This window comes from Coregonus clupeaformis, unplaced genomic scaffold (genome assembly GCF_020615455.1).
Source record: "Coregonus clupeaformis isolate EN_2021a unplaced genomic scaffold, ASM2061545v1 scaf0978, whole genome shotgun sequence".
Taxonomy (NCBI): domain Eukaryota; kingdom Metazoa; phylum Chordata; class Actinopteri; order Salmoniformes; family Salmonidae; genus Coregonus; species Coregonus clupeaformis.
Window position 1 is genome coordinate 75,001 of NW_025534432.1, and position 127,112 is coordinate 202,112.

General features: G+C 43.9%; 2 protein-coding genes across 3 annotated transcripts; one reads left to right on the forward strand and one right to left on the reverse strand.

Moving 5' to 3' along the window:
* The first annotated feature begins 32,249 nt into the window (after positions 1-32,249).
* LOC121573623 (protein NLRC3-like) lies at positions 32,250-93,996 on the forward strand. 2 transcript variants are annotated; one of them, XM_045217247.1, is made up of 18 exons: positions 32,250-32,338; positions 32,592-32,758; positions 32,878-34,669; positions 34,753-34,926; positions 36,964-37,137; positions 37,399-37,572; positions 38,212-38,258; positions 38,396-38,948; positions 40,388-40,449; positions 41,055-41,092; positions 41,570-41,634; positions 41,767-41,981; positions 42,170-42,429; positions 42,578-42,703; positions 42,873-43,005; positions 43,091-43,120; positions 45,282-45,564; positions 46,921-47,010. In XM_045217247.1, exons 1-18 carry the CDS (start codon positions 32,268-32,270, stop codon positions 46,925-46,927), a joined length of 4,371 nt encoding a protein of 1,456 aa, XP_045073182.1. In that variant the 5' UTR covers positions 32,250-32,267; the 3' UTR covers positions 46,928-47,010. The 2 variants fall into 2 exon arrangements, with proteins under 2 accessions (XP_045073182.1, XP_045073181.1); XM_045217246.1 differs by lacking the exons at positions 45,282-45,564; positions 46,921-47,010 and adding an exon at positions 93,401-93,996.
* Positions 93,997-103,839: 9,843 nt separating this feature from the next.
* On the reverse strand, positions 103,840-109,607 carry LOC121579348 (thioredoxin). The gene is made up of 5 exons (XM_041893870.2): positions 109,420-109,607; positions 106,023-106,127; positions 105,313-105,372; positions 104,326-104,391; positions 103,840-103,988 (listed from the first exon to the last, which is right to left on the reverse strand). The coding sequence occupies exons 1-5, from the start codon at positions 109,441-109,443 to the stop codon at positions 103,926-103,928; spliced, it is 318 nt and encodes a 105-aa protein (XP_041749804.1). The 5' UTR covers positions 109,444-109,607; the 3' UTR covers positions 103,840-103,925.
* Between the last annotated feature and the right edge of the window lie 17,505 nt (positions 109,608-127,112).

Sequence of the window (127,112 nt, forward strand, 5' to 3'; positions counted from 1 at the left end):
TCCCGCTAACTTTAGACCATGCGTATGCACAGTTTCTAGCGGTTGAAGTATTGCGTTGCAGGAAGGCAAGTAGGTTAGTATTTTGTGTAAATGTGGGATATGATGGACATGTTTATTCATAACAATAAAAAGGTTAATAACAAGATGCAATCATTTGCCGTTAGTGAAAATCAATTCATCTTTACATTCTAAAATAATTAGAAATAGGCATACATTTCCTGTTATTGCAGAATAAAGCCTATACTCGCCAAATATCCTATAGGCCTATAACAAGTTAGGATTGGCTGCCATTCGTCCCATCTCTCATTTAATAGGACCCATTTCACAGTAGTCAATAGATCAGCTACAGTATTTCCAGCAGCCTATTTTGCTCTATGCGATCCGATCCGAAGCGCAGTTTAACGTTAGAACAGACGATTCACCTTTTCCATTGACGTTTGTAGGCGACGTCTGAATGATGTAATGTGACATTTCTTGCGTAGACAATATTTCAATTATAAACATAATACATTATCATAATCATTGCATAATAAATTCCTCACCTTTTCTGGCCATGATGAGTTCATATTCCTGATGTAGCCATACAACAAATTACCATGCGCATTTCTCATTTAATTGGGCCTATCAGAGAGGCTATTATTTAAAGTGTTTGCTCTATGCAGATGACAGGGTGCGCGGCGCGGTTTATAACATACAGCAGAATGTAACAGGTGAACAGACAGCTGATCTTTTGTATTGAAGTGTGTAGGCTACCAATAAACTGTAGTTTATTTTTATTTTTTCGAGTAGACAATGTTTCAGAATTTGTGGGCAGTGAACATTATTGCATTCAAACGATCTGTTTACAGGTCCACAACAATTTGCAGTTGTTTTTGTCTTTCAGAAACGGTCAGATAAACCTACAGCAAATGTCACTGTAAAATAAAACATTCTGCCAACACCTCCAAAGACATTTGAAGTTCGCCATGGATATGTTCTTTAGATATACTGTCTGGGCCTAATTCCAATCCTTCCCAACTATACAGCAAATAAGGGCGTTATTGTCACCATAAAAGATGAATGATGGCGCATTTCAGGTGGAGATATAATGCTGGTTTATGCAGGCACCGTTTTACAACAGGTCTGATTTATAACTGGAAACATGAATGCGCCAAGTTTATACATATCAATATTTTTGTTCTCCCGAGTGGCTCAGTGGTCTAAGGCATCGCAGTGCTAGCTGTGCCACTAGAGATCCTTGTTCGAATCCAGGTTCTGTCGTAGCCGGCCGCGACCGGGAGACCCATGGGGCGGCGCACAATTGGCCCAGGGTAGGGGAGGGAATGGCCGGCAGGGATGTAGCTCAGTTGGTAGAGCATGGCGTTTGAAACACCAGGGTTGTGGGTTCGATTCACACGGGGGGCCAGTATGAAAAATAATGTATGCACTCACTAACTGTAAGTCGCTCTGGATAAGAGCGTCTGCTAAATGACTAAAATGTACATGCACATTTATAAATATTGTGTAGAATCTATCTTAAAATACAACTTATAAACGCAATTTTGTTGGAATGCATAGAAAAAGTGTGATTTATCTATGACGCAAACGTATGAGGTGGTATTAGGCTAAGCAATATGAATCAACACCAATGTACAGTAAAATTATCATACTTGAAAGTTGAAATCAGTATTGTATTAACTTTACATTTCTGTAGATGTCTTACCCCTAAACCATTTCCTTATACATGGACTTCCTGTGTTGGGACATTTACAACACCTCACCTTAACAGACTGACTACACTACATTTACAACACCTCACCTTAACAGACTGACTACACTACATTTACAACACCTCACCTTAACAGACTGACTACACTACATTTACAACACCTCACCTTAACAGACTGACTACACTACATTTACAACACCTCGCCTTAACAGACTGACTACACTACATTTACAACACCTCACCTTAACAGACTGACTACACTACATTTACAACACCTCACCTTAACAGAGGTGACTACACTACATTTACAACACCTCACCTTAACAGACTGACTACACTACATTTACAACACCTCGCCTTAACAGACTGACTACACTACATTTACAACACCTCACCTTAACAGACTGACTACACTACATTTACAACACCTCACCTTAACAGAGGTGACTACACTACATTTACAACACCTCACCTTAACAGACTGACTACACTACATTTACAACACCTCACCTTAACAGAGGTGACTACACTACATTTACAACACCTCACCTTAACAGACTGACTACACTACATTTACAACACCTCACCTTAACAGACTGACTACACTACATTTACAACACCTCACCTTAACAGACTGACTACACTACATTTACAACACCTCACCTTAACACACTGACTACACTACATTTACAACGCCTCACCTTAACAGACTGACTACACTACATTTACAACACCTCACCTTAACAGACTGACTACACTACATTTACAACACCTCACCTTAACAGACTGACTACACTACATTTACAACACCTCACCTTAACAGAGGTGACTACACTACATTTACAACACCTCACCTTAACAGACTGACTACACTACATTTACAACACCACACCTTAACAGACTAACTACACTACATTTACAACACCTCACCTTAACAGAGGTGACTACACTACATTTCCAACACCACACCTTGACAGACTGACTACACTACATTTACAACACCTCACCTTAACAGAGGTGACTACACTACATTTACAACACCTCACCTTAACAGACTGACTACACTACATTTACAACACCTCACCTTAAGAGACTGACTACACTACATGTACAACACCTCACCTTAACAGAGGTGACTACACTACATTTACAACACCTCACCTTAACAGAGGTGACTACACTACATTTACAACACCTCACCTTAACAGACTGACTACACTACATTTACAACACATCACCTTAACAGACTGACTACACTACATTTACAACACCTCACCTTAACAGACTGACTACACTACATTTACAACACCTCACCTTAACAGAGGTGACGTCACTACATTTACAACACCTCACCTTAACAGACTGACTACACTACATTTACAACACCTCACCTTAACAGACTGACTACACTACATTTACAACACCTCACCTTAACAGAGGTGACGTCACTACATTTACAACACCTCACCTTAACAGACTGACTACACTACATTTACAACACCTCACCTTAACAGACTGACTACACTACATTTACAACACCTCACCTTAACAGACTGACTACACTACATTTACAACACCTCACCTTAACAGAGGTGACGTCACTACATTTACAACACCTCACCTTAACAGACTGACTACACTACATTTACAACACCTCACCTTAACAGACTGACTACACTACATTTACAACACCTCACCTTAACAGAGGTGACGTCACTACATTTACAACACCTCACCTTAACAGACTGACTACACTACATTTACAACACCTCACCTTAACAGACTGACTACACTACATTTACAACACCTCACCTTAACAGAGGTGACGTCACTACATTTACAACACCTCACCTTAACAGACTGACTACACTACATTTACAACACCTCACCTTAACAGACTGACTACACTACATTTACAACACCTCACCTTAACAGAGGTGACTACACTACATTTCCAACACCACACCTTGACAGACTGACTACACTACATTTACAACACCTCACCTTAACAGACTGACTACACTACATTTACAACACCTCACCTCACCTTAACAGACTGACTACACTACATTTACAACACATCACCTTAACAGACTGACTACACTACATTTACAACACCTCACCTTAACAGACTGACTACACTACATTTACAACACCTCACCTTAACACACTGACTACACTACATTTACAACGCCTCACCTTAACAGACTGACTACACTACATTTACAACACCTCACCTTAACAGACTGACTACACTACATTTACAACACCTCACCATAACAGACTGACTACACTACATTTACAACACCTCACCTTAACAGAGGTGACTACACTACATTTACAACACCTCACCTTAACAGACTGACTACACTACATTTACAACACCACACCTTAACAGACTAACTACACTACATTTACAACACCTCACCTTAACAGAGGTGACTACACTACATTTCCAACACCACACCTTGACAGACTGACTACACTACATTTACAACACCTCACCTTAACAGACTGACTACACTACATTTACAACACCTCACCTTAACACACTGACTACACTACATTTACAACGCCTCACCTTAACAGACTGACTACACTACATTTACAACACCTCACCTTAACAGACTGACTACACTACATTTACAACACCTCACCTTAACAGACTGACTACACTACATTTACAACACCTCACCTTAACAGAGGTGACTACACTACATTTACAACACCTCACCTTAACAGACTGACTACACTACATTTACAACACCACACCTTAACAGACTAACTACACTACATTTACAACACCTCACCTTAACAGAGGTGACTACACTACATTTCCAACACCACACCTTGACAGACTGACTACACTACATTTACAACACCTCACCTTAACAGAGGTGACTACACTACATTTACAACACCTCACCTTAACAGACTGACTACACTACATTTACAACACCTCACCTTAAGAGACTGACTACACTACATGTACAACACCTCACCTTAACAGAGGTGACTACACTACATTTACAACACCTCACCTTAACAGAGGTGACTACACTACATTTACAACACCTCACCTTAACAGACTGACTACACTACATTTACAACACATCACCTTAACAGACTGACTACACTACATTTACAACACCTCACCTTAACAGACTGACTACACTACATTTACAACACCTCACCTTAACAGAGGTGACGTCACTACATTTACAACACCTCACCTTAACAGACTGACTACACTACATTTACAACACCTCACCTTAACAGACTGACTACACTACATTTACAACACCTCACCTTAACAGAGGTGACGTCACTACATTTACAACACCTCACCTTAACAGACTGACTACACTACATTTACAACACCTCACCTTAACAGACTGACTACACTACATTTACAACACCTCACCTTAACAGACTGACTACACTACATTTACAACACCTCACCTTAACAGAGGTGACGTCACTACATTTACAACACCTCACCTTAACAGACTGACTACACTACATTTACAACACCTCACCTTAACAGACTGACTACACTACATTTACAACACCTCACCTTAACAGAGGTGACGTCACTACATTTACAACACCTCACCTTAACAGACTGACTACACTACATTTACAACACCTCACCTTAACAGACTGACTACACTACATTTACAACACCTCACCTTAACAGAGGTGACGTCACTACATTTACAACACCTCACCTTAACAGACTGACTACACTACATTTACAACACCTCACCTTAACAGACTGACTACACTACATTTACAACACCTCACCTTAACAGAGGTGACTACACTACATTTCCAACACCACACCTTGACAGACTGACTACACTACATTTACAACACCTCACCTTAACAGACTGACTACACTACATTTACAACACCTCACCTCACCTTAACAGACTGACTACACTACATTTACAACACATCACCTTAACAGACTGACTACACTACATTTACAACACCTCACCTTAACAGACTGACTACACTACATTTACAACACCTCACCTTAACACACTGACTACACTACATTTACAACGCCTCACCTTAACAGACTGACTACACTACATTTACAACACCTCACCTTAACAGACTGACTACACTACATTTACAACACCTCACCATAACAGACTGACTACACTACATTTACAACACCTCACCTTAACAGAGGTGACTACACTACATTTACAACACCTCACCTTAACAGACTGACTACACTACATTTACAACACCACACCTTAACAGACTAACTACACTACATTTACAACACCTCACCTTAACAGAGGTGACTACACTACATTTCCAACACCACACCTTGACAGACTGACTACACTACATTTACAACACCTCACCTTAACAGAGGTGACTACACTACATTTACAACACCTCACCTTAACAGACTGACTACACTACATTTACAACACCTCACCTTAAGAGACTGACTACACTACATGTACAACACCTCACCTTAACAGAGGTGACTACACTACATTTACAACACCTCACCTTAACAGAGGTGACTACACTACATTTACAACACCTCACCTTAACAGACTGACTACACTACATTTACAACACCTCACCTTAACAGACTGACTACACTACATTTACAACGCCTCACCTTAACAGACTGACTACACTACATTTACAGCACCTCACCTTAACAGACTGACTACACTACATTTACAACACCTCACCTTAACAGACTGACTACACTACATTTACAACACCTCACCTTTACAGAGGTGATGTCACTACATTTACAACACCTCACCTTAACAGAGGTGACTACACTACATTTACAACACCTCCCCTTAACAGACTGACTACACTACATTTACAACACCTCACCTTAACAGAGGTGACTACACTACATTTACAACACCTCACCTTAACAGAGGTGACTACACTACATGTACGACACCTCACCTTAACAGACTGACTACACTACATTTACAACACCTCATCTTAACAGAGGTGACTACACTACATTTACAACACCTCACCTTAACAGACTGACTACACTACATTTACAACACCTCACCTTAACAGACTGACTACACTACATTTACAACACCTCACCTTAACAGACTGACTACACTACATTTACAACACCTCACCTTAACAGACTGACTACACTACATTTACAACACCTCACCTTAACAGACTGACTACACTACATTTACAACACCTCACCTTAACAGAGGTGACTACAGCAAGTTGATGATGACTTTCGACTTCAGTGCATTCAAATCAACTGGGAACTCTCCGACTTTCGACTTCAGTGCGTTCAAAACAACTGGGAACTCTCCGACTTTCTACTTCAGTGTGGTCAAAACAACTGGGAACTCTCCGACTTTCTACTTCAGTGCGGTCAAAACAACTTGGAACTCTCCGACTTTCGACTTCAGTGCGTTCAAATCAACTGGGAACTCTCCGACTTTCGACTTCTGTGTGGTCAAAACAACTGGGAACTCTCCGACTTTCTACTTCAGTGTGGTCAAAACAACTTGGAACTCTCCGACTTTCGACTTCAGTGTGGTCAAAACAACTTGGAACTCGGGAAAAAAAAAACGTTCAATGCCCGTTGCTGCACGTCACTTTTACTTGGCCGAATTGACGAGACAGACTTTTTTTTTCATAGAAACTAGTTTACCTGATACACGTCTTTCTCCAGTAATTGAAAGAGCGCAAAGATAATAATCACGATCATGTGCATTCAATCGCCCATACCCTACCTCATAGCCCTGTAGCCTATAATATTGATTCATATTGACTAGGCTAATCAATATTTTTACATTTACATTTTAGTCATTTAGCAGACGTTCTTATCCAGAGCGACTTACAGTTAGTGAGTGCATACATTTTTCATACTGGCTTTTCGTGGGAATCGAACCCACAACCCTGGCGTTGCAAGCGCCATGCTCTACCAACTGAGCTACAGAATCAGCGACAATGTAAGTAAGCCTAAAATGATCGATGTTGAAATCAGTATTTTAATAACTTACGAATTCTGCGGATGTCTTACCCCCTAAATCACCTCTCTCTGCGATGGCCTAACTTTTACAAAACACTTTTCTACATCAAATTGTAAAAGAACACTACAAACCTCAGAAGCATTTTTCTTCGACCGATAGTGTCCATTTCTTTCTCTATTTCCTAATAAATGTACTTCCTATTTAAACACAGTGGGCGGGTTCACCACGTATGCTCTTGTGGCTGAATGGAAGCAAGTCCCCACAGCATTATTCCAACATCTAGTGGAAAGCTTTCCCAGAAGAGTGGAGGCTGTTATAGCAGCAAAGGGGGGAACAACTCCATATTAATGCCCATGATTTTGGAATGAGATGTTGGACGAGCAGTAGTGTATGGTCATGTAGTGTATCTCACTCCACACTGTTTGGCAAACATAGCTTTTCGCATGTCCTCTGCATGTGGTCCATTCCTGCCTGTGAAAGAGTGTGACGCTCTTTTGGTAGGGAGTGTCCATGGCCTTCTCAGTTCTCTCTTCCTTGGGAAAAACGTACTTCCTTACTTGTTGTCTTGGGCTTTGTTTGTGTGTCTTTCCCCTGGCGGCATTCATTATGTCTTCCTTCCCACAACTTGAAAGGGAGACTTCTACTCTCCCAACTGAGTTTATTTTTTTTTCAAAACTTTCTCAACCTAATGCCGCGTTGAAAACAACTGGGAACTCTCCAACTTTCGACTTCAGTGCGGTCAAAACAACTGGGAACTCTCCGACTTTCGACTTCAGTGCGGTCAAAACAACTGGGAACTCTCCGACTTTCGACTTCAGTGCGGTCAAAACAACTGGGAACTCTCCGACTTTCGACTTCAGTGCGTTCAAAACAACTGGGAACTCTCCGACTTTCGACTTCAGTGCGGTCAAAACAACTGGGAACTCTCCGACTTTCGACTTCAGTGCGGTCAAAACAACTGGGAACTCTCCGACTTTCGACTTCAGTGCGGTCAAAACAACTGGGAACTCTCCGACTTTTGACTTCAGTGCGGTCAAAACAACTGGGAACTCTCCGACTTTCGACTTCAGTGCGGTCAAAACTACTGGGAACTCTCCGACTTTTGACTTCAGTGCGGTCAAAACAAATGGGAACTCTCCGACTTTCGACTTCAGTGCGGTCAAAACAACTGGGAACTCTCCGACTTTTGACTTCAGTGCGGTCAAAACAACTGGGAACTCCCCGACTTTCGACTTCAGTGCTGTCAAAACAACTGGGAACTCTCCGACTTTTGACTTCAGTGCGGTCAAAACAAATGGGAACTCTCCGACTTTCGACTTCAGTGCGATCAAAACAATTGGGAACTCTCAGACTTTCGACTTCAGTGTGGTCAAAACAACAACTTGGAACTCAGGAAGAAAAAAAAAACTTTTCAATGCCCGTTGCTGCACGCCACTTTCACTTGGCCTAATTGACTAGATGGACTTTTTTTTCAAAGAAACTAGTTTACCTGATACACCGCTTTCTCCAGTAATTGAAAGAGCGCAAAGATAATAATCATGTGCAGTCAATCGCCCATACCCTACAATATAACATTGATTCATATTGACTAGGCTAATCAATATTTTCACATTTACATTTTAGCAGACGCGACTTACAGTTAATGAGTGCATACATTTTTCATACTGGCTTTTCGTGGGAATCGAACCCACAACCCTGGCGTTGCAAGCGCCATGCTCTACCAACTGAGCTACAGAATCAGCGACAATGTAAGTAAGCCTAAAATGATCGATGTTGAAATCAGTATTTTAATAACTTACCAATTCTGCGGATGTCTTACCCCCTAAATCACCTCTCTCTGCGATGGCCTAACTTTTACAAAACACTTTTCTAGATCAAATTGTAAAAGAACGCTACAAACCTCAGAAGCATTTTTCTTCGACCGATAGTGTCCATTTCTTTCTCTATTTCCTTATAAATGTACTTCCTATTTAAACACAGTGGGCGGGTTCACCACGTATAGGTTTATAGTATATATTTATGTAATGTAAAGTCTTCATACACTTAATGCAAGTATTCAGCCCTTATCTAGTAAAAGTGGATTTTTATTTCAGGATTTGATTTAGTGATGTTTTGCAGGTGTTACCAAGAGAGGGCCCTGTGACAACACCCAGGTTTGGCAGAAGGACGCTAGACGGTCATATCTGTGTGGTAACATGATAGGATGGGTAACCAATGATATACAATGATTCTGAAAACCCCCCAAAAATATTTATTATAATGTATAGCATATGAATTTAAAAATGGACTATTTATAATGTGAAGTTACATTGAATTAATCACACTTATCAAAGACACATTCACACACAGAGATCGACCGAAACACATTCACAGAAACACACACACACATAAATACATTCCATTCCTTTTAATTTCATTTATTGAAAATGTAATTGACAGTGATGCTGCACATCAATCAACATTTCTGTGAATGTGCCAGATTTAGCCAGCTAGCTAGTTTCCAACTGTAGTCCCTGGGCAGGTAGATGAACATTTTAATAAATACTAAATACATGTTTTTGCCCTAGCACCAACACATCTGATTCTACTAATCAAAGGCTTGATGATAATTAGTTCATTAGTTGAATCAAGTGTGTTACTTCTAGGGCAAAAACAACTAATGTGATCCTTAGGGATCCCAGAGGAGAGGTTGGAATACACTGACCAAGAGTAATGTGATCCTTAGGGATCCCAGAGGAGAGGTTGGAATACACTGACCTAGAGTAATGGGATCCTTAGGGATCCCAGAGGAGAGGTTGGAATACACTGACCTAGAGTAATGTGATCCTTAGGGATCCCAGAGGAGAGGTTGGAATACACTGACCTAGAGTAATGGGATCCTTAGGGATCCCAGAGGAGAGGTTGGAATACACTGACCTAGAGTAATGTGATCCTTAGGGATCCCAGGGGAGAGGTTGGAATACACTGACCTAGAATAATGTGATCCTTAGGGATCCCAGAGGAGAGGTTGGAATACACTGACCTTGAGTAATGTGATCCTTAGGGATCCCAGAGGAGAGGTTGGAATACACTGACCTAGAATAATGGGATACAAATTAACTCAGTATTTATTCATTATCTCACCAATTCTCTCTCTCACACACACACACACACACACACACACACACACACACACACACACACACTAAAGCATATACGCAAACACAGACACACACAGAGAGATTAAAACACTACAGGATAATAAACACTATATTTCACTTTTCCTAAAAATATCATTAAGGTCTATATTTTCATAGTGACTTTGAACATGGTTGGAGACACTTCCATTTTAATTCCAGCCCAGTCAGAAAGGAAACCAAATTCCAAATCCAAATTGTCTTCATTGAAAAGCATTGAGGAGAATTGGAATTAGAATGTCAGTCTACTTCCTGAATTGACTGGAACTTTAAATGAAATTGACCCCAACCCTGACTATGTATTGGTTTACCAACATTTCTCTATATATTTTTCAATAATGAATTCTCACACCCAGGGGCCATTTAAATCAAATCAAATGTTATTGGTCACATACACATATTTAGCAGATGTTATTGTGGGTGTAGTGAAATGCCTGTGTTCCTAGCTCCAACAGTGCAGTAGTATCTAACAATACACAACAATACACACGAATCTAAAAGTAGAAGAACGGAATTAAGAAATATATAAATATTTGAAGACAGACAGACAGACAGACAGACACACAGACACACACTCACCTTCCCGCTTACTTTAGACCATGCGTATTCACAGTTTCTAGTGGTTGAAGTATTGCATTGCAGGAAGGCAAGTAGATTAGTATTTAGTGTAAATGTGGGATATGATGGACACGCTTATTCATAACAATAAAAAGGTTAATAACAAGATGCAATCATTTGCCGTTAGTGAAAATCAATTCATCTTTACATTCTAAAATAATTAGAAATAGGCATACATTTCCTGTTATTGCAGAATAAAGACTATACTCGCGAAATAGCCTATAGGCCTACAACAAGTTCGGATTGGCTACCATTCGTCCCATCTCTAATTTAATAGGACCCACTTCACAGTAGTAAATAGATCAGCTACAGTATTTCCAGCAGCCTATTTTGCTCTATGCGATCCGATCCGAAGCGCAGTTTAACGTTAGAACAGACGATTCACCTTTTCCATTGACGTTTGTAGGCGACCTCTGAATGATGTAATGTGACATTTCTTGCGTAGACAATATTTCATTTATAAACATAATACATTATCATAATCATTGCATAATAAATTCCTCACCTTTTCTGGCCATGATGAGTTCATATTCCCGATGTAGCCATACAACAAATTACCATGCGCATTTCTCATTTAATTGGGCCTATTAGAGAGGCTATTATTTAAAGTGTTTGCTCTATGCAGATGACAGGGTGCGCGGCGCGGTTTATAACATACAGCAGAATGGAACAGGTGAACAGACAGATGATCTTTTGTATTGAAGTGTGTAGGCTACCAATAAACTCTAGTTTATTTTTATTTTTTCGAGTAAACAATGTTTCAGAATTTGTGGGCAGTGAAGCATATTTAGTTTCGGGAAAAAGTGAATGCAAAACATTACTTCATTCAAACGATCTGTTTACAGGTCCACAACTATTTGCAAGTGTTTTTGTCTTTCAGAAACGGTCAGATAGACCGACAGCAAATGTCACTGTAAAATAAAACATTCTGCCAACACCTCCAAAGACATTTGAAGTTCGCCATGGATATTTCCTTTAGATATACTGTCTGGGCCTAATTCCAACCTAATTTACATTTACATTTTGTTTTACAGACGCTTTCAGGGCTTAAACTTCCCAATTATACAGCAAATAAGGTCGTTATTGTCACCATGAAGGGTGAATGATGGGCGTATTTCACGTGGAGTTATAACGCTCATTGTTACTCATCAAACCACAACTGAGTGAGACAAATAAAACCTTTTGGTTGTATTCAATATCTGACACTAGCAGTAGGCAATACTCACCAATACGCCATCCATCCTCAACAGCTCCCCCTGTAGGCGGATCGGCAACATTGCTGTTCTGGAGAATGAACAAGTCGTGCTTTCCACCTGGCCACCACATTCAGTAGCGTGTTTTGCACATAACATCACCTATCACCTGCTCATTAAGAGTAGAAGCCTTCTCTGTTCACATAGCCTAGTTGAACTCGTTTTGGGATGGTGCTTTTATGGCGATGTGGGGGCCGTCTATTTCTCCGTTCGTATTTGGGAACCCATTGATGGCATAGAAACTCATCTTAACCTGTTGCGCGATGGTGGGAATTGTATGTTACAGTACGTTTTGCTGATGATTGCATCCAAAACATTGGCTCATCGAGGGATGTGAGATGCCGCTGGCCGATCGGAAAGCTTCGGCTGAAAAGTGCCCTGTTGCCAAAAACCTGAGGATGGATAACACTTTGACGCGCACCCGAATGGCATGGGTTTGCCTTTCTAAAGTAGGTCTTAAATCCTCTCAAAGATCCTATAAGATTGGTTTTGGGAAACGATATCTGATGAGCCAATCTGTACTTTCTGCTAAAAAGTCCCACCTGTCTCTAAAAACGTGCTCTCTGTGAAATGCAGCGGTGCCAGATCTTCCAACAGAGCAAGATCAGCCATCTCTCATTGGATTTCCATTATCTCAGTCTTTTATAGGATTTACACAATAGTTTCACTTTCACACGTACCTCTAATTTAACAAATGACTGTACTTTATATGGATTTTTATCGTTACAAATGCACTGATGTGGTCAAATTATTTATAGCCTGTCAAGACATGTTGCATGAATTCACAATGTCAATATAATTACATAAAATAATGTCATTATTACTCTCACAATTTCACACATTTTCAACATACAGTATATTTTGGGGCGGCAGGTAGCCTGGCGGGTAGGAGCGTTGGGCCAGTAACCGAAAGGTTGCTGGATCGAATCCCCAACCTGACAAGGTAAAAATCTGTCGTTCTGCCCCTGAACAGTTAACCCACTGTTCCCCGGGCGCCGATGACGTGGATGTCGATTAAGGCAGACCCAGCACCTCTCTGATTCAGAGGGGTTAAATACGGAAGACACGTTTCATTTGAATTCATTCATTCAGATGTACAACCTACTATGTATCTCCCTTTCCCCATTCTACGCTTGACAAGCAGTTCCCTTATTCCACCACTTGGCACTGATCGTGGTCATGGGGCTGAACAATCTTACAGTTTTTTTCAATTGTTTAAGCACAATTTTGAAAACAGGGCCCGGTTTGTCAAAACACTAGACACAATTAGCATTAGCAACCCTACACCAAAGTAGCACAACACTTCAGATCATTTGCAAAACACTTTTTTCAAAACTATACACGACTTCATAAAAACAATATTTTTTGTTACCATACGAAACACACACATTTCATATGACTTCAATCTTTTTGAACCAGTTACACACTGCTGTTGCTAACCTAAAACACTTTTAGCAAGTCTAATTCTCAGTAATTAGAGTACCGTAAATGAAGTACACAGAGAAAGTGCAACTATACAAACACTACACAAGACCAATGCTGCAGACTGAGGAAAAATATCATTTATTTCTCTCCATATACCCAAATCAGTCAACATGTCAACATGGAGAATCACAACAAAACATGTCCCAGTTTTCATGCTACTACAGCAGTGTGCATAACACTGTTAGCTCAGCAAACAACAGACAAACGTAAAACACTGTATCCAGTACAGGTTACAATTACAGTAAATAACAACAAACATATATATATATATATATACACTTCTGTGTCTGATGTATACAAGTGTGTTTAGTGTTTTGCAAATCACTGTGTGTAATGTTTTGCAAATAGTGTGAAGCTGACAATGTGCTTACTTACAGTTGTGCAAATCTAGCCTTGTGTTTTGCTCCTTGAGTGTAAGGTTTTGCTAATTGTGGGAAAAGTTTAATTTTAGTGTGTAAGCAATCATAAAAAACTGTAAACGAGAGATGGGACGAATGGTAACCTGGACGGTCTATATGCTACCTCGTGAGTATGAAACCATCACAGAAAAGGTGAGGAATTTATTATGCAATGATCATGGAAACTAAATAAATAATAGCCTAGGAAATAGATGGCTATTTCTAATTATTTTAAAACGCAAAGATAAACGAAATACATTTTCTCTCTTCTTACTATCGGCAAATGATTGCATCTTGTTATTAACCTTTTTATTGTTATGAATAAACGTGTCCATCATATCCCACATTTACACTAAATACTAATCTACTTGCCTTCTTGCAATGCAATACTTCAACCACTAGAAACTGTGAATACGCATGGTCAAAAGTTAACGGGAAGGTGAGTGTGTCTGTGTGTGTGTCTGTCTGTCTGTCTGTCTGTCTGTGTGTCTTCACATATTTCTATATTTCTTAATTCCATTCTTCTACTTTTAGATGTGTGTGTGTTGTTGTGTATTGTTAGATACTACTGCACTGTTGGAGCTAGGAACACAAGCATTTCACTACACCCACAATAACATCTGCTAAATATGTTTATGCAACCAATACAATTTAATTTGATTTAAATGGCCCCTGGGTGTGAGAATTCATTATTGAAAAATATATAGAGAAATGTTGGTAAACCAATACATAGTCAGGGTTGGGGTCGATTTCATTTAAGTTCCAGTCAATTCAGGAAGTAGACTGACATTCTAAATCCAATTCTCCTCAATGCTTTTCAATTAAGACAATTTGGATTTGGAATTTGGTTTCCTTTCTGACTGGACTGGAATTCAAAATGGAAGTGACTCCAACCATGTACAAAGTCACTATGAAAATATAGACCTTAATGATATTTTTAGTAAAAGGTAAATATAGTGTTTATTATCCTGTAGTGTGTTAATCTCTCTGTGTGTGTCTGTGTTTGGGTATATGCTTTAGTGTGTGTGTGTGTGTGTGTGTGTGTGTGTGTGTGTGTGTGTGTGTGAGAGAGAGAATTGGTGAGAGAATTAATAAATAATGAGTTAATTTGTATCACATTATTCTAGGTCAGTGTATTCCAACCTCTCCCCTGGGATCCCTAAGGATTACATTACTCTAGGTCAGTGTATTCCAACCTCTCCTCTGGGATCCCTAAGGATCACATTACTCTAGGTCAGTGTATTCCAACCTCTCCTCTGGGATCCCTAAGGATCACATTATTCTAGGTCAGTGTATTCCAACCTCTCCTCTGGGATCCCTAAGGATCACATTAGTTGATTTTGCCCTAGAAGTAACACACTTGATTCAACTAATGAACTAATTATCATCAAGCCTTTGATTAGTAGAATCAGATGTGTTAGTGCTAGGGCAAAAATATGTATTTAGTATTTATTAAAATGTTTATCTACCTGCCCAGGGACTACAGTTGAAAACTAGCTAGCTGGCTAAATCTGGCACATTCACAGAAATGTTGATTGATATGTAGTATCACTGTCAATTACATTTTCAATAAATGAAATTAAAAGGAATGGAATGCATTTATGTGTGTGTGTTTCTGTGAATGTGTTTCGGTCGATCTCTGTGTGTGTGAATGTGTCTTTGATAAGAGTGATTAATTCAATGTAACTTCATATTATAAATAGTCCATTTTTAAATTCATATGCTATACATTACACAAAATAATTTTGGAGGGTTTGCAGAATCATTGTATATCATTGGTTACCCATCCTATCATGTTACCACACAGATATGACCGTCTAGCGTCCTTCTGCCAAACCTGGGTGTTGTCACAGGGCCCTCTCTTGGTAACACCTGCAAAACATCACTAAATCAAATCCTGAAATAAAAATCCACTTTCACTAGATAAAATATGAATTTATGGGCTGAATATTTGCATTAAGTTTATGAAGACTTTACATTACATAAATATATACTATAAACCTATACGTGGTGAACCCGCCCACTGTGTTGAAATAGGAAGTACATTTATAAGGAAATAGAGAAAGAAATAGAGAAAAAAAAGAGAGAGGTGATTTAGGGGGTAAGACATCCGCAGAATTGGTAAGTTATTAAAATACTGATTTCAACATCGATCATTTTAGGCTTACTTACATTGTCGCTGATTCTGTAGCTCAGTTGGTAGAGCATGGCGCTTGCAACGCCAGGGTTGTGGGTTCGATTCCCACGAAAAGCCAGTATGAAAAATGTATGCACTCACTAACTGTAAGTCGCGTCTGCTAAATGACTAAAATGTAAATGTAAAAATATTGATTCGCCTAGTCAATATGAATCAATGTTATATTATAGGCTACAGGGCTATGAGGTAGGGTATGGGCGATTGACTGCACATGATCGTGATTATTATCTTTGCGCTCTTTCAATTACTGGAGAAATCGGTGTATCAGGTAAACTAGTTTCTTTGAAAAAAAAGTCCATCTAGTCAATTAGGCCAAGTGAAAGTGACGTGCAGCAACGGGCATTGAAACGTTTTTTTTTCTTCCTGAGTTCCAAGTTGTTGTTTTGATGGCACTGAAGTCGAAAGTCGGAGAGTTCCCAGTTGTTTTGAACGCACTGAAGTCGAAAGTCGGAGAGTTCCCAGTTGTTTTCAACGCGGCATTAGGTTGAGAAAGATTTTTTTTTTTTTTTACTCAGTTGGGAGAGTACAAGTATCCCTTTCAAGTTGTGGGCAGGAAGACATAATGAATGCCGCCAGGGGAAAGACACACAAACAAAGCCCAAGACAATAAGTAAGGAAGTACGTTTTTCCCAAGGAAGAGAAAAGCTGAGAAGGCCATGGACACTCCCTACCAAAAGAGCGTCACACTCTTTCACAGGCAGGAATGGACCGAATGCAGAGGACATGAGAAAAGCTATGTTTGCCAAACAGTGTGGAGTGAGATACACTACATGACCATCCGCCCACTGTGTTTAAATAGGAAGTACATTTATAAGGAAATAGAGAAAGAAATGGACACTATTGGTTGAAGAAAAATGTTTCTGAGGTTTGTACCGTTCTTTTACAATTTGATGTAGAAAAGTGTTTTGTAAAAGTTAGGCCATCGCAGAGAGAGGTGATTTAGGGGGTAAGACATCCGCAGAATTGGTAAGTTATTAAAATACTGATTTCAACATCGATCATTTTAGGCTTACTTACATTGTCGCTGATTCTGTAGCTCAGTTGGTAGAGCATGGCGCTTGCAACGCCAGGGTTGTGGGTTCGATTCCCACGAAAAGCCAGTATGAAAAATTTATGCACTCACTAACTGTAAGTCGCTCTGGATAAGAGTGTCTGCTAAATGACTAAAATGTAAATGTAAAAATATTGATTAGCCTAGTCAATATGAATCAATATTATAGGCTACAGGGCTATGAGGTAGGGTATGGGCGATTGACTGCACATGATCGTGATTATTATCTTTGCGCTCTTTCAATTACTGGAGAAAGCGGTGTATCAGGTAAACTAGTTTCTTTGAAAAAAAAGTCCATCTAGTCAATTAGGCCAAGTGAAAGTGACGTGCAGCAACGGGCATTGAAACGTTTTTTTTTCTTCCTGAGTTCCAAGTTGTTGTTTTGATGGAACTGAAGTCGAAAGTCGGAGAGTTCCCAGTTGTTTTGACTGCACTGATGTCGAAAGTCGGGGAGTTCCCAGTTGTTTTGACCACACTGAAGTCGAAAGTCGGAGAGTTCCCAGTTGTTTTGACCGCACTGAAGTCGAAAGTCGGAGAGTTCCCAGTTGTTTTGACCACACTGAAGTCGAAAGTCGGAGAGTTTCCAGTTGTTTTGACCGCACTGAAGTCGAAAGTCGGAGAGTTCCCAGTTGTTTTGAACGCGGCATTAGGTTGAGAAAGATTTGGAAAAATACAAAAAACTCAGTTGGGAGAGTAGAAGTCTCCCTTTCAAGTTGTGGGCAGGAAGACATAATGAATGGCGCCAGGGGAAAGACACACAAACAAAGCCCAAGACAATAAGTAAGGAAGTACGTTTTTCCCAAGGAAGAGAAAAGCTGAGAAGGCCATGGACACTCCCTACCAAAAGAGCGTCACATTCTTTCACAGGCAGGAATGGACCGCATGCAGAGGACATGCGAAAAGCTATGTTTGCCAAACAGTGTGGAGTGAGATACACTACATGACCATACACTACTGCTCGTCCAACATCTCATTCCAAAATCATGGGCATTAATATGGAGTTGTTCCCCCCTTTGCTGCTATAACAGCCTCCACTCTTCTGGGAAAGCTTTCCACTAGATGTTGGAATAATGCTGTGGGGACTTACTTCCATTCAGCCACAAGAGCATTAGTGAGGTCGGGCACTGATGTTGGGCGATTAGGCCTGGCTCGCAGTCGGCATTCCAATTCATCCCAAAGGTGTTCGATGTGTTTAAGGGCTCTGTGCAGACAAGTCAAGTTCTTCCACACAGATGACAACAAACCATTTCTGTATCGACCTCTCTTTGTGCACGGGGGCATTGTCATGCTGAAACAGGAAAGGGCCTTCCCCAATCTGTCGCCACAAATTTGGAAGCACAGAATCGTCTAGAATGTCATTGTATGCCGTAGCGTTAAGATTTCCCTTCACTGGAACTAAGGGACTTCGACCGAACCATGAAAAACAGCCCCAGACCATTATTCCTCCTCCACCAAACTTTACAGTTGGCACTATGCATTGGGGCAGGTAGCTTTCTCCTGGCATCCGCCAAACCCAAATTCTTCCGTCGGACTGCCAGATGGTGAAGCGTGATTCAACACTCCAGAGAACGCGTTTCCAATGCTCCAGAGTCCAATGGCGGCGAGCTTTACAGCACTCCATTAGAATGAGCCCTTCCTCCTATAGCTCCTCCCACCAGCCTCCTCTGCCGCAGACTACTGAAATAGGAAGTACATTTATAAGGAAGTATGGTTGAAGAAAAATGTTTTGAGGTTTGTAACATTCATTTACAATTTAATGTAAAAAAGTGTTTTTGAGAAGTTAGACTTATAGAGAGTTGATTTAGGGGGTAAAGCATCCGCAGAATTGTAAAGTTATACAATACTGATATCAACTTTCAAGAATAATCATTTTAGGTATATGTTGATTAATATATTGGTTAGCCTAATCAATATGATGTGATAGACTAGTAGGGTATTATTGTTATAAGCGATTGACAGCACATTATCATGATTACGCATGATCCCCAAGACGGTCAAAACTTTAATTTCTTTAACTTCCTGAAGGAAGACGTGCATCGGATTTCTTTGTAAAGTTGTCGCTAAAGAAACTAGTCCGTCTGGTCAAGTAAAAGTCACGTGCAACTATGGGCATAAAAACTAAACGATACGGGTTACTAAACCATACGGGTTACTAAACCATACGGGTTACTAAACCATACGGATTGGGAGCTACCTACATTTGTTCAATAGAAGCTGTCGTTCAGTCGTTCCAAAACCTTTTCTGTTGCGAAATGTTTTGGTAAGGTTTGGGAAGCTGTGCACTAATGAGTACAACTAGGCTCAATCAAATGTAGTTGCCAGACAAACCAATTTTTTTCCATCTTTGGACATTTTCCTGCATAACAAAGCAATGCGTGTCACCTTGTAGGCTACTACTAAACCAGAACAAGAAACAGTGGTGTGTATTCTGGATTCTCTTAAAGGGTTAGGAAGAAATACCTGTCAGCTATTTTAACTGTCTGCAATGTCTACTTGGTAAATGTTTTATAATGTCTACTACCGTCTTTCAATGTCAACTATAAAGTCGATGTCTGTAATGTCTTTTAGTTGTGTTTGGACCCCAGGAGTTATGGAGTCAGTTAATGGGGATCCAACCAGGTAGACTAGCTGTTGTTATGGAGTCAGCTAATGGGGATCCAACCAGGTAGACTAGCTGTTGTTATGTAGTCAGCTAATGGGGATCCAACCAGGTAGACTAGCTGTTGTTATGGAGTCAGCTAATGGGGATCCAACCAGGTAGACTAGCTGTTGTTATGGAGTCAGTTAATGGGGATCCAACCAGGTAGACTAGCTGTTGTTATGGAGTCAGCTAATGGGGATCCAACCAGGGAAACTAGCTGTTGTTATGGACTCAGCTAATGGGGATCCAACCAGGTAGACTAGCTGTTGTTATGGAGTCAGTTAATGGGGATCCAACCAGGTAGACTAGCTGTTGTTATGGAGTCAGCTAATGGGGATCCAACCAGGTAGACTAGCTGTTGTTATGGAGTCAGCTAATGGGGATCCAACCAGGTAGACTAGCTGTTGTTATGGAGTCAGGGGATCCAACCAGGTAGACTAGCTGTTGTTATGGAGTCAGCTAATGGGGATCCAACCAGGTAGACTAGCTGTTGTTATGGAGTCAGTTAATGGGGATCCAACCAGGTAGACTAGCTGTTGTTATGGAGTCAGCTAATGGAGATCCAACCAGGGAGACTAGCTGTTGTTATGGAGTCAGCTAATGGGGATCCAACCAGGTAGACTAGCTGTTGTTATGGAGTCAGCTAATGGGGATCCAACCAGGTAGACTAGCTGTTGTTATGGAGTCAGCTAATGGGGATCCAACCAGGTAGACTAGCTGTTGTTATGGAGTCAGGGGATCCAACCAGGTAGACTAGCTGTTGTTATGGAGTCAGCTAATGGGGATCCAACCAGGTAGACTAGCTGTTGTTATGGAGTCAGCTAATGGGGATCCAGCCAGGTAGACTAGCTGTTGTTATGGAGTCAGCTAATGGGGATCCCACCAGGTAGACTAGCTGTTGTTATGGAGTCAGCTAATGGGGATCCAACCAGGTAGACTAGCTGTTGTTATGGAGTCAGCTAATGGGGATCCAACCAGGTAGACTAGCTGTAGTTATGGAGTCAGCTAATGGGGATCCAACCAGGTAGACTAGCTGTTGTTATGGAGTCAGCTAATGGGGATCCTACCAGGTAGACTAGCTGTTGTTATGGAGTCAGCTAATGGGGATCCAACCAGGTAGACTAGCTGTTGTTATGGAGTCAGCTAATGGGGATCCAACCAGGTAGACTAGCTGTTGTTATGGAGTCAGCTAATGGGGATCCAACCAGGTAGACTAGCTGTTGTTATGGAGTCAGCTAATGGGGATCCAACCAGGTAGACTAGCTGTTGTTATGGAGTCAGCTAATGGGGATCCAACCAGATAGACTAGCTGTTGTTATGGAGTCAGTTAATGGGGATCCAACCAGGTAGACTAGCTGTTGTTATGGAGTCAGCTAATGGGGATCCAACCAGGTAGACTAGCTGTTGTTATGGAGTCAGCTAATGGGGATCCAACCAGGTAGACTAGCTGTTGTTATGGAGTCAGCTAATGGGGATCCAACCAGGTAGACTAGCTGTTGTTATGGATTCAGTTAATGGGGATCCAACCAGGTAGACTAGCTGTTGTTATGGAGTCAGCTAATGGAGATCCAACCAGGGAGACTACCTGATGTTATGGAGTCAGCTAATGGGGATCCAACCAGGTAGACTAGGTGTTGTTATGGAGTCAGCTAATGGGGATCCAACCAGGTAGACTAGCTGTTGTTATGGAGTCAGCTAATGGGGATCCAACCAGGTAGACTAGCTGTTGTTATGGAGTCAGCTAATGGGGATCCTACCAGGTAGACTAGCTGTTGTTATGGAGTCAGCTAATGGGGATCCAACCAGGTAGACTAGCTGTTGTTATGGAGTCAGCTAATGGGGATCCAACCAGGTAGACTAGCTGTTGTTATGGAGTCAGCTAATGGGGATCCAACCAGGTAGACTAGCTGTTGTTATAGAGTCAGCTATTGGGGATCCTTTTAAAATCAAATAACAGATTGGGCTGTCTTTAATTGTTTGTGACTATGGACAGTAAAATAAAAAAAGTATCTTGTCACGTTGGCTAAGTAAAAGTGACATGCAACAAAAGGAAAATGAACTACCAGTAGTTTAAATGTAGGGCTAAATAAAATGTATTTAGTTTAGATTGAGAGCAGCTTTCTGGTTACAAGATCGGAAAGGCAGTAGTTTAAATGTATGGCTAAATAAAATGTATTTAGTTTAGGTTGAGAGCAGCTTTCTGGTTCCACAGATCGGAAAGTCTGTGGTCCGTTTGGCTCACTTCAGGTGCACATGATTTAACGTGAGCCAATGGGTTCAATGATTGTCAGTGTAACCGGTGCTAAACGGCTAGCTAGTTAGCGGTGCGCGCTAGTAGCGTTTTCAATCGGTAACGTCACTCGCTCTGAGACCTTGAAGTAGTTGTTTCCCTTTGCTCTGCAAGGGCCCCGGCTTTTGTGGAGCGATGGGTAAAGATGCTTCGAGGGTGACTGTTGTCATTGTGTGCAGAGGGTCCCTGGTTCGAGCCCAGGTAGAGGCTCGGAGAGGGACGGAAGCAGAACTTTTACATCAGCACACACCATTTGTCTTGATGAAAACCCCGTCAGCCAGTGTACAGGTTGAGATAATCTGACCGCACCTCAAGTAAACTCAAGCAGTGGGTGTCTGCCTTTTCAGTAAACGGACCGAAACGGAGAGGGACCTACCTGAATTTGTCTAATAGAAACTCTAGTTTTTGTTGCAAAATGTTTTGCCACGGTTTTCTACAGTGTGCACTAGTGAAAACGACCCAGCTCAGCCACAATCAAACGTACTTGCCTTACGCCTCATGTCCACCAGATGGATCAAACTCTTTGCATTCTGTAACGCTACGTTGGGGATGCCCCACTAGGCTGTGGTGCGTTCTGTAACGCTACGTTGGGGATGCCCCACTAGGCTGTGGTGCGTTCTGTAACGCTACGTTGGGGATGCCCCACTAGGCTGTGGTGCGTTCTGTAACGCTACGTTGGGGATGCCCCACTAGGCTGTGGTCCGTTCTGTAACGCCACGTTGGGGATGCCCCACTAGGCTGTGGTGCGTTCTGTAACGCTACGTTGGGGATGCCCCACTAGGCTGTGGTGCGTTCTGTAACGCTACGTTGGGGATGCCCCACTAGGCTGTGGTGCGTTCTGTAACGCTACGTTGGGGATGCCCCACTAGGCTGTGGTGCGTTCTGTAACGCTACGTTGGGGATGCCCCACTAGGCTGTGGTGCGTTCTGTAACGCTACGTTGGGGATGCCCCACTAGGCTGTGGTGCGTTCTGTAACGCTACGTTGGGGATGCCCCACTAGGCTGTGGTGCGTTCTGTAACGCTACGTTGGGGATGCCCCACTAGGCTGTAGTGCGTTCTGTAACGCTACGTTGGGGATGCCCCACTAGGCTGTGGTGCGTTCTGTAACGCTACGTTGGGGATGCCCCACTAGGCTGTGGTGCGTTCTGTAACGCTACGTTGGGGATGCCCCACTAGGCTGTGGTGCGTTCTGTAACGCTACGTTGGGGATGCCCCACTAGGCTTTGGTGCGTTCTGTAACGCTACGTTGGGGATGCCCCACTAGGCTGTGGTGCGTTCTGTAACGCCACGTTGGGTGGTACAAACGGAAGTACACACACAGACTCCAACTAGCTTTTAGCTTTTAGCGAGTTTAAAAGCGAAGCACACGTGCGTCATGTATGGAAAATGCTGACATCCGGCAAAACAAAACCTCATATGCATCTGGTGGACATCTGACATCATGCTGTGTTCATAACCAAGTGGGAAGGTGTCAGGAGAATTTTGTTATCTTTATGGTTGAAATCAAACACTTCTTAAATCTTTGAATAATTCCCAGAGGTGTAAATCTCTAGTTTAAATAAATTAAACAAAGACCCCTTATTGCAATGGTCAGTAGGTGTATTCATTGAGAGCACTCTGAAAATCACACAATGCACAACGTCTTTTATACCTCTACTACGCCCCTAAGTGGGCCAATGAGAAAGCTCCTAGCCCATATTTTGGCAACTGTCACATTTCTCTGTAAGCTCTGCACAGCAACCTAGTCGTTTCTTCCTGTACTGGTTTCCGAAGGCAAAAATACTCTGTTGCTGGGCAGATATGCATCGTATACAGGTGGGGACATGCTTCTCAGTGTCTAGTTTCACATCCTGTTTCCTGTTATCGGTTTCACAGTTGCTTTCCGCTTGCATAGATCTAAAGATAAGCCAAAGCCCTTGTTTTTCTTCTAACTAAACACATTATTAGATCAGTCTTATTATTCAGTGGAGTGTAATAATTAGTCATTACCTAATTCTTCTATCAGAAGGTAGTTATTATCAGTTGTGCTTGTAAACAAATTATAGTGTTCAAAAACCATATGAATATATTGCTTTTTATAAAATAGTGTTGTTGTTACCATCAAAGGTTGGAATAATACAAGATTTGAGGAACAGAATCCAGGCAGTTATTATTCCAGTCACACATAAAACGCATCAAAGCTCCTATGCAAAGCCTTCACTCTGTCACTCAGAAACGTATTCCAGTGTCTGCCTGCCAGCTGAAAATCTGGAATGGGTACAATGGATGGAATGGAGTACAATGGATGGAATGGAGTACAATGGATGGAATGGTATCAAACAGATGAAAACCATGATGCCATTCCATTCACTCCATTCCAGACATTATTATCAGCCGTCCTCCCCTCAGCATTTTGTTCCCCAGTGTCGTATTCCAGTGTCTGCCTGCCAGCTGAAAGTCTTTGCCAGTGTGCATAGTCTACTGTAGCGTGATTCAGAAATTAGGGAGAGAGAATTCATTACGCGAAAACGGATTCCCTTTTTCAATGCTAGTTAAGGATACTGTGGTTATTGTTGGTGAACACATAATTCAGGAGAGGGAGTACAAACCATCGACGCTAGACAGAGAGGAATTTGCTTAATGCAAAAAGGCAGTTTATTAAAACAGAGAGATCTTGTCCTGCTCAAGCTACATGCATGGACCCAATCAATTGCCTCTTATGGAGACAGTTGAGAAGGATGATTAAACAGAGTTTACAGCATTACTTTATACAATGTAACATAAAGGAAGGGGTCCTTCTTCTAGTCCCTGATTGGTTCCCGAGGCGTAGGAGGCGGGTCTGCTCTGTCCAGAGTAGAAGCCCCATTGGTGCACGGCAGAGTCCTCTGCCCCTGGCACCCGACCAGTAGAAGGGGGGTTTGAGAATGAGTGTGCGTCCACAGTGAGACGTCTGTGTGTGTCAAATAACTCGTGAGGCATCTCTATTGATTTATGGCCGGAGGTGGGGGTGTTGTCCTATTATAGCATTCCTAGGCCATCTGTTGAGAAGATAAGGTGTTCTCCTGCCCTTTGTTCTCTGACCTTTTGCTCTCTGACCTGGCACAGCATTTATTGAAAACAGGCTCCAAATGGGTCTTACAGAACATTTTAGTCAGACCAATCTATAACAAATTATATTTACTACGACATTATTAAGTTTCACATTAGATTTATTAACTATAAAAAGGTAAGACATTTTATTTTATTTTATTCTGGTGTCGCTCTGCACACACAAGCTTGCTAACTAACTAGCTAGCTAGCTAGCGCTGGTCGAACATTAGGTAAGCCAACTCTCTGATGTTCAAAGACATTAAAAGTTCCTTTACAGAAGCCGGTCCACCGTATAAATAATTAATAGAGAGATTTCAGAGGTTTAAAAAAGGAACAGAAATGAACAATATAAACCGTTATTTTTTTTTGGTTTGAACCGGTTCAGAACTTAATTTAGCTGGTCTGAAGAGTGAACAAAAAAAATAACGGTTCTGGTTGTTAGCGTAGAATCCCGTATTATCGTCATATTCAACAGCGTTTAAGAAATATATTACCTTCAACAGTGTTATCTTGTGATCAAGCCTTCAATGTTTTGTGATTATTGGTGTCGTAAAAATGTTAGCTAACGGTTTAGCAATTAGCAAGTTTGACATTTCATTTGAAATATTACTGTTATCTGCTTTTGATAAGCGGTTTAGAAAAAAAATACGTCCCGTATTATCTGTATACGGCCCCCAGTTATTGGGCACCTTACTATTTTGTTCAATTACAAGATATATCCGTTTAATTTTGTTGAAAAAAGAGACACCAACCACGTACCCGAAGTGTTTACTAGATAGTTGGCTAGTCTTCCGGTAAAAAATAATGATTTGCCTGTCAACTTTTCATTGCGTAGCCCGGTGCGCCCACTTGTGGACTCTTAAAAAATGGTTATTCACCAACATATCCAGTGTTGTAACCAAATGAAATATGAGTATTAATAATTTACATCAAATACACTTTAATTTCAGTTATGTGCATTAACATAAAACAATGAAAACACTGTTGGAGTTTGTGTTGCAGAGGTGCACTTGGAAAGTAAAGGAAGAAATACACAAGATGGGTTCAATAAATATATATATTATATTTTAGACATTTATTTTTTTGAACAAATAAATAATTTCATATGAACACAAACAAAACAAACAATTAAATCTCGACCTCCATCCCTATATTGTCACAAAAATCACAATAAAAATCCAGCTCCACCGCTACCTCTTGATCCCACTGCGCACACCTGCAAAAGTCACAGCACACCCATGGCACCTCGGATCTACACTCCTGAGAGGAGCTTGCAGGCAGATCACGCTCCCCGCAGCAAGCACAGCAGGTGGTGTCTTCTTTTATAAAAAATAAAATAATAATACAAATTGATTAATATGGTTTTGCAAAATGTAGAAGTTCTTCAACAACAATAGTAATTGATACAACTGAGAGAGCGAGAAAAACAGATTATGAAGTACCTGAGAGTGGTGCCATGGGTAGTGTGACAGATGTGACCGGGGTAGCTTTTCTCTAACTGTTCTGTGCTGCAGTTTGAGAAAAAGTAGTGTTAGACAGAGCATGTTGCATGAAAACCCTTTTCAACTTTTTTACATCAATACCTCTGGAGGAAGCTGCAGAGGTTTTGGAGGGGGCGGAGATGACTAGAGGGCTGGTGCTATGTACTGTAGAATATATATATATATATATATATATATATTTTACATTGCTGTTTTATAAAACAGATAACAAACAGTCATGTTTTCGTAATTTAACATGTGTTTACCTGTGGAGGTGGTGGTATTCAAATTGCAGGGGGCAGGGACACCAGACGAGGCTGCTATGGTGGTGTGACCAGGGGAGACGGAGGAGGCAGTTGGTCCAGAGGAGGCCGTGTTGGTGGTGACAGACATGGGGGGTGGTGTGCATTGGGGTGGTGGTGGACAAAACCGCCGACGATGGCTTGGAGGAGCTGGTGTTTGTAACGGTGGGGTTGAGGGGCCGACGATGGTGTGGCCGGGAGAGTAGGCACGTGGCCTTCTTCTGCAGCTGGGGACTCCGGCGGCTCCTACAGGTGTTGCACACTGGGAGGCACTGGCAGTGGTGATGCAGCTGTCAGGAGTGGTTCCAGCAGGGGGTCCAGCAGAGGCGATGGTCCCATCCATGGCAGCCCTCTCCTGTGCCCTCTGTGTTCTGAGGGCTGCCCGACGCTCTTTCTCCTCTGCCCCGGCCCTCTCCTTCTCACCCCTCTCCTGCCACTGGCGCGTGTATTCCTCCCCGGTGAGGCATGTGGCGACCACAGGGAGTCTTCTGTATCGGTCCAGCCGATACTTCAGGACAGTAAGGATGTGCCCCAGGTCCTTCGCTATCAGCCCCCCCCTCTATTAGGGGGTGCTCTTCTAGAGCTAAGGATAAGACTGGAGCAGGGTCTGGGACTGGGGCAGGGGCTGAGGGTCCTCCTGTGGTCGCTGGGGAGGAGGTGCTGATGGATGGCACAGTGCTGCTGGTTCCAGTAGAGGCGGTGTTGGGACCCGGTAGGTTCCGAGACGGCATTAAACGGGACCCTTCAATGGCTGAAGGGTCAAAAGGGAAGAGGCCACACTTCTTAAACCCTTCCACCACATAGCGCATGTCCTTGCATCGCTGGTACGGGTAGCGGAATACTCTGGCAAATTCTGATTTGTTTACCATGTAGGAGTGGTCAAAATGGCTAAGGTATCAAGCTTGGGGGGGGCCTCCCAGTGTGTAGTGGCCACCGGGGAAACACTTGGGGTAGATGATAAACGGGGGGATGTCCTCCCCAGTTGCGTTGAAGCAGGCCAGCACTGTGATGTGCTCCTTGGTCCCCGGAGCCTGCTGGTACACGTGTTTTGCGCCCGGGGAGCCAGCACTTTTGTGCCTGCTTGGGTCGCTACGAAACCCAGACTCATCGCAGTTATAGATTTGTCTGGGTTTCTCCCTCAACCCACTCTCCTCCAAGTGCTTCTCATAAGAAGTGAAGAAGGTGTCCATCGTCGGACGTGTGGCACACTCAGCTCTCCCCCTGTCCAGGGTGTCCGGCCTCCTCATGTTTAGGTTCTTGTGCCTCCTCCTGAACATTTCCCACCACCGCTTCCCCAGTGGTGGGATTGTTTCCCCTGGGTGCCGAAACCTACAATAGAATAGAATACATATAAGTGTCCATCCAGGATGAAAATGTTTGTTTTGGCATCACCATACACATCCACATTTACATCACACACATTGAGAACAGTCAGTCCACCAATCTACATACATAGAACACCAAATACCTGCGTATTTTGTCGGCGTATTTCATCAGCCTCTGTCTGGTGAAGGGGAACCCATGGCTGGCGCAGTAGATACAGTACTGCACCAGAGACTTTTCATCCTCTGGTGCAAGCAATGTGGGTGGTCCACTGCGACAACCATGGGTCACCCGGCCGCTCAGCCTGTCCGCCAGGGTCTGCCGAGGTACACCATGCACCTTGGTAGATAAGAAAAGAAAACTGTTACTAGCAGATAAAATTCACATACACATGGTAATCTCCTAAAAACAAAAGATGCCTAACCTTGGCAGCCTGGCGGATAGCCATCCCTGCCCCACAGTCCTCCATGGCATGGAACATGTCCACCTCACTCCACTGCTTCCTCTTGACTTTCTCCATGCTGCAGTGGTAAATACATGTAGCTAAATAACTTGGCATACTATACACATTTTAGAAAGATAACTCAATCTGAATATGTATAAACATTTACATTTCAAAGCTAAGGCATTGAAAGGTGATGAAAAGTTTTCACAATAACTGAAAGTGTACCCACGTTTTTTGTTTGATGTTATTTGTAATGAAAATTAGTGTCCCAATTAGTGTAATATTGATGCATACATTGTACCATTTAACTAAATACTGCCTCTATGTAGCTGTTGTAAGATGAAATATAGCCAACAGTGATAGGTGTCGAAAAGTTCATGGTTCAAAGTTCCAAATACATTTTTACAGATTGTGCAAAACGCCTCCGTCAGAGGACTCCAATTTTGATACGGTAAAGCTTGACAACATGCAGCTGTTTTCGTGATATGTATTATCTATATGGTAAAGCTTGACAACATGCAGCTGTTTTCGTGATATGTATTATCTATATGGTAAAGCTTGACAACATGCAGCTGTTTTCGTGATATGTATTATCTATATGGTAAAGCTTGACAACATGCAGCTGTTTTCGTGATATGTATTATCTATATGGTAAAGCTTGACAACATGCAGCTGTTTTCGTGATATGTATTATCTATATGGTAAAGCTTGACAACATGCAGCTGTTTTCGTGATATGTATTATCTATATGGTAAAGCTTGACAACATGCAGCTGTTTTCGTGATATGTATTATCTATATGGTAAAGCTTGACAACATGCAGCTGTTTCCGTGATATGTATTATCTATATGGTAAAGCTTGACAACATGCAGCTGTTTTCGTGATATGTATTATCTATATGGTAAAGCTTGACAACATGCAGCTGTTTTCGTGATATGTATTATCTATATGGTAAAGCTTGACAACATGCAGCTGTTTTCGTGATATGTATTATCTATATGGTAAAGCTTGACAACATGCAGCTGTTTTCGTGATATGTATTATCTATATGGTAAAGCTTGACAACATGCAGCTGTTTTCGTGATATGTATTATCTATATGGTAAAGCTTGACAACATGCAGCTGTTTTCGTGATATGTATTATCTATATGGTAAAGCTTGACAACATGCAGCTGTTTTCGTGATATGTATTATCTATATGGTAAAGCTTGACAACATGCAGCTGTTTTCGTGATATGTATTATCTATACGGTAAAGCTTGACAACATGCAGCTGTTTTCGTGATATGTATTATCTATACGGTAAAGCTTGACAACATGCAGCTGTTTTCGTGATATGTATTATCTATATGGTAAAGCTTGACAACATGCAGCTGTTTTCGTGATATGTATTATCTAACACTTACAATTTCTTTCCTTTTTGCTTACTTAGCAGTTCTATCAACATTTAGCAACTAAGATAGCAACATTAGAAAATCCGTTAGCTATATTTCAGAGGTAAAAAGTTGGATATTAAATTAGGTGTGGTCTGTCGCGCAGTCGAATTTTACAATATGCAGCGTGTTCCACAAAATGTGTACATATAACTTTTTTGAAAACTCTCAAAACCTAACTTAACTTACATAAATTGCACTGAAAATCGGTGGTCAGCTAGATAAAAGGGTGTCGTTAGTCACAAAACTTACCGTTATTTTTCAGTCCATTTAAATGTTGAGCTCGAGGTGATTCAGTCCTCCAACCGCTAGAGAGTGTCCGAGCATAGGGGGTGTCTGATGTTTGGGGAAAATTAGCTATATTTAACTGACGTGCTGTTATCGAGGTCATTTCATTTAGCAGGTGACGTTGTTGTGTGAACTCTGTAAAAGTCTTGTCATTATTAATGCTACTTCAACAATGTTCAGAAATATTGACTGTTCTGTTATTTCTTATTGTAGCTGAGTGAGCTGTGACTTACATCTAAAATGAGTCTCTCTGGGGAGAGAGAGGAGGGGACCACTGCCTCTAAAATGAGTCTCTCTGGGGAGAGAGAGGAGGGGACCACTGCCTCTAAAATGAGTCTCTCTGGGGAGAGAGAGGAGGGGACCACTGACTCTAAAATGAGTCTCTCTGGGGGAGAGAGAGGAGGGGACCACTGCCTCTAAAATGAGTCTCTCTGGGGAGAGAGAGGAGGGGACCACTGCCTCTAAAATGAGTCTCTCTGGGGAGAGAGAGGAGGGGACCACTGCCTCTAAAATGAGTCTCTCTGGGGAGAGAGAGGAGGGGACCACTGACTCTAAAATGAGTCTCTCTGGGGAGAGAGAGGAGGGGACCACTGCCTCTAAAATGAGTCTCTCTGGGGAGAGAGAGGAGGGGACCACTGCCTCTAAAATGAGTCTCTCTGGGGGAGAGAGAGGAGGGGACCACTGCCTCTAAAATGAGTCTCTCTGGGGAGAGAGAGGAGGGGACCACTGCCTCTAAAATGAGTCTCTCTGGGGGAGAGAGAGGAGGGGACCACTGCCTCTAAAATGAGTCTCTCTGGGGAGAGAGAGGAGGGGACCACTGACTCTAAAATGAGTCTCTCTGGGGAGAGAGAGGAGGGGACCACTGACTCTAAAATGAGTCTCTCTGGGGAGAGAGAGGAGGGGACCACTGCCTCTAAAATGAGTCTCTCTGGGGAGAGAGAGGAGGGGACCACTGCCTCTAAAATGAGTCTCTCTGGGGAGAGAGAGGAGGGGACCACTGCATCTAAAATGAGTCTCTCTGGGGAGAGAGAGGAGGGGACCACTGACTCTAAAATGAGTCTCTCTGGGGAGAGAGAGGAGGGGACCACTGCCTCTAAAATGAGTCTCTCTGGGGAGAGAGAGGAGGGGACCACTGCCTCTAAAATGACTCAAGACACCAGTTCTAAGAGGTAAGAGATTACATGTAAAATATACAGTTCTCTTAAAGATATAAAACTAAAGGGAAAAGTTTTCCCAAATTACATCAAATGTAGTTCTACATCATTAATTTAAAAGTCCCCAAACCGATTTACCAATTGCAGACTGTAGCTTTGTAAAGAAACATCAGGACTTCTATGAGTTCAGCTATACAGTTGTTGAAATGATGTAGATGAGGTACTGATGATATATTGATGAGGTGATCTGCCTCCCTGTTTTGTTCAGTGTCCAGAAGCCCAGAGCAGAGTCACCTGCCCCCAGCCTGCTATCAATGAAGAGTGATCAGCCACCTGCTTTCAGCCAGGAACCATTACCAGATGACAATAAGGAAGTGGAGAGTTTGGACAGTGAGGATGCATTAAAGATCACACACAACCTTCTGGACAGAAGAAGTAAGACTGTGTTTCAAACAATATTACAAAGAATGGTACAAAGGCCCCTCTAAAACACACACACACACGCACATACACACATGAACTTATGAGTCTCAACTCTCATTGTTTTCCTACAGGTCAAACTCTTCTGACAGTCCAACAAGACATTAAGGCTAAACTGAAACACAAGTATCAACACATATCTGAAGGAATTGGAAACCAAAGTCTGTTAAAGGACGTCTACACAGAGCTCTACATCACAGAGGGTGGAAGTGGAGGGGTCAATAATGAACATGAGGTGAGACAGATAGAGATGGCATCCAAGAAACAAACCACACAAGAGACACCAATCAAATGCAACGACATCTTCAAGCCTTTACCTGGACAAGACAAACCTATCAGAACTGTGCTGACAAAAGGAATCGCTGGCATTGGAAAAACAGTCTCTGTGCAGAAGGTCATCCTTGACTGGGCAGAGGGAAAAGCAAATCAGGACGTTCATTTCATGTTTCCTCTTCCTTTCCGTGATCTGAACCTGAAAAAGGACCAATACAGTCTGATGCAACTTCTTTCCCACTACTTCTCAGAGCTGAAAGAGATTGACAGCATTGAAGATGGTGAAACCAAAACTGTTTTCATTTTTGATGGTCTGGATGAGTGTCGACTTCCTCTAGACTTCAAAAACAATGAGAGGTGCTGTGATGTCACGAAGCCAACCTCAGTGGACGTGCTGCTGACAAACCTCATCAAGGGGAATCTGCTTCCCTCTGCTCTCCTCTGGATAACCTCACGGCCTGCAGCAGCCAATCAGATCCCACCTGAGTGTGTTGACCAGGTGACAGAGGTACGAGGGTTCAATGATCCACAGAAGGAGGAGTACTTCAGGAAGAAAATCACAGATCAGAATCTGGCCAATGAAATCATCAAACACATGAAGACATCAAGGAGCCTCCACATCATGTGCCACATGCCAGTCTTCTGTTGGATATCAGCCACTGTCCTTGAGATGATGCTGAAAGAGGCAGAGAAGGATGAAGTCCCCAAAACTCTGACCCAGATGTTCACACACTTCACGCTCATCCAAATCATTGTGAAGAACAAGAAGTATCACAAAGCCACAGAGACAAACCCAAAGGAACTGTCTCAGTCAGACAAAGAGATGATCCTGAAACTGGCAAAGCTGGCTTTCCAACAGCTGCAGAAGGGCAACCTGATCTTCTATGAGGAGGACCTGAGAGAGTGTGGCCTTGATGTCACAGAGGCATCAGAGTACTCAGCATTGTGTACAGAGATCTTTAAAGAAGAATCTGGGCTGAACCAAGACAAGGTCTACAGCTTTGTGCATCTGAGCATTCAGGAGTTTCTAGCAGCAGTGCATGCTTTAGAATCATGTCTGGACAAGAAGGAAAATGTTTTTTCCACCACTAGTGAGGATGAAGAGGAGGAGTCAATCCAGTTGTCTGACTTACACAGGAGAGCAGTGGACCAGGCCTTGAAGAGTGAGAATGGACACCTGGACCTGTTCCTCCGCTTCCTTCTGGGTCTCTCACTGGAGTCCAATCAGAATCTGTTACGAGGCCTTCTGACACAGACAGGAAGTACAACACAGAGCAATGAGGAAACAGTCGAGAGAACAGTCAGGTACCTTTTAGACAAGATCAAAAGGGAATCCTCACCAGAAAGGATCATCAACTTGTTCCACTGTCTGAATGAACTTGGTGCCAACTCTCTAGTTGAAGACATGCAAACCTCCCTGCGATCAGGAACTCTTTCAGAAACAAGACTAAAACCTGACCAATGTTCAGCCCTGGCCTACCTGTTACTGATGTCAGAGGAGGTGCTGGAGGAGTTTGACCTGAAGACATACACCACATCAAGGATAGGTTATCAGAGGTTAATGCCGGTAGTGAAAACCTGCAAGAGAGCACTGTAAGTTCTGTTATTGAGTTGATGTATACAGTATCATTATTCTGAAGGATTTGTATATCTAACAGATGATCTCCTCTCTCCAGACTGGATCGCTGTGACCTCACATATAAATCCTGTGAGACTCTGGCTTCAGCTCTGCAGACACCAAACTCCCCCCTGAGAGAACTGGACCTCAGCTACAATGACCTGGGAGACAGAGGAGTGGAGCTGCTCTGTGTTGGACTAACCAGTCCACTCTGCAACATACAGACACTAGTGTGAGTTAACTATCTTCAGTATCCACTGTGAGTGTTTATATATTCTGTATGTACTGTATACTGAACAAAAATATAAATGCAACATGCAACCATTTCAAAGGTTTTACTGAGTTACAGTTCATATGAGGAAATCAGTCAATTGAAATAAATTCATTAGGCCCTAATCTATGGATTTCACATAAATGGGAATACAGATATGCATCTGTTGGTCACAGATACCTTTAAAAATATAAGTATGGGTGTGTATCAGAAAACCAGTCCATATCTGGTGTGACCACCATTTGCCTCATGCAGCGCGACAAATCTCCTTCACATAGAGTTGATCAGGCTGTTGATTGTGGCCTGTGGAATGTTGTCCCACTCCTCTTCAATGGCTGTGCGACGTTGCTGGAAACTGCCGGGAACTGGAAGACGCTGTCGTACACGTCGATCCAGAGCATCCCAAACATGCATGTCTGGTGAGTATGCAGTCCATGGAAGAACTGGGACATTTTCAGCTTCCAGGAATTGTATACAGATCCTTGTGACATGGGGCCGTGCATTATCATGCTGAAACATGAGGTGATGGCGGCGGATGAATGGCACGACAATGGGCCTCAGGATCTCATCACGGTATCTCTGTGCATTCAAATTGCCATTGATAAAATGTGATTGTGTTCATTGTCCGTAGCTTATGCCTGCCCATACCATAACCCCACCGCCACCATGGGGCACTCTGTTCACAACGTTGACATCAGCAAACCGCTCGCCCACACAATGCCATCACGACGCCATACACGCTTTCTGCCATCTTCCCGGTACAGTTGAAACCGGGATTCATCCGTGAAGAGCACACTTCTCCAGTGTGCCAGTGGCCATCGAAGGTGAGCATTTGCCCACAGAAGTCGGTTACGACGCCGAACTGCAGTCAGGTCAAGACCCTGGTGAGGATGACGAGCACGAAGATGAGCTTCCCTGAGATGGTTTCTGACAGTTTGTGCAGAAAGTATTCGGTTGTGAAAACCCACAGTTAAATCAGCTGTCCTGGTGGCTTGTCTCAGACCATCCTGCAGGTGAAGAAGCTGGATGTGGAGGTCCTGGGCTGGCGTGGTTACATGTGGTCTGCGGTTGCGAGGCCGGTTGGATGTACTGCCAAATTCTCTAAAACGATGTTAGAGGCGGTTTATGGTAGAGAAATTAACATTCAATTATCTGCCAACAGCTCTGGTGGACATTCCTGCAGTCATCATGCCAATTGCACGCTCCCTCAAAACTTGACACATCTGTGGCATTGTGTTGTGTGACAAAACTGCACATTTTAGAGTGGCCTTTTATTGTCCCCAGCACAAGGTGCACCTGTGTAATGATCATGCTGTTTAATCAGCTTCTTGATATGCCACACCTGTCAGGTGAATGGATTATCTTAACAAAGGAGAAATGCTCACTAACAGGGATCTAAACAAATGTATGCACAAAATTTGAGAGCAATAAGCTTTTGTGCGTATGGAACATATCTGGGATCTTTTATTTCAGCTCATGAAACGTGGAACCAACACTTTACATGTTGGGTTTATATTTCTGTTCAGTATAGTTAGTATGTGTATGTTTTTAACATTATTTTAACATTTTTGGGAAATATCCAGAAACATACATAACATATATAAAACTAAGGTAAATATCTTGAGTGAGTTAGTATGTTTTTAACATTGGTTAATCATGTGTCCTTCTGTTATTGTCTTAATGCATCTCATTATTCTTAAAGCTTTGCATATTTAACAGTGTATCACTATATCTCCTCTCTCCAGACTGTCTGGCTGTAAACTCAGATATGAATCCTGTGAGACTCTGGCTTCAGCTCTGCAGACACCAAACTCCCCCCTGAGAGAACTGGACCTCCGCTACAATGACCTGGGAGACAGAGGAGTGGAGCTGCTCTGTGTTGGACTAACCAGTCCACTCTGCAACATACAGACACTAGTGTGAGTTAACTTTCTACAGTATGAGTTATTATGTGGACGTTTTAAACATTTGTTAATCATGTGCTCTTCTGTCCTCTAGTCTACGTCAGTGTGGTCTGACAGAGGGTTGCTGTTCAGATCTGGCCTCAGTCCTGAGTTCACCCAACTCACAACTGAAACAACTGGAGCTGAGAGACAATGACCTGCAGGACTCAGGAGTTACACTGCTGTCTGCTGGACTGGAGGATCCAGACTGTAAACTACACACACTGGGGTATGTACAGCTGTTTCAGTCAGGTCGGTACTGAGCTGAGTTACACTGCCCTCTGCTGGACTGGAGGATCCAGACTGTAAACTACACACACTGGGGTATGTACAGCTGTTTCAGTCAGGTCGGTACTGAGCTTAGTGAAACAAATACTCTGAACATCTGATGTTTCATCACAATGTTTGTGTCATGGGCAAATATATGGGTGTCCTACAAGATGATTGACACCAGTCCACCAACCTAGACAGCTGTTGTGTCTCTCTGTAGGCTGTCTGGCTGTCTGGTCACAGAGGAGGGCTGTGCTGCTCTGTCTTCAGCTCTGAGGTCAAACCCCTCCCACCTGAAAGAGCTGGACCTGAGCTACAATCACCCAGGAGACTCTGCAGGGGGACTGCTTTCAGCTGCTCTGGTGGATCCCACAGATAAACTGATGAAGCTGAAGTAAGTCAGAATAGATGTCCTAATAGTGTGAGCAGTGGTTGTGTCCTATGAAGTGTAGTAGGTTCAGTAACATGAGGACATGATGGTAGAATACAGGGGACGTTTACCCAGCAGGCTTAGCACTCCAACACAGCATACATCATCACCACATGAATATTCTTATTCTGCATCTCTGATATCCTGTTGGAATTGTACTCTGTTCTGTATGCAGTAGGTAGGATAGAATACCTGTATTTCTCTAGTAATGAATTGTACTCTGTTCTGTATGCAGTATGTAGGATAGAATACCTGTATGTCTCTAGTAATGAATTGTACTCTGTTCTGTATGCAGTAGGTAGGATAGAATACCTGTATTTCTCTAGTAATGAATTGTACTCTGTTCTGTATGCAGTATGTAGGATAGAATACCTGTATGTCTCTAGTAATGAATTGTACTCTGTTCTGTATGCAGTAGGTAGGGTAGAATACCTGTATGTCTCTAGTAATGAATTGTACTCTGTTCTGTATGCAGTAGGTAGGGTAGAATACCTGTATGTCTCTAGTAATGAACTTGGATAGTGCACCAGAACACAACAATATGGTTTAAATGTTGACTGCTTTATTAGGTCTTTGTCAGTCAATAACCTGTTTCTCCTACAGTGTGGATCATGGTGGAGAGTTCAGGGTGAAACCAGGGCTGAGGAAATGTAAGTCTCTTCAATCCTAATTAACTGCATATTCAGAACTACAGTAACATAGTAACTAATCAATACTTGTTCTGTACCTACAAAAACTACATTTTATATGAAGATGTGGTTTGATTAAACTATCCTTTTGTCTACAGATGCCTGTCATATCACCCTGGACCCAAATACAGCAAACCCAGAGCTGATACTGTCTGAGGGGAACAGGAAGGTGACACAGGTGGAGGAGAAGCAGCATTATGAAGACCATCCAGACAGATTTGACCGTCATCCCCAAGTTCTCTGCAGAGAAGGCTTATCTGGATCTCGTTATTACTGGGAGGTGGAGAAGGATGGTGGCGGGGCTGGCATTGGTGTGGTGTACAAAGGAATGAAGAGGAAGGGAGTGATGGTGGAGGACAGTTGGATTGGAAACAACAGGAAGTCCTGGTGTTTATTCTGCTCTGACAGTGGATATTACTTTTACCATCCTGGAGTCACCAGATCCACCCCTGGTCCTGTTTCTAACAGAGTTGGAGTGTATCTGGACTGGCCAGCTGGTACTTTGTCCTTCTATAGTGTGTCCTCCTCTGGTACACTGACACACCTTTACACAGAACACACCACATTCACTGAACCCCTCTATCCTGGGTTTTTGGTTTATTCCTCCTCCTCAGTGACCCTGTGTCAGATAGATGACCAACACATTCAAAGGTGAGTCATAGCAATGTTTCATCATGTGTTTTCCTCTGGAATCATTCCTACAATTAGATTCGTATTGGTGTGTTTTAATGTGTTCTGTTGGACCTACAGACAGTTAGATTAGTAGTAGTGGTGTGTTTTAATGTGTTCTGTTGGACCTACAGACAGTTAGATTAGTAGTAGTGGTGTGTTTTAATGTGTTCTGTTGGACCTACAGACAGTTAGATTAGTAGTGGTGGTGTGTTTTAATGTGTTCTGTTGGACCTACAGACAGTTAGATTAGTAGTAGTGGTGTGTTTTAATGTGTTCTGTTGGACCTACAGACAGTTAGATTAGTAGTAGTGGTGTGTTTTAATGTGTTCTGTTGGACCTACAGACAGTTAGATTAGTAGTGGTGGTGTGTTTTAATGTGTTCTGTTGGACCTACAGACAGTTAGATTAGTAGTAGTGGTGTGTTTTAATGTGTTCTGTTGGACCTACAGACAGTTAGATTAGTAGTAGTGGTGTGTTTTAATGTGTTCTGTTGGACCTACAGACAGTTAGATTAGTAGTAGTGGTGTGTTTTAATGTGTTCTGTTGGACCTACAGACAGTTAGATTAGTAGTGGTGGTGTGTTTTAATGTGTTCTGTTGGACCTACAGACAGTTAGATTAGTAGTAGTGGTGTGTTTTAATGTGTTCTGTTGGACCTACAGACAGTTAGATTAGTAGTAGTGGTGTGTTTTAATGTGTTCTGTTGGACCTACAGACAGTTAGATTAGTAGTGGTGGTGTGTTTTAATGTGTTCTGTTGGACCTACAGACAGTTCGATTAGTAGTAGTGGTGTGTTTTAATGTGTTCTGTTGGACCTACAGACAGTTAGATTAGTAGTAGTGGTGTGTTTTAATGTGTTCTGTTGGACCTACAGACAGTTAGATTAGTAGTGGTGGTGTGTTTTAATGTGTTCTGTTGGACCTACAGACAGTTCGATTAGTAGTAGTGGTGTGTTTTAATGTGTTCTGTTGGACCTACAGACAGTTCGATTAGTAGTAGTGGTGTGTTTTTAATGTGTTCTGTTGGACCTACAGACAGTTAGATTAGTAGTAGTGGTGTGTTTTTAATGTGTTCTGTTGGATGTACAGATGTTTCCTCTCCTATGTCTCACTGTAGTGTCAGTTTCACTCTAACCACAAGAGGGCATCAGAACCTGTTAAAATGATACCTGGTGACTTCACGTCTCTAGGGGCTTTCATCAAGATAAGCAATGTCACCTGTAATGTCACCATCAGTATTGACTTCATGGAAGTTGACATAGTGTTATGTCACATTTGGCAATGCACCCTACATAGGGAGCTGTTCTGTCACCCTTTATACACCCTTTGTATTGCTTATGAAGACTGTATGTATGCTATATAAAGCCTTTATAAGTTGTATTTAGTTTAATCACAGTCTATCCATCTGATTTCCCAACAGCAGAGACCATGGTGGAGAGTGTTGTATCAAGCCTGGACCTGAGAACACCAGAGACCAGATATGTGAGTGTTAACTGATAATTGTTTTAAAATCAAAATACGATTAAAGCGTTCTTGAGTCCCAGGCAAGGAACACAATCATGATATATTTGGTCAAAACAAACTTAAAGGTAGAGTCAGCAATATGATGTAGATGCACAAAGTAAACAGCATAGTGGGTAAACTTCTACAACAACTAAGGGCGTTGGAGCGCGATGCTAAACTTCTCTGTTTTGGTCCCGTGGCTACCACACTGTAAGAGTGAAGAGAACCCGTGCACATGGGCAGATACTGTGTGAGAGAGAAGTCAGGCATCTTGCTCATCACAATATCTGCGTTGCTGCTCGTACAACATCATTTAGCTGACTCTACCTTTAAGCTCTCATCCTGGGATCTACCAGAAATCAGGCCCCCAACATCTACAAAACATGGACCAGAACCATGTTGTTTCCTGCTTCCACAAACATTCATTAATATAACACTAATGTCAGATTATGGTATGATAATGAGTGTACATTCTGAGACTGTTGCTCACTTACATTCATTTTTATTACAAGTCTGTTTAATATTTATTAATTCATTATTACATGAGATTGTCCGTTTTAAATAACAACTACTTTTGACTTCAGGGATTCCTCAGAGCTGTAAGACTTGTGAACATGTTGAGGTAAGTCATAATGTCAATTCTCACTTTTACATACCTTCAGGAGTCAGGCACAGTCTGAAAGCCAGGTGTGTACTGACCAACCATTCATACTGGGATACAGACAGTCCTGTGTTCTGCTTTAGTAATATAAACACAGTCTGAAAGCCAGGTGTGTACTGACCAACCATTCATACTGGGATATAGACAGTCCTGTGTTCTGCTTGTAGGAATGCAGGATTTTAACTTCTGTCATATTTTGTCATTAGACAGTTTAATTGGATCAATCGCCAGCATTCCATGTAACATTGAATAAATACATTAGATTAGTTACTTTGGTTAATGGGCCAGTTTCCCGGACACAGATTAAGCCTAGTCCTGGACCTTAAAGAACTTTCTATTGAAACTTCCATTGATCATGCTTAAAGTCCAGCACTAGACTCAATCTGTGTCCAGGAAACTGGCCCCATATGTATAACTGACATGCTTGTCCTTGTTCAGGACTCCACACACTGGCTTCCGATTGAACCCTTGACTTCCACTGTCCAGGGAGTGACAATGTTCAGGTAAAATAACTACTTTTAACATTTCATTCCACTTGCTAGTGTATTTCCCCATTACCTTTGGGAATAGGCTTCTAATCCAACCTCTCCATTTGACGATTGACCCTCTCTACCATATCTTGTTGTTGCCCTCAGGCACAGGACACCCAAAGGGCGTTATGAGTGCACAGTGTCTGGGCTCCGCTGGGTGTGTGACAGAGATGTCATTCTGAAGTATCACTTCAGGAACTGGGATCCCTACAGTCAACTTCTGAAAGACATGCAGTACGGACAAGGTGGTCCATTGCTGGACATCACTATGGAGTTAGGTGAACTGGAGGAAGTTCATCTGCCACACTTTGTCTGTTTAGGTAAAACCATATAGACATAGTATTCAGAAAGACATTTCCATGTAACTGAGTTTCACTTCCTGAATGAATGAATGAATATTCTGGGAGTTTGAGTTTACTGTGATCTGGTACCGCATATTCTTTGTGTTTTAGTTGTTTGAATAATACAATATTTGTCTTTCTGTCTCCTTTTTTATTGTGTTGTTCAGGGACCAACCCTTCCCTGAGGAATGAGATGAAGATTTTTCATGTAGAGGAACATGGAGTGTCTTTTGAGGAAGTGCATGAGGTCACCAGATTCCATGCTAAGATTCTCCATCCCAAGTTCTCAGTTATCTCTGTTATACTGAGCTATATCTTTACGCGGAACATAGATGTCCACTGTGAGCTGATGCTCTATCTGACAGTGAAAAATCAAACACTAATTCCACGCCTATACCTGTTCCCCAGTAACCCCAGCCAAATACAGGTGAGGTACCATTCTTTTAGAGGTGACCTTAACTAAGCAGTGGTACGGTTTATGTTGACACTCATAACATGAAGTTAATAGTTTTCTGAATAATGTTTGAATAAGACTATACATTGACTGGCTGTGTATTTCATGCCTCGTTTCGCAGGCTGTGGAACAACAGGAAAAGTCTCAAGGGTCTTCAAGGGTTCTCATCACAAGACCAGAGCAGGCCTTCAAACTGAATAGTTTCTTCAGACTGAACATTCCCTGTTCTACCTACATCAATCCACAGGTACAGTTTTAGTAGACTAAGAACATGAATCTGACATTTAAATCACATTTCTATGCATTGCTCTCTCTTGCTCGCTCGATGGCTCTCAATTCAAATGGCTTTATTGGCATGGGAAACATATGTTTACATTGCAAGCAATCTCTCTCTCGCTCTCTCCATCTCTCTCCAGAAGATTCATCTCATACATAGAGACTCCACACCAAGCTTTTTCAAGGCGGTTTTGAAAATGACAGGGGTTGACATTGAGATGGAGTTATTCGGTGATGATGAGAGGATTGCATGGAAAGAAGTGGTATCACAAAGTAGGAGCATATGTCAATCATAACTTTGTACTTTTGTAACAGATGCTATTTAGAGTGATATAACCTAATTTGGTTTATCTTTCAGATGAATACATCACTGCCACCCATTCAACAAGTAAGTAAACATGAGTTACAGTGCATTCAGAAAGTATTCAGACCCCTTGAATTGTTCCACATTTTGTTACGTTACAGCCTTATTATAAAATTGATAAAATCGTTTTTTCCCCCTCATCAATCTACACAAAATACCCCATAATGACAAAGCAAAAACAGGTTTTTAGACATTGTTGCAAATGTATATATATATAAAAAAAAACTGAAATATCACATTTACATAAGTATTCAGACCCTTTACTCAGTACTTTGTTGAAGCACCTTTGGCAGCGATTACAGCATCAATTCTTCTTGGGCATGATGCTACAAGCTTGGCACACCTGTATTTGGGGAGTTTCTCCCATTATTCTCTGCAGATCCTCTCAAGCTCTGTCAGGTTGGATGGGGAGCGTCGCTGCACAGCTATTTTCAGGTCTCTCCAGAGATGTTCGATCAGGTTCAAGTCCGGGCTCTGGCTGGGCCACTCAAGGAAATTCAGAGACTTGTCCCGAAGCCACTCCTGCGTTGTCTTGGCTGTGTGCTTAGGGTCGTTGTCCTGTTGGAAGGTGAACCTTCGCCCCAGTCTGAGGTCCTGAGCGCTCTGGAGCAGGATTTCATTAAGGATCTCTCTGTACTTTGCTCCATTCATCTTTCCCTCGATCCTGACTAGTCTCCCAGTCACTGCCGCTGAAAAACATCCCCACAGCATGATGCTGCCACCACCATGCTTCACCGTAGGGATGGTGCCAGGGTTCTTCCAGATGTGACGCTTGGCATTCAGGCCAAAGAGTTCAATCTTGGTTTCATCAGACCAGAGAATCTTGTTTCTCATGGTCTGAGAGTCTTTTGGTGCCTTTTGGCAAATTCAAAGCGGGCTGTCATGTGCCTTTTACTAAGGAGTGGCTTCCGTCTGGCCACTCTACCATAAAGGCCTGATTGGTGGAGTGCTGCAGAGATGGTTGTCCTTCTGGAAGGTTCTCCCATCTCCACAGAGGAACTCTGGAGCTCTTTCAGAGTGACCATCAGGTTCTTGGTCACCTCCCTGACCAAGTTTGGCCGGGCGACCAGCTCTAGGAAGAGTTTCGGTGGTTCTAAACTTCTTCCATTTAAGAATGATAGAGGCCACTGTGTTCTTGGATACCTTCAATGCTGCAGAACTGTTTCGGTACCCTTCCCCAGATCTGGGCCTCGACACAATCCTGTCTCGGAGCTCTACGGACAATTCTTTCGACCTCATGGCTTGGTTTTTGCTCTGACATGCACTGTCAACTGTGGGACGTTATATAGACAGGTGTGTTCCTTCCCAAACATGTCCAATCAATTATATGTACCACAGGTGGACTCCAATCAAGTTGTTCAAACATCTCAAGGATGATCAATGGAAACAGGATGCACCTGAGCTCAATTTCAAGTCTCATAGCAAAGGGTCTGAATACTTATTTCGATAAGGTATTTCTGTTTTGGAATATTTTTTTATTCTGTATATTTGTATTCTTCTGTTCACTCTGTCATTTAAGTCATTATTGTGGAGTCACTACAATGTTGTTGATCCATCCTCAGTTTTCTCCCGTCACAGACATTGAACTCTGTAGCTGTTTTAAAATCACCAATGGCCTCATGGTGACATCACTAAGCAGTTTCCTTCCTGCCCTGCAGCTCAGTTCAGAAGGACGACTGCATCTTTGATGTGTCTGGGTGGTTTAATACATCACCCACAGGATAATTATTAACTTGACCATGCTTAAAGAGATATTCAATGTCTGATGTGTTATTGTTACCCATCTACCAATCACTGCCCTTCTTTATGAGGCTTTCAAAAAAGATCCCTGGTCTTTGTATATAGTTGAATCTGTGCTTGAAATGCGATACTTGACTGAGGGACCTTACAGATGTTGAATGTATGGGGGACATGTCCACTTTGACATTAGAGTATTCTGAGTAGATTGTTGATAAAACATTAATAATATATTTTCAATGACTTCTCAATAAACCTAACAGGAAAAATTATTATTTCAATTTTCTATTTTAAATTGACTGACTTTAATTGGAATTGACCACAACCCTGGAGTCAGCTCTATACAATAAATGACTATCAGAGGAATGATAACTGGAGAGACTGGAAGATGTAGAAACAGCTGCTGTTAACCCTAAAGCCATATTAATTTAATTGACCCCCCCTTCAGCATTAACAGTCCCTGACATTCCTGCTGAGGAGTTCCTGAAGAAACACTGGGCTAAACTAATTCAGCGAACCAAAAACTCAATGCCAATAGCAGATGATCTGTGGTCAAAGAACATGATTGGTGAAGAAGAGCACTCCAGAATAACGGCTGAAACAACTGAACAGGACCGAATGAGAAAACTACTGAAAGCAGTCATCCCCAAAGGACCAGAAGTGACGGGAGCTTGTCTCAAAGCTCTCGTTGAACATGAAAACCATCTTGTTAAGGACTTGAGTGAATCTAGGTAAGATAGTTTTCATTGCTCCCTCCCTTGAATATGTGTAATGATTTAAATATAGGTCAAATAAAAACACAGCAAACCAGATCAAAGAGGAACTGTTTTTCCAGAATGGAAGCATGTTTTAGTGTTTCTGTCTGTAATAAATGACTGTTATCTTATTGTAGTTACATCATAGGACCATCATCACATCATTATCTCAGGTGGAACTCCTCCTTCTCCTCCATACTTTCTGATCTCTCTCTTCCCTTCTCCTCCATACTTTCTGATCTCTCTCTTCCCTTCTCCTCCATACTTTCTGATCTCTCTCCCCTTCTCCTCCATACTTTCTGATCTCTCTCTTCCCTTCTCCTCCATACTTTCTGATCTCTCTCTTCCCTTCTCCTCCATACTTTCTGATCTCTCTCTTCCCTTCTCCTCCATACTTTCTGATCTCTCTCTTCCCTTCTCCTCCATACTTTCTGATCTCTCTCTTCCCTTCTCCTCCATACTTTCTGATCTCTCTCTTCCCTTCTCCTCCATACTTTCTGGTCTCTCTCTCCCCTTCTCCTCCATACTTTCTGATCTCTCTCTTCCCTTCTCCTCCATACTTTCTGATCTCTCTCTTCCCTTCTCCTCCATACTTTCTGATCTCTCTCTTCCCTTCTCCTCCATACTTTCTGATCTCTCTCTTCCCTTCTCCTCCATACTTTCTGATCTTTCTCTTCCCTTCTCCTCCGTACTTTCTGATCTCTCTCTTCCCTTCTCCTCCGTACTTTCTGATCTCTCTCTTCCCTTCTCCTCCATACTTTCTGATCTCTCTCTTCCCTTCTCCTCCATACTTTCTGATCTCTCTTCCCTTCTCCTCCATACTTTCTGATCTCTCTTCCCTTCTCCTCCATACTTTCTGATCTCTCTCTTCCCTTCTCCTCCATACTTTCTGATCTCTCTCTTCCCTTCTCCTCCATACTTTCTGATCTCTCTCTTCCCTTCTCCTCCGTACTTTCTGATCTCTCTTCTTCCCTTCTCCTCCATACTTTCTGATCTCTCTCTTCCCTTCTCCTCCATACTTTCTGATCTCTCTCTTCCCTTCTCCTCCGTACTTTCTGATCTCTCTTCTTCCCTTCTCCTCCATACTTTCTGATCTCTCTCTTCCCTTCTCCTCCGTACTTTCTGATCTCTCTTCTTCCCTTCTCCTCCATACTTTCTGATCTCTCTCTTCCCTTCTCCTCCATACTTTCTGATCTCTCTCTCCCCTTCTCCTCCATACTTTCTGATCTCTCTCTTCCCTTCTCCTCCATACTTTCTGATCTCTCTCTTCCCTTCTCCTCCATCCTCTTTCTGATCTCTCTCTTCCCTTCTCCTCCATCCTCTTTCTTGTAGAAGCTAATCTGATGATGCTGAGGCCTGTCTCCTAGTCTGTGGACTAAGACACTTCTTCACCTAATCTGAAGACGCTGAGGCCTGTCACCTAGTCTGTGGACTAAGACACTTCTTCACCTAATCTGAAGACGCTGAGGCCTGTCTCCTAGTCTGTGGACTAAGACACTTCTTCACCTAATCTGAAGACGCTGAGGCCTGTCTCCTAGTCTGTGGACTAAGACACTTCTTCACCTAGGAATGTATTTTGTGTGTGTGTATCTTTGTATATACTGTGTGTGAGTTGGTCTCTGATTACTGTGATTAGTTCAATGTAACGTCATATACTATACATTATAATCAGTCTGTTTTGGGTTTGCAGAATCATTGTATATCATTGGTTTTCCATCCTATCATGTTACCACACAGATGTGACTGTCTAACTCAGCGGTTCCCAAACTTTCCCATTCTGGAGACCATCAAATCACCGTCCAAAGCTCTTGAGGACCACCATTCACGGAGTCGCTGTTTTTTTTTCACATCAAATATATTGCCGGTCAAATTCTATCAATAGATGAGAATGTAACAAAGCCTGTAAAGGTCTATTATTATTATTATAAACTAGTTGCATTGTGAAAAGGAATGTAAAATTGCTTATAATACCATTAATACTCCCAACTGTTATTATTTTTGAATAATAAAATACTACAATCTAAAAGTATTTGAGGACCACCTGCACCACCCCCCAAGGACCACAGGTTGGGAACCACTGGTCTGGAGTCCTTCTGCCAAACCTGGTTGTTGTGTCACACTGCCCCCTCCTGGTAGCACTGCAAAACATCACCTTTTAAAATTAAATAATGTAATTTCAGTTTTACTAGATAGAATCTTAACTTATAGGCTGAATACTTGTATTAAGTGTATATAGACTTTACATGAACCTATGGGTGTTGAATCCGCCCACTGTGTTGAAACAGGAAGTCCATTTATAATGAAGTAGAGGAACGGGTCTACCTCTTATTGTAGAGGTAGACCTCTCACCTCTTATTGTATATATAGCCTCCCTACTGTCACTTTATTCTATTGTATATATAGCCTCCCTACTGTCACTTTATTTTTACTTCTGCTCTTTTTTTCTCAACACTTTTTTGTTGTTGTTTTATTCTTACTTTTTTGTTTAAAATAAATGCACTGTTGGTTAAGGGCTGTAAGTAAGCATTTCACTGTAATGTCTGCACCTGTTGTATTCGGCGCATGTGACCAATAAAATTTGATTTGATTTGATTTGATGATAGTGATTTTTTTAATACTGAAATTAGGAAATGTTAGCAGACTTAGAATTTTGTTTAACAATATGAAAAAAGCAATAAAGTCCATCGCCTTTATAGCACAAATAATATTATAGCATCGACATTTGTTAACAGCATTAAAAGTAATGATTACTAGATAGTTGTGAGATTTATCAATATAAATGTTAGCTTGAGAGTGTTCAGCCCCATGACCACGATCAGTGCCAAGTGGTGGAATAAGGGAACTGCTTGTCAAGCGTAGAACGGGGAAAATATACTGTATGTTGAAAATGTGTGAAATTGTGAGAGTAATAATGACATTATTTTATTTATTTAATTATATTGACATTGTGAATTCATGCAACGGGCTTGACAGGCTAAATATAATTTGACCACATCGGTGCATTTGTAACGATAATAATCCATATAAAGTACAGTCATTTGTTAAATTAGAGGTACGTGTGAAAGTGAAACTATTGTGTAAATCCTATAAAAGACTGAGATAATGGAAATCCAATGAGAGATGGCTGATCTGCTCTGTTGGAAGATCTGGCAAAGCAGCATTTCACAGAGAGCACGTTTTTAGAGACAGGTGGGACTTTTTAGCAGAAAGTACAGATTGGCTCATCAGATATCGTTTCCCAAAACCAATCTTATAGGATCTTTGAGAGGATTTAAGACCTACTTTAGAAAGGCAAACCCATGCCATTCGGGTGCACGTCAAAGTGTTATCCATCCTCGGGTTTTTGGCAACGGACACTTTTCAGCCGGAGCTTGCCGATCGGCCAGCGGCGGCATCTCACATCCCTTGAAGAGCCAATGTTTTGGATGCAATCATCAGCAAAACGTACTGTAACATACAATTCCCACCATCGCGCAACAGGTTAAGAGGGGTTTCTTTGCCATCAATGGGTTCCCAAATACGAACGGAGAAATAGACGGCCCCCACATCGCCATAAAAGCACCATCCCAAAACGAGTTCAACTAGGCTATGTGAACAGAGAAGGCTTCTACTCTTAATGAGCAGGTGATAGGTGATGTTATGTGCAAAACACGCTACTGAATTTAGTGCTCAGGTGGAAAGCACGACTTGTTCATTCTGCAGAACAGCAATGTTGCCGATCCGCCTACAGGGGGAGCTGTTGAGGATGGATGGCGTATTGGTGAGTATTGCCTACTGCTAGTGTCAGATATTGAATACAACCAAAAGGTTTTATTTGTCTCACTCAGTTGTGGTTTGATGAGTAACAATGAGCGTTATAACTCCACGTGAAATACGCCCATCATTCACCCTTTATGGTGACAATAACGCCCTTATTTGCTGTATACTTTGGAAGGATTGGAATTAGGCCCAGACAGTATACAGTGGGGAAAAAAAGTATTTAGTCAGCCACCAATTGTGCAGGTTCTCCCACTTAAAAAGATGAGAGAGGCCTGTAATTTTCATCATAGGTACACGTCAAGTATGACAGACAAATTGAGATTTTTTTTCTCCAGAAAATCACATTATAGGATTTTTAATGAATTTATTTGCAAACTATGGTGGAAAATAAGTATTTGGTCACCTACAAACAAGCAAGATTTCTGGCTCTCACAGACCTGTAGCTTCTTCTTTAAGAGGCTCCTCTGTCCTCCACTCATTACCTGTATTAATGACACCTGTTTGAACTTGTTATCAGTATAAAAGACACCTGTCCACAACCTCAAACAGTCACACTCCAAACTCCACTATGGCCAAGACCAAAGAGCTGTCAAAGGACACCAGAAACAAAATTGTAGACCTGCACCAGGCTGGGAAGACTGAATCTGCAATAGGTAAGCAGCTTGGTTTGAAGAAATCAACTGTGGGAGCAATTATTAGGAAATGGAAGACATACAAGACCACTGATAATCTCCCTCGATCTGGGTCTCCACGCAAGATCTCACCCCGTGGGGTCAAATGATCACAAGAACGGTGAGCAAAAATCCCAGAACCACACGGGGGGACCTAGTGAATGACCTGCAGAGAGCTGGGACCAAAGTAACAAAGTCTACCATCAGTAACACACTACGCCGCCAGGGACGCTGCCAGACGTGTCCCCCTGCTTAAGCCTGTACATGTCCAGGCCCGTCTGAAGTTTGCTAGAGTGCATTTGGATGATCCAGAAGAGGATTGGGAGAATGTCATATGGTCAGATGAAACCAAAATAGAACTTTTTGTTAAAAACTCAACTCGTCGTGTTTGGAGGACAAAGAATGCTGAGTTGCATCCAAAGAACACCATACCTACTGTGAAGCATGGGGGTGGAAACATCATGCTTTGGGGCTGTTTTTCTGCAAAGGGACCAGGACGACTTGTAACGATCCCGGCAGTCTGAGTCGGGTCCTGTCTGGTGACTAGTGTTTTGTTCGTAAGCTCCAGTTTCCCGAGGGTTCGGGAACGCTCCGGGGAGCGCTCTTGATTTCCGCACCTGCATCCCATCAGCAATCTGCACACCTGGTCCTGATCATCACCCTTCTTAGGCTCTGGCCTAACATCCAGTTCCTGCCGGATCGTTAGCCATGAACAGTATGTTTGTCAGCGTATCAGCCTTTGAGTTCTAGCGTTAGTTTTGTTGTTTTGCACCTTGTTGATTTGCTGTGTACTCACCTCCGTTTTGTTCTGTCTGCAGTCTCTCACCCGGAACCTTCACCCAACCTCTGCCTGATGGTCGGCGGCTGCCGAGCCATTTCTGGACCTACCACTGCACCCTCAACAACCCATCCACGCCACCCGCTCTGTTCCCTGGATTATTCAGCCTCACTCGGGAGTCAATTAAATAAACACTCACCTTTGTCTCAAAGTACCTTGTCCTGGTCTGCTTCTGGGTTCTGGCTTAGTAAACTGTGACAGAACGATCCGGCCAGTAATGAACCCAGCGGACCTGGACTCTGTTCGCCATGCCATTACCCAGCAGGAGAAGATGTTGGGCCATCATAGCACGGTACTACAGGAGATCGCGTTGTCAGTTCGGAACCTTTCTGCCGGTCTGACGGAGGTTCAGAACCAACGCAAGTGCCCGGTGGAGGATCCACTACCGGTTTCACCCATCTCGCCTGCCGCTTCTGAAGTTGTGTCCCTCCGTGAGCCCAAGGTTCCGACGCCGGATAAATATGAGGGGGAGCTGGGAAGATGCCGTTCCTTCCTTATGCAGTGTGGATTAGTGTTCGATCTACAGCCCTACTCTTATGCCACAGACAAGGCTAGGATAGCCTTTGTGATTGAGTTGCTGCGTGGTCGGCGCTGGAGTGGGCTTCAGCCGTTTGGGAACGACAGGATCCCTGCATGGCTTCATACCAGGGGTTCACGGCCGAGATGAGGAAGCTCTTCGACCATTCCGTCCGAGGGAGGGACGCAGCTAGGCGCCTGTTTTCTCTTCACCAAGGAACTCGCAGCGTGGCCGACTTCGTGATCGAGTTCAAGACGTTGGCTGTGGAGAGTGGGTGGAACGAGGAGTCTCTGCAAGCGGCCTTTTACCAGGGTCTGTCGGAGCAGCTCAAGGATGAGTTGATCTCCTATCCGGAGCCTAGTGACCTGGACAGCTTGGTAGCCTTGTCTATTCGGGTGGATAATCGAGTCCGAGAGCGAAGGAGGGAGAAGCAATGGGGTCCGTCCAATCGATCAGCTTCTCAGTTCCCAGTCGGGTCGGGTGGTGGACCAGAACACGTCGATCATTCTCCACCACAAAGGATTAGTGGAGAGGACCTCTCTCCCGATTCTGAACCCATGCAAGTGGGGCGGCACGGGTTAACCAAGGAGGAGCGTCAACATAGACGTAAGACCAACTGCTGCCTCTACTGTGGTCGCTCGGGACATTACATCTCCACTTGTTCCCGGCGGTCGTCAAACTGCCCGGCTCGCTAAAGTTGGGAGGACTTTTAGCGAGCCAGTTTCAACCTCTCAGTACCTCTGTCAGACCCCGTTTCCCGGCTACCCTTGTGAACAGGAATCAAAGCTTAGCGATTAACGCTTTTATCGATTCAGGTGCCGATGGAAGCTTTCTTGATGCCGAGTTGGTGGAACAGCTGGGGCTTTCCAAGGAGCAATTGCCGGAAGCCATTGAAGCGACCACTCTGAACGGCAGTAGTCTGGCACGTATCACGATGAGGACTGAACCGGTTAAGATGCGGTTGTCGGGGAATCATTCTGAGATGATTTCATTCTTCATTCTGCCGTCTTCCCATGTTCCTCTGGTCCTTGGATACCCCTGGCTGAAGGAACACAATCCCACGTTCGATTGGGTGACGGGCAAGGTAACGAGTTGGAGCCTTGATTGTCATGCTAACTGTCTCAAGACTGCCTGCCCCCATTCGGTTCCCAGTCAGGTGATTGAGGCTAAACCCCCAGATTTGTCCCTGGTTCCCGAGACATATCACGATTTGGGGGAAGTTTTCAGTAAGCAGAAGGCTCTGTCACTCCCTCCCCACCGACCATATGATTGTGCCATCAACCTGTTCCCGGGAGCTGTCTACCCCAAGGGAAGGTTATACAGTATCTCCCGACCTGAACGTGAGGCGTTGGAGACCTACATCAAGGAGTCCCTAGCGGCTGGTCTCGTTCGTCCTCGTCATCACCCCTGGGGGGCAGGATTCTTCTTTGTGGGTAAGAAGGATGGCTCTCTTCGACCGTGTATTGATTATCGGGGGTTGAATGCCATCACGGTCAAGAACAAGTATCCCCTGCCCTTGATGAGTTCTGCCTTCGACTCCTTACAGGGTGCTACGGTATTCACCAAGCTAGACCTACGCAATGCGTATCACATGGTCCGGATCAGAGAGGGGGACGAGTGGTTGACGGGTTTCAATACACCGATGGGTCACTCGAGTATCAGGTGATGCCGTTTGGACTGACCAATGCCCCAGCGGTATTCCAGAGTATGGTGAACGACGTCCTGAGAGATATGATCGGTCTCTTTGTGTTTGTTTACCTGGATGACATTCTGATCTTCTCGAAGGAACCTTCCGACCACGTCCAGCATGTCCGGCAGGTTCTGCAGCGATTGTTGGAGAATCGCCTGTTCGTGAAGGCCGAGAAGTGCGAGTTTCACGCCCACACGACATCCTTTCTCGGGTACATCATCTCCAGGGGAGAGATTAGGATGGACCAGGAGAAGGTTAGAGCGGTTCTGGAATGGGCCCAGCCCGGTACGAGATTGCAGCTCCAGAGATTTTTTGGGGTTTGCGAATTTCTACCGCAGATTCATCCGGGATTACAGCCGTGTGGCCGCTCCGTTAACTGCCTTGACTTCCAGTATCAGGACCTTCAAGTGGAATCCGGAGGCGGATCGAGCGTTTCTGGATTTGAAGAGGCGATTCACCAACGCACCGATTCTCTCTCAACCGGACACGGCCCGTCAGTTCGTCGTTGAAGTGGACGCGTCTGATGTGGGAGTTGGCGCCATCCTGTCGCAGCGATGCTCCACGGACAGTAAACTCCATCCCTGCGCCTACTACTCTCGTCGCCTTTCGCCTGCGGAGAGGAATTACGATGTGGGTAACCGGGAGCTTTCGCGGTGAAACTTGCCTTGGAGGAGTGGCGCCACTGGTTGGAGGGGGCGGAGCAACCGTTTATTGTCTGGACGGACCACAAGAATCTTGCTTACGTGCAATCGGCTAAACGTCTCAACTCCCGTCAGGCCAGGTGGGCGTTGTTTTTCGGACGATTCAAGTTTTCCCCTGACGTTCCGACCTGGATCTAAGAACGGCAAGGCGGACGCCTTGTCCCGGATGTTCTCCAAGACGGAGGAGAGTGGGTCCAAGACCGAGACAATTCTCCCCCGGAACTGCGTCGTGGGAGCAGTTATGTGGAAGATTGAGGAGGAGGTGCTGGCGGCCCTTCGGACTCAGCCCGGTCCCGGTAACGGTCCACCCGGTCGGTTGTTTGTGCCTGAGTCGGTTCGTCCTGCGGTCCTCAAATGGTCCCACGCCAGCAAGATGGCTTGTCACCCTGGCGTGGCTCGGACAATGGCGTTTTCTTCGCAGACGTTTTTGGTGGCCTGCCATGGCCGAGGATACTCGGGGTTTTGTGGCTGCCTGTCCAGTGTGTGCGCAGAATAAGAGTACCAATCGGCCCAGCTCTGGACTACTTCACCCCCTTCCTATTCCCCGGCGTCCATGGTCGCATCTGGCCCTGGACTTCGTCACTGGGTTGCCCGCTTCTGAGGGGAACACGGTCGTTCTGACTATCGTGGACAGATTCAGCAAGTTCGCCCACTTTGTGCCAATTGCCAAGCTTCCCTCTGCCTCGGAGACGTCCGAGATCCTGGTTAGGGAGGTTTTCAGGGTCCACGGTTTGCCCAGTGATATCGTTTCCGACCGTGGCCCTCAGTTTACCTCTGCTGTCTGGAAGTCCTTCTGTTTGGCCATTGGAGCTACAGTCAGTCTCACATCTGGTTTTCACCCCCAATCCAATGGTCAGGCGGAGAGAGCCAACCAGAAGATGGAATCCACGCTACGCTGTCTGGTCTCTTCCAACCCCACCTCCTGGGTCTCTCAGTTGCCTTGGGTTGAGTATGCCCACAATACTCTCCCTACATCTGCCACTGGGATGTCTCCCTTCCAGTGCCTGTATGGCTACCAACCTCCCCTGTTCCCTTCTCAGGAGAAGGAGCTCTCAGTGCCTTCTGTTCAGGCCCATATTCGTCGTTGCCACCGGACCTGGCATCGGGCCAGAAAGGCACTCCTTAGAGTTTCGGACCGGTATCAGCTCCAGGCGAATCGTCGCCGGATCCCCGCTCCCACCTATACCATCGGAGATAGGGTTTGGTTGGCCACACGGGATCTTCCGTTACGGACTGAGTCTAGGAAGTTGTTACCGAAGTTCATTGGTCCGTTTGTGGTGGAGAAGGTGATCAATCCAGTGGCAGTTCGACTCAAACTACCGAGGACGCTCAGAGTCCATCCCACCTTTCATGTCTCCTGCCTCAAGCCTGTCTTCCTCAGTCCTCTGTTGCCTCCTCCGCCTCCTCCTCCTCCTCCTCGGATGATCGGAGGTGGTCCTGCCTACACGGTGCGTCGCATCATGGATTCCAGACGGCGGGGCCGGGGTTTCCAGTATCTCGTGGACTGGGAGGGGTATGGTCCTGAAGAGAGGAGTTGGATTCCGCGGCGACAGGTCCTAGATGCTGACCTCATCAGTGACTTCTACCGCCTCCATCCTGGCGCTCCGGGAGTCCGCCCGGTGGCGTTCGTCGGAGGGGGGGTACTGTAACGATCCCGGCAGTCTGAGTCGGGTCCTGTCTGGTGACTAGTGTTTTGTTCAGTAGCTCCAGTTTCCCGAGGGTTCGGGAACGCTCCGGGGAGCGCTCTTGATTTCCGCACCTGCATCCCATCAGCAATCTGCACACCTGGTCCTGATCATCACCCTTCTTAGGCTCTGGCCTAACATCCAGTTCCTGCCGGATGCGTTAGCCATGAACAGTATGTTTGTCAGCGTATCAGCCTTTGAGTTCTAGCGTTAGTTTTGTTGTTTTGCACCTTGTTGATTTGCTGTGTACTCACCTCCGTTTTGTTCTGTCTGCAGTCTCTCACCCGGAACCTTCACCCAACCTCTGCCTGATGGTCGGCGGCTGCCGAGCCATTTCTGGACCTACCACTGCACCCTCAACAACCCATCCACGCCACCCGCTCTGTTCCCTGGATTATTCAGCCTCACTCGGGAGTCAATTAAATAAACACTCACCTTTGTCTCAAAGTACCTTGTCCTGGTCTGCTTCTGGGTTCTGGCTTAGTAAACTGTGACACGACTGATCCGTGTAAAGGAAAGAATGAATGGGGCCATGTATCGTGAGATTTTGAGTGAAAACCTCCTTCCATCAGCAAGGGCATTGAAGATGAAACGTGGCTGGGTCTTTCAGCATGACAATGATCCCAAACACACCACCCGGGCAACGAAGGAGTGGCTTCGTAAGAAGCATTTTAAGGTCCTGGAGTGGCCTAGCCAGTCTCCAGATCTCAACCCCATAGAAAATCTTTGGAGGGAGTTGAAAGTCCATGTTGCCCAGCGACAGCCCCAAAACATCACTGCTCTAGAGGAGATCTGCATGGAGGAATGGGCCAAAATACCAGCAACAGTGTGTGAAAACCTTGTGAAGACTTACAGAAAACATTTGACCTGTATCATTGCCAACAAAGGGTATATAACAAAGTATTGAGAAACTTTTGTTATTGACCAAATACTTATTTTCCACCATAATTTGCAAATAAATTCATTAAAAATCCTACAATGTGATTTTCTGGAGAAAATTTTTTCTCATTTTGTCTGTCATAGTTGACGTGTACCTATGATGAAAATTAAAGGCCTCTCTCATCTTTTTAAGTGGGAGAACTTGCACAATTGGTGGCTGACTAAATACTTTTTTTCCCCACTGTATCTAAAGGAAATATCCATGGCGAACTTCAAATGTCTTTGGAGGTGTTGGCAGAATGTTTTATTTTACAGTGACATTTGCTGTCGGTCTATCTGACCGTTTCTGAAAAACAAAAACACTTGCAAATAGTTGTGGACCTGTAAACAGATCGTTTGAATGCAGTAATGTTTTGCATTCACTTTTTCCCGAAACTAAATATGCTTCACTAACCACAAATTCGGAAACATTGTCTACTCGAAAAAATAAAAATAAACTAGAGTTTATTGGTAGCCTACACACTTCAATCCAAAAGATCATCTGTCTGTTCACCTGTTCCATTCTGCTGTATGTTATAAACCGCGCCGCGCACCCTGTCATCTGCATAGAGCAAACACTTTAAATAATAGCCTCTCTGATAGGCCCAATTAAATGAGAAATGCGCATGGTAATTTGTTGTATGGCTACATCGGGAATATGAACTCATCATGGCCAGAAAAGGTGAGGAATTTATTATGCAATGATTATGATAATGTGTTATGTTTGTAAATGAAATATTGTCTACGCAAGAAATGTCACATTACATCATTCAGACGTCGCCTACAAACGTCAATGGAAAAGGTGAATCGTCTGTTCTAACGTTAAACTGCGCTTCGGATCGGATCGCATAGAGCAAAATAGGCTGCTGGAAATACTGTAGCTGATCTATTTACTACTGTGAAGTGGGTCCTATTAAATGAGAGATGGGACGAATGGTAGCCAATCCGAACTTGTTGTTGGCCTATAGGATATTTCGCGAGTATAGGCTTTATTCTGCAATAACAGGCAATGTATGCCTATTTCTAATTATTTTAGAATGTAAAGATAAATGGATTTTCACTAGCAGCAAATGATTGCATCTTGTTATTATATTTAGCTAGGCCTACCGGTTATTTTGTTCTGAATAAGAGTCTCGTCATATATTCCCCATCTGCACAAAGCTACTAGGCTACTTTTGCCTTCTTAATATGCAAGACTTCAACCACTAGAAACTGTGCGCACGCATGGTCTAAAGTTTGCAGCAAATTCTCAGGTCAAGTTCAGTTTTTATAAATGACAACATTTGCGTGAAAAGTGGCACATGCATGTTTTGTGGCATATTTTGTGTGTAGGCAACGTTTATAAATGAGACCCCTGGTATTTTGCATAGAGCAAAATACTTGAAATAGCTGATCTATTTACTGCTGTGAAATGGGTCCAATTAAACGAGAGATGGTTGGAACAGTAACCTTGTTGTAGGTCTATATGCTACCACGTGAGTATGAAACCATCACAGAAAAGGTGAGGAATTTATTATGCAATGAGCATGGAAACGAAATAAATAATAGCCTAGGAAATAGATGTCTATTTGTAATTATCTAACGGCAAATGATTGCATCTTGTTATCAACCTTTTTATTGTTATGAATAAGCTTGTCCATCATATTCTCCATTTACACAAAATACTAATCGACTTGCCTGTGTGTGATGATTTTGCGGATACACGCTGTGTTGGTATTTACATACGTGTGTGTTTTGGACGTGTGTTTGCCAGACCTTACCGAAATAGTATTTGTTTTCTTTCTGGACGCCAGCAGGTATTGATTGATTGATTGATTGATTGACTGACTGACTGACTGACTGACTGACTGACTGACTGCCTGCCTGCCTGCCACAGTGTTCGTTGTCTCTTACACCACAATCTTCCTGTCTACCTGTCCAGACTTATCTGACCCAGACTACAACCACCATCCATGGACACACCTACACCTCTCTGGAAATCTCCAGTAACAACTGAATTGAATCATATTGAATGGATTGGAATTGAATTGATTGGACTCTGTTGAATTGAATTGAATGGATTGGATTCAGTTTAATTGAATTGGATTGAACTGAATGAAATAAAGAAATTAGTCATGTAATTCACTAAATGAAGTCATGTGTATTCACTATAATGACTTAATGTTCCAGGGAAGTGAAGGGAGCTCACCACTGCTGAACTGGGTGACTTTAAGAGACATGCCACCTGCCACTCAACATGCCACCTGCCATGTTCATCAACCCCAAGACAGGTTGGTTGACATCTTAACCCAGTCTCTGCAGTGCAACTGACAAGTGCTGTGGCTCAAAACTGACACAGATTGGTTCTGCCTCAAAATGGCCCCTGTGTGTGAGAATTCATCATTGAAAAATATATTGAGAAAGGTTGGTAAACCAATACATAGTCAGGGTTGGGGTCAATTCCATTAAAATGTCAGTCAATTCAGGAAGCAGACTGAAATTCTAATTCCAATTCTCCTTCAATGCTTTTCAATTAAGACAATTTGGCATTGGAATTTGGTTAACTTTCTGAATTAACTGGAATTCAAATGAAATTGACTCAAACCATGTACATACAGTGAGGGAAAAAAGTATTTGATCCCCTGCTGATTTTGTACGTTTGCCCACTGACAAAGACATGATCAGTCTATAATTTTAATGGTAGGTTTATTTGAACAGTGAGAGACAGAATAACAAAACAAAAATCCAGAAAAACGCATGTCAAAAATGTTATTAATTGATTTGCATTTTAATGAGGGAAATAAGTATTTGACCCCTCTGCAAAACATGACTTAGTACTTGGTGGCAAAACCCTTGTTGGCAATCACAGAGGTCAGACGTTTCTTGTAGTTGGCCACCAGGTTTGCACACATCTCAGGAGGGATTTTGTTCCAATCCTCTTTGCAGATCTTCTCCAAGTCATTAAGGTTTTGAGGCTGACGTTTGGCAACTCGAACCTTCAGCTCCCTCCACAGATTTTCTATGGGATTAAGATCTGGAGACTGGCTAGGCCACTCCAGGGCCTTAATGTGCTTCTTCTTGAGCCACTCCTTTGTTGCCTTGGCCGTGTGTTTTGGGTCATTGTCATGCTGGAATACCCATCCACGACCCATTTTCAATGCCCTGGCTGAGGGAAGGAGGTTCTCACCCAAGATTTGACGGTACATGGCCCCGTCCATTGTCCCTTTGATGCGGTGAAGTTGTCCTGTCACCTTAGCAGAAAAACACCCCCAAAGCATAATGTTTCCACTCTCATAAGTTTCTGGCCATGTTATAACAGACTGTCTCATTGAGAAGGCGGATCACCTGCGTTTTACACAGGCAGCCCAATTCTGATATGTTTCCTGTTAATTGGCAAAATAAGCTGATCTGATTGGTCAAAAGCCAATGAGTGAAAGAAAAGAACCCAGAATTGGTCAGCCTGTGTAAACACAGCCATAGGGACCTGTAAAGTCCACACTGAAGTTGTACAACTGATGTAGGACTACAACGTGTCAGTTAGTTCATTAACAAATAATGACTTCATTTGAATGACGTTATTCTGGCTCAGCCTTTTTCAATGCTCTCCTCCAGGGCCCCCAGGAGGTGCTTGTTTTAGTTTTTGGTCCTAGAACTAACACCTTAGATTCAACTAATTAACTTCATCATCAAGCCTTTGATTGTTTTTGTATCGGGTGTGTTAGTGCTAGGGCAATTTTATTTTTTTATCTACCTGCCCAGGGACTACAGTTGAAAACTAGCTAGCTGGCTAAATCTGACACCTTTACTGAAATGTTGATTGATGTGCAGTATCCCTGTCAAATACATTTCATAGATTAAATTAAAAGGAATGGAATGTATCTATGTGTCTGTCTATCTGTGTATGTGAATTTGTAAAACATGAGGGGGGAAAAAAGTGACCCTCCCCTATACCCCAAATTACCCTCACTCCTAGGACAGACCACAGCCTTTAGATATGGAGTTTTAGAAACTGTTCGTTGTTTTGTAACCATCACATGGCAAAGTAGCCAGAAGGTTGTGGATTCGCAGACCACCACGGACAATGGTAGGGGTGAAGAAAAGATAGCTTTTATAAAAAGGCATTTCATGCAATTCTTTGTCATTTTACATGACTGGAGACAAGCAGAAATCTATTTTAATACCACAACAGAGCATGACAACGAATGAGCGCACGCTGCAGCACCGGAGACGTTTTGATTTCTATACAGGCTGTTCACCGGAGACGTTTTGATTTCTATACAGGCTGTTCACCGGAGACGTTTTGATTTCTATTCAGGCTGTTCACCGGAGACGTTTTGATTTCTATACAGGCTGTTCACCGGAGACGTTTTGATTTCTATACAGGCTGTTCACCGGAGACGTTTTGATTCAACAGGCTGTTCACCGTGTTTCATACAGGCTGTTCACCGAGACGTTTTGATTTCTATACAGGCTGTTCACCTGAGACGTTTTGATTTCTATACAGGCTGTTCACCGGAGACGTTTTGATTTCTATTCAGGCTGTTGTTAAGAAAGAGGATAGTCTAAGTTTTGGAACAGTGCTAAAGTTGTATTTCAACTGTAAAAAAATAAGTACAACAGAACCAGTTACAACTGAACTATTTGATCATCAATGAATTTGCAAAATAAAATAATGTTGTTTAACACAGCAGCCGCGTATCATGAGGTTGGCCTTTATGCACTTGGAACTTTATTTCATTTGGGAAACTATCATTTTCTGATTTATTCCATGATATTGTTGTTACGAAATAGATTTGTGTTGACTGTGATTAGCGCATGGGAACATTAAGCATCTGCTAAATTACCAAATTAGGCTAAACTAAGCTATAACCTAGCTAACCACATGATTCTCAAACCAAACACTGGCCAAACTCATGTTTCTAAAAGTGAATTCACCAAAGGCTGTGTAGAATGACTGTATAGCCTAATAAGGCATTTTTAAGTGATATTTGTTTGATTTAATTTTATATAGCACAAATGCTAACTGTATAGGCATGATGTTGAAGTGTTGTTGTTGAAATGCTGAGCGCTCCTGCTTTAAGTGATATTTGTTTGATTTAATTTTATATAGCCTAAATGCTAAATGTATAGGCATGATGTTGAAGTGTTGTTGAAAATGCTGAGCGCTCCTGCTTTAAGTGATATTTGTTTGATTTAATTTTATATAGCATAAATGCTAACTGTATAGGCATGATGTTAAAGTGTTGTTGTTGAAATGCGCTCCTGCTTTAAGTGATATTTGTTTGATTTAATTTTATATAGCATAAATGCTAACTGTATAGGCATGATGTTCAAGTGTTGTTGTTGAAATGCGCTCCTGCTTTAAGTGATATTTGTTTGATTTAATTTTATATAGCATAAATGCTAACTGTATAGGCATGATGTTCAAGTGTTGTTGTTGAAATGCGCTCCTGCTTTAAGTGATATTTGTTTGATTTAATTTTATATAGCATAAATGCTAACTGTATAGGCATGATGTTGAAGTGTTGTTGTTGAAATGCGCTCCTGCTTTAAGTGATATTTGTTTGATTTAATTTTATATAGCATAAATGCTAACTGTATAGGCATGATGTTGAAGTGTTGTTGTTGAAATGCGCTCCTGCTTTAAGTGATATTTGTTTGATTTAATTTTATATAGCATAAATGCTAACTGTATAGGCATGATGTTGAAGTGTTGTTGTTGAAATGCGCTCCTGCCAGCCTGTAGCGTGTCACAAATGCTTCACCATTTATTTCTGAAATGATAATAATAATATAGACTAAATCATTGATTTTCGTTCCTTCTTAGGCTACCTGGCTTTGCTCCTGACTGATTTACAGTTAGTATGTTGTTTAGTAGCCAGTTGAAAGTCAATTTGATAGTGACAGAATCAGACATTATTTCCCAAGCAAAGTCAATGTTTTTGTCTCCTCGGCTATAGAAAGTTGTAGCACAGCCTCTGAATGTCATAGAGACAAACCAATGATATTCTATATGCAACACAAATCCCTCGTTGTTAGTGGCCTAAAGCGACATTAAAATGAAGGTTGTTTAAGTGAATGAAGCCTTCTTGAATTAGCCTACTTTCAGCACCCATGCACTGTCCATCTCCGCGGCTGCCGCTTCATGGGTAAGTTATGGAAATTTCTGGTTTATGGTTTATTTCTTTATTTACCTGAATTTAATCAGGGGAGCCCAACTGAAACCAGTGTCTCATTTGTAATGGTGTCTTGAGGACAAAAATTCCATCAACACAACAACAAAAGACAAAGAGAAACTACCAGACAGCTATAAATACATGACATCAGGTGATTACACACTTCAGTGGGACTCATTTAACAACAGAGTTTTAAACTGCCCTATCAGCACCTGGGAATCCAGATGGATTCGAATCATCGAATTGGTGATTCGTTTTGTGTTCCATAACTGTGGTGCGTTAAAACTAAAAGGCAGATTTACCAAAAAATGTGTAGAGACAAGCGGGACCCCAAGAGTTAACCAACCTTGCGAACGGGTTTGGTATCTCATGTTGTTATATTTCAACAGGGAAGTGAGGTATGTTGGAAGCTTGTGGACAAGAGCTCTGTAAACAAGAAGGGAGTAATGAAGTGATCTATGGGATTTTAGTGAGGACCAGCCAACCTTTTGATACAGGATGCAGCGATGTGTATTAAAACTATCACCTGTGATAAAGTGAAAGGCGCTATGGTAGACGGCATCCAAATGTTTAAGAGTAGTGGCTGCTGCATTCTGGTAAATGGAGTCACCGCGGTCAAGAACTGGAAGGAAAGTTGACAGCACAACTGCTTCCTGCTGTTAATAAAAAAGAAGCCCACTTTAAAATCTTAGCTTTTTAACTAGCTCATCAGTATGTTTTTTTAAACGTTAGATCTTTATCAACCCAAATGCCCAGATATTTATAAGCGGGAACGCGCTCCATAACAGAGCCACCCAATGAGTGAATATGTAGCCCATCGGAGACAGTTTATTCAGTGAATAAGAGAACAACATATTTAGTTTTATCCGCAATAAGTACGAGTTTTAAATCAACAAGGGCTTCCTGTAATGTAACTAAATCAGATTGCAGCTCTAACATAGCTTGGTCAACAGTCGGCGCATAACCGTATAGTCTGCATATAGAAGAATATTACAGGATTTTAATACATAGACCAGTAGTATTTATATAAATGGTAAAGAGAGGTCAATAACTCTGATAAATAGCTTCATTATGGGGCAACAAAACATATTGTTTTTATTCATATCAATTACAGCAGTAGCGAGCTTCCCTCCTGTCTTCCTTCTCCTGTTCACGTACTCCTTCTCAAACTGAACAGGAAGTAAGTAAGACTAGTCCGCACACACAGATATATAATTTTTTTTAAACCTTTTTTAAAATGTATTTTTCCGTTAGAAGCCTTTGACTCGCCTCCTGAAGTCCCACGGTACACAGCACATCCATTGATTAGGAAGCACACCGGGGTTTACATCAGCAAGAGCAGGGTAGAACAGGGCTCATGATTGGGATAACCTATCCATTGCACTGTGTAACACTGTATACACCATCCCAGCAGCAGTGCAAAAACTCCGGAAAAGAAAGTACATTTTATTAGAAATGGAACTTGGCGCTGTTCTTCTCCGAGCATTCTCTTCCTATAGCCTTGGGCCTACAGTAGAGGCCATGGATCATGTGATTGAGACCAAGCGAAAGAGCATGACCCTCCCCCATTGTGAACAATTGCGTGCATTTCGACCACTCCCTAATTTCATTAAATCATTAAATACAAAATATAAATCGACTTTTACTATAGATAGAATATGAACGTATCGGCTGGATACTTGCCTTAAGTGTATGGAGACTTTACATGACCTAAATATCAATATATAATAGGCTATAAACCTATGAGTATTTTTGGTGAGCCGGTTCATTTGACTCTGTTCACATAAGAGAGCCATCATTTGGCTCCCAAATGGCTCTTCATTTAAAATGATTAATTGCAAATCTACAATATAAAGGTCAAAAGGTAGACTACCATTATGTCAGATAGTGAAATGCGCGTTCAAATACATTTTTACCTGGATAAATTATTAGATCACCTGCTTAAAAAATAAAGTTTATTTTTAACGCACTATAAACATAAGCCTGGAGCAGAATGACGCGCTCTCCCCACTATTTATTGTTTCTGCAGTAAGGATTCACCCTCTTTAGATAATTATTGTGTAACTTATCTGCGGGTGATCGTTGTTTTGAGCTCAAAAAGCACCTCCTGGCTGCATGTAAATCAGGGAGAACAAATTAACGGCTCTTTCACCGATGCAATTCGATTCCCGATATTCGCGAAAAAAGATCCGTTCACAAAGAGCCGTTCTTTCGCGAACGACCCCATCACTAGTTTGAAATAGGAAATACATGTATAAGGAAGTAGAGGACGTTGTCGTCGAGGAAAAATGTTTAAGAGGTTTGTAGCGTTCTTGTACAATTTAATGTAGAAAATTATTTTTTGAGAAGTTAGGCTATCATAAAGAGAGAGATGATTTAGGGGGGTAAGACATCCGCCAAGTTATTACAATATTGATTTCAGCTTTCATGAATGATAATTTAGGCTAATTAACATTGGTGTTAGTGATCAGCCTAATCAATAAGATCGAATGTGATGTGAAAGGCTACAGGGCTATGATTATGGGTATTATTGTTATAGGCGATTGACAGCACATTATCGTGATAATTATCCGCGTGAAAGACTGTGGAAACTGCGCACTTTCACTTCCTGAAAGAAGACGTGCATCGGAATTATGTAAAGCTGTCCACTAAATAAAATAGTATGTCTCGTCAAGTAAAAGTGACGTGCAACAATGTGCATAGAAACTATTTAAATGTAGGGCTAAATCAAATTTTAAGTTTAAAGCTTTCTGGTGACGGATCAGAAAGGCAGTGGTCCGTTTGGCGCAGGTGCGCCACTCGATATAATTTACCGGCTCACGTACGCGCATTGTTAACCACAGGTTGAATCGGCAGCACACCTTTTCTCTGAATGCAAAACCCCGGTGCCCCGGGCGAGATAAACTGATCGCACCTCAAGGGAACTCAAGCGCTGCATGGGTGTATTCACTAAACCAGGGATGGGCAACTGGCGGGCCGCGACCCACCTTTTTGTAGTCCCGCGGACCAATAATAAAAGACGTTGTTTTGGAACTCAGTCTGGGTCTCAACTTGCTGTTGACCGTTAGAATAATAGAACACACGAGGTGCAATTTGGAAATGTGGTTGTGCCTCAGCAGTCACTCAATTAGCCCATGTCAGCTACATTTGTTTTTAGATTGGTAGGTTACTGAATTACAGACCGCGGGTGGGGACCATTGATCGTCAGTTATCATATTAAAAACGGCAAACATTTGCCTCCACCCTTTGGCGAAATGTGTAGAATTGCAGTTTGTTGGCGAAATGAGTTAGAAAAATTGCGAAATATTCTCTCCGCCCTCATGGCGAAATGTGTAGAATTGCAGGAAATGAACATGAAAACTATTATGGATGTGGGTACGCAGAGACACTGCGGCACCCCATGATGAGTTCTGTTTTTTTTTGTGGCACCCACCCACATCAAAGTTGCCTATCCCACCACTAGGGACCTACCAGAATTTGTCCAATAGACAAGTCTTGTTGTTGAAACATTTTGCTACGGTTTGGTACGGTGTTCACTAACGAGTACACCCAAGCTCAGGCACTATCAAATGCACTTGCCAGACAAACAAACTTTTCCATCATTGGACATTTTTCTGCATAAGGTAATTTCCATGTAAAAGGACCCATGAGCACCAACATGTGAAGGTCATAGGAGAATATCAAATTGGGTATCAAATGAAAGCTTAAGAGTCTGTGTTTTAGGGAAATCAGAAGGCATAGATACATTTTTCAACCATTTTCCATCTAAAAAATTATGCATACATTTTCGATGGGACCATCTAGCCAATGAGAGGGCAGATATGTGTGTGAACAACAGGCAATAGAGATAAAGGGAATCATCTTTGTATCTGTGCCATTATAGCATCTGGGACAAAATGGGCAGAGCCATTCAGGCTATCTCCATTTTAAAGTAGTACATTTTCTTCTTCTTCATTGGCTGATTGCTCCCAACTCACAGGAATCCCCATCCAGTTGACTACTTTAAAATGGTGGAAGGCCTCAAGCGCAATGTCCATGCTAAAACCGGTTATATCCCTGATGAGTCCTCTATTTCTATGGCAACAGGCACAACTCCGATGGTTTGTTTACATTTCTACCGTTGTGGCTAGATGGAGTAGGCCTACAGCTCTGTCTAGTGGTTGCGTTGGGGACAACAGTTGTTGACAAATGTAGCATTTTAGCTAAGCCTAACCCTTTTCCTAACCTTAACCTCAGTCTCCTAACCTGCTGTGTTACTTCTCCTAACCTGCTGTGTTAGTTCTCCTCCTAACTTGCTGTGTTAGTTCTCCTCCTAACCTGCTGTGTTAGTTCTCCTCCTAACCTGCTGTGTTAGTTCTCCTCCTAACCTGCTGTGTTAGTTCTCCTCCTAACCTGCTGTGTTACTTCTCCTAACCTGCTGTGTTAGTTCTCCTAACCTGCTGTGTTAGTTCTCCTAACCTGCTGTGTTAGTTCTCCTCCTAACCTGCTGTGTTAGTTCTCCTAACCTGCTGTGTTAGTTCTCCTAACCTGCTGTGTTAGTTCTCCTCCTAACCTGCTGTGTTAGTTCTCCTCCTAACCTGCTGTGTTAGTTCTCCTCCCTAACCTGCTGTGTTAGTTCTCCTCATAACCTGCTGTGTTAGTTCTCCTCCTAACCTGCTGTGTTAGTTCTCCTCCTAACCTGTGTTAGTTCTCCTAACCTGCTGTGTTAGTTCTCCTCCTAACCTGCTGTGTTAGTTCTCCTCCTAACCTGTGTTAGTTATCCTAACCTGCTGTGTTAGTTCTCCTCACCTGCTGTGTTCATTCTCCTAACCTGCTGTGTTAGTTCTCCTCCTAACCTGCTGTTTTAGTTCTTCTAACCTGCTGTGTTAGTTCTCCTAACCTGCTGTGTTAGTTCTCCTCCTAACCTGCTGTGTTAGTTCTCCTAACCTGCTGTGTTAGTTCTCCTAACCTGCTGTATTAGTTCTCCTAACCTGCTGTGTTAGTTCTCCTAACCTGCTGTGTTAGTTTACCTCCTAACCTGCCACGTTGTCCTTATATTGACGTCACCACTATATCTGCTTGTTGCCCTAGTGCACAGATTATCCATTATATTGGCCAGGTACTATAGTGGCTGCTCTCAGATTATCCATTATATTGACCAGGTACTATAGTGGCTGCTCTATCAGATTATCCATTATATTGGCCAGGTACTATAGTGGCTGCTCTATCAGATTATCCATTATTGGCCAGGTACTATAGTGGCTGCTCTCAGATTATCCATTATATTGGCCAGGTACTATAGTGGCTGCTCAGATTATCCATTATATTGACCAGGTACTATAGTGGCTGCTCTATCAGATTATCCATTATATTGGCCAGGTACTATAGTGGCTGCTCTATCAGATTATCCATTATATTGGCCAGGTACTCTAGTGGCTGCTCTATCAGATTATCCATTATATTGACCAGGTACTATAGTGGCTGCTCTATCAGATTATCCATTATATTGGCCAGGTACTCTAGTGGCTGCTCTATCAGATTGTCCATTATATTGACCAGGTACTATAGTGGCTGCTCTATCAGATTATCCATTATATTGACCAGGTACTATAGTGGCTGCTCTATCAGATTATCCATTATATTGGCCAGGTACTCTAGTGGCTGCTCTATCAGATTATCCATTATATTGACCAGGTACTATAGTGGCTGCTCTATCAGATTATCCATTATATTGGCCAGGTACTATAGTGGCTGCTCTATCAGATTATCCATTATATTGGCCAGGTACTATAGTGGCTGCTCTCAGATTATCCATTATATTGGCCAGGTACTATAGTGGCTGCTCTCAGATTATCCATTATATTGACCAGGTACTATAGTGGCTGCTCTATCAGATTATCCATTATATTGGCCAGGTACTATAGTGGCTGCTCTCAGATTATCCATTATATTGGCCAGGTACTATAGTGGCTGCTCTATCAGATTATCCATTATATTGGCCAGGTACTCTAGTGGCTGCTCTATCAGATTATCCATTATATTGACCAGGTACTATAGTGGCTGCTCTATCAGATTATCCATTATATTGGCCAGGTACTCTAGTGGCTGCTCTATCAGATTATCCATTATATTGACCAGGTACTATAGTGGCTGATCTATCAGATTATCCATTATATTGACCAGGTACTATAGTGGCTGCTCTATCAGATTATCCATTATATTGACCAGGTACTATAGTGGCTGCTCTCAGATTATCCATTATATTGACCAGGTACTATAGTGGCTGCTCTATCAGATTATCCATTACATTGACCAGGTACTATAGTGGCTGCTCTCAGATTATCCATTATATTGACCAGGTACTATAGTGGCTGCTCTATCAGATTATCCATTATATTGACCAGGTACTATAGTGGCTGCTCTATCAGATTATCCATTATATTGACCAGGTACTATAGTGGCTGCTCTATCAGATTATCCATTATATTGGCCAGGTACTATAGTGGCTGCTCTATCAGATTATCCATTATATTGACCAGGTACTATAGTGGCTGCTCTATCAGATTATCCATTATATTGACCAGGTACTATAGTGGCTGCTTTCAGATTACCCATTATATTGGCCAGGTACTATAGTGGCTGCTCTCAGATTATCCATTATATTGACCAGGTACTATAGTGGCTGCTCTATCAGATTATCCATTATATTGACCAGGTACTATAGTGGCTGCTCTATCAGATTATCCATTATATTGACCAGGTACTATAGTGGCTGCTCTCAGATTAGGCTGTAGTGCGTTCTGTAACGCTACGTTGGGTGGTACAAACGGAAGTACACACACAGACTCCAACTAGCTTTTAGCTTTTAGCGAGTTTAAAAGCGAAGCACACGTGCGTCGTATGGAAAATGCTGACATACGGCAAAACAAAACCTCATATGCATCTAGTGGACATTGGACATCATGCTGTGTTCATAACCAAGTGGGAAGGTGTCAGGAGAATTTTGTTATCTTTATGGTTGAAATCAAACACTTCTTAAATCTTTGAATAATTCCCAGAGGTGTAAATCTCTAGTTTAAATAAATTAAACAAAGACCCCTTATTGCAATGGTCAGTAGGTGTATTCATTGAGAGCGCTCTGAAAATCACACAATGCACAACGTCTTTTATACCTCTACTACGCCCTAAGTGGGCCAATGAGAAAGCTCCTAGCCCATATTTTGGCAACTGTCACATTTCTCTGTAAGCTCTGCACAGCAACCTAGTCGTTTCTTCCTGTACTGGTTTCCGAAGGCAAAAATACTCTGTTGCTGGGCAGATATGCATCGTATACAGGTGGGGACATGCTTCTCAGTGTCTAGTTTCACATCCTGTTTCCTGTTATCGGTTTCACAGTTGCTTTCCGCTTGCATAGATCCAAAGATAAGCCAAAGCCCTGGTTTTACTTCTAACTAAACTTAACACATTATTAGATTAGTCTTATTATTCAGTGGAGTGTAATAATTAGTCATTACCTAATTCTTCTATCAGAAGGTAGTTATTATCAGTTGTGCTTGTAAACAAATTATAGTGTTAAAAAACCATATGAATATATTGCTTTTTTATAAAATAGTGTTGTTGTTACCAACAAAGGTTGGAATAATACAAGATTTGAGGAACAGAATCCAGGCAGTTATTATTCCAGTCACACATAAAACGCAACAAAGCTCCTATGCAAAGCCTTCACTCTGTCACTCAGAAACGTATTCCAGTGTAATGGATGGAGCGGAGTACAATGGATGGAATGGTATCAAACAGATGAAAACCATGATGCCATTCCATTTACTCCATTCCAGACATTATTATCAGCCGTCCTCCCCTCAGCATTTTGTTCCCCAGTGTCGTATTCCAGTGTCTGCCTGCCAGCTGAAAGTCTTTGCCAGTGTGCATAGTCTACTGTAGCGTGATTCAGAAATTAGGGAGAGAGAATTCATTACGGGAAAACGGATTCCCTTTTTCAATGCTAGTTAAGGATACTGTAATGACCTGACTAGATCATAAAAGAACAACTGTCCAGACAGAGGTAAGAGTTTACGAATGGACGGTTTATTAAACCAACTTTACACAGGCTACTGTTTGGCCGTAGCCCACGCCAAATAAATGAAAGATAACCCACAAGCCAATCGTGACCTTCTCTTGTGAAGCCCAGACGTAAAGAGAGAGAACAAAGGCTAAACCTGGTCTTAACTTCCAATGCTCCATCCCCCTGCCCAACCCCCCTCCACGCCACTCCGCCAACCGCCAGGATGCCCGGCATCAGAACATTCCAGGCATTCCCGTGATTGGCAGATAGCAGGTTGATTGACATGTCGGACCCCCGCGAACACTGGGTACTGGTAGGTACAACACAACCATCTACTAGCCTAACACATAACACACAGCTGTCTGTGCGGGTCGCTACACAGCCCCCCCACCACAAAGTCCCTCGTTCCCGAGGGAACAAACAAAGTATCTGAAGCGACCCGGGAGGTCTCCTTTGCCTGCGTGGCTGTGATGGCCGCAGAGTGCCCCTCTGGGAACCAGGGGATGAAGGCAAGGACATGGGGGGACAAGGAAGCGGGAACGGGTAGTACAGTCCGTGGCTCTGGGGAACCACGCGGTGACACAGGGGAGTGGGCTGTCTGGAGCCTTGTCTGCGGCACCTGGGGGTGGGTGCCTGGAGAATGTAATTGCCAGAGAGGGGAATTGTGGGGGTTCCTGGGGTTTGGGGGAGAAGAGGCCCCTCTATATGGGGCTAACCTGTCCCGGTGCAGTGTCACCTTTCTCCCCCTGGGAGGAAGCTGCACCAGGTAAACAACCTCCCCTACCCTCTCCAGGACACTGCAGGGTCCCACCCAGTGACTGTCCAACTTGGGGCATCTGCCTTTTTCTTAGCGGGCTGTAGACCCAGACCAGCTCACCAGCCACAAAGTGCCTTCCCGGGTGTGCACGTCATAGTTCCTCTTCTGCCTCACACCTGCATTCAGCAGCTGCTCTCTGGCGAAGGTGTGGGCTGTCTCCAGGCGGTCCTGGAGTCTCCGGGCATACTCCGGCCCCGGGAAACATGAGGGCTATCCAGGGGCCGACCAAACGCCATCTCCGCAGGGGTACGGATCTCTCTCCCCAGCATGAGGAGGGCAGGCGTGCAGGAGGTGGAGTCTTGGACAGCGGAGCGGCATGCCATGAGGACCATAGGCAGGTGCTTGTCCCAGTCACGCTGGTGTTTGGAAGAGACGATGGCCAGCTGCTGTCCAAGCGTTTTGTTGAAGCGCTCCACAAGGCCATCACTTTGAGGATGGAGAGGAGTAGTGCGGGTCTTGTGCATACCCAGCCTCTCACACATGGTGGCGAACACACGGGACTCAAAGTTTCTGCCTTGGTCGCTGTGGATGGACTCTGCAGCTCCAAACCTGCTGAACATCCCCGCTGTCAGGGGCGTGACGATGGTCTCTGCCTCCTGGTCAGGCAGAGCATAGGCCTCGGGCCATTTTGTGAAATAGTCCATGGCCGTGAGCACCCAGCGGTTTCCACTGTCTGTGGTGGGGAACGGCCCAACTACATCCACTCCCACCCTCTCCATGGGGAGCCCCCACTGGGAACTGTTGGAGCTGAGCATGAGAGCGGCCTGGGGGCCCTTTCTCGCTGTGCAGTTGTCACAGCGGCGGCAAAAGTCTTCCACATCCCTCTTGTGCTGCCCCCAGTAAAAGCCCTGACGGAGGCGGCGCAGTGTTTTGTGACCCCAAAGTGTCCAGTCCCCACCCCCCCATGAGTACCTGGAGCACAGCCTCCCGCAATGCTTTGGGACCACCACCTGCCACCTCTCCTCCCCGTAGCTGACTCCTTCCATGCCCGCTGTAACACGCCATCAGCCAGCCGCAGATCGCTCAAACTTTGACCACAACCCTTTGGTCGCGAGTGAGAGCGCTGTCACCTCTTCCCATGGTGGCCTCACCTGCGCCTCTACCCACTGTAGCACTGGCTGTAGGTCTGTGTCCCGTCCCTGCTGCTGCCCCCATTCAGCCACGTCGACAGTCTGCAGCTCACAGCAGACAGGCCCGCTCGCCCGACACACTGTGGCACAGACCCCTCCTCTGCACACAGCTCTCTCTCCCGTCCCTCTCTCCGTTCACAGTGGCGGCAGCCGTCTGCAGTACAGGGCCGACGGGACATGGCGTCGGCGTTGGAGTGGCGTGCCCCTGCCCTGTGCACCACCGTGAAGTCATACGACTGAAGCCCCTCCAACCAGCGTGCCACCTACCCCTCTGGCTCTCTGAAAGACATGAGCCACTGGAGAGCAGAGTGGTCAGTCCTTACAGTAAAGGGCAGACCACCCAGGTAGTACTTGAAGTGTTTGACGGAAGCCACAACAGCCAAGAGCTCCCGCCGGGTGACACAGTAGCGGCGCTCATGTTTGTCAAATGTTTTGCTGAAGTACGCCACCGCTCTCTCCCCTCTGGCCCCACCTGGGCCAGCACCCCACCCATGCCCACATTGCTCGCGTCTGTGTCCAGGATAAAGGGCAATGTGAGGTCAGGGGGCGAGCACGGGGCCTCGATCAGTGCACGTTTGAGGGTGTTGAACGCCTCCTCACACTCCACTGTCCAAGTGAAAGCCTTGTCCTTCGGCAGCAGGCGGTTCAGTGGTGCGTACAAACCTCCTGTAGTACGAGGCCAGGCCCAGGAAGCTCTTCAGCTGACGCTGGTCGGTGGGGGTGGGCCAGTCTCTGACAGCCGCTACCTTGTCCTCCATGGTGCTGATCCCCTCCTTCCCCACTCGGTGGCCCAAGAAGGACACCTCTCTCCTCATGAAGTGGCACTTCTCGGGGTGGAGCTTCAGACCTGCGGCAGCCACCCTCTCCAGCACACACCGTAGCGCCCCCAGGGCTGACTGGAAGGAGCTGCCATGGGCCAGGATGTCATCGAGGTATACCAGACACTGCTGTCGGGGGATGCCATCCAGCACCCTGTCCATCAAACGCTCAAAAGTAGCTGGAGCGTTGCACAGGCCAAAGCACAGGACCTTGAACTGCCAGTGTCCTCTGTTAGTGGAGAACGCAGTTTTGGCTCTGGCCTCTGGGGAGAGGGGCACCTGCCAGTAGCCACTGCGGAGGTCTAGTGAGGAGAACCAGGAGGACCCCCTAACCAGGTCCAGCGACTCATCGATACGTGGTATGGGGTATGAGTCCTTCCTGGTTACCTCATTCAGCCGCCTGTAGTCCGCACAGAACCTCAGCTTGCCCCCCTTCTTGAACCATGACGACTGGCGCCGCCCAGGGGCTGTCTGAGGGCTCAATGAAGTCTGCCCGCTGCATCTCCAACACAGCCTTGTCTGCCGCCTCCTGGCGTGCCAGCGGGATACGGCGGGGACGCATCTTGATAGGTCGAGCATCACCTGTGTCGATCTCATGCTGCACCAGATGAGTCTGACCCACCTCTTCCTCACTCAGCGCAAAGCTGTCTCTGAATTCAAACAGCAACTGCCTCAACCGTTCCTGCTGCTCGGGGTCAAGACCAACACAGTTCCTCCCCCATATCTCCCTCACTGCAGACAGTGTCCTCTCCCCTCCCATCTGGGGTAGCTGGGCTGGGGGGGCGCGGCCCGGGCTCACAGAGGGCTGTGTCGTGGAGGTAGCTGGGGGAATGTAACGCAACGCCGTAGGTGACAGGGGGGCTGGGGAAAAGTCACACCCAGATGTGGGGGGGGGGGGGCAGCCATGAGTCTCTGCTGCTTTAACTGTTGGAGTAAAGGGTTTGTTGGGTTGAGTGAATGTGACATTAGGGGCCATGGTGACCTCCGGCCCTCCCTGGAAGCTCAGTGTGCCCCTATTTAGGTCTAACTGGCAGCCTGTGCTCCTAAGAAAGTCCAACCCAAGGATACAAGGGTCCTGCACAGCCGCCACCCACACAGGATGACGCACAGTCCTGCCCCCTACTGTCAGAGTCATTATTCCCTTCCCTTTCATGGGTGCCAGCTCACCTGTGACTGTGCGGAGCTGCACAGTTGTAGGCTCACACTGAGTCCAACCTGGCACAATATCTGGCCTCACCAGGGTTACTGTGGACCCAGTGTCCACCAGGGCGGAGCAGGGCAGCCCCTCCACAGTGACAGGGACATGACAAAAGTCCCCAACACAGGTCCGGCCCACCACAACAACAGGCTCCATCCGCTTGCCCTCGTCTGCTTCTGGGGGAAGTGGAGCCTTGCTTCCCCGTCTGTGCCGGTGGGCTCCTCCTGAAGAAGATGGTGGTTGGGATAGAAAGCCAGGGGTCCGCACTACCCGGTCTATGCGGACCCCGAGCCGTTTCCCTGAGCTCTGGGGGACATGGGGCAATCTCGGCGCAGATGGCCTGGCTGGCCACAACCCCAGCAGACCCTGGGACCAGGGCGTGTGTTTCGTGCCGCCTGTAGCGACACAGCACGAATGAGTTCTGTCATTTCAGACACCCATGCTGGCTTTTCCGGCTCCGGGCTGCTCTGCTCCCCAGCTCGCACAGAGGGTCTGTCTCCCTGCACCCCCACCAAAGCCCCAGCTGAAGCCCCAGCCCACACCAGCTCCCTCTCCAAAGCCATCTCCAAGGCTACCTGCAATGACTCAGGATGAGCCAGCTGGGTCTGTATGCGCAGCTCCGTAGGAGAGAGCGCCTGTATGAACTGGTCCCGTGCTAGCTCGCTCTGCACGGAGGGGGGCATGTGAGCATATGCCCGCCGAGAGAGGCTCTCAATGTCATTAGCTAGCAAACCGTAGAGGCTCTCCAGGCTGCCTGCGTCTATTACTCAGTTCGGAGCGCAGTAGCCCGGGCTGTACACACTGTCCATAGCGCCTCCTCAGTGCTCCCACTAAAGCACCATAATCACGTCTGTCCTCGGGGCTAATCAATATCAAACAGGCCAGAGCTTCATCCGTGAGGCATAAAGCCAACTGCAGTGCCCTATCTTCATCCGACCACCCCCTAAAATGAGCTAACAGTTCAAACTGAGCATGAAAAAGCTTCCCAATCCGCCTTACCGGAATACTTGGGTCTTAATGGATACGGACGCAGCCGGGAACTGGGCGCCGCCATGTTTGTTTACATCCTGAGCCCCAGATTCCTCGTCCCGCCGCATCGACGTCACCCCCTCGGTCCGCCCACCAGAATCCGCGCGAAACACAGTCGACGAAGCACTCATGCCCGCTTCAGCCGCCATCACTCTAACGTCCTCCCTCAAGCGGCCTCTGGGCTCCGATGCCCTGGCGATCTCCTCAGCCAGAACCCCCGACGTCCATGCACACGCACCTCCTTGGCCATAATCGTCCCCTACCTCCACCTTCACTTTCGGATTCCCTCGAAGCATCTTCAACCCCCGTTCTCACCTACGGTAGCTAGCCACAGAAGTCAGCTAGCTAGCTGGCTAACTTTTATCAACGTTTTTACTTCTGACACCAATGTGATGACCTGACTAGATCATAAAAGAACAACTGTCCAGACAGAGGATTGAGTTTACGAATGGACGGTTTATTAAACCAACTTTACACAGGCTACTGTTTGGCCGTAGCCCACGCCAAATAAATGAAAGATAACCCACAAGCCAATCGTGACCTTCTCTTGTGAAGCCCAGACGTAAAGAGAGAGAACAAAAGGCTAAACCTGGTCTTAACTTCCAATGCTCCATCCCCCTGCCCAACCCCCCTCCACGCCACTCCGCCAACCGCCAGGATGCCCGGCATCAGAACATTCCAGGCATTCCCGTGATTGGCAGATAGCAGGTTGATTGACATGTCGGACCCCGCGAACACTGGGTACTGGTAGTTACAACACAACCATCTACTAGCCTAACACATAACACACAGCTGTCTGTGCGGGTCGCGTTCTGTAACGCTACGTTGGGGATGCCCCACTAGGCTGTGGTGCGTTCTGTAACGCTACGTTGGGGATGCCCCACTAGGCTGTGGTGCGTTCTGTAATGCTACGTTGGGGATACCCCACTAGGCTGTGGTGCGTTCTGTAACGCTACGTTGGGGATGCCCCACTAGGGCTGTGGTGCGTTCTGTAACGCTACGTTGGGGATGCCCCACTAGGCTGTGGTGCGTTCTGTAACGCTACGTTGGGGATGCCCCACTAGGCTGTGGTGCGTTCTGTAACGCTACGTTGGGGATGCCCCACTAGGCTGTGGTGCGTTCTGTAACGCTTCGTTGGGGATGCCCCACTAGGCTGTGGTGCGTTCTGTAACGCTACGTTGGGGATGCCCCACTAGGCTGTGGTGCGTTCTGTGTTCTGCATGCATTTAATATTCTGTAACACACACAGACTCCAACTAGCTTTTAGCTTTTAGCGAGTTTAAAAACAAAGCACACGTGCGTCATGTATGGAAAATGCTGACATCCGGCAAAACAAAACCTCATATGCATCTAGTGGACATTGGACATCATGCTGTGTTCATAACCAAGTGGGAAGGTGTCAGGAGAATTTTGTTATCTTTATGGTTGAAATCAAACACTTCTTAAATCTTTGAATAATTCCCAGAGGTGTAAATCTCTAGTTTAAATAAATTAAACAAAGACCCCTTATTGCAATGGTCAGTAGGTGTATTCATTGAGAGCGCTCTGAAAATCACACAATGCACAACGTCTTTTATACCTCTACTACGCCCCTAAGTGGGCCAATGAGAAAGCTCCTAGCCCATATTTAGGCAACTGTCACATTTCTCTGTAAGCTCTGCACAGCAACCTAGTCGTTTCTTCCTGTACTGGTTTCCGAAGGCAAAAATACTCTGTTGCTGGGCAGATATGCATCGTATACAGGTGGGGACATGCTTCTCAGTGTCTAGTTTCACATCCTGTTTCCTGTTATCGGTTTCACAGTTGCTTTCCGCTTGCATAGATCCAAAGATAAGCCAAAGCCCTGGTTTTACTTCTAACTAAGCTTAACACATTATTAGATTAGTCTTATTATTCAGTGGAGTGTAATAATTAGTCATTACCTAATTCTTCTATCAGAAGGTAGTTATTATCAGTTGTGCTTGTAAACAAATTATAGTGTTCAAAAACCATATGAATATATTGCTTTTTATAAAATAGTGTTGTTGTTACCAACAAAGGTTGGAATAATACAAGATTTGAGGAACAGAATCCAGGCAGTTATTATTCCAGTCACACATAAAACGCAACAAAGTGGCTATGCAAAGCCTTCACTCTGTCACTCAGAAACGGATTCCAGTGTCGGCCTGCCAGCTGAAAATCTGGAATGGGTACAATGGATGGAATGGAGTACAATGGATGGAATGGAGTACAATGGATGGAATGGAGTACAATGGATGGAATGGAGTACAATGGATGGAATGGAGTACAATGGATGGAATGGTATCAAACAGATGAAAACCATGAAGCCATTCCATTTACTCCATTCCAGACATTATTATCAGCCGTCCTCCCCTCAGCATTTTGTTCCCCAGTGTCGTATTCCAGTGTCGGCCTGCCAGCTGAAAGTCTTTGCCAGTGTGCATAGTCTACTGTAGCGTGATTCAGAAATTAGGGAGAGAGAATTCATTACGGGAAAACGGATTCCCTTTTTCAATGCTAGTTAAGGATACTATGGTTATTAAGTTTCACATTGGATTTATTAACTACAAGAAGGTGACTTTTATTTTATTTTATTCTGGTGTCGCTCTGCACACACAAGCTTGCTAACTAACTAGCTAGCTAGCTAGCGCTGGTCCAACATTAGGTAAGCCAACTCTCTGAAGTTCAAAGACACATTAAAAGTTCCTTTACAGAAGCCGGTCCACCGTATAAATAATTCTGTAGACGTAATTCAGATAATGCATGTCATAACAACAAGATGCCAAGCCTCCTCCTCCAACCTCCTCTCACTCTTTCTCCTCACGCTAAATGTCACTACACTGTCCAATGCATTTAAATAGCTTGCCCGCTCCACAGCAAGCTGTTCTATCAGCGCTGATTGGTCAAGTCATTTAATGTTGAGCTAAATTAAATCAAAATAGAGAGATTTCAGAGGTTTAAAAAAGGAACAAAAATTAACAATATAAACCGTTACTTTTTTTGGGTTTGAACCGGTTCAGAACTTAATTTTGCTGGTCTGAACAGTGAACAAAAAAAAAAAACGGTTCTGGTTGTTATATTTAACTGACGTGCTGTTATCGAGGTAATTTCATTTAGCAGGTGACGTTGTTTGTGTGAACTCTGTAAAAGTCTTGTCATTATTAATGGTTCTTCAACAATGTTCAGAAATATTGACTGTTCTGTTATTTCTTATTGTAGCTGAGTGAGCTGTGACTCTAAAATGAGTCTCTCTGGGGAGAGAGAGGAGGGGACCACTGCCTCTAAAATGAGTCTCTCTGGGGAGAGAGAGGAGGGGACCACTGCCTCTAAAATGAGTCTCTCTGGGGAGAGAGAGGAGGGGGCCACTGCCTCTAAAATGAGTCTCTCTGGGGAGAGAGAGGAGGGGACCACTGCCTCTAAAATGAGTCTCTCTGGGGAGAGAGAGGAGGGGACCACTGCCTCTAAAATGAGTCTCTCTGGGGAGAGAGAGGAGGGGGCCACTGCCACTAAGAGGAAGTATTCTGAGAGAGAGGAGTGGGCCACTGCCTCTAAAATGAGTCTGACTCAAGACACCAGTTCTAAGAGGTAAGAGATCAATTGTAAATAAAGTTATTTTAAAGATATACAACTAATTTAAGAGAAGTGTTTCCAAAAATCCTTTGACCAGGGGGCCTCCCGAGTGGTGCTGTTGTCTAAGGCACTGCATCGCAGTGCTAGCTGTGCCACTAGAGATCCTGGTTTGAGTCCAGGCTCTGTCGCAGCCGGCCGCGACCGGGAGACCCATGGGGCGGCGCACAATTGGCCCAGTGTCGTCCAGGGTAGGGGAGGGTTTGGCCGGCTATGCTATTATATTGGGTTCTGTAGAATACTATCAGTATGTGATCTTGCAGACATTGATTGATGTAGCTTTATTAAACAAGCACCATTCTCCATTCATCACTGAAATGGCCAGAGTAGTCTGTTCTCTGGGCAGTGAATGAGTAGAGTAGAGACTGTGTAAAGTAGAGAATCCCATAGTGAATGAGTAGAGTAGAGACTGTGTAAAGTAGAGAATCCCATAGTGAATGAGTAGAGTAGAGACTGTGTGTAAAGTAGAGAATCCCATAGTGAATGAGTAGAGTAGAGACTGTGTGTAAAGTAGAGAATCCCATAGTGAATGAGTAGAGTAGAGACTGGGTGTAAAGTAGAGAATCCCATAGTGAATGAGTAGAGTAGAGACTGTGTGTAAAGTAGAGAATCCCATAGTGAATGAGTAGAGTAGAGACTGTGTGTAAAGTAGAGAATCCCATAGTGAATGAGTAGAGTAGAGACTGTGTGTAAAGTAGAGAATCCCATAGTGAATGAGTAGAGTAGAGACTGTGTGTAAAGTAGAGAATCCCGTACAGTGAATGAGTAGAGTAGAGACTGTGTGTAAAGTAGAGAATCCCATAGTGAATGAGTAGAGTAGAGACTGTGTGTAAAGTAGAGAATCCCATAGTGAATGAGTAGAGTAGAGACTGTGTGTAAAGTAGAGAATCCCATAGTGAATGAGTAGAGTAGAGACTGTGTGTAAAGTAGAGAATCCCATAGTGAATGAGTAGAGTAGAGACTGTGTGTAAAGTAGAGAATCCCATACAGTGAATGAGTAGAGTAGAGACTGTGTAAAGTAGAGAATCCCATAGTGAATGAGTAGAGTAGAGACTGTGTAAAGTAGAGAATCCAATAGTGAATGAGTAGAGTAGAGACTGTGTAAAGTAGAGAATCCCATAGTGAATGAGTAGAGTAGAGACTGTGTAAAGTAGAGAATCCCATAGTGAATTAGTAGAGTAGAGACTGTGTGTAAAGTAGAGAATCCCATAGTGAATGAGTAGAGTAGAGACTGTGTAAAGTAGAGAATCCCATAGTGAATGAGTAGAGTAGAGACTGTGTAAAGTAGAGAATCCCATAGTGAATGAGTAGAGTAGAGACTGTGTGTAAAGTAGAGAATCCCATAGTGAATGAGTAGAGTAGAGAATCCCATAGTGAATGAGTAGAGTAGAGACTGGGTGTAAAGTAGAGAATCCCATAGTGAATGAGTAGAGTAGAGACTGTGTGTAAAGTAGAGAATCCCATAGTGAATGAGTAGAGTAGAGACTGGGTGTAAAGTAGAGAATCCCATAGTGAATGAGTAGAGTAGAGACTGTGTGTAAAGTAGAGAATCCCATAGTGAATGAGTAGAGTAGAGACTGTGTGTAAAGTAGAGAATCCCATAGTGAATGAGTAGAGTAGAGACTGTGTGTAAAGTAGAGAATCCCATAGTGAATGAGTAGAGTAGAGACTGTGTGTAAAGTAGAGAATCCCATAGTGAATGAGTAGAGTAGAGACTGTGTGTAAAGTAGAGAATCCCATAGTGAATGAGTAGAGTAGAGAATCCCATAGTGAATGAGTAGAGTAGAGACTGTGTGTAAAGTAGAGAATCCCATAGTGAATGAGTAGAGTAGAGACTGTGTGTAAAGTAGAGAATCCCATAGTGAATGAGTAGAGTAGAGACTGTGTGTAAAGTAGAGAATCCCATAGTGAATGAGTAGAGTAGAGACTGTGTGTAAAGTAGAGAATCCCATACATGCTTCAGATTTTTTGCAATCTGGAAAAGGCTTCAGAACAGCAGCCCCTCATTTCAAAGAAACATCAGGACTTGAGTTCAGCTATGCAGTTGTTGATGTGATATTGATGCACTATTGATGAAGTGATCTGTCTCCCTGTTTTGTTGAAAGTGTCCAGAAGCCCAGAGCAGAGTCACCCAGCCGGGAACCTCTGAGACGTGGCAAAATGTCTGAACAACAGATGAAAAGCTCTGACTACCAGTTGGACTATGAAAACGTTCAGGATCCAGTTGAGACGATGGAGGGGATTGTCAGCGAGGGTGCTGTAATGTTCACACACAACCCTCTGGGTATGAGGAGTAAGACTGGGAGTTACAACAGCCCTCCCGTCCACACCTTACATCTTTCTCTATTGATCAAATTACTGCTTTAATATTAGATCATGTTGATCAGTTTGAACTTTCAAAAGTTAATCTTCTAGTGTTATGGTATTAATATCAATCTCATTGTTTTCCCTACAGGTCAAACTCTTCTGACAGTCCAACAAGACATTAAGGCTAAACTGAAACACAAGTATCAACACATATCTGAAGGAATTGGACACCATGGAAACCAAAGTCTGTTAAAGGACGTCTACACAGAGCTCTACATCACAGAGGGTGGAAGTGGAGGGGTCAATTATGAACATGAGGTGAGACAGATAGAGATGGCATCCAAGAAACAAACCACACAAGAGACACCAATCAAATGCAACGACATCTTCAAGCCTTTACCTGGACAAGACAAACCTATCAGAACTGTGCTGACAAAAGGAATCGCTGGCATTGGAAAAACAGTCTCTGTGCAGAAGGTCATCCTTGACTGGGCAGAGGGAAAAGCAAATCAGGACGTTCATTTCATGTTTCCTCTTCCTTTCCGTGATCTGAACCTGAAAAAGGACCAATACAGTCTGATGCAACTTCTTTCCCACTACTTCTCAGAGCTGAAAGAGATTGACAGCATTGAAGATGGTGAAACCAAAACTGTTTTCATTTTTGATGGTCTGGATGAGTGTCGACTTCCTCTAGACTTCAAAAACAATGAGAGGTGCTGTGATGTCACGAAGCCAACCTCAGTGGACGTGCTGCTGACAAACCTCATCAAGGGGAATCTGCTTCCCTCTGCTCTCCTCTGGATAACCTCACGGCCTGCAGCAGCCAATCAGATCCCACCTGAATGTGTTGACCAGGTGACAGAGGTACGAGGGTTCAATGATCCACAGAAGGAGGAGTACTTCAGGAAGAAAATCACAGATCAGAATCTGGCCAATGAAATCATCAAACACATGAAGACATCAAGGAGCCTCCACATCATGTGCCACATGCCAGTCTTCTGTTGGATATCAGCCACTGTCCTTGAGATGATGCTGAAAGAGGCAGAGAAGGATGAAGTCCCCAAAACTCTGACCCAGATGTTCACACACTTCACGCGCATCCAAATAATTGTGAAGAACAAGAAGTACAACAAAGCCACAGAGACAAACCCAAAGGAACTGTCTCAGTCAGACAAAGAGATGATCCTGAAACTGGCAGAGCTGGCTTTCCAACAGCTGCAGAAGGGCAACCTGATCTTCTATGAGGAGGACCTGAGAGAGTGTGGCCTTGATGTCACAGAGGCATCAGAGTACTCAGCATTGTGTACAGAGATCTTTAAAGAAGAATCTGGGCTGAACCAAGAGAAGGTCTACAGCTTTGTGCATCTGAGCATTCAGGAGTTTCTAGCAGCAGTGCATGCTTTAGAATCATGTCTGGACAAGAAGGAAAATGTTTTCCCCACGAAGCAGTCACTAGTGGTTATGATGACTACGATGATGATGATGATGATGATTCCTCTGACGATGACTATTATGAAACAGCCACTCCAACCCTACTCCAAAATGTCATCACACAACAGTACAGAGACATGAAGTCAGACCCGTTGTATGACTTAAACACGAGAGCAGTGGACCAGGCCTTGAAGAGTGAGAATGGACACCTGGACCTGTTCCTCCGCTTCCTTCTGGGCCTCTCACTGGAGTCCAATCAGAATCTGTTACGAGGCCTTCTGACACAGACAGGAAGTACAACACAGAGCAATGCGGAAACAGTCGAGAGAACAGTCAGGTACCTTTCAGACAAGATCAAAAGGGAATCCTCACCAGAAAGGATCATCAACTTGTTCCACTGTCTGAATGAACTTGGTGCCAACTCTCTAGTTGAAGACATGCAAACCTCCCTGCGATCAGGAACTCTTTCAGTAACAAGACTAAAACCTGACCAATGTTCAGCCCTGGCCTACCTGTTACTGATGTCAGAGGAGGTGCTGGAGGAGTTTGACCTGAAGACATACACCACATCAGAGACAGGTTATCAGAGGTTGCTGCCGGTAGTGAAAACCTGCAAGAGAGCACTGTAAGTTCTGCTATTGAGTTGATGTATACATTATCATTATTCTGAAGGATTTGTATATCTAACAGATGATCTCCTCTCTCCAGACTGGATCACTGTAAACTAACATATAAATCCTGTGAGACTCTGGCTTCAGCTCTGCAGACACCAAGCTCCCCCCTGAGAGAACTGGACCTCAGCTACAATGACCTGGGAGACAGAGGAGTGGAGCTGCTCTGTGTTGGACTAACCAGTCCACTCTGCAACATACAGACACTAGTGTGAGTTAACTATCTTCAGTATGAGTTATTATGTGTATGTTTTAAACATTATTTGAACGTCTTGGTAAATATGCAGGAACATACATCAAATGTGATAAATATATCAAACTAAGGTTAAATGACTTGAGTGAGTTAGTATGTTTTTAACATTGGTTAATCATGTGTCCTTCTGTTATTGTCTTAATGCATCTCATTATTCTTAAAGCTTTGCATATTTATCAGTATATCACTATATCTGCGGTTGTGAGGCCGGTTGGATGTACTGCCAAATTCTCTAAAACGATGTTGGAGGCGGTTTATGGAAGATAAATTAACATAAGATTCTCTAGCAACAGCTCTGGTGGACATTCCTGCAGTCAGCATGCCAATTGCACGCTCCCTCAAAACTTGACACATCTGTGGCATTGTGTTGTGTGACAAAACTGCACATTTCAGAGTGGCCTTTTATTGTCCCCAGCACAAGGTGCACCTGTGTAATGATCATGCTGTTTAATCAGCTCTTGATATACCACACCTGTCAGGTGAATGGATTATCTTAACAAAATGGATTATCTTAACAAAGGAGAAATGCTCACTAACAGGGGATCTAAACAAATTTATGCACAACATTTGAGAGAAATAAGCTTTTGTGCGTATGGAACATATCTGGGATCTTTTATTTCAGCTCATGAAACGTGGGACCTACACTTTACATGTTGGGTTTATATTTCTGTTCAGTATAGTTAGTATGTGTATGTTTTTAACATTATTTTAACATTTTTGGGACATATCCAGAAACATACATAACATATATAAAACTAAGGTAAATATCTTGAGTGAGTTAGTATGTTTTTAACATTGGTTAATCATGTGTCCTTCTGTTATTATCTTAATGCATCTCATTATTCTTAAAGCTTTGCATATTTAAGTGTATCAACATATCTCCTCTCTCCAGACTGTCTGGCTGTAAACTCACATATGAATCCTGTGAGACTCTGGCTTCAGCTCTGCAGACACCAAACTCCCCCCTGAGAGAACTGGACCTCAGCTACAATGACCTGGGAGACAGAGGAGTGAAGCTGCTCTGTGTTGGACTAACCAGTCCACTCTGCAACATACAGACACTAGTGTGAGTTAACTTTCTTCAGTATGAGTTATTATGTGGATGTTTTAAACATTTGTTAATCATGTGCTCTTCTGTCCTCTAGTCTAGGTCAGTGTGGTCTGACAGAGGGTTGCTGTTCAGATCTGGCCTCAGTCCTGAGTTCACCCAACTCACAACTGAAACAACTGGAGCTGAGAGACAATGACCTGCAGGACTCAGGAGTTACACTGCTGTCTGCTGGACTGGAGGATCCAGACTGTAAACTACACACACTGGGGTAAGTACAGCTGTTTCAGTCAGGTCGGTACTGAGCTGAGTTACACTGCCCTCTGCAGGACTGGAGGATCCAGACTGTAAACTACACACACTGGGGTAAGTACAGCTGTTTCAGTCAGGTCGGTACTGAGCTGAGTTACACTGCCCTCTGCTGGACTGGAGGATCCAGACTGTAAACTACACACACTGGGGGTATGTACAGCTGTTTCATTCAGGTCGGTACTGAGCTTAGTAAAACAAATACTCTGAACATCTGATGTTTCATGACAATGTTTGTGTCATGGACAAATATATGGGTGTCCTACAAGATGATTGACACCAGTCCACCAACCTAGACAGCTGTTGTGTCTCTCTGTAGGCTGTCTGGCTGTCTGGTCACAGAGGAGGGCTGTGCTGCTCTGTCTTCAGCTCTGACGTCAAACCCCTCCCACCTGAAAGAGCTGGACCTGAGCTACAATCACCCTGGAGACTCTGCAGGGGGACTGCTTTCAGCTGCTCTGGTGGATCCCACAGATAAACTGATGAAGCTGAAGTAAGTCAGAATAGATGTCCTAATAGTGTGAGCAGTGGTTGTGTCCTATGTAGTGTAGTAGGTTCAGTAACATGAGGACATGATGGTAGAATACAGGGACGTTTACCCAGCAGGCTTAGCACTCCAACACAGCATACATCATCACCACATGAATACTCTTCTTCTGCATCTCTGATATCCTTTTGGAATTGTACTCTGTTCTGTATGCAGTAGGTAGGATAGAATACCTGTATGTCTCTAGTAATGAATTGTACTCTGTTCTGTATGCAGTAGGTAGGGTAGAATACCTGTATTTCTCTAGTAATGAATTGTACTCTGTTCTGAATGCAGTAGGTAGGATAGAATACCTGTATGTCTCTAGTAATGAACTTGGATAGTGCACCAGAACACAACAATATGGTTTTAAATGTTGACTGCTGTATTAGGTCTTTGTCAGTCAATAACCTGTTTCTCCTACAGTGTGGATCATGGTGGAGAGTTCAGGGTGAAACCAGGGCTGAGGAAATGTAAGTCTCTTCAATCCTAATTAACTACATATTCAGAACTACAGTAACATAGTAACTAATCAATACTTGTTCTGTACCTACAAAAACTACATTTTATATGAAGATGTGGTTTGATTAAACTCTCCTTTTGTCTACAGATGCCTGTCATCTCACCCTGGACCCAAATACAGCAAACCCAAACCTGATACTGTCTGAGAGGAACAGGAAGGTGACACAGGTGGAGGAGAAGCAGCATTATGAAGACCATCCAGACAGATTTGACCATCATTACCAAGTTCTCTGCAGAGAAGGCTTATCTGGATCTCGTTATTACTGGGAGGTGGAGAAGGATGGTGACGGGGCTTACATTGGTGTGGTGTACAAAGGAATGCAGAGGATGGGAAAGGAGAAGGACAGTTGGATTGGATACAGTAGGAAGTCCTGGTGTTTATTATGCTATGACAGTGGATATGACTTGTACCAGTTTTACCATGCTGGAGTCAGCAGATCCATCCCTGGTCCTGTTTCTAACAGAGTTGGAGTGTATCTGGACTGGCCAGCTGGTACTTTGTCCTTCTATAGTGTGTCCTCCTCTGGTACACTGACACACCTTTACACAGAACACACCACATTCACTGAACCCCTCTATCCTGGGTTTAGGTTTGTGGTTTCCTCCTCCTCAGTGACCCTGTGTCAGATAGATGACCAACACATTCAAAGGTGAGTCATAGCAATGTTTTATCATGTGTTTTCCTCTGGAATCATTCCTACAATTAGATTAGTATTGGTGTGTTTTAATGTGTTCTGTTGGACCTACAGACAGTTAGATTAGTAGTAGTGGTGTGTTTTAATGTGTTCTGTTGGACCTACAGACAGTTAGATTAGTGGTGGTGGTGTGTTTTAATGTGTTCTGTTGGACCTACAGACAGTTAGATTAGTAGTAGTGGTGTGTTTTAATGTGTTCTGTTGGACCTACAGACAGTTAGATTAGTAGTGGTGGTGTGTTTTAATGTGTTCTGTTGGACCTACAGACAGTTAGATTAGTAGTAGTGGTGTGTTTTAATGTGTTCTGTTGGACCTACAGACAGTTAGATTAGTAGTAGTGGTGTGTTTTAATGTGTTCTGTTGGACCTACAGACAGTTAGATTAGTAGTAGTGGTGTGTTTTAATGTGTTCTGTTGGACCTACAGACAGTTAGATTAGTAGTAGTGGTGTGTTTTAATGTGTTCTGTTGGACCTACAGACAGTTAGATTAGTAGTAGTGGTGTGTTTTAATGTGTTCTGTTGGACCTACAGACAGTTAGATTAGTAGTAGTGGTGTTTTTAATGTGTTCTGTTGGACCTACAGACAGTTAGATTAGTAGTAGTGGTGTGTTTTAATGTGTTCTGTTGGACCTACAGACAGTTAGATTAGTAGTAGTGGTGTGTTTTAATGTGTTCTGTTGGACCTACATACAGTTCGATTAGTGGTGGTGGTGTGTTTTTAATGTGTTCTGTTGGACCTACAGACAGTTAGATTAGTAGTAGTGGTGTGTTTTAATGTGTTCTGTTGGACCTACAGACAGTTAGATTAGTGGTGGTGGTGTGTTTTAATGTGTTCTGTTGGACCTACAGACAGTTAGATTAGTGGTGGTGGTGTGTTTTAATGTGTTCTGTTGGACCTACAGACAGTTAGATTAGTAGTAGTGGTGTGTTTTAATGTGTTCTGTTGGACCTACAGACAGTTAGATTAGTAGTAGTGGTGTGTTTTAATGTGTTCTGTTGGACCTACAGACAGTTAGATTAGTAGTAGTGGTGTGTTTTAATGTGTTCTGTTGGACCTACAGACAGTTAGATTAGTAGTAGTGGTGTGTTTTAATGTGTTCTGTTGGACCTACAGACAGTTAGATTAGTAGTAGTGGTGTGTTTTAATGTGTTCTGTTGGACCTACAGACAGTTAGATTAGTAGTGGTGGTGTGTTTTAATGTGTTCTGTTGGACCTACAGACAGTTAGATTAGTAGTAGTGGTGTGTTTCAATGTGTTCTGTTGGACCTACAGACAGTTAGATTAGTAGTAGTGGTGTGTTTTAATGTGTTCTGTTGGACCTACAGACAGTTAGATTAGTGGTGGTGGTGTGTTTTTAATGTGTTCTGTTGGATGTACAGATGTTTCCTCTCCTATGTCTCACTGTAGTGTCAGTTTCACTCTAACCACAAGAGGGCATCAGAACCTGTTAAAATTATACCTGGTGACTTCACGTCTCTAGGGGGCTTTCATCAAGATAAGCAATGTCACCTGTAATGTCACCATCAGTATTGACTTCATGGAAGTTGACATAGTGTTATGTCACATTTGGCAATGCACCCTACATAGGGGAGTGGTTCTGTCACCCTTTATACACCCTTTTGTATTGCTTATGAAGAATGTATGTATGCTATATAAAGCCTTTATAAGTTGTATTTAGTTTAATCACAGTCTATCCCTTCTGCTTTCCCAACAGCAGAGACCATGGTGGAGAGTGTTGTATCAAGCCTGGACCTGAGAAATGTGAGCGTTAACTGATTTAATTGTTTTTCAATCAAAATACTTTTAAAGCGTTCATTATACTTGAGTCCCAGGCAAGGAACACAATCATGATCTATTTGGTCAAAACAAACTTAAAGGTAGAGTCAGCAATATGATGTAGATGCACAAAGTAAACAGCATAGTGGGTAAACTTCTACAACAACTAAGGGCGTTGGAGCGCGATGCTAAACTCCTCTGTTTTGGTCCCGTGGCTACCACGCTGTAAGAGTGAAGAGAACCCGTGCACATGGGCAGTTACTGTGTGAGAGAGAAGTCAGGCATCTTGCTCATCACAATATCTGCGGTGTTGCTCGTACAACATCATTTAGCTCACTCTACCTTTAAGCTCTCATCCTGGGATCTACCAGAAATCAGGCCCCCAACATCTCCAAAACATGGACCAGAACCATGTTGTTTCCTGCTTCCACAAACATTCATTAATATAACACTAATGAGACTGTTGCTCACTTATATAGATTTGTATTACAAGTCTATTTAATAATGATTAATTAGTTATTACATGAGATTGTCCATTAAATAACAACTATTTTTGACTTCAGGGATTCCTCAGAGCTGTAAGACTTGTGACCATGTTGAGGTTAGTCATAATGTCAATTCTCACTTTTACATACCTTCAGGAGTCAGGCACAGTCTGAAAGCCAGGTGTGTACTGACCAACCATTCATACTGGGATATAGACAGTCCTGTGTTCTGCTTTAGTAATATAAACACAGTCTGAAAGCCAGGTGTGTACTGACCAACCATTCATACTGGGATATAGACAGTCCTGTGTTCTGCTTTAGTAATATAAACACAGTCTGAAAGCCAGGTGTGTACTGACCAACCATTCATACTGGGATATAGACAGTCCTGTGTTCTGCTTGTAGGAATACAGGATTTTAACTTCTGTCATATTTTGTCATTAGACAGTTTAATTGGATCAATCACCAGCATTCCATGTAACATTGAATAAATACATTAGATAAATTACTTTGTTCATTTAATGGGCCAGTTTCCCGGACAAAGATTAAGCCTAATCTTGGACCTTAAAAAACTTTCTATTGAAACTTCCATTGATCATGCTTTAAGTCCAGCACTAGACTCAATCTGTGTCCAGGAAACTGGCCCCATATGTATAACTGACATGCTTGTCCTTGTTCAGTACTCCACACACTGGCTTCAGATTGAACCGTTGACTTCCACTGTCCAGGAAGTGACAATGTTCAGGTAAAATAACTACTTTTAACATTTCATTCCACTTGCTAGTGTATTTCCCGTTACCTTTGGGAATAGGCTTCTAATCCAACCTCTCCATTTGACGATTGACCCTCTCTACCAAATCTTGTTGTTGCCCTCAGGCACAGGACACCCAAAGGGCGTTATGAGTGCACAGTGTCTGGGCTCCGCTGGGTGTGTGAGAGAGATGTCATTCTGAAGTATCACTTCAGGAACTGGGAACCCTACAGTCAACTTCTGAAAGACATGCAGTACGGACAAGGTGGTCCATTGCTGGACATCACTATGGAGTTAGGTGAACTGGAGGAAGTTCATCTGCCACACTTTGTCTGTTTAGGTAAAAGCATATTCACATAGTATTCAGAAAGACATTTCCATGTAACTGAGTTTCAATTCCTGAATGAATGAATGAATATTCTGGGAATTTGAGTTTACTGTGATCTGGTACCGCATATTCTTTGTGTTTTAGTTGTTTGAATAATACAATATTTGTCTTTCTGTCTCCTTTTTATTGTGTTGTTCAGGGACCAACCATTCCCTGAGGAATGAGATGAAGATTCTTCATGTAGAGGAACATGGAGTGTCTGTTGAGGAAGTGCATGAGGTCACCAGATTCCATGCTAAGATTCTCCATCCCAAGTTCTCAGCTATCGCTGTTATACTGAGCTATATATTTTTTTGGAACGTAGCTGTCCACTGTGACGTGGTCCTCTATATGGCAGTAAAAAAGGCAACAGTAATTTCACGGCTGTACATGCTCCTCAGAAACTCCAGTCAGAAAGAGGTGAGGCACCATCATTGAAGTGACACCAGTATGTTGAAACTTACTAAAGGAAAGCTGATAGTTTGTTGAAAATCTATAGATTACAAAGACAACATGCAGCTCTGTGAGAAATCTATTTCTGTTTCATTCATTTGAAGAGCCAGTAGACGGCACTCTTCTCTCTGTTCGAAGGAGAACCCAATGCCCCGGGGCAGTGAAGGGGACATTGCCCTGAGTAGTGTGCTGTCTTTCGCATGGGACGTTAAACATGTTTCCTGACTCTCTGTGAACACTAAAGATCCCATGGCACTTATCATAAGAGTAGGGGTGTTAACCCCGGTGTCCTGGCTAAATTCACTATCTGGCCCTCATACCATCACGGCCACCTAATCATCCCCAGCTTCCAATTGGCTCATTCATCCCCTTTCCCCTGTAACACTTCCCGAGGTCGTTGCTGTAAAATAGACTCTCTTCTCAGTCAATTACCTGGTAAAATAAGGGTAAAATAAATAAAAAATAGTGTACACATTTTTTTGATGTTGACAAAAAAGGATTGCTCAGTGAGCTGCATGTTGTGTGAATTATTAGACTACATTGTTCAGACTGACTACTACACTGCTCATTTTGTAGGCTGTTCGGGACCGGGAGAAACATCAGGTGTCCCAAGGATATTCAGAATTGGTGCTGTCAAGTCCAAACGGGTCCTTAAAGCTGAACAGTTGGTTTGCAGTCAAGAATCCCCATTCCTCCTCCATCAATCCAGAGGTGCAGTTTTAGCAGGCTGAGGACATGAATCTGTCATATTATATATTAATAACTGGAATATCATTCTATTTCTTTCTCTCTCTCTGTCTGTTGTCTCAATCGTTGCACCATATGACCTTCTACAGAAGATTCAGCTGTTACCTGCAGACACCACACCAAGCTGTTGTAAGATGGTTATGAGAAACACAGGGGTTGACATTGAGATGGAGTTAATCGGGGGATGATGAGAGGACAGTATGGAGAGATATGGTACCAACAGGTAGGAGAATATGTCAATCATAACTCTGTTATTTTCTGACAGATGCTATTTAGTGATTATAACCTCTTTTTGTTTCTTTCAGATGAATACATCCCTGAAACCCATTCAACTAGTAAGTAAACATGAGAGGTACAAACCAATGGCTTGAGGGCCAGTCGACATGGTTTACTGTTGGACTAGTCCTGATTATAAAAGGCTGTCTTCAAGATCAATGACATCTCCTCCAGGACTTGATGTAGATTAGCCTGGTTCTGAATGACATCTCCTCCAGGACTTGATGTAGATTAGCCTGGTTCTGAATGACATCTCCTCCAGGACTTGATGTAGATTAGCCTGGTTCTGAATGACATCTCCTCCAGGACTTGATGTAGATTAGCCTGGTTCTGAATGACATCTCCTCCAGGACGTGATGTAGATTAGCCTGGTTCTGAATGACATCTCCTCCAGGACTTGATGTAGATTAGCCTGGTTCTGAATGACATCTCCTCCAGGACTTGATGTAGATTAGCCTGGTTCTGAATGCCCCAATGACATCTCCTCCAGGACTTGATGTAGATTAGCCTGGTTCTGAATGACATCTCCTCCAGGACGTGATGTAGATTAGCCTGGTTCTGAATGCCCCAATGACATCTCCTCCAGGACTTGATGTAGATTAGCCTGGTTCTGAATGACATCTCCTCCAGGACTTGATGTAGATTAGCCTGGTTCTGAATGCCCCAATGACATCTCCTCCAGGATTTGATGTAGATTAGCCTGGTTCTGAATGACATCTCCTCCAGGACGTGATGTAGATTAGCCTGGTTCTGAATGACATCTCCTCCAGGACTTGATGTAGATTAGCCTGGTTCTGAATGCCCCAATGACATCTCCTCCAGGACGTGATGTAGATTAGCCTGGTTCTGAATGACATCTCCTCCAGGACGTGATGTAGATTAGCCTGGTTCTGAATGACATCTCCTCCAGGACTTGATGTAGATTAGCCTGGTTCTGAATGCCCCAATGACATCTCCTCCAGGACTTGATGTAGATTAGCCTGGTTCTGAATGACATCTCCTCCAGGACTTGATGTAGATTAGCCTGGTTCTGAATGCCCCAATGACATCTCCTCCAGGATTTGATGTAGATTAGCCTGGTTCTGAATGACATCTCCTCCAGGACGTGATGTAGATTAGCCTGGTTCTGAATGACATCTCCTCCAGGACTTGATGTAGATTAGCCTGGTTCTGAATGCCCCAATGACATCTCCTCCAGGACGTGATGTAGATTAGCCTGGTTCTGAATGACATCTCCTCCAGGACGTGATGTAGATTAGCCTGGTTCTGAATGACATCTCCTCCAGGACTTGATGTAGATTAGCCTGGTTCTGAATGCCCCAATGACATCTCCTCCAGGACGTGAGGTAGATTAGCCTGGTTCTGAATGCCCCAGCCTGTTTTTCTACGTCTGTGAAAACCGACCCTAAATATGAATGAAACAGTAGTGGTGTGATGTGTTCATTGATGCAGGTTGTTATTGTTACAGAATGTGTTCTTAATGCAAAGATTAATAATACAATGAAGACTTTTACTGTAGGTCACTCTGAAAGAAGTCTGTTTCTAAATGTCTGAAATGTAAATGAACAAATGTAGTTATTTTGTAACCTGCCTCTCTCAGGTGCTGTGTTGGGGGCAGGGCGTCCGGCTGAGAGCAGTCTGACTGGTTCTACAGAGCAGCAGCTGCGTTCTGTACGGACAGAGTTTGTGAATCGCGTGTCAGGACCTGTCCTGGATGGTCTGCTGGACGGACTCCTGCAACACACAGTCATCAACCAGGAGGAAATGGAGTCAGTAAAGGTGATAGCTGCGAGGGCAGATAAGGCACGTTACATCATCGACATGGTGTTGAGAAAAGGAACTGAGTCATGTTCCAGGATGATCAACCTTCTTGGGGAGCTGGACCCCTGTCTTTGGTCACAGCTTCAGATCTACAGTTGTAGCCAACCCCTGGGTTGGGGAGACCAGGCAGAATAGACAGGCAGGGTGGTTCAACGTGGTCTTGTTGTCTGTTGCTTTAATTCAGGCTCCCAAAAATTTACAGAAAATGTCAATCAAACATGACCACTATAATAGCAATAAACTAACCAAAGGTCCAGCCACACAGCCTCTCTCCTTCTGCAGCCTCCTGGAGGTGTGGATCTTCTAGCAGGAGGGTCAGTTAGTCCTCCACTAGGTACCTAGCTGGACCCCTATCTAGCAGGAGGGTCAGTTAGTCCTCCACTAGGTACCTAGCTGGACCCCTATCTAGCAGGAGGGTCAGTTAGTCCTCCACTAGGTACCTAGCTGGACCCCTATCTAGCAGGAGGGTCAGTTAGTCCTCCACTAGGTACCTAGCTGGACCCCTATCTAGCAGGAGGGTCAGTTAGTCCTCCACTAGGTACCTAGCTGGACCCCTATCTAGCAGGAGGGTCAGTTAGTCCTCCACTAGGTACCTAGCTGGACCCCTATCTAGCAGGAGGGGCAGTTAGTCCTCCACTAGGTACCTAGCTGGACCCCTATCTAGCAGGAGGATCAGTTAGTCCTCCACTAGGTACCTAGCTGGACCCCTATCTAGCAGGAGGATCAGTTAGTCCTCCACTAGGTACCTAGGTATGGACCCCTATCTAGCAGGAGGGTCAGTTAGTCCTCCACTAGATACCTAGCTGGACCCCTATCTAGCAGGAGGATCAGTTAGTCCTCCACTAGGTACCTAGCTGGACCCCTATCTAGCAGGAGGATCAGTTAGTCCTCCACTAGGTACCTAGGTATGGACCCCTATCTAGCAGGAGGGTCAGTTAGTCCTCCACTAGGTACCTAGCTGGACCCCCTATCTAGCAGGAGGATCAGTTAGTCCTCCACTAGGTACCTAGGTATGGACCCCTATCTAGCAGGAGGGTCAGTTAGTCCTCCACTAGGTACCTAGGTATGGACCCCTATCTAGCAGGAGGGTCAGTTAGTCCTCCACTAGGTACCTAGCTGGACCCCTATCTAGCAGGAGGGTCAGTTAGTCCTCCACTAGGTACCTAGCTGGACCCCTATCTAGCAGGAGGATCAGTTAGTCCTCCACTAGGTACCTAGGTATGGACCCCTATCTAGCAGGAGGGTCAGTTAGTCCTCCACTAGGTACCTAGCTGGACCCCCTATCTAGCAGGAGGGTCAGTTAGTCCTCCACTAGGTACCTAGCTGGACCCCTATCTAGCAGGAGGGTCAGTTAGTCCTCCACTAGGTACCTAGGTATGGACCCCTATCTAGCAGGAGGGTCAGTTAGTCCTCCACTAGGTACCTAGCTGGACCCCTATCTAGCAGGAGGGTCAGTTAGTCCTCCACTAGGTACCTAGGTATGGACCCCTATCTAGCAGAACATGTTGATACAACTCTGTCTCTCTCTCACACCAACACACCTACCTACCTGATGTCTGTGCATTTTAAACTTTAGATTTTAAATTTCATTGTATACGCATTGTAAGCATGTATTGTGATGTTATTGGAATTTACTTACTGTATTTGCATACTCACTGTGAATGTGTCCTGGAAAATGGCTCTGAGAATTTGTCATTCATCTTAAAACCACAGAAATGTATTTTATGAATATATTGTACAGTGTTGGCCTGATAGAGGTTAATGAGAGGGTCTGGATATCAACACAACCACCTCAGTCTATCAGCAGTTTTCTCAGTGAGAGCACATTGACCATTGACAGACATACGGAGCTGCTCAACCTCTCTCCCCTTTACCAATGACTTGAGAGTGGCTGAAGGACATATAAGGAGCTGTTCAACCTCTCACCCCTTTACCAATGACTTGAGAGTGGCTGAAGGACATATAAGGAGCTGTTCAACCTCTCTCCCCTTTACCAATGACTTGAGAGTGGCTGAAGGACACATAAGGAGCTGTTCAACCTCTCACCTCTTTACCAATGACTTGAGAGTGGCTGAAGGACCAATCAGCCCCCATCTATACACATGTCAATTAAAGGAATGTATTTTGTGTGTGTGTGTCTTTGTATATACTGTGTGTGAGTTGGTCTCTGATTACTGTGATTAGTTCAATGTAACGTCATATACTATACATTATAATCAGTCTGTTTTGGGTTTGCAGAATCATTGTATATCATTGGTTTTCCATCCTATCATGTTACCACACAGATGTGACTGTCTAGCTCAGCGGTTCCCAAACTTTCCCATTCTGGAGACCATCAAATCACCGTCCAAAGCTCTTGAGGACCACCATTCGCGGAGTCGCTGTTTTTTTTTTCACATATTGCTGGTCAAATTCTATCAATAGATGTGAATGTAACAAAGCCTGTAAAGGTCTATTATTATAAACTAGTTGCATTGTGAAAAGAAATGTAAAATTGCTTATAATACCATTAATACTCCCAACTGTTATTATTTTTGAAAAATAAAATACTACAATCTAAAAAGTAATTGAGTACCACCTGCACCACCCCCCAAGGACCACAGGTTGGGAACCACTGGTCTGGAGTCCTTCTGCCAAACCTGGTTGTTGTGTCACACTGCCCCTCCTGGTAGCACTGTAAAACAACACCTAATTAAATCAAATCATGAAATTAAATAAATTAACTGCAGTTTTACTAGATAGAATCTTAACTTATAGGCTGAATACTTGTATTAAGTGTATATAGACTTTACATGAACCTATGGGTGTTGAATCCGCCCACTGTGTTGAAACAGGAAGTCCATTTATAATGAAGTAGAGGAACGGGTCCACCTCTGATTGTAGATCAATGATGATAGTGATTTTTTTAAAAACTGAAATTAGTAACATTTAATTAGGAAATGTTAGCAGACTTAGAATGTTGTTTAACAATATGAAAAAAGCAATAAAGTCCATCGCCTTTATAGCAAAAATAATATTATAGCATCGACATTTGTTAACAGCATTAAAAGTAATGATTACTAGATAGTTGTGAGATTGATCAATATAATGTTTGCTTGAGTGTTCAGCCCCAGTTTTACTAGATAGAATCTTAACGTATAGGCTGAATACTTGTATTAAGTGTATATAGACTTTACATGAACCTATGGGTGTTGAATCCGCCCACTGTGTTGAAACAGGAAGTCAATTTATAATGAAGTAGAGGAACGGGTCCACCTCTTATTGTAGATCAATGGTGCCGCTACTTCGCTTCACCTCCGTTCCGCCAGTATGAATAAACAAGACCTAGAAAGAATAAGGTCGTGACCTCGGCGATTTTCCTTCAAAATAAAAGTCCCGCAATGATGATTGTGATTTTTTCTATACTGAAATTCGTAACATTTTGTGAGGAAATGTTAGCAGACTTAGAATGTTGTTTAACAATATGAAAAAAGAAATAAAGTAAATTGCCTTAAAAGCGCAAATAATATTATAGCATTGACATTTGTTAACAGCATTAAAAGTAATGATTACTAGACAGTTGTCATGGTAACAGCAGTAATACAAATAACATTTATGATGCTACTATTAATAATAATAGCAATAACACTATTAATAATAATACAATTATTATAATAATCAATTTTAGAAAACACTCTAAAATCCCATCGTTAATTAGATTAGATGAGTTTATTAGTCACATGGAGAGGGAAGCAAAATCTTATGCTCCAACAGCGCAGGTCAAAATAAATCAAATCAGGGTGGTGGTGGGGGCAGGGTAAGAGTCTGTTGGGTGGTGGTGGGGGCAGGGTAAGAGTCTGTTGGGTGGTGGTGGGGGCAGGGTAAGAGTCTGTTGGGTGGTGGTGGGGGGCAGGGTAAGAGTCTGTTGGGTGGTGGTGGGGGGCAGGGTAAGAGTCTGTTGGGTGGTGGTGGGGGCAGGGTAAGAGTCTGTTGGGTGGGGCAGGGTAAGAGTCTGTTGGGTGGTGGTGGGGGCAGGGTAAGAGTCTGTTGGGTGGTGGTGGGGGAAGGGTAAGAGTCTGTTGGGTGGTGGTGGGGGGCAGGGTAAGAGTCTGTTGGGTGGTGGTGGGGGCAGGGTAAGAGTCTGTTGGGTGGTGGTGGGGGCAGGGTAAGAGTCTGTTGGGTGGTGGGGGCAGGGTAAGAGTCTGTTGGCTGGTGGGGGGCAGGGTAAGAGTCTGTTGGGTGGTGGGGGCAGGGTAAGAGTCTGTTGGGTGGTGGTGGGGGCAGGGTAAGAGTCTGTTGGGTGGTGGTGGGGGCAGGGTAAGAGTCTGTTGGGTGGTGGTGGGGGCAGGGTAAGAGTCTGTTGGGTGGTGGTGGGTGCAGGGTAAGAGTCTGTTGGGTGGTGGGGGCAGGTAAGAGTCTGTTGGGTGGTGGGGGCAGGGTAAGAGTCTGTTGGGTGGTGGGGGCAGGGTAAGAGTCTGTTGGATGGTGGGGGGCAGGGTAAGAGTCTGTTGGGTGGTGGGGGGCAGGGTAAGAGTCTGTTGGGTGGTGGGGGGCAGGGTAAGAGTCTGTTGGGTGGTGGTGGGGGCAGGGTAAGAGTCTGTTGGGTGGTGGTGGGGGCAGGGTAAGAGTCTGTTGGCTGGTGGGGGCAGGGTAAGAGTCTGTTGGGTGGTGGGGGGCAGGGTAAGAGTCTGTTGGGTGGTGGTGGGGGGCAGGGTAAGAGTCTGTTGGGTGGTGGTGGGGGCAGGGTAAGAGTCTGTTGGGTGGTGGTGGGGGCAGGGTAAGAGTCTGTTGGGTGGTGGTGGGGGCAGGGTAAGAGTCTGTTGGGTGGTGGTGGGGGCAGGGTAAGAGTCTGTTGGGTGGTGGTGGGTGCAGGGTAAGAGTCTGTTGGGTGGTGGGGGCAGGGTAAGAGTCTGTTGGGTGGTGGGGGGCAGGGTAAGAGTCTGTTGGGTGGTGGGGGCAGGGTAAGAGTCTGTTGGATGGTGGGGGCAGGGTAAGAGTCTGTTGGGTGGTGGGGGCAGGGTAAGAGTCTGTTGGGTGGTGGGGGGCAGGGTAAGAGTCTGTTGGGTGGTGGGGGCAGGGTAAGAGTCTGTTGGGTGGTGGGGGCAGGGTAAGAGTCTGTTGGGTGGTGGTGGGGGCAGGGTAAGAGTCTGTTGGGTGGTGGTGGGGGCAGGGTAAGAGTCTGTTGGGTGGTGGGGGCAGGGTAAGAGTCTGTTGGGTGGTGGGGGCAGGGTAAGGGTCTGTTGGGTGGTGGGGGCAGGGTAAGAGTCTGTTGGGTGGTGGGGGCAGGGTAAGAGTCTGTTGGGTGGTGGGGGCAGGGTAAGAGTCTGTTGGGTGGTGGGGGGCAGGGTAAGAGTCTGTTGGGTGGTGGGGGCAGGGTAAGAGTCTGTTGGGTGGTGGGGGTAGGGTAAGAGTCTGTTAAAATGAAAATCATGGTATATATAACTTAAAAACAACAACTTCAGATTATTTTCTTTGTTTTAATACGATCAACATACAACATAAAGCTGGAGCCTGAGGACAGTGTGTCCAAAATAGTACAAGCACAACATCACTATTAATCATAAAACACGTCAAGTTTATTTGAAAATTCTAAAGAAAAAGAACACACAAACACACAATGCCTCAGTGATTAACAGAACTGTTTCACAGATCACAGAACTATATCAGGGTGTCATTTCTCAGGCAGAAATGTAGATAAAAATAATGAAATCCTGTTCCCCAAACAAGTGCAAGAACCACAGAGTCAAGAATAGGTTAAATATACAAATAAAATAAAATAAATTAAAAACAATAGCACATCAACATAAAAACATATAAACATAAATCTGAAAGCGTTGCTCAAACTCCCGTAACAGTCCCGTTATTTTATCTTTGAACCGCTTCATGTCTGCCACATGTTGGGTCGCGCACACATTTTTCAGACAGGGGAAGTGAGCTGCATCACCACCGGCAAGTTGCGTCTCCCACAATGACAGCTTCAACTTGAAAGAACGTATGCTGTCATAATACTGCGTGACAACTTTGTTGCGCCCTTGCAGCTGTTTGTTCAAGTTATTCAGGTGCTCTGTAACATCCACCATAAATGCAAGATCCGGCATCCATTCTGCAGAATGAAATTCTAACACTGGTTTGCCCTTTTCTTCCATGAACTGTTCAATTTCTTCTCGTAAATCAAAGAAACGCCTCAGCTTAACCATCTTACCTCAGTGTGGTATGGCAGGCCATAGATGTGGTCTTTCTCTCTGAGAAGGCTGTCAAACTGACGGTGATTCTGGATCGGATGAAATTAACAGTTTGGATGACCACCTTCATGACGTTATCCATCTTTAATGACTTGCAACACAAAGCCTCCTGGTGCAAAATACAGTGAAAAGTCAAAAAATCACGTCCCTCCATTTGCAGATTGCACTTTCTCTCTGAACTTTGTCACAACGCCTGCTTTTTTCCCGATCATTGAGGGCGCACCATCTGTAGCCAGGCTGACAGCGCGGGACCAGTCCACTCCGACCCTGTCCAGCGCGCCGACGAAGTGCGGTAAAAATATCAGCTGCTGTCGTTGTATCTGTCATCGGCACCAACTCCACGAACTCCTCGGTGACGGTCAATGTGTCATCAACTCCGCGGATGAAAAAATGGCCAGTTGTGCAACATCTGTAATGTCCGTGCTTTCATCAATTGCAACCGAAAACGCAATAAATGACTTTACTTTTTGCTTCAACTGGCTGTCCAAATCCACTGAAAGATCGAAATCCTGTCTGCAACTGTGTTTCTTGTCAGGCTGATATTTACAAAAGCCTGCCGCTTTTCAGGGCACACAATCTCCGCTGCCTTCATCATGCATGTTTTTACAAATTCACCCTCACTAAATGGTTTTGAAGCCACTGCGATTTCATTAGCAATGAGGTAGCTAGCTTTCACTGCAGCGTCACTGATGTCTCGGCTGTGAGTAAACACAGACTGCTGTTTCTTCAGACCCGCCAACAGTTCATTCACCTTCTCTCATCTCCGCTGTCCTTGAAAGTTGTCATATTTGTCGGCATGAAGACTCACATAGTGGCGACGAAGGTTATATTCTTTCAGCACTGCAACATGCTCTGAACACACCAAACATACAGCTTTCCCATTCAATTCCGTGATTAAATAGGATGACCATTTTTCTTGGAACACTCTGCACTCTGCGTCCACTTTTCTCTTTTTTGACAGAGACATATTGGGGCAATGAGGGTGCCAAAGCACATAATGTTAAAAGTAGAAGCCGTAATAAATATCGCGGGCAAAACAAAGTAGCTCATTGGCTGCACGTGCTTGACCTACTTGCTCTGCCCCGGTATAAACAGTTTGCTTGCTTAACACAATTGCTATTGCGCCATCCAGTGGACGCAATTGGAACAGCAGTTTATTTTCTAGAAAAATTGCAGCGCATTTTTATACTTTACCAATTTTTTTATTTTTATTTTTTTTTTATCATCTCGCGGGCCGGATTAAACCCGTTTGCGGGCCTGATCCGGCCCGCGGGCCGTACGTTTGACACCCCTGCTTTAAGAGAATACAGGCTACACACCACTGTTTCTTGTTCTGGTTTAGTAGTAGCCTACAAGGTGACACGCATTGGTTTGTTATGCAGGAAAATGTCCAAAGATGGAAAAATTGGTTTGTCTGGCAACTACGTTTGATTGAGCCTAGTTGTAGTCATTAGTGCACACTGTTAGAAATTGCGTAATTCAAATCTGGTATTGGAATAAGAATCAAGAGATCTTCAATCCAAGCTTAATTTATTATATGCAAAATGTATGTATGATAAGTATGAAGGTTCGTATATACGGGTCCACCGAGATACCACGCAGGGCACTCAGAGAACTAAAACATTGTTTACAGGTTCTTTCTCAAATACTCTGACAGAGAGTTCCCACCTCTTCTGTTGGCCAATCAGAGTAAAGGACTGAGTGTGGTTTAGACTTTACTCAGCCAATCCGTTGGCGCACGGGTTAGTCCCACCCCCTTGGCGCTCCACCGTTCCCAGGCATAAGTTTATCATAACAACCTGTAGAGTCAGCACCCAAAAGACTGTACGTTCCTACATCCAAGGACGGTTCACAGACAACAAAGAGGCAGTGTTCGTATCTGTAAGAAATACAAGTCTTATCTGTCCTTCCCCCTAACGTTCCACACATGAATCACAGCCTGTTATGTGAAACAATTTATATCAGTATAGTACAAACCTATGCTCCTCATTAATGCATTCCTTCTAAGAAAAGGTTTTTGGACGACAGCGAGAGTTTCTATTGAACAAATGTAGGTAGCTCCCAACCCGTATGGTTTAGTAACCCGTATGGTTTAGTAACCCGTATGGTTTAGTAACCCGTATGGTTTAGTAACCCGTATGGTTTAGTAACCCGTATCGTTTAGTAACCCGTATCGTTTAGTAACCCGTATGGTTTAGTAACCCGTATGGTTTAGTAAGCCGTATGGTTTAGTAACCCGTATGGTTTAGTAACCCGTATGGTTTAGTAACCCGTATGGTTTAGTAACCCGTATCGTTTAGTAACCCGTATGGTTTAGTAACCCGTATGGTTTAGTAACCCGTATGGTTTAGTAACCCGTATCGTTTAGTAACCCGTATGGTTTAATAACCCGTATGGTTTAGTAACCCGTATGGTTTAGTAACCCGTATCGTTTAGTAACCCGTATGGTTTAGTAACCCGTATGGTTTAGTTTTTATGCCCATAGTTGCATGTGACTTTTACTTGACCAGACGGACTAGTTTCTTTAGCGACAGCTTTACAAAGAAATCCGATGCACGTCTTCCTTCAGGAAGTTAAAGAAATTAAAGTTTTGACCGTCTTGGGGATCATGCGTAATCATGATAATGTGCTGTCAATCGCTTATAACAATAATGCCCTACTAGTCTATCACATCATATTGATTAGGCTAACCAATATATTAATCAACATATGCCTAAAATGATTATTCTTGAAAGTTGATATCAGTATTGTATAACTTTACAATTCTGCGGATGCTTTACCCCCTAAATCAACTCTCTATAATAGTCTAACTTCTCAAAAACACTTTTCTATATTAAATTGTAAATGAACGTTAAAAACCTCCCAAAAAAAAATCTTCAACCATACTTCCTTATAAATGTACTTCCTATTTCCGTAGTCTGCGGCAGTGGAGGCTGGTGTGAGGAGCTATAGGAGGAAGGGCTCATTCTAATGGTTGGAATGGAATTAATGGAATGGAGTCAAACATTTGGTTTCATATACAAGTCTTCGTACACTTAATGCAAGGTTAAGTATTCAGCCCATAAATTCATATTCCATCTGGTAAAAGTGGATTTTTATTATTTTATTTGATTAAGTGATGTTTTGCAGTGCTACCAGGAGAGGGCAGTGTGACAACAACCAGGTTTGGCAGAATGACACTAGACGGTTATATCTGTATCTGTGGTAATAGCATGATATCATTGTTGGTTACATTCTTTTGCAAATCCAAAATTAATTAAAATGTATAGCATTATGTACATTAATGAAAATATAAGTTTAAGGAAAGATACTGAATTTTAATACAAATGGTTTATTATCATACATTATTGATCCATCCCTGGGTAGGAGAGGGAGACGGGGGGGAGAGGGAGACGATGGGGGAGAGGGAGACGGGGGGGGGGAGACAGAGGGGGGGGGGAGACGGGGGGGAGAGGGAGGAAGGTGAAAGGCATATTCTATTTAGATAGAATCAGGCTATTTCGATGGGGGGGGTGAGAGAGGCTGGAAGGCTTCAGGCATCCTGTCAAATCAGTTGAGGAGAGGGTGGAAGGCTTCAGGGTCTCAGGTGAATCGAGAGAGAGGAGAGGAGGGTGGAAGGAGGAGAGGAGGGTGGAAGGAGGAGAGGAGGGTGGAAGGAGGAGAGGAGGGTGGAAGGAGGAGAGGAGGGTGGGAGGAGGAGAGGAGGGTGGAAGGAGGAGAGGAGGGTGGGAGGAGGAGAGGAGGGTGGAAGGAGGAGAGGAGGGTGGAGGAGGAGAGGAGGGTGGGAGGAGGAGAGGAGGGTGGGAGGAGGAGAGGAGGGTGGAAGGAGGAGAGGAGGGTGGGAGGAGGAGAGGAGGGTGGGAGGAGGAGAGGAGGGTGGAAGGAGGAGAGGAGGGTGGGAGGAGGAGAGGAGGGTGGGAGGAGGAGAGGAGGGTGGGAGGAGGAGAGGAGGGTGGGGGGAGGAGAGGAGGGTGGGAGGAGGAGAGGAGGGTGGGAGGAGGAGAGGAGGGTGGGGGAGGAGAGGAGGGTGGGAGGAGGAGAGGAGGGTGGAAGGCTTCAGGATATCCTCAGACAGTTGTGTATTTATTTGTGAGTGTTAACCAGCTCCTCCAGCTTGGTCTGATTGGACCCTGAGAACTCCTCCACCTGGAACACAACAACCAATCAATCAATAAAACCATTCAAAATCAACCAATCAATGAATCAAATCACTTATTCAACAAATCAAAAATCAACCAATTGTATGCATAAGTAGAGCCAGCAATGTACGAAGTAAAACAGCAATATGGGGTTGATTTCCACAACTAAGAGATTTGAAGCGTGAGTAAACGTCTCTGCTGTTTCCTGTCACGCTGTAGCATCGTCTCACCTCAGATCTCTGAGACTCGGTTTCAACAGAGCCTTTTTACAGCAGAATGTGTCGCGAGGTGGTTAAGATGAGGAAGTGCTGACCGCCGCTTTAAGATTACAAGCAGGTTCCTACCTTGTTCTTGTTCTTGTAGAAGTGGAATGTTGGCATACACTTGATGTCACAGAAACTGGCCACATCCTGAGGAGAGGGAAAGAGAGGAGAGGGGGGAGGAGAGAGAGAGATATAGAAGGACAGAGAGGGGAAGAGAGAGATATAGAAGGACAGAGAGGGGATGAGAGGGAAAGAGAGGAGAGGGGAGGAGAGAGAGATATAGAAGGACAGAGGGGGAGGAGAGAGATATAGAAGGACAGAGAGGGGGAGGAGAGAGATATAGAAGGACAGAGGGGGAGGAGAGATATATAGAAGGACAGAGAGGGGGAAGGAGAGAGATATAGAAGGACAGAGAGGGGGAAGGAGAGAGATATAGAAGGACAGAGGGGGGAGGAGAGAGATATAGGACAGAGGGGGAGGAGAGAGATATAGAAGGACAGAGAGGGGGAGGAGAGAGATATAGAAGGACAGAGAGGGGGAGGAGAGAGATATAGAAGGACAGAGAGGGGGAGGAGAGAGATATAGAAGGACAGAGGGGGGAGGAGAGAGATATAGAAGGACAGAGGGGGAGGAGAGAGATATAGAAGGACAGAGGGGGAGGAGAGAGATATAGAAGGACAGAGGGGGAGGAGAGAGATATAGAAAGACAGAGAGGGGGAGGGGAGAGATATAGAAGGACAGAGAGGGGAAGGAGAGAGATATAGAAGGACAGAGGGGGGAAGGAGAGAGATATAGAAGGACAGAGGGGGAGGAGAGAGATATAGGACAGAGGGGGGAGGAGAGAGATATAGAAGGACAGAGAGGGGGAGGAGAGAGATATAGAAGGACAGAGAGGGGGAGGAGAGAGATATAGAAGGACAGAGGGGGGAGGAGAGAGATATAGAAGGACAGAGGGGGAGGAGAGAGAGAGAGAGAACGGAAGGACAGAGAATGAGAAGTTGGTTACATCAGACCAGTGTTATTAATGTTGCTGTATGGTTAAAGGCTAATCCCAGATCTGTTGCTCACCGGAGCGTCGTCCACGTCAACCTTCAGGAAGACCACGCTCTGGTATGTCTCAGACAGACCCTGGAGAGAGAAGAAAGAGAGAGCGATTGAATTGAGAGCATGTAGGGAGAGAGAGAGAGAGAGAGAGAGAGAGAGAGAGAGAGAGAGAGAGAGAGAGAGAGAGAGAGAGAGAGAGAGAGAGAGAGAGAGAGAGAGAGAGAGAGAGAGAGAGAGAGAGAGAGAGAGAGAGAGAGAGAGAGAGACAGAGAGAGACAGAGAGACAGAGAGACAGAGAGACAGAGAGACAGAGAGACAAAGAGACAAAGAGAGGAGAGAGAGAGAGAGAGAGAGAGAGTGTAGGGGAGAGAGAGAGAGAGTGTGTAGGGGAGAGAGAGAGAGAGTGTGTAGGAGAGAGAGAGAGTGTGTAGGAGAGAGAGAGAGTGTGTAGGAGAGAGAGAGAGTGTGTAGGAGAGAAAGAGAGAGAGAGAGGTAGAGAGAGAGAGAGGTAGAGAGAGAGAGTGTGTAGAGAGAGAGAGAGAGAGAGAGAGAGAGAGTAGGAGAGAGAGAGACAGAGAGGTAGAGAAAGGATAAGAATGGAGAGAAAAGAAGAGGAGGAGGAAGATGAACACGTCAGATGAAACTCCACATCCTGTTTCCCTGAACTCATCAACACTCCTCCACCACCTCAGTAAGGGTTTCCATAACGGCTGCATGGTGGTTTAGAACGTCACCTTGAAGAAGGGGGCGATGCTCTGACAGGGGCCGCACCACGTAGCTGTGAAGTCCACTACCACCAGTCTATCTCCTGCCTCCTCCAGGGCCTTGTCAAAGCCCTCCTGGGAAACACACACACCAAGATAACTACTAGTTACTATCAGCACTACAGGTACTAACCCAAGCATCAATCCCTTGAGTAGAAATAAAGAGATGACAGATTTGAATCTGAACCGTCAACAGGAGAGCAGGCTAACGCTATGCCCCACATCATCATGTTACCAGCACTCTGGGATTAAAGCATCGGGGGGGGGGATTTCGGAGCAGTCGTTCAAATCTTCTCGGGTGTAACAGTTGGGATAATGGGACAATTCGGAGTACAACTCATTTCTCATCCCTGGATTGAGGAACGTTTTCCTAGCCATATCTCACCCAGCTCTGCTGTGTCTTAAATCTACACAGGAAGGCTGTCTGACCCTAGTGCAGCAGCAAGCAGGTGGGTCGGATCCTGCTGGCTAGGGATTGAAATGCCGGTGCTGAGTAAAAGTCTCTACATGTGTATAACCGGTGCTAAATGGCTAGCTACTATATATATATATTTTTTTTTAATACTTATTTTCCACCATAATTTGCAAATAAATTCATTAAAAATCCTACAATGTGATTTTCTGGATTTTTTTTTCTCAATTTGTCTGTCATAGTTGACGTGTACCTATGATGAAAATTACAGGCCTCTCTCATCTTTTTAAGTGGGAGAACTTGCACAATTGGTGGCTGACTAAATACTTTTTTCCCCCACTGTATGCACTGCGGTGTTTTAAAAACGCCAAAGAACGGGACATGTTAGCTAGCTGCTCATTGTAAAGGAAAGAGAAGATGTGCCAAGTGTGGAGGGGAACATGATTACAGTGAATGTGGAAGTGATGTGAAGGTTAAGTGCTGTAATTGTGGGGAGGGAGAACACAGTGCAGCGTCTGGTGGATGCCAGGTACAGAGAGAGAGAGGCTCGAGGCTCAGAATCAGCCATGATGTACAGAATGAGTCAGACCGTGAGTGATATAGAAATCAGTCATGATGAAATTGAGTGACATCACACCCCAGCGCAGTAGGTAGTGGCATGCAAGAAGAATCTCATTGTGTGTTAATTGTAGTACGGGGGTGGGGATCAGAAATGTCTGTGCGAAGAGGCAGGTTGAACGTGTTTAATTGTAGGGGTGCCCACGGGGGCTGGGGATCAGAAATGTCTGGTGCGGAGAGAGAGGCAGGTTGAGGTTTCAGGGTTAGAGTAGTGCAGATGTTGTCGTATGCTGAGGCTGGGAAGAAAGTAGAGGAAGATGGGGTCAAGGGGGTCAGGGGTCAAGGGGGAGGAGAGAGGAGGGGTGGTGAGTGGTAGATCTGTACCAGTACAGAGGGATAGGACAACAAGGGATATATGCTTCAATAAGATTTGAATTTTTTTGCATTTATAGCAATGGTTATCAACTGTACTGCAGGGATGGAACGTAAGTCGCAGAAAATGGAGGTTTGTGGTGGCAGCTGCAGAGAGGTATTTGGGTGTAGGAGACGACATCAGAAGAGTTACAGGGTGTGTTGAGTGGTGGCAATAATAATAATATGCCATTTAGCAGACGCTTTTATCCAAAGCGACATACAGTCATGTGTGCATACATTTTTACGTATGGGTGGTCCCGGTGATCGAACCCACTACCCTGGCGTTACAAGCGCCGTGCTCTACCAATTGAGCTACATTTTTTACATTACATTTTAGTCATTTAGCAGACGCTCTTATCCAGAGCGACTTACAGAAGCAATTAGGGTTAAGTGCCTTGCTCAAGGGCACATCGACAGATTTTTCACCTAGTCGGCTCGGGGATTAGAACCAGCGACCTTTCGGTTACTGGCACAACGCTCTTACCCACTAAGCTACAGAGGACCATGTGTCCTGTCTTTTCAGGCTGTTGGCCTGAGGTACGACTAAATAGATTTAAATAGTGGAGCAGGGTAGTGGGTTTTTTGTGAGTGTAGGGTTAGATGCTAGGGTATTTGTTGTTGTTTTTAAAGCATATTATAAGGGAGATATACACCGGTCTAGTAGGGGCGGTAATGCAACATTTATTGGATGCCGACCGCCGTTAAACCTCATGGAAGAAGAATGGTACTACAGGGTATAGAATGAATGAGACCGCCAGCAGGCCCACAGACCGGGCTAAATGTCGGATCGGGATAAATCTTGACTTTTTACTTCTGTCTTTGACGATAGGGTTAACTAGCTAAAATACTCATCCCCTTGGCACATGATTCTTTGATCTTGTGGTGTCCGCAATTTGAGCCACATGTGACGGGGCAATATTGCCTTAGCTAGCTATCCATTGCATGGACCAAGCCACATAGTTGAAACAAATCAAACAACACAGGGTTAGATAGTTAGCCATCTTTCTAAAAATGTACAGAGCGACATAAGATGGAGACATTATTCTAAACCGTGTAGCTAGCTAACTAGCTAGTTGCCTTTCCTGAAACGTTTCGTTAGTTAAGTAGTTCTAGGTAGCTAGCTAACTACTACTAACTACTGCTGCTAACTTCGTTAGCTACCTACCTAAACCGGCTAGTTAGCATGTTAGCTAGTTCTGGCTCCCAAGTTTGACTTTGCTGTAAATGGCAAAGACAGGGCGAAAAAAAAGATGCAACTAGTTAATTAAAATGCCTCGCTAAAAATCACAACCAACCATCCATTGTATATAGTTAGCAGTTTAACGGCCTGTTATATATGGATTAGATGGGGCTCAAAGTATCACCATGACTCTGCAGTATTCCTGTTTTAAACCGTTTGCATAATAACCGAGGAAAGATGACTCGTTTCTCTCATATCTCCAGTCTTTCTAGATAACTGTTCTTATATAAATAACACCCGACTCACATTATTAGCTGTATGCATCGCGACAAAAGCGATGTATTAAAATACTTGTGTAGTATGAAATAAAATTGGCGTGTTTTTAATAGTATCGTTTTGATTGGAGTATAAGTTGTTTTTTTTAAATGGTGATTTCTCAACATGGCGAATACGGTTTGGCCGAAACCGCGCTACGACGCGACTGCTGATAGCCACTTATCTACGTTACATGTTAATACATTTACATTCAACATGTCATTGTGCATCTCTCAAGTCGTTAACTAAAGAAATTAGCTAACGTTAGTTTTTATTGAAAAAGACCAAACATGCTGAACCTGTCCAGCGGGAGGTTTGCAACAACGTGTCTGCATATCCTGACCATGTTCAGGAAGTCTGGTCCTCGTCCAAATCTAACTAGCTACAGCACACTGGATTGTAAACTTTCTGCCGTTTGCCAAAACGCTAACTATAACATAGCTAAATCGATATGGGCCAATGGCCCGATCCAAGGAACGGTACCTCACCTTATCTTCGATTATGATGATCATGGCGATAGATAGTTAGACACGATGGTTGACAGTTTAATGCTGGCGTATTTTTTTCACCCCCTGGTTGTCTGTTTCGAGCAGCTGCACTGTAGACCCGCGTACGCTCTGCGTTGAATGGGACAGCCCGTCATGCAAGGGGGGCGGGTAATGTCAATGTGGTTCAGAACAACCCTGCCCCCTCTCCACGCTATTTGTTCAGCCCATTCATGGTGTGTGTGTGTGTGTACAATAGACTGTTGTGTTCATTCTCGACAAGCACTGTCTCTCAGGTTAAATTAGCCTACTGTTGCATAGCAGTCTTATGACCATAAGGTTGATCCTGCTCTTCAGACACAAGCAGTAATGTAAGTAGTCAAGTAAGACCCTGGACAGGATGCTAGTCTATCATACTGACAGCCCCATGTAGTGTAGTGTTCCATTCTAGTTCATCAAGACAGTGGTATACTGACAGCCCCATGTAGTGTTGTGTTCCATTCTAGTTCATCAAGACAGTGGTATACTGACAGCCCCATGTAGTGTTGTGTTCCATTCTAGTTCATCAAGACAGTGGTATACTGACAGCCCCATTGTAGTGTTCCATTCTAGTTCATCAAGACAGTGGTATACTGACAGTCCCATGTAGTGTTGTGTTCCATTCTAGTTCATCAAGACAGTGGTATACTGACAGCCCCATGTAGTGTTGTGTTCCATTCTGGTTCATTAAGACAGTGGTATACTGACAGCCCCATGTAGTGTTGTGTTCCATTCTAGTTCTATTGGTTCATCAAGACAGTGGTATACTGACAGCCCCATGTAGTGTAGTGTTCCATTCTAGTTCATCAAGACAGTGGTATACTGACAGCCCCATGTAGTGTTGTGTTCCATTCTAGTTCATCAAGACAGTGGTATACTGACAGCCCCATGTAGTGTTGTGTTCCATTCTAGTTCATCAAGACAGTGGTATACTGACAGCCCCATGTAGTGTTCCATTCTAGTTCATCAAGACAGTGGTATACTGACAGCCCCATGTAGTGTTGTGTTCCATTCTAGTTCATCAAGACAGTGGTATACTGACAGCCCCATGTAGTGTTGTGTTCCATTCTGGTTCATCAAGACAGTGGTATACTGACAGCCCCATGTAGTGTTGTGTTCCATTCTAGTTCTATTGGTTCATCAAGACAGTGGTATACTGACAGCCCCATGTAGTGTAGTGTTCCATTCTAGTTCATCAAGACAGTGGTATACTGACAGCCCCATGTAGTGTTGTGTTCCATTCTAGTTCATCAAGACAGTGGTATACTGACAGCCCCATGTAGTGTTGTGTTCCATTCTAGTTCATCAAGACAGTGGTATACTGACAGCCCCATGTAGTGTTGTGTTCCATTCTATTTGGTTCATCAAGACAGTGGTATACTGACAGCCCCATGTAGTGTAGTGTTCCATTCTAGTTCATCAAGACAGTGGTATACTGACAGCCCCATGTAGTGTTGTGTTCCATTCTAGTTCATCAAGACAGTGGTATACTGACAGCCCCATGTAGTGTAGTGTTCCATTCTAGTTCATCAAGACAGTGGTATACTGACAGCCCCATGTAGTGTAGTGTTCCATTCTAGTTCATCAAGACAGTGGTATACTGACAGCCCCATGTAGTGTTGTGTTCCATTCTAGTTCTATTGGTTCATCAAGACAGTGGTATACTGACAGCCCCATGTAGTGTTGTGTTCCATTCTAGTTCATCAAGACAGTGGTATACTGACAGCCCCATGTAGTGTTGTGTTCCATTCTAGTTCATCAAGACAGTGGTATACTGACAGCCCCATGTAGTGTTGTGTTCCATTCTAGTTCATCAAGACAGTGGTATACTGACAGCCCCATGTAGTGTTGTGTTCCATTCTAGTTCATCAAGACAGTGGTATACTGACAGCCCCATGTAGTGTGGTGTTCCATTCTAGTTCATCAAGACAGTGGTATACTGACAGCCCCATGTAGTGTTGTGTTCCATTCTAGTTCATCAAGACAGTGGTATACTGACAGCCCCATGTAGTGTGGTGTTCCATTCTAGTTCATCAAGACAGTGGTATACTGACAGCCCCATGTAGTGTTGTGTTCCATTCTAGTTCATCAAGACAGTGGTATACTGACAGCCCCATGTAGTGTTGTGTTCCATTCTAATTGGTTCATCAAGACAGTGGTATACTGACAGCCCCATGTAGTGTTGTGTTCCATTCTAGTTCATCAAGACAGTGGTATACTGACAGCCCCATGTAGTGTTGTGTTCCATTCTAGTTCATCAAGACAGTGGTATACTGACAGCCCCATGTAGTGTAGTGTTCCATTCTAGTTCATCAAGACAGTGGTATACTGACAGCCCCATGTAGTGTTGTGTTCCATTCTAGTTGGTTCATCAAGACAGTGGTATACTGACAGCCCCATGTAGTGTTGTGTTCCATTCTAGTTCATCAAGACAGTGGTATACTGACAGCCCCATGTAGTGTTGTGTTCCATTCTAGTTCATCAAGACAGTGGTATACTGACAGCCCCATGTAGTGTTGTGTTCCATTCTAGTTCATCAAGACAGTGGTATACTGACAGCCCCATGTAGTGTGTTCCATTCTAGTTCATCAAGACAGTGGTATACTGACACCCCCATGTAGTGTTGTGTTCCATTCTAGTTCATCAAGACAGTGGTATACTGACAGCCACATGTAGTGTTGTGTTCCATTCTAGTTCATCAAGACAGTGGTATACTGACAGCCCCATGTAGTGTTGTGTTCCATTCTAGTTCATCAAGACAGTGGTATACTGACAGCCCCATGTAGTGTTGTGTTCCATTCTAGTTCATCAAGACAGTGGTATACTGACAGCCCCATGTAGTGTTGTGTTCCATGCTAGTTCTATTGGTTCATCAAGACAGTGGTATACTGACAGCCCCATGTAGTGTTGTGTTCCATGCTAGTTCTATTGGTTCATCAAGACAGTGGTATACTGACAGCCCCATGTAGTGTTGTGTTCCATGCTAGTTCTATTGGTTCATCAAGACAGTGGTATACTGACAGCCCCATGTAGTGTTGTGTTCCATGCTAGTTCTATTGGTTCATCAAGACAGTGGTATACTGACAGCCCCATGTAGTGTTGTGTTCCATTCTAGTTCATCAAGACAGTGGTATACTGACAGCCCCATGTAGTGTTGTGTTCCATTCTAGTTCTGTTCATCAAGACAGTGGTATACTGACAGCCCCATGTAGTGTTGTGTTCCATTCTAGTTCATCAAGACAGTGGTATACTGACAGCCCCTTGTAGTGTTGTTTTTCCTTCTAGTTCATCAAGACAGTGGTATACTGACAGCCCCATGTAGTGTTGTGTTCCATTCTAGTTCATCAAGACAGTGGTATACTGACAGCCCCATGTAGTGTTGTGTTCCATTCTAGTTCATCAAGACAGTGGTATACTGACAGCCCCATGTAGTGTTGTGTTCCATTCTAGTTCATCAAGACAGTGGTATACTGACAGCCCCATGTAGTGTAGTGTTCCATTCTAGTTCATCAAGACAGTGGTATACTGACAGCCCCATGTAGTGGTGTGTTCCATTCTAGTTCATCAAGACAGTGGTATACTGACAGCCCCATGTAGTGTTGTGTTCCATTCTAGTTCATCAAGACAGTGGTATACTGACAGCCCCATGTAGTGTTGTGTTCCATTCTAGTTCATCAAGACAGTGGTATACTGACAGCCCCATGTAGTGTTGTGTTCCATTCTAGTTCATCAAGACAGTGGTATACTGACAGCCCCATGTAGTGTTGTGTTCCATTCTAGTTCATCAAGACAGTGGTATACTGACAGCCCCATGTAGTGTTGTGTTCCATTCTAGTTCATCAAGACAGTGGTATACTGACAGCCCCATGTAGTGTAGTGTTCCATTCTAGTTCATCAAGACAGTGGTATACTGACAGCCCCATGTAGTGTTGTGTTCCATTCTAGTTCATCAAGACAGTGGTATACTGACAGCCCCATGTAGTGTTGTGTTCCATTCTATATTGTTCATCAAGACAGTGGTATACTGACAGCCCCATGTAGTGTTGTGTTCCATTCTAGTTCATCAAGACAGTGGTATACTGACAGCCCCATGTAGTGTTGTGTTCCATTCTAGTTCATCAAGACAGTGGTATACTGACAGCCCCATGTAGTGTTGTGTTCCATTCTAGTTCATCAAGACAGTGGTATACTGACAGCCCCATGTAGTGTTGTGTTCCATTCTAGTTAATCAAGACAGTGGTATACTGACAGCCCCATGTAGTGTTGTGTTCCATTCTAGTTCATCAAGACAGTGGTATACTGACAGCCCCATGTAGTGTTGTGTTCCATTCTAGTTCATCAAGACAGTGGTATACTGACAGCCCCATGTAGTGTTGTGTTCCATTCTAGTTCATCAAGACAGTGGTATACTGACAGCCCCATGTAGTGTTGTGTTCCATTCTAGTTCATCAAGACAGTGGTATACTGACAGCCCCATGTAGTGTTGTGTTCCATTCTAGTTCATCAAGACAGTGGTATACTGACAGCCCCATGTAGTGTTGTGTTCCATTCTAGTTCATCAAGACAGTGGTATACTGACAGCCCCATGTAGTGTTGTGTTCCATTCTAGTTCATCAAGACAGTGGTATACTGACAGCCCCATGTAGTGTAGTGTTCCATTCTAGTTCATCAAGACAGTGGTATACTGACAGCCCCATGTAGTGTTGTGTTCCATTCTAGTTCATCAAGACAGTGGTATACTGACAGCCCCATGTAGTGTTGTGTTCCATTCTAGTTCATCAAGACAGTGGTATACTGACAGCCCCATGTAGTGTTGTGTTCCATTCTAGTTCATCAAGACAGTGGTATGCTGACAGCCCCATGTAGTGTTGTGTTCCATTCTAGTTCATCAAGACAGTGGTATACTGACAGCCCCATGTAGTGTTGTGTTCCATTCTAGTTCATCAAGACAGTGGTATGCTGACAGCCCCATGTAGTGTTGTGTTCCATTCTAGTTCATCAAGACAGTGGTATACTGACAGCCCCATGTAGTGTTGTGTTCCATTCTAGTTCATCAAGACAGTGGTATACTGACAGCCCCATGTAGTGTTGTGTTCCATTCTGTTCATCAAGACAGTGGTATACTGACAGCCCCATGTAGTGTTGTGTTCCATTCTAGTTCATCAAGACAGTGGTATACTGACAGCCCCATGTAGTGTTGTGTTCCATTCTAGTTCATCAAGACAGTGGTATGCTGACAGCCCCATGTAGTGTTGTGTTCCATTCTAGTTCATCAAGACAGTGGTATACTGACAGCCCCATGTAGTGTTGTGTTCCATTCTAGTTCATCAAGACAGTGGTATACTGACAGCCCCATGTAGTGTTGTGTTCCATTCTAGTTCATCAAGACAGTGGTATACTGACAGCCCCATGTAGTGTTGTGTTCCATTCTAGTTCATCAAGACAGTGGTATACTGACAGCCCCATGTAGTGTTGTGTTCCATTCTAGTTCATCAAGACAGTGGTATACTGACAGCCCCATGTAGTGTTGTGTTCCATTCTAGTGGTTCATCAAGACAGTGGTATACTGACAGCCCCATGTAGTGTTGTGTTCCATTCTAGTTCATCAAGACAGTGGTATACTGACAGCCCCATGTAGTGTTGTGTTCCATTCTAGTTCATCAAGACAGTGGTATACTGACAGCCCCATGTAGTGTTGTGTTCCATTCTAGTTCATCAAGACAGTGGTATACTGACAGCCCCATGTAGTGTTGTGTTCCATTCTAGTTCATCAAGACAGTGGTATACTGACAGCCCCATGTAGTGTTGTGTTCCATTCTAGTTCATCAAGACAGTGGTATACTGACAGCCCCATGTAGTGTTGTGTTCCATTCTAGTTCATCAAGACAGTGGTATACTGACAGCCCCATGTAGTGTTGTGTTCCATTCTAGTTCATCAAGACAGTGGTATACTGACAGCCCCATGTAGTGTTGTGTTCCATTCTAGTTCATCAAGACAGTGGTATACTGACAGCCCCATGTAGTGTTGTGTTCCATTCTAGTTCATCAAGACAGTGGTATACTGACAGCCCCATGTAGTGTTGTGTTCCATTCTAGTTCATCAAGACAGTGGTATACTGACAGCCCCATGTAGTGTTGTGTTCCATTCTAGTTCATCAAGACAGTGGTATACTGACAGCCCCATGTAGTGTTGTGTTCCATTCTAGTTCATCAAGACAGTGGTATACTGACAGCCCCATGTAGTGTTGTGTTCCATTCTAGTTCATCAAGACAGTGGTATACTGACAGCCCCATGTAGTGTTGTGTTCCATTCTAGTTCATCAAGACAGTGGTATACTGACAGCCCCATGTAGTGTTGTGTTCCATTCTAGTTCATCAAGACAGTGGTATACTGACAGCCCCATGTAGTGTTGTGTTCCATTCTAGTTCATCAAGACAGTGGTATACTGACAGCCCCATGTAGTGTTGTGTTCCATTCTAGTTCATCAAGACAGTGGTATACTGACAGCCCCATGTAGTGTTGTGTTCCATTCTATGTTCATCAAGACAGTGGTATACTGACAGCCCCATGTAGTGTGGTGTTCCATTCTAGTTCATCAAGACAGTGGTATACTGACAGCCCCATGTAGTGTTGTGTTCCATTCTAGTTCATCAAGACAGTGGTATACTGACAGCCCCATGTAGTGTTGTGTTCCATTCTAGTTCATCAAGACAGTGGTATACTGACAGCCCCATGTAGTGTTGTGTTCCATTCTAGTTCATCAAGACAGTGGTATACTGACAGCCCCATGTAGTGTTGTGTTCCATTCTAGTTCATCAAGACAGTGGTATACTGACAGCCCCATGTAGTGTTGTGTTCCATTCTAGTTCATCAAGACAGTGGTATACTGACAGCCCCATGTAGTGTTGTGTTCCATTCTAGTTCATCAAGACAGTGGTATACTGACAGCCCCATGTAGTGTTGTGTTCCATTCTATGTTCATCAAGACAGTGGTATACTGACAGCCCCATGTAGTGTTGTGTTCCATTCTATGTTCATCAAGACAGTGGTATACTGACAGCCCCATGTAGTGTTGTGTTCCATTCTAGTTCATCAAGACAGTGGTATACTGACAGCCCCATGTAGTGTTGTGTTCCATTCTATATGTTCATCAAGACAGTGGTATACTGACAGCCCCATGTAGTGTTGTGTTCCATTCTAGTTCATCAAGACAGTGGTATACTGACAGCCCCATGTAGTGTAGTGTTCCATTCTAGTTCATCAAGACAGTGGTATACTGACAGCCCCATGTAGTGTTGTGTTCCATTCTATGTTCATCAAGACAGTGGTATACTGACAGCCCCATGTAGTGTGGTGTTCCATTCTAGTTTGTTCATCAAGACAGTGGTATACTGACAGCCCCATGTAGTGTTGTGTTCCATTCTAGTTCATCAAGACAGTGGTATACTGACAGCCCCATGTAGTGTTGTGTTCCATTCTAGTTCATCAAGACAGTGGTATACTGACAGCCCCATGTAGTGTTGTGTTCCATTTCTATGGTTCATCAAGACAGTGGTATACTGACAGCCCCATGTAGTGTTGTGTTCCATTCTAGTTCATCAAGACAGTGGTATACTGACAGCCCCATGTAGTGTTGTGTTCCATTCTAGTTCATCAAGACAGTGGTATACTGACAGCCCCATGTAGTGTTGTGTTCCATTCTAGTTCATCAAGACAGTGGTATACTGACAGCCCCATGTAGTGTTGTGTTCCATTCTAGTTCATCAAGACAGTGGTATACTGACAGCCCCATGTAGTGTTGTGTTCCATTCTAGTTCATCAAGACAGTGGTATACTGACAGCCCCATGTAGTGTTGTGTTCCATTCTAGTTCATCAAGACAGTGGTATACTGACAGCCCCATGTAGTGTTGTGTTCCATTCTAGTTCATCAAGACAGTGGTATACTGACAGCCCCATGTAGTGTTGTGTTCCAGTTCTAGTTCATCAAGACAGTGGTATACTGACAGCCCCATGTAGTGTTGTGTTCCATTCTAGTTCATCAAGACAGTGGTATACTGACAGCCCCATGTAGTGTGTGTTCCATTCTAGTTCATCAAGACAGTGGTATACTGACAGCCCCATGTAGTGTTGTGTTCCATTAGTTCTAGGTTCATCAAGACAGTGGTATACTGACAGCCCCATGTAGTGTTGTGTTCCATTCTATATTGGTTCATCAAGACAGTGGTATACTGACAGCCCCATGTAGTGTTGTGTTCCATTCTAGTTCATCAAGACAGTGGTATACTGACAGCCCCATGTAGTGTTGTGTTCCATTGTTCTAGTTCATCAAGACAGTGGTATACTGACAGCCCCATGTAGTGTTGTGTTCCATTCTAGTTCATCAAGACAGTGGTATACTGACAGCCCCATGTAGTGTTGTGTTCCATTCTAGTTCATCAAGACAGTGGTATACTGACAGCCCCATGTAGTGTTGTGTTCCATGCATTCGGTTCATCAAGACAGTGGTATACTGACAGCCCCATGTAGTGTTGTGTTCCATTCTAGTTCATCAAGACAGTGGTATACTGACAGCCCCATGTAGTGTTGTGTTCCATAGTTCTATGTTCATCAAGACAGTGGTATACTGACAGCCCCATGTAGTGTTGTGTTCCATTCTAGGTTCATCAAGACAGTGGTATACTGACAGCCCCATGTAGTGTTGTGTTCCATTGTTCTAGTTCATCAAGACAGTGGTATACTGACAGCCCCATGTAGTGTTGTGTTCCAGTTCTAGTTCATCAAGACAGTGGTATACTGACAGCCCCATGTAGTGTTGTGTTCCATTCTAGTTCATCAAGACAGTGGTATACTGACAGCCCCATGTAGTGTTGTGTTCCATTAGTTCTAGTTCATCAAGACAGTGGTATACTGACAGCCCCATGTAGTGTTGTGTTCCATTCTATGTTCATCAAGACAGTGGTATACTGACAGCCCCATGTAGTGTTGTGTTCCATTCTAGTTCATCAAGACAGTGGTATACTGACAGCCCCATGTAGTGTTGTGTTCCATTCTATGTTCATCAAGACAGTGGTATACTGACAGCCCCATGTAGTGTTGTGTTCCATTCTAAGTTCATCAAGACAGTGGTATACTGACAGCCCCATGTAGTGTTGTGTTCCATTCTAGTTCATCAAGACAGTGGTATACTGACAGCCCCATGTAGTGTTGTGTTCCATTCTATGGTTCATCAAGACAGTGGTATACTGACAGCCCCATGTAGTGTTGTGTTCCATTCTATGTTCATCAAGACAGTGGTATACTGACAGCCCCATGTAGTGTTGTGTTCCATTCTAGTTCATCAAGACAGTGGTATACTGACAGCCCCATGTAGTGTTGTGTTCCATCTTTCTAGGTTCATCAAGACAGTGGTATACTGACAGCCCCATGTAGTGTTGTGTTCCATTCTAGTTCATCAAGACAGTGGTATACTGACAGCCCCATGTAGTGTTGTGTTCCATTCTAGTTCATCAAGACAGTGGTATACTGACAGCCCCATGTAGTGTTGTGTTCCATTCTATTGGTTCATCAAGACAGTGGTATACTGACAGCCCCATGTAGTGTTGTGTTCCATTCTAGTTCATCAAGACAGTGGTATACTGACAGCCCCATGTAGTGTTGTGTTCCATTCTAGGTTCATCAAGACAGTGGTATACTGACAGCCCCATGTAGTGTTGTGTTCCATTCTAGTTCATCAAGACAGTGGTATACTGACAGCCCCATGTAGTGTTGTGTTCCATTCTAGTTCATCAAGACAGTGGTATACTGACAGCCCCATGTAGTGTTGTGTTCCATTCTAGTTCATCAAGACAGTGGTATACTGACAGCCCCATGTAGTGTTGTGTTCCATTCTAGTTCATCAAGACAGTGGTATACTGACAGCCCCATGTAGTGTTGTGTTCCATTCTATGGTTCATCAAGACAGTGGTATACTGACAGCCCCATGTAGTGTTGTGTTCCATTCTATTTGTTCATCAAGACAGTGGTATACTGACAGCCCCATGTAGTGTTGTGTTCCATTCTAGTTCATCAAGACAGTGGTATACTGACAGCCCCATGTAGTGTTGTGTTCCATTCTAGTTCATCAAGACAGTGGTATACTGACAGCCCCATGTAGTGTTGTGTTCCATTCTAGTTCATCAAGACAGTGGTATACTGACAGCCCCATGTAGTGTTGTGTTCCATTCTATGTTCATCAAGACAGTGGTATACTGACAGCCCCATGTAGTGTTGTGTTCCATAGTTCTAGGTTCATCAAGACAGTGGTATACTGACAGCCCCATGTAGTGTGTTGTGTTCCATTCTAGTTCATCAAGACAGTGGTATACTGACAGCCCCATGTAGTGTTGTGTTCCATTCTATGTTCATCAAGACAGTGGTATACTGACAGCCCCATGTAGTGTTGTGTTCCATTCTAATGGTTCATCAAGACAGTGGTATACTGACAGCCCCATGTAGTGTTGTGTTCCATTCTAGTTCATCAAGACAGTGGTATACTGACAGCCCCATGTAGTGTTGTGTTCCATTAGTTCTAGTTCATCAAGACAGTGGTATACTGACAGCCCCATGTAGTGTTGTGTTCCATTCTAGTTCATCAAGACAGTGGTATACTGACAGCCCCATGTAGTGTTGTGTTCCATTGTTCTAGTTCATCAAGACAGTGGTATACTGACAGCCCCATGTAGTGTTGTGTTCCATTCTAGTTCATGGTTATCAAGACAGTGGTATACTGACAGCCCCATGTAGTGTTGTGTTCCATGCTAGTTCATCAAGACAGTGGTATACTGACAGCCCCATGTAGTGTTGTGTTCCATGCTAGTTCATCAAGACAGTGGTATACTGACAGCCCCATGTAGTGTTGTGTTCCATTCTAGGTTCATCAAGACAGTGGTATACTGACAGCCCCATGTAGTGTTGTGTTCCATTCTAGGTTCATCAAGACAGTGGTATACTGACAGCCCCATGTAGTGTTGTGTTCCATAGTTCTAGTTCATCAAGACAGTGGTATACTGACAGCCCCATGTAGTGTTGTGTTCCATTCTAGTGTTCATCAAGACAGTGGTATACTGACAGCCCCATGTAGTGTTGTGTTCCATTCTATGTTCATCAAGACAGTGGTATACTGACAGCCCCATGTAGTGTTGTGTTCCATTCTAGTTCATCAAGACAGTGGTATACTGACAGCCCCATGTAGTGTTGTGTTCCATCTAGTTCTAGTTCATCAAGACAGTGGTATACTGACAGCCCCATGTAGTGTTGTGTTCCATTCTATTTGTTCATCAAGACAGTGGTATACTGACAGCCCCATGTAGTGTTGTGTTCCATTCTAGTTCATCAAGACAGTGGTATACTGACAGCCCCATGTAGTGTTGTGTTCCATTCTAGTTCATCAAGACAGTGGTATACTGACAGCCCCATGTAGTGTTGTGTTCCATTCTAGTTCATCAAGACAGTGGTATACTGACAGCCCCATGTAGTGTTGTGTTCCATTCTAGTTCATCAAGACAGTGGTATACTGACAGCCCCATGTAGTGTTGTGTTCCAGTTCTAGTTCATCAAGACAGTGGTATACTGACAGCCCCATGTAGTGTTGTGTTCCATTCTAGTTCATCAAGACAGTGGTATACTGACAGCCCCATGTAGTGTTGTGTTCCATTCTAGTTCATCAAGACAGTGGTATACTGACAGCCCCATGTAGTGTTGTGTTCCATTCTAGTTCATCAAGACAGTGGTATACTGACAGCCCCATGTAGTGTTGTGTTCCATTCTAGTTCATCAAGACAGTGGTATACTGACAGCCCCATGTAGTGTTGTGTTCCATTCTAGGTTCATCAAGACAGTGGTATACTGACAGCCCCATGTAGTGTTGTGTTCCATTCTAGTTCATCAAGACAGTGGTATACTGACAGCCCCATGTAGTGTTGTGTTCCATTCTAGTTCATCAAGACAGTGGTATACTGACAGCCCCATGTAGTGTTGTGTTCCATTCTAGTTCATCAAGACAGTGGTATACTGACAGCCCCATGTAGTGTTGTGTTCCATTCTAGTTCATCAAGACAGTGGTATACTGACAGCCCCATGTAGTGTTGTGTTCCATTCTAGTTCATCAAGACAGTGGTATACTGACAGCCCCATGTAGTGTTGTGTTCCATTCTATATTGGTTCATCAAGACAGTGGTATACTGACAGCCCCATGTAGTGTTGTGTTCCATTCTAGTTCATCAAGACAGTGGTATACTGACAGCCCCATGTAGTGTTGTGTTCCATTCTAGTTCATCAAGACAGTGGTATACTGACAGCCCCATGTAGTGTTGTGTTCCATTCTAGTTCATCAAGACAGTGGTATACTGACAGCCCCATGTAGTGTTGTGTTCCATTCTAGTTCATCAAGACAGTGGTATACTGACAGCCCCATGTAGTGTTGTGTTCCATTCTAGTTCAAAACAGTGGTATACTGACACCCCATGTGGTGTTCCATTCTAGTTCATCAAGACAGTGGTATACTGACAGCCCCATGTAGTGTTGTGTTCCATTCTAGTTCATCAAGACAGTGGTATACTGACAGCCCCATGTAGTGTTGTGTTCCATTCTTAGTTCATCAAGACAGTGGTATACTGACAGCCCCATGTAGTGTTGTGTTCCATTCTAGTTCATCAAGACAGTGGTATACTGACAGCCCCATGTAGTGTTGTGTTCCATTCTAGTTCATCAAGACAGTGGTATACTGACAGCCCCATGTAGTGTTGTGTTCCATTCTAGTTCATCAAGACAGTGGTATACTGACAGCCCCATGTAGTGTTGTGTTCCATTCTAGTTCATCAAGACAGTGGTATACTGACAGCCCCATGTAGTGTTGTGTTCCATTCCTAGTTCATCAAGACAGTGGTATGCTGACAGCCCCATGTAGTGTTGTGTTCCATTCTAGTTCATCAAGACAGTGGTATACTGACAGCCCCATGTAGTGTTGTGTTCCATTCTAGTTCATCAAGACAGTGGTATACTGACAGCCCCATGTAGTGTTGTGTTCCATTCTAGTTCATCAAGACAGTGGTATACTGACAGCCCCATGTAGTGTTGTGTTCATTCTAGTTCATCAAGACAGTGGTATACTGACAGCCCCATGTAGTGTTGTGTTCCATTCTAGTTCATCAAGACAGTGGTATACTGACAGCCCCATGTAGTGTTGTGTTCCATTCTAGTTCATCAAGACAGTGGTATACTGACAGCCCCATGTAGTGTTGTGTTCCATTCTAGTTCATCAAGACAGTGGTATACTGACAGCCCCATGTAGTGTTGTGTTCCATTCTAGTTCATCAAGACAGTGGTATACTGACAGCCCCATGTAGTGTTGTGTTCCATTCTAGTTCATCAAGACAGTGGTATACTGACAGCCCCATGTAGTGTTGTGTTCCATTCTAGTTCATCAAGACAGTGGTATACTGACAGCCCCATGTAGTGTTGTGTTCCATTCTAGTTCATCAAGACAGTGGTATACTGACAGCCCCATGTAGTGTTGTGTTCCATTCTAGTTCATCAAGACAGTGGTATACTGACAGCCCCCATGTAGTGTTGTGTTCCATTCTAGTTCATCAAGACAGTGGTATACTGACAGCCCCATGTAGTGTTGTGTTCCATTCTAGTTCATCAAGACAGTGGTATACTGACAGCCCCATGTAGTGTTGTGTTCCATTCTAGTTCATCAAGACAGTGGTATACTGACAGCCCCATGTAGTGTTGTGTTCCATTCTAGTTCATCAAGACAGTGGTATACTGACAGCCCCATGTAGTGTTGTGTTCCATTCTAGTTCATCAAGACAGTGGTATACTGACAGCCCCATGTAGTGTTGTGTTCCATTCTAGTTCATCAAGACAGTGGTATACTGACAGCCCCATGTAGTGTTGTGTTCCATTCTAGTTCATCAAGACAGTGGTATACTGACAGCCCCATGTAGTGTTGTGTTCCATTCTAGTTCATCAAGACAGTGGTATACTGACAGCCCCATGTAGTGTTGTGTTCCATTCTAGTTCATCAAGACAGTGGTATACTGACAGCCCCATGTAGTGTTGTGTTCCATTCTAGTTCATCAAGACAGTGGTATACTGACAGCCCCATGTAGTGTTGTGTTCCATTCTAGTTCATCAAGACAGTGGTATACTGACAGCCCCATGTAGTGTTGTGTTCCATTCTAGTTCATCAAGACAGTGGTATACTGACAGCCCCATGTAGTGTTGTGTTCCATTCTAGTTCATCAAGACAGTGGTATACTGACAGCCCCATGTAGTGTTGTGTTCCATTCTAGTTCATCAAGACAGTGGTATACTGACAGCCCCATGTAGTGTTGTGTTCCATTCTAGTTCATCAAGACAGTGGTATACTGACAGCCCCATGTAGTGTTGTGTTCCATTCTAGTTCATCAAGACAGTGGTATACTGACAGCCCCATGTAGTGTTGTGTTCCATTCTAGTTCATCAAGACAGTGGTATACTGACAGCCCCATGTAGTGTTGTGTTCCATTCTAGTTCATCAAGACAGTGGTATACTGACAGCCCCATGTAGTGTTGTGTTCCATTCTAGTTCATCAAGACAGTGGTATACTGACAGCCCCATGTAGTGTTGTGTTCCATTCTAGTTCATCAAGACAGTGGTATACTGACAGCCCCATGTAGTGTTGTGTTCCATTCTAGTTCATCAAGACAGTGGTATACTGACAGCCCCATGTAGTGTTGTGTTCCATTCTAGTTCATCAAGACAGTGGTATACTGACAGCCCCATGTAGTGTTGTGTTCCATTCTAGTTCATCAAGACAGTGGTATACTGACAGCCCCATGTAGTGTTGTGTTCCATTCTAGTTCATCAAGACAGTGGTATACTGACAGCCCCATGTAGTGTTGTGTTACATTACCTAGGTTCCATTCTAGTTCATCAAGACAGTGGTATACTGACAGCCCCATGTAGTGTTGTGTTCCATTCTAGTTCATCAAGACAGTGGTATACTGACAGCCCCATGTAGTGTTGTGTTCCATTCTAGTTCATCAAGACAGTGGTATACTGACAGCCCCATGTAGTGTTGTGTTCCATTCTAGTTCATCAAGACAGTGGTATACTGACAGCCCCATGTAGTGTTGTGTTCCATTCTAGTTCATCAAGACAGTGGTATACTGACAGCCCCATGTAGTGTTGTGTTCCATTCTAGTTCATCAAGACAGTGGTATGCTGACAGCCCCATGTAGTGTTGTGTTCCATTCTAGTTCATCAAGACAGTGGTATACTGACAGCCCCATGTAGTGTTGTGTTCCATTCTAGTTCATCAAGACAGTGGTATGCTGACAGCCCCATGTAGTGTTGTGTCCATTCTAGTTCATCAAGACAGTGGTATACTGACAGCCCCATGTAGTGTTGTGTTCCATTCTAGTTCATCAAGACAGTGGTATACTGACAGCCCCATGTAGTGTTGTGTTCCATTCTAGTTCATCAAGACAGTGGTATACTGACAGCCCCATGTAGTGTTGTGTTCCATTCTATCATCAAGACAGTGGTATACTGACAGCCCCCATGTAGTGTTGTGTTCCATTCTAGTTCATCAAGACAGTGGTATACTGACAGCCCCATGTAGTGAGTTGTGTTCCATTCTAGTTCATCAAGACAGTGGTATACTGACAGCCCCATGTAGTGTTGTGTTCCATTCTAGTTCATCAAGACAGTGGTATACTGACAGCCCCATGTAGTGTTGTGTTCCATTCTAGTTCATCAAGACAGTGGTATACTGACCAGCCCCATGTAGTGTTGTGTTCCATTCTAGTTCATCAAGACAGTGGTATACTGACAGCCCCATGTAGTGTTGTGTTCCATTCTAGTTCATCAAGACAGTGGTATACTGACAGCCCCATGTAGTGTTGTGTTCCATTCTAGTTCATCAAGACAGTGGTATACGACAGCCCCATGTAGTGTTGTGTTCCATTCTAGTTCATCAAGACAGTGGTATACTGACAGCCCCATGTAGTGTTGTGTTCCATTCTAGTTCATCAAGACAGTGGTATACTGACAGCCCCATGTAGTGTTGTGTTCCATTCTAGTTCATCAAGACAGTGGTATACTGACAGCCCCATGTAGTGTTGTGTTCCATTCTAGTTCATCAAGACAGTGGTATACTGACAGCCCCATGTAGTGTTGTGTTCCATTCTAGTTCATCAAGACAGTGGTATACTGACAGCCCCATGTAGTGTTGTGTTCCATTCTAGTTCATCAAGACAGTGGTATACTGACAGCCCCATGTAGTGTTGTGTTCCATTCTAGTTCATCAAGACAGTGGTATACTGACAGCCCCATGTAGTGTTGTGTTCCATTCTAGTTCATCAAGACAATGGTATACTGACAGCCCCATGTAGTGTTGTGTTCCATTCTAGTTCATCAAGACAGTGGTATACTGACAGCCCCATGTAGTGTTGTGTTCCATTCTAGTTCATCAAGACAGTGGTATACTGACAGCCCCATGTAGTGTTGTGTTCATTCTAGTTCATCCAAGACAGTGGTATACTGACAGCCCCATGTAGTGTTGTGTTCCATTCTAGTTCATCAAGACAGTGGTATGCTGACAGCCCGTATGTAGTGTTGTGTTCCATTCTAGTTCATCAAGACAGTGGTATACTGACAGCCCCATGTAGTAGTTGTGACCATTCTAGTTCATCAAGACAGTGGTATACTGACAGCCCCATGTAGTTTTGTGTTCCATTCTAGTTCATCAAGACAGTGGTATATGACAGCCCCATGTAGTGTTGTGTTCCATTCTAGCTCATCAAGACAGTGGTATACTGAGTAGCCCCATGTGAGTAGTTGTGTTCCATTCTAGTTCATCAAGACAGTGGTATACTGAAACAGCCCCATGTAGTGTTGTGTTCCATTCTAGTTCATCAAGACAGTGGTATACTGACAGCCCCATGTAATGTTGTCGTTCCATTCTAGTTCCCATCGAAGACAATATTTTGACAAGCCCCATGGTTGTGTTCCATTCATTCGTCATCAAGACAGTGGTATACTGACAGCCCCATGTAGTGTTGTGTTCCATTCTAGTTCATCAAGACAGTGGTATACTGACAGCCCCATGTAGTGTTGTGTTCCATTCTAGTTCATCAAGACAGTGGTATACTGACAGCCCCATGTAGTGTTGTGTTCCATTCTAGTTCATCAAGACAGTGGTATACTGACAGCCCCATGTAGTGTTGTGTTCCATTCTAGTTCATCAAGACAATGGTATACTGACAGCCCCATGTAGTGTTGTGTTCCATTCTAGTTCCATCAAGACAGTGGTATACTGACAGCCCCCATGTAGTGTTGTGTTCCATTCTAGTTCATCAGACAGTGGTATACTGACAGCCCCATGTAGTGTTGTGTTCCATTCTAGTTCATCAGGACAGTGGTATACTGACAGCCCCCATGTAGTGTTGTGTTCCATTCTAGTTCATCAAGACAGTGGTATACTGACAGCCCCATGTAGTGTTGTGTTCCATTCTAGTTCATCAGGACAGTGGTATACTGACAGCCCCATGTAGTGTTGTGTTCCATTCTAGTTCATCAAGACAGTGGTATACTGACAGCCCCATGTAGTGTTGTGTCTCCATGCT

Bases quoted from the DNA above. Each gene is read 5' to 3' on its own strand.
- LOC121573623 (XM_045217246.1), top strand. From the start codon at position 32,268: ATGAGTCTCTCTGGGGAGAGAGAGGAGGGGACCACTGCCTCTAAAATG. The intron at 37,573-38,211 runs GTAAGTCAGAAT...TTTCTCCTACAG, and splicing joins GATAAACTGATGAAGCTGAA to TGTGGATCATGGTGGAGAGT. The intron at 42,704-42,872 runs GTACAGTTTTAG...ATCTCTCTCCAG, and splicing joins CTACCTACATCAATCCACAG to AAGATTCATCTCATACATAG.
- LOC121579348 (XM_041893870.2), bottom strand. From the start codon at position 109,443: ATGATCATCATAATCGAAGATAAG. The intron at 106,128-109,419 runs GTGAGGTACCGT...TGTGTTTCCCAG, and splicing joins TCATCATAATCGAAGATAAG to GAGGGCTTTGACAAGGCCCT. The intron at 104,392-105,312 runs GTGAGCAACAGA...CCCTCTCCTCAG, and splicing joins TTGACGTGGACGACGCTCCG to GATGTGGCCAGTTTCTGTGA.